Here is a 126,264-nt window from a genome sequence, read left to right as displayed (position 1 = left end):
ATGATTGCTATGGATAATTTTATTGTGTGTATAAAAGATCGTGTTACAATTTAAGATTTGCAGTATAGCTATTACGTCGTACAAAATAATAACTTTATTATATAAGTAGCCTTTTTTACAGTTATTTTTTCTAAATAAAAACTTCATTTTTTTGTTAAACTATACTTGGTGGTGGTAAAGATTCTTGTGTTCTCTTTTTATTGTGTTAATGTAATGCAGGATACACTAGTTAACGCGCATGATTTTTTTTTGTAAGTTTAATAAAAAATAAAACGTGGTTATAAAAATATAATTATTTCATTTAACTTATCCCATATCTACAATTTATATAATATACTTAATAACCTAGTAATAATTATGCAGAAATGAGACGACGATTTTATCTATTTGCATTTCTTCTAATATTGTACTTGCCTATTTTTTATAGTGAGTTGAATGTTTGATACTCTTTCACGAGAAAATCACTGAACGTAATTTGATAATACTCGGCAGTGATGGTTCACATGCAATTTCAACATTTTAATTTCATTTGTTAAGTTTAAGATAATTGTATTCTTGCATTAAATGCAAGATAAAAAGTCATAACATAATATACAAAGTTAGAATATGTTAGCACTGGCGAGTACGTAGCGAGTCGACGGTATCATATCTGCTATCCCACTGCTATCCTGTTTGGTGCAAAACTTTGTTTTGATAACATTAAGAATTGGAATAAATAAAACAACATTATTTGATATGTTATTCAACATTTATTTTAACATTTAAAATTACATAAAAAGAAGGCAAATTGCCTTAAAAGTCTTTGATTATACCATATATGGCCTACAGAATTGATTTCATTTTTAGAGTGTTAAAAGAGAATAAGAAAACATGCTATCACGCAAGCGCATTGCACTATATTTGCAATTAAATTAAAATATGTGACGGATTATTCATAAGCCAGAATATCTAGTGTCTTAGAATTTTCAGTATTTATACGATAGCAGGTTCACTTACTAACAAAATTTTTAATAATAAAATATGTTTACAGTAAACAAATAAGATAAATAACATAAGCAAACTTAAATTAACCTACTTAATATCTAAACATAAAAGACTAGAAGATATTTTAAGAACAGCTTTTATACATTTATTAGTAAAACATAGTTGATTAGGCAAGCTGTGTGTTTGTCCTGATGACGTGCTATTTATACAAACAAAACTAAGGCGATATGTAGAAGTTGCACGTAATATTCTACCAAAGGCGTGTAAAAGTGAAGGACCGGGGAAGACTATGCACTAGGTGTCATTTTAAAATACTTAGGACATGAAATTAATTCCTTATTTTACTTTGGTAACTAAAACATAACTTACAATTATAAATCTACCCCCTTAAAACGATACAGCTTACAAGTACCTACTAGATATTATTGTATTTTATGGATAAAATAAAAATTGGTTCTAACGGCAAAAATATTTTAAAGTTTTAAAATGAATATCCTCATAACTATTACCGCATAAAGAAATCTAAGTTTTTGGAGGTAGATTTAAGACATAAATGCTCCAAAAATAAATAGGTATACTAGGTATTTTATCACTTAAAGCCATTATAAAATTAGTAGAATGACAGTAAATAAGATAGATTTCCTTTATATTGTCAGAATTAGAGCCATTCATAATAATTTAGGATTAGGTATCATAGATAAAGCTTATAATAGATATATGTATGTATAAGTGAGTAGGTCGTGTCTCAGTTAATGCTATCTGTTAGTAGAAAGAAAGCGGCCATCGTAATTACTCTTTATCCACACCCATTTATATTGTCTTGAGCACAATAGATTACATTGACTGCATTAAACGACGTTTAAACTAAAAAGGTCTACATTTTTGTATCCAGGAAACTACTCAATTCATTCATCGTACTAATGAATGCTTCGATGCAAAGTAATGACTTAGAGCAAATAATGTACATAAGTGTCGCTGTCTATTAATGGTTCGCATCAATTTGATTATAAATAATGTTTCAAGTGAATAGCTTTCGAAGCTTTCAGATTTTAAAGAAAATGAAAATTACTACAATGAAAATTAAATACCAGCCAATGCATCTTACATAGACAGATATTGTGATGTATCTTGATTCGAATTGGTCCCAACACTTTCAGGAGTTATTACGTAGGCATCTTTATTTCTTAAACATTGTCGAATTTAAAATATGGGAATCGGTCTTTGAATTCCATAATATTATACCTACATTCCAAAATTTAAAATATTTAAAACTAAAAGTTGTGGCATACTACATTATGATATGATAATGAAAGGACTACTTTGCGTCCTATAAATTAATATTAATTAGATATGTTATCAGTATAATTGCATATTAAAGATGTAAAATAATTATTTACTATAGAGATAATTAATTTTATTCTAGGTTATGACAGTTTATAGGTATACGTGATGCGGCATTTGAATTTTGAAGAGAATACGTTTAAATGAGCGAATCGATAAGAACTGTATAGTTTGTAAAAGTTAAAACATTTATAAATAAGAGGAAAAAATAACATCGATGACTTAAACGTTAACTATATTAATATCGTACACACAAAGTTGGACAGTTACAATACACACCTCCCTTATATAGTTACAAGATGTTGCGAATGGATGAGCGGCGAGACTCCGAACCAGCTTGAACGCGTGACGCACGAATGAGACGATGTTAAGAAGTTTATGTTTACGTGAACTTTTAACATTCGTTGTAGCAACCCACAAATTATCCTTTCCGGTATGTACAATAATAAACTAATTGATAATATTAGCTCTATAAAATGAAATACATTTTTGCAGGACTTACCTAATGTTACCTTAGCTAACCTGTTTTCTTTTGAATATTACATTGATTAAATATGTTCGGGGTTTGGGATTAAGAGCTAGGGGCTGACGTGGTTTTGTTTACTTTTGTAGAACATGCTAGGCCTACCTATCCACCATGTACATGTACATGGAACTTGCATTATAATATTATAATGTGATTCATATAGTAAGTATATCATATATAGAACGTATATATTTTTCCATATCCTATTTCTCTATTTTTCTATATGATTCGGCTATATTATACTTTATATTAGATATTATTTTTATTTAACTATTTTATAAAATCAAGGAATAATTAAAATAAAACACTACGTTTTACGTGCTCGAACACGATTTCTAAGTTCCTTATCATATTATAGTGTGCTTATTTTTAATTTATCTATTCGACATTTTAATACTACCTATCTAAGATCTGCCTATGAAGCTTAGATCATTAAGTAATGATCTAAGCTATGAAGTGTAAAGGTGAATGAATTTAGAGAGAAGTGAAACTTGAAAGTAGATCGTAGTTATGTGAAAATAAAAAAAGACCGCGAAGTTCCGAAAATGTTATTTTGGAAAATAAAATGATGAAGTTCCTACTGTAAAAGATCTAATAATAATTGATATTATACGAAATGTATAAATAACATAGGAATGCGTATGAGTTTAATTTAATTACCTACCTATTTACTTCTAAATGATTGATGATTTTTGAATGGGTTCTTAATATTTACACTAGTTCCCTCTTCACGAGGTACTTACATGGGAATGATATGAGTGTTATCTAACTATTTACAATATTATAGATTAAAATGTTGCTTAAAATTATTCAAGTAAGTACGTAACTACTTAATATTTACATTACCTACTAATCACTAAATTTATATCCTACTTATCTAGATATATTTGCGTAGGTACCCTAACATACCTACGATGTGCTAACGGCAAAATTGATTGAGATGGAATTGTGTTAAAGCATTTCAAAGCATTTAAAATAAAAAAAAGTACAAACGTGGTTTATCCACGCGTAAACACTCCTGTTAATTCGATATTCGCATGCGGGTACAAAACGACTTTTTGGCAGTGCTATAACAAATATAACTATTCTTTAATCTCAAATTCGAGCAGATAAAAGTTTTGTTGGTACGAGTATGCCGCTTTTGGTAAATTTTTGGATACCGTCAATGTCTTTTCCACAGAAATTATTGGATTTTAAGAAATTTAAATATCTACTTAATTGGAATTTGTTGAATCGTAGGTATGTACTTGATTAAGTATTATATTGTGACTATACTATTTTATGTTAAATCTTACTCCTATAGGTACCTTACGCCGTAAGGTTAAACATGACAAATAACGCAGAAGAACATAATTTGCCACTGCAGGACATCATCATCAACTGCAGCCTTATTTACAAAATTTCCGAAAACTATTTGCTTCATAAAATACAGATTCCTTCACGTTTTAAATAAAATTGCAAATTATATTCTAAATTTTTGTCTATTTTTATGTGTCCGCTTCATCGAGTAGGTCTAGGGCCGATCGGTATTAATAATCTTACGATTTTTTCTTCTTTTTGTAATTGTATTCTCAAGAAAAAAAATTCGAATAACAAAGCTTGCTGTAAGTTCGTCACGAGGTCATTCGGAACGAACCACTAGCTAGAAATATTAAAAATAAATACGCCTTAAGTATTTTTAAGTGTAGCATTAAAGTTCATTCAAATAAAAAACCGAAGCAAATTTAGAAGAGCTCAAAAATACGTTAAACGAATCTGTATTGTATAAATAATGTAAAACCACATTACTTATCATGTTTAAAAACACTTATTTTATATACATCTAATCGAGATATTGCTTTAACTGAGAATGCACGCACGACCAGTGGTCGTTATGTCAGAAACGCATATATATTCATAAAACCTAATCAGAAATAAAAGATACATACACACCGAGCAAGTTTCCATACATGTACACGTGGATATTGGGTAGATATAATTTTCAGTTCGTACCTTACATTGGCGACGATAGGAACTTTCTGGAAGGTTGTGTTTATCTGTAGACCGTAATGTATTCACCGGGAACATCAGATCTGTTTAATTATTTTAGATAGGACCACTTTATACCCGCTAGCTCTAAAATACGAGGGGGACACATTTATCTTAATTTTTAATTGAAACACCGTTTTCTCCGCTTTAACGAGTCTCGATAAAGAAAAATTTCAATTTGAAAAAAAAATATATAAATACACTGTAAGAATATAATATTCATATAGGATTCATAAGTATTCAGTTTAAAGAAATTATGAAAAATATTGCATTATTTTTCATAAATCAAAGTGACATAAATTATTTTAATCATCATAACATATTAGCTTAGCCTTAAGCTTAGCATATTAGTATAAAAATAAAATAGCGTTATGATAAGTGAATTGTGTAAATAGGCTGACTGCTGAGACTCGATAAAACTGAAGCGGTGCTAGGAAGAATCGTAGTTAACATTTACAAACATTGATACATCGATATATTTCTTAAAACTACAAAGACTTTCATTAGATCAGATTAAAATTACACGAGTAATTCGGCTTTCCTTAAAAACGTGGCTACGTCGCACAGCATTCATGAAGATGTCAGATAATTAATGAAACTACTTTACCTTGTCCCAAAAGTGGGACCGCAGTGGTCGCCAACGAACCTGCTGCTTTAAAAAATATCTCTCTCTCGTAAATTCGACACGACTCTATATCCCCGAATACTGTACGACGTGTGCAATTTGTGCCTGGTCGAAGAAAACAAGAAGCACAGGTGGCAACTGATGCCCTGGAAGCTTACTTTACTCCCAGAAGTATACAACCTTAACGTTTAAAACAGGTTAAAAAAATAGGAGTTAGATTTGGATATATTATAGGGTGTAGATGGGTAGCGTGACGAATGTACGAGCGCCGTGTCACAACTCGTCATACCCACAATTGGTCACAATACCGATCTACGAAACAAGTTACACCAAATAAATGTATGAAAAATCACGAGAGCATACCCGTACATGATTTGACGTACATTTAGTGGGTGTTACGAGTGAGGGTTGCCGTAAAGGCGAAAGTGGAAGATCATGAGAGCGCTAGGCGAAGGGCGCTAGGGGACAGGCATGAAAACTTACGAGCTACGAATGTTTGTAACAATAATGGCACACGCACTTTGAGCGCGCCGTGCACAATATTGTCGTCAACATGAACAACGACGAGTCTCTGAGTTTCGATCACAATTCATCAACCTTAATTAATTTGCACACTAATCGTATGATATACTAACTAGACCAATAATTAATTCCACTCAGAGACCGGCGAGTGCAAAATACCAATTATATAATGACACCGATAATTTTATAAAAAATGGGTCGGACACCATTCAAATAGTTGTTTCATATCTACGATAAATACATAGATGCGTGAACGGTGTTCCTACTCCGACCTACGTAGATGGTTATCGATATTTTGCAATTTCTAATACAATTTTATCCTACGTGTATTAATTCCATCTACTTGCTAACTCTAACATTAAGTTGTTTAATCTGAGTTCTAAACATTGATTGACACTATTATACGTAGCGTTGCGTGTGGATTGAGTGTGAAGCAGCAAGGGGTGACAAGCTATCGAGAAGTTAGCAAGTAAACAGAAGGGTTGCAAAGCCGCACGTTCACTAAAACATGCTTAAGTCTAATTTATAATAGGTGATGTACAATAAATACTGTAAATAATACTGCCCGATTTCCTATCACATTTCATCTGCAGTCTGTTAGATTTTTGAATTATTGACACAACTCTGGGCCAAACTTAAGCAGTAGGTAGTGACTTTCATAATATGAACTTAGATATATTCTAATATTAGTGAATAGCTAGAAGCTCATACGAGATAGGGTTCGTTCAAGTCAAACATTTCAACAATATAGCGTACTGCGTACCTATTTCAGATGTTCAAAATACGAGAAAAATGTAGAAACTCAGATCATTCACGTACACTATAGTTAAGGTACTTATACAAATACATCTTCTCATATGTTAATCAAAGAAGTATAACATTGTCCAAATATATCATTAGCACAATCCTGTAGGGTAAATGCACCAGTAATGATTAATAAAATAAATTGTTAGAAGTATGTACAAGTATAGAGATTCAGTATTTACAATTTCATCGAATAAAATAGTACTTTGTCTTAACTAGAAATAAAAATTAGATGAAAATTTTCCTTTTGAATTTAAAAATAAATACTTAGTTTCTGGTGCAGTTAACCCTAAGTGTGTGCCTGAGTAATAGCCGGTACAAGTACCCCTAATAGAGTACAGGAAATTCAAGATCATTATTTTATGGCCATGAATGACAAACCTTAGCAGAGATAACAAAACTAGATAGAAGTAACAACAGAAAAACTGAGGTACCTTTCAAATACGTTAATTGACTGGAAATCAATCAATACAATAAAAAAAAGATGTTCTGCTATGATTTATCATGTCAATGGCTTAAGTCCAAATTAATTGTAGCTCGGCCAGCAAGACTTGTATTGCGACTCGTAAATATAAAAGAAATAAAAGAATAAGTGAAATAAATAAAGAATTCAATCACAAATTTCTATTAAAATATGAAATATATATTTCATCTCCTAGTTATTGAGGTAAACACAGGCGGAGTCATGTGAATGGCCGAGCTTTTTTCAAATTCCAATATTTTAACGTTGGATAGGTGGCTGGTATCCATGCGTCATCCGTTCTAAGAATCGGTGCAAGTCGTGGAAACGCGGTCGCTGCATGGGCTCTCTGCGCCAACATTCATGCATGAGGTCGTAGAGCTCCCGGCGGCAGCGCGGCGGAGGTGCTGCAGGGACGCGTGCGCCGCGCCCGCCGCACCGCCACTGACTGGCGTTGGCTACCACCTTCAATAAAATAAATAATCTAACACCTTTGACAAGAGTTTCATACAATAATCTCCGAAAATATTGGAGAGTATTGTACAATTTATTTACTATATTCGGTGCATCGGCACACGCGTGATTATGCTCTATGCAAGTAAAACTTCTTACGTTTTTAAAGATGTAGACACATCAATCGAGGTAGTCCGTAAGCGTATGCCATGGTAGAAGGTAATGATTAAGAAAGGTTGAAGTACCTAGTTCTCTCCGACCCCCCTTTATCATTTCCTCCTCACAGGCGTCATATCTCTTGAAGTCAGTTTTCAAGGAAAAAAACCGAGAGATAAACTGATCAATCTCTAGGTCCGAGTAAATTTATAGAAGACTTTTAAAGCATCCAAAACTTCTCATTCATCGTTTTCTTATTAAACAAATACTATAAATATAACTAGGGAATGCTATAGTAGTTTTAATTAGATATTTCTAGTTCGATTTTTCAATCGCTTGAATGAAATCATCTCTCTGTCGAACAAATTAAATCTATAATCTTCTTTATATATAAAAATGAATCGCAAAATGTGTTGTTAAGCGCATAACTCGAGAACGGCTGAACCGATTTCGATAATTCTTTTTTTATTATATTCCTTGAAGTACGAGGATGGTTCTTATGTAGAGAAAACGTAAATATTATGTACCACGGGCGAAGCCGGGGCGGACCGCTAGTGTGCAATAAAACAGAATGATTAAGTATTAAATAAATTATAGCAATATCAAGCTAAACACAAAAAAACACGCACACGCAAAAATACGTCACACAATAATAGATCAAGAACTTACTCCGTGACAAAGTAAAGTAGACGCTGAAATTATTACCATGAAGAAGAGATGTTTTTAGACTCCTAGCTTCTGTTACGATATCTGACACCGGACGTTAACTCAAATCAACACTCAAATATAGGATTTAACGTTAAAAGATAAATACCAAATTAGTATTCGATACTTTTCATACCATAAGAAAACTTAAAGAATTAAATTACCTGATCGTCGTTCATCTCCTCGAAGGGTTTGGCGACACAGTAAGTCAGCACTTCCCATACAGTAACTCCGAATGACCACACATCGCTCGCTGGTGAACACATTCCCTGGAGAAGGAGAAATCTTACAATTACGAGCTTTAATTATTAATCATCCTGCGTAACAAATTACCAATAAAAAAAAAAACAAAATAGCTATAGGTACTTTTTTTCTTAAAAATGGCAAATGTTTCCTAAGAAAGTACCTAATTCATAGTTTATTGGAAACAAATTAGCATTAAATAAAGTTCCCAAAGATAGATAATATGAAGAATGTTTACCATAAGCAAGCTCTCCCAAGCCATCCAACGCAGGGGTACTCGAGTGCCATCAGCCATGATGTGGTAGTCTCCAATGAATTCCTCGCAGAACATCGCGTAGTCGGACACTTTAATGTGTAGGTCGTTTGTAACTGTTACGTTTCTGCGAAATTGATGTTTAATTAGCCGATTTCTTTAATTTTGTTGGGTCTCTTGAAAACCAATCTCACTTTGAAGAAATTCAAGACGTCATAAGGAAAGAAGTGAATTAATTATATTTTATTTTTAGAATGAAATGTTAAGGAAAAGTCAGAAGCTCATCAAATGTGTTTACCTTGCCGCGAGATCCCGGTGTACTAACTCGAATGACTCCAGATACTTCATGCCGTTGGCAATTTGGCAGCATATGTGAATCAAACTCGAATAGCTGGTGTGGTAGGAGAGGTAAATAATTAAATTAGTCGATGTATACAGGGTGTCCCACTATTGGTATACTAAGCGCGAAGGGACTTGTAGTTTTGCATACACTGATCACGTAAAAAATACTTAAACAACAAAATTACATCAAAAAAATTTTTGCTAAATTTTTCCTGAAAATCCATGTTTTCTTCTCTAGCTTCGCGCAGCCGGCATATACCGCTTCGCTAATGTGAGCATTTTGTCTATGAAAACATAATCTTAAACGATAGGTCACGTGCTGGTAGCAAAGCTGGGCGGGTTGCTTGTTATGGGTGTACACATAGAGTTTTAAGAATTCATGTATTTGAAAAAAAACTGCGTCTGGAATTTTATAAGTATTTTTTACGTACTCAGCGTATGCAAAACTATAACCTCCTTCGAGCTTAGTATACCAACAGTGGGACACCCTGTATATCCAATACTGTAAGTAACACTAACCGATAATATACCCGTAGCAAAATATTAATATAATTTTGGAACTTTGAGTTTACACATTGACGACGTAGTCTTAACAAATATTTGTTACTGCAAAGATACATGAAACTTATTTATTAATGAAAGAGAAAAAATGATAAGGATAATAATGAAAACCAAAATCGCATTGCATTATAATTTTTAAAACAATGATTAATATGGAAAACCAGGGCTAAATTTCAGAAAAATGTCCATGTTTGTTAATTTTTTCGTGTCTATGGTAGTTGTGGTGTAAAACCAAAGGGAATAATTATATCAAACGGCATTGCACAGATTGCTGTTAATTCTAGATAGATTGCTGTTAATTCTAGATAGATTGCTGTTAATTCTAGATAGGAAATTGGATAAAGGACACAATATGTTTGTACTGGTGCAGTTACGGATACTGCAGGCTAGCTCACCGTAACTTTGGGGTCAATTAACGTTACCTGTACAATGTTATTAATGTGTAAAGGATTAAGCTAATATCCAGTCTATGTTCAAATCATTGGGAGGGATGCACAAGCGTTTGTACAGATGAACTTAAGAAGATTACGAATAAGTAATTATTATCATTACGATTGCCTCAGCTCATTATTTATTAAACTCTCAAAATTACTCGGTCATTTTGTGGAAATTGGAACAAAACCACGGTTGATTGATGTACAAATTAGCTTCAATAATAAGATATATTTCAGCTCTAGTTGCCGGCCGAAGCAATCCCTTTAGTTTAATTCTTTACGCATAATTTCATTAACGTAGCTCAGCAGTAGCAGTTGCTTGGTCAATGTGAACGGTGGCTTACTTCAATCTCCGTTCCATCTTCAATATCGTCGGGAGTGGTGCAGCATCGCCGCGGTCGAGTGCCGCGCATGGAGGCTCCAGCAGGCTGAGGCCAAGCACTCGCGCAAGTTGCGGGTGCTTCAGGCCAGCCCCCCAGGTAGCTTCGCGGGCAAACGCCGCTCTGTTGATATATCATAATTACTAGATGTTAAGACATACTAGTGAGCAATTATTGTCTTTGTTGTAACGTTATGGTGCAGAGAAGATTTACAGTTATAGTTATATAAAATGGCGTGAAAATTATGATCATGCTCTAGTAAGATATCTTTTAAAATATAAAAGATTGTAAATTTTTCCCTTGTGTAATAACAGCATTTTACAATTTTTATAAATTTTCCTAGATTATTTGCTTTACTCTATGAACTTAAATCACGGTAAAACTAGCGAGTCTTTATGAGATTTGAAAGGAAGATAGCTTACAATCTGGGGCCTACCTCGTATCCTGACGCGGGCTACTGTAAGCTAGCTCAGGATAATAGGAAGGTGGGAAAAGTGGGTGGAAAACAAAAGATAAGCTCAGAATTTCTAATTTGTGGTTTAAATAATGTATGTTTATAAACACAGCTTTAAGCGATCTCGTTTTAAAGCTAGGTATGTATTTATTATTCGAAGATTGCTTGGATTTATAATGTGTTTTGCAAACTCATTTTTAATGTTTTGTGGACTCTTTGAAACAATCGCGCGATATAATAAACGCATCAATGAGCAATAAAAACGCCGTGAAATATGGGTGAAATAGCTTTTAACTGCAATAATTTGCATTCACTTGAAAGAACTTATTGCATGAAATGCTGTGATTTATATAAAACGTCGACTCGGTTGACATCGCAATAATGCACGCTAAAAGGTTTTTATGTGACGTTTTTAGTTCGCGATTGCGTGCTACGCGGCATTCAGTGCTTATTTCTATCTCACGAAGTGGATAAGATATGATTGAAATTTCAGTATCGGTAAGGCGCTCGCGAGAGCGTCTTGAAACCGCGGATCCTAGTACTAAACCCGAAATGGGAATGTAGAACGACGGTACGAATGTATGCTATATTCTGTACGTATAGTGTAAACTTTAGGAGAGGTGTAAGCAGTATTGAATACTTGACAGGCGACAGCTAGTGACACTATGTTAGGTATTACGAGCTAGTGATTTTGTTGTATGTTTATGTTTAAAATGTGTTTGTAAAATATCAAATGAAGGAAGTGTTATGTATTGTTGTTAAAAAATTATTTATAACTACAATACATAGGGTACATATGTTAAAAACTGTTCACATTATTTCTACCCACGTAACATAAGATTTAAACAATATCTTAACAATAGTTTTAGTTATAAATTATTATATTATTATGTATGTTAGTCTGTAAGGTATTTATTCTATGGGTCTGTACAATTTATTGTCTGTTACTTGAAATAAATGTAATAAATAAATAATTAAATAATATAAGATACAAAAAATTTGAATAGTGGGTTTTAGTGGCTTGACTTCTTACATTGGTTAATGCAATCTTTATATTACCTTGTGCGTGTGTTGGTCACTGAACTCCTAAAGCTGGACCGATTTAAACGAAATGCTCTGCTCTGCTGATAGATTCGAGTATGGTCTAGACAACAACTCGAAGGGAAGCGAAGTCTCATGAAAATCCTAGTATTATAATTGAGTTCCGACTTCCGACTCACTTGATATCGTTATGGCAGCCCCGCCACAGCGTCTTCACGATGACGAGTCGGCGGCGGTCGCCACTCGGTAATTCCTCGTCGCTCAATTCCTCGATACCATCCGTCTCGCAAATCTGGAGCTGTGGGACAACTTTTCAATTAGGGAAATTTGAATTCTATTGGCATAGAGATACAGTTCATTTTTTACGTTTACTGAGGTCGATAGCACAAGGTTTAGAAGGGTCACGTAAAGAACTTGTAAGATTTTACACCAGTATATTGTATCATATTACCATAACCAGTATTTGATTCCGCTCGTATTTTGTGAGAATTGTCAGAACTAATTGTTTTTCATCCAGGGCTTTTTATTTGGCATAAAAATAAGTGCAGAAGCTTACCTGATTTATGAAAACAGGTCACGCATCGATATCGAATAAAGGAAATGGAATACAAGAAAATGATAATTATTAACAGACTAAATCACGGAAACTGTATTGGAAAAATTAAATAATTTCCTCAGCAACTTAATACTTTCCAAGATACACAAAAGGCTAACGCTTCGGATTCAAGAAATATTAAAAATGTTATCCGAACAAACTTTGGAAAGCCGTAACTTTTCCGTTAAACGGATGTTTAAGAGAATTAAAAAGTACGAAAGAATCCAAAATTTACATTTTTATTCTCCGGCACGTGGGAACTTTTAAGGAAAATAGTTCTTAAGCACGTAAATAGTGAGGGCGTGGAGAATTTCCTGTATATTTCGCAAAAGCCTACTTTGGCCCAGTTTCTAAGTTTACCGAGCGTGGAAAATGGCTTTGCGCCTACCGGATTTACAGACCTTGAGAAAAACCTTTCCGAAGTATACTTTCTATGCCTAGTTGTAATAACACATTAATTTGACTAATAAATTGGACAAAATGGATATTAAATGTGATTTTTGCCTGAGTTTTGCCCCTCTGAAGGAAATTCTTAATGTAAGCTCTTCTTGAGATTATAATGAGGGTACATTCTTTGAGATAATAGTTGTGCTTCTAAGCTGGAAAAATATTCTATGGACAGTTTAAATAGTTAAATGATACTAAAAAATCAATTGAGTTTGAACCTGCCGCATTCACTTTAATATATTGAAACGGTTGTTTAAACAATTTTCAAGAAAGCCGGGTTTTTAAGAAAGTAAAAGCCTCACAAGCATTTAAAAGACAAAATACTTTGTGTCGCAGTGCACGCTCCCGGTAACGTTTCATTTAAAAACAAGCTTTAAGATTCGTCGTCTTAAATAACTTAACCAATCTTTGTAGTTAAGGTGCATAAAAGGATTGTAACAAAATAAAGAGGAAGAAATCGCTCGAAATCGAGTACCTAAGTAATGGGATTAAAGTATTGTTTGTTCAGGTGTCTTGTACGTGTGTAAACGAAACTATATTGTAAACAATGAACTAAAACTTTGGTCACGATAATAGAGTAGCGAAGGAAGTGGTTTTGTACTAAAATAGAAAATTAATTTGAAAGTCAACTCAAACACCGAACTCACTATAAAATGCTGTAACGCTACCTAACTTTTCTATGTGGGTTTATGTTTAACAATATACATGGTTAATAGTTAATTGGTGTACCTATTACATTTATAATATTATTTAAAGCAGAGGCGTTTATATTACTTTATATTCGTATACAACAAAGTCACGCAGCACGCTGCACGCCTCAACATTTCAATATTAAAAACGTTATAATACAAACTCAATCCGTTCACGCTTGTTATATAAAATATAACGAGGGCCTTCCATTGAATTTCACTCTTCAATTGAGTCCCTCAAATAGGTAAACAAGTAAAAAGAATCAAACAAGATTCCCCTAAATTTTACGGCCGCGGCGTAACGTGTTTAGATTAGGTCAAGTGCAATTGTTCCTTAAGAGAGCGAGCATTTTACGAAGGTCGGGAAATACTTTTTCTCTCTTTTGATAACGTAGTGCTAAAAAGGAATGAGTGTGATAAACGTCGTAATGATGCTAATGAATATAAATGCTATGTATTTTTGGTTATTTTGTATTGAGTGTTTCATAGTTAGTTGTCACAAGTCACAACCGACTTCGCATTTTGGATTTTTAGTACAAATAGCATCCATGTCTTGGATTTGTTTTCTTGTAAATTTAGATAGGTTGGAGGACTTAAATATAAAGATAAGTTTACTCTTCAAGTAACCTTGTAAGAAATATATTTTTAGCGGTCCCACATTTATGAAATAATTTCATATTGAGGTTTCACGGCACTATTTATTTTAATTGATATAATGAGTGTCTGTACATTATACATTAATTTCGAAGTTAAAATGTAAACGTTTAAGCGATGTCGAAAATGGCGAATAAGCAGAGTGGTGACCGTCCACGGAAATGTTTAAATACGTATTGTTTGGACGATTCATTTTATCAGTGACAAACATAACGGTCATTACGGCGTCGAGGTAATTAATTAAGCAAAGTTTTGAAAATATATTTACATTTTCCTCTGCGGTTTTGTAAATGAGTATGGAGAGGTACGGGCTTGGATGGGTGACAGTGAAAAATTAGCTCCAATGATGCCGCTGTCATTTTAATTTTTATATCTGTTTTCATTTCGAATGAGTTTTATTTGCTACATCGAAGTGATAAAGAAAATTGCGTGTGCTTCTCTTTAATTACTATCATTAAAATAGAACTAGGTACTTTTAATTTTTTTTTATCAAACAAAGATAATGAATATTAGATAAGAAATTTTGCGGGGTAAAGTGTACATATTTTAAGCCTTAATTTATTGAACGAGTATTGAAAACTCGGTTCCGACCAAAGGTCAACGCAGAGATTTTTTCATTACCAAATTATAGCTAATTCAACGCTTATACTATTTGAGTCCGTTATTATGAAAATAAATTTAATAGAACTTAAAACGAATATTTTATAACGTTATACGTACTCATATATACATCTCATTTACTACGGTAGCTCATAAATTTGGTTAAAGTATAAAATAAACGTCGCAAGCTATTAGGGAGGGCGGGAGAAAGGGTGAGAGGAGGGGAGTGGACGGTGAACGTTAGCACTGAGCAGCAGATTGCATTTTCTTACGGCCAGTAATCAATTTTTATGAGCATTTTTGTAGTACTGCCCCCTCTACTTGATGTGCAAACTTGCCCCGTGTCCTCTAGGGTTGCCAGTAATAATATTAGGTATTACCTTTGCTTAAACACCGAATAATTTTACATTTCAAATTATGGTCTCTGAGTGCTTTTGGTGCTTTAAACTTCCAATAATAAGTATTATAATATTAATATCAGTATTGTTTTTGTTTAGAGATCACTGCGATTTTATTTTAAATTTGTAAATTAAGTCAGTATTATTCTTTATTAACTTTTAACGTCGTTTTAAGTCTCTACGAAAATGTACACTAAAATAATATATTGTGTTATTATAATGGAAATTAATTTTGGTAGCCCTATTTTCACCCTCTATCAATGTGCAATCTTTGCCTCGCGACACACCACGGGTGTAACTAGCCTCGACAATAATTATACCTCCGTGGAATTTAATTTAGTAAAATTTAATTTAGTCTAGTGATGTTTGGATGGAATTTCACTTAGTTTTGTTTCGAAGTGTGCTGAGTGCGCTCCGTGAGAAGGGGTTAACAGTTACAATGTTAACGCTTTTACTATCTCACAAGTAAGATTGCTACTAAATGGGGTGATGTTAAGGAATAATAAGGGTTGTGAATAAATAAGGTAATATTATTAAGTACGAAAGATTTAATTAAATTTTTATTTTGAGTCTATTGAATGGATTCATACCGTCATGAAGATCCAAGATAAAACGAATCGATTCGCACCTTCCCTTTCAAAATATGAAGCTTCATACAAAACTAGATCATGAAATCGGAGTCAAGTGGGACTTAGAAAGCAATAGCTCTCACTGTCGATGCACCCAGATGATCAGGGCGATGGGATTGGCGTGGCTAATGCACTCATAGACGCTTATCGATTATGTGAAGCGCTAATGGTCGGAATGTAATTACTATTGCCAGCTATGCCCGCCGATGGACAATTGACAATCGATCAAATTGGAATTCAATTATCAACGTTTTCCGTGATACACTAAGCTGATGATGCTACAAGATTAGAATATTATAGATTGATCATTTTTAATACAAGCCTCGCTTTACTTGATGATATATTATTATCGTCAACTCTATCAAATCAAAACAGGGAAGCTTTAGTTTGAAACAACTTAGGTGTCTCATTGTTAAGGAACTGACCTTCTATTTTTTAATTCCTTGTCACTACTATTTACAGTTTTATATAAGAATCCGTTCTGTATGTTTATATTGGCGCTAGTTAAAAATAATAAAATGATTGATTGAGAAATTGTTTTAGCTAAAATTAATTATAAAATCCCTCTTATTAATTCTGTAACGTAACGAAAGAAAAAAAAACTGGTAGGTCCGCCTCTTTGTACAGACCTCAACCACTTTATAAACCGATTGAAAATAAATAGAAGCACGATTGGATAAGCTTATAACAATTTTCTTGAACAGGGACACAATTTGGCTTTGATGAACTCTTATCGATCAATTTTAAATAAGTAATTTTCATCGACCAAATTGGAGACCACGTATTTCATAACTGATTCAAGTAACAAATTTGTGGTAAAATTGTATGGATCGACGTTTGACCTGGAACCACCACATCAAAGCAAAAAGAGAAGAAATAAACATTCGCTACCGCAGCTTGTACTGGATACTGGGTCGGAAAAGTCGCCTGTCACTGGACAACAAACTACTGATATACAAAAGTGTAATTAAACCTATATGGACATACGGCATTCAACTATGGGGTAGTGCCAGTAATTCATCTATCTCGCTACTGCAACGACAGCAAAATACTATACTGCGAACTCTCAGCAATGCCCCCTGGTTTACTACTAATGCTGAAATTCAAAGCCACACTAACATATGCTCTATAAAAGATGAAATTAACACGCATACAAAATCTTATGTTGCCAGACTAGAGAAACATCCTAACAAACTTGCAAGCCAACTGATAAAAAGGTCCTACCACAAACGTCTTAAAAGAAAAGATGTAATCTAGCTTTATTACTTGAAGAGCAGTTGTCCTCACTGGAGGGCTCGCTCTACATGCCAAAATTTGCCACACACAACACATCCGCTTATAGCGAAAACCGCTGATTGCAGATGAAACAAAAGAAAAAAAAAATAAATAAATAAATAAATTGTATGGAATATCCCAATATCTTGTATGGGCCTGGTATTCGGAGGTAGCATGTAGCTAGAGGAATTTCACAAGCTGACAGCTACCTCCTGGATACGGAATTTATAATGTACGTACATATTTTTGGTAAAATACAAAATTGCTGAGATTTATATAAAAATACCTTGTAAAATACCTAACGAATTTGTATGTAGGATGATTTAAAGGAGCCGTAATCTTACTATAGTAAGGCTAAACATGGTAGGTAAATATTTGATGCAGATGAAAATAACGAAGGAACATAATCTCAAGTTCTTTTTCTTTAAAATAGTCACGTTCCAACTTATACTGCTACGTTTATGTGATAAGCACTACGCTACATATTTGTATTGATCGAGAAAATCATACGTATCTACAAAAATCAACCACATACCAAAGTTTTATTTTATGTTACGAACGTTAAAAAATACGACTTATGTGTATCACCTTATGTTTGACCATTAGATACTGGATATATGGGACTTGGTATTTTTATGAATTAAAATTGTTTTCGGTCAAATTGTTCCTACTTTGAGTACGCTCCTTTATATACATAAAACGTTATGATGCGAAAAAATCTCAGGCAGGTGTTTGATGTAATATCCATCCATAACACTGTAGTTTAGGTACAAGAGGTCTGAATGTTTGAAGAGGACCTTAATAAAGCATTCCTGTGGATAAAAGGAATTTGAAGATATTTGTAGCGGCAGTTTATGGAATTTTATCATAGCGTTAGCCTTTACACAGGCTGAGCCCGCTTTATTACATAAAATCAATATGCCTTCGAATTACAACGAATATTAAAGACTAAAAGGATATAAATCTTTGTGTCTTTATTGCTTGAGATGTGAGTGGAATTTGAAAGGAAATGTGGTAATTTGACGTGAGAAGATTCTTATCCTCTAAAAAATTAGACTAAAAATTTTATTAACTAACTACAGGTGAGCTTTCACAAAACATTTTTATAACCACGGATGACTACTCAACAAAATCTTTCTTTTCTAGGTTAACTTCCGGATTATTTTAGTACCTACTAATATCTGTTAGGTGACAACGGATTAAATTAGGCTAAGTTATTTTGTACTCTTTTTGAAAATATTGATAAAGTAAAACTTTCTTCAATAAGTACTTCGTCTGGGGTGAACGGCTAGTAGACAATACTGTATCACAAACACGTATTGTAGATGTAATTGAATAAGCAACCTATTAAGTATAATAAGATTCCTTTAAAAGTAATGCTGTATTGTAAACAACAGTATAAAGTTTGAAGGAAAAATGTAACATCGCGATGAAAAGAACAAATTCAATTACGAAAACAAACATTGCCTGGTTTATCTTGTCCTTATGCGTTGTACGGATACGAATCTTACTCGTACAATATATTATTGCCTTTATTTTGTAGGCTTATTTCATCAAGCAGAAGCGTTATAAGTTGTGGATATACCATAAAGGTATAGTGTAGGTATACTGAAAACAGTGGAATGTAATAAGAAACTTCATAGTCCAGTCTGTGGGGAAATGTAAAAGCCTCTGCTCTACAAAAGGTGGCGTAGAAAATGTTTTGAAACAATATTGTTTAGGTATGAAAGGTTAATAAAAATCCAAGTTTTCGACCTTGACGGACCCAGGCGCTAGCCGCCATCTTGAATTAAAGGTGCTAAAATTAGGTATATTTTAAATAACTTCTCAATTGTTTACTAAATCACAAAAGTGTCTATGAGGGGTTCAAAGAAGACAAAATTACCTACATTTTTTTCATACATGATTATTCTGTAAGTCTTAAAGGTAAAAAGTTACAAGCGACGGAAATAATAATATTTACAGAAATCATATAATTTTAATTTTGTTTAAAAATTGTGCAGCAATCTTTTTTTATTCTTTTTGATGGCCCGGGCTGGTTAATGGTGGCTTCTTCATTATCGTCGCTGAAATTTTCTGTTTCATTGTCTGTATTTTTAGTTTCCAACCATGAAATTTCGTCGATTAAATTTACTTTTTATTGATAACTTTACGAATCGTTCATATCGGATATCTTCTAAGGATTCCTTATCCATGTCCCCTCCGTAAAAAGTTACTAGAAAGCGTGCTCCAGCGTCTTCGATTTCTTCTGGTCATGATGACGAAATTTCATGGTTGGAAACTAAAAATACAGACAATGAAACAGAAAATTTCAGCGACGGTAATGAAGAAGCCACCATTAACCAGCCCTGGCCATCAAAGAGAATTAAAAAAATGATAGCTGTACAATTTTTAAACAAAATTAAAATTATATGATTTCTGTAAATATTATTATTTCCGTCGCTTGTAACTTTTTACCTTTAAGACTTACAGAATAATCATGTATGAAAAAAATGTAGGTAATTTTGTCTTCTTTGAACCCCTCATAGACACTTTTGTGATTTAGTAAACAATTGAGAAGTTATTTAAAATATACCTAATTTTAGTACCTTTAATTCAAGATGGCGGCTAGCGCCTGGGTCCGTCAAGGTCGAAAACTTGGATTTTTATTAACCTTTCATACCTAAACAATATCGTTTCAAAACATTTTCTACGCCACCTTTTGTAGAGCATAAATACCTACAGACTGGATTATCATAAGCTTCAGTCATATTTGTTATTAAATTTTCTCATATTAAATTTAAACTTTAGAATAACAATTAAGACGTACGACTTGTAATTAAAGATATTCCTAGAATAATCAATTATGAGTGATTCGAGATGCTTTAAATTAGATTTTCAAGAATGTATAATATTTATGGATTATACAAAAGTAGGTGGAATATTATTTACTATAATAATAATAAGTTTTATTCCTGTGACCTTTACGTGTTGCTTGGTAGCTACGCGTAAACAGGGCGTACCAATATTGTCTTTTCATTATAAAAGTACAAACATAGTGAATTAGTGAACCACGGCTCGGGTTAGCGGTATTCTAAACCCTTTGATGTGGTCTCGGGCAATATTATTCTCGTACCATTTTCAACATTTTAGGTATATTTTATCAGTTAATTGTTGTACTTGTGAATAACAGGTTAGAAACACTCATTATACCCGCAGTTTGAAGTTAATTAGGTATTATGTAATCTTAAGATTGCTGAAATGTTTTAACATTTTGATTGAATTTCTTATATTGTAAAGAAATAAAAAAGTTTCAAGTTAAATCTATACTTAATATTATAAAGAGGAAAGGTTTGTATGTATGTATGGTTTTCACGCATAAACTACGCTGGACCAATTTTGACGAAATTTGGCACAGATAATCTTTAGACCCTGAGAAAGAACATAGGCTACCTTTTTGTGCCTTTTCCGAAGCCGGGGCGAACCGCTAGTTGAATATAAAGTGACTAAGGAGGTTTAAATATGACATTACGTCGAATTTAACTTCTTTTGTTACAGGTTTGACTGGGTTTGACAGAAGAATTTTTCTATTCATAAAAATAAAATATTTTTGTCACATTCAAACATTTTTCTATAATGTAATAAACTCGTTTTCTTGTAAAACCGGAGCCAGCGATCCAAAACAGGTACTCAGGACAATAACCAAGCCCAGTCATGGATGAATTCATAAAAAATATCAAAAATAAATTTTCTATGGAAAATATAGTAGAGCGCCTTAAAGATGGTATGGTATATTTTACATATTACCCAAAAATATTATTGCCTTATTATTGCTTTTATTTACCTAGTCTTGATATAAAGAAACATGTTTTATATTCATTTCAATCAAGTGCCAGATCGGTAAGGCTTTAGTTTTATTTCAGCAGAATAATGAATAGTACCTGGTTAAAAACTAAACATAAAAATACACATATTATGACAAAAAAATAAAAATGAACAATATGTTTGTTTGTATATGTATTGCAGAGATAAAAGAAGAGAAAAATAATGTTCCCGAAACTCTTGAGAAGGTAGAACCATCAAAAATAGCCAACATAGAGGAACATGTATCGAGTTTACAAGAACAACCTAAACCTTCCTTTCAACCAGCCGATGATATGAAAAATAAACAAATACCGGGCAATATTCAGAAGAAAGAACCAACCGCGAAGACGAGTATGAATGTCCTTCAAAAACCTATAGAGCCCGAAGAATTTAGGGATCCGTTCCGAGATGACGAGAATCTTTTTAATTTCTATGATTAATATTTGATTTTATGCATTTTTCAATAAATATACTTGCTAAATAACACGTATTTTAGTAATACCTTATTATCTTTAAATTTTTTGTTGTTAATTACGAGAATGAACTTTTGACGATACAGATAGTTCTGTACATATATAATCCTGCCTCCTGAGTCCTGGCATAGATACTTTGGTTTCAAATATCAATATTAATAGCTAGTTGAAATGTAACATGATCAGGCTTCCTATTTGTGAAGCTTCAGATAGGTTGATGTAAATAGAGTATTTACATTACCATGCATGATGAGGGGGACTTAACATTCTGCAGCATCTCCTGTTGAGTGTCGTTAATTGGTAACCTAATCCTATCGTACGCCCTGCAAGCTACACTAATGGTTTATGTAAAACGTCTCCTATAGAACCGCAGACTTGTATTATACTTTGTACTAACTTTTATTTATTTAGTATTTACGCATGGAGCCTATGTTATTGATAGGTATCCTATATAAGGTACACACTATTTATGTGATGTGTTGTCATCATTAATTTCAATTTCATTGCGTATTTAATAATTTACATCGTTTTTATAATTATGAATTATCTTTATTTGCATAAAATACACGGGCATTTATAAAATTCTATAGGATTCAATTTATCTGATGATGATATAATTAAACTTGAACTAAATAAAATAAGGGTGCAATAAGTACGCTACATCCAATTGATAATCCATTTTATCGAAAAAATCTTGCACATATTTTTATCTTATCCTGTTTCTCGACTATTTCTAAAAAACAAACAAGTAACTCGAAGTTAGGTGGTTACCGTCGTTCATATGCACTCTAAGTATTCAGAACCCTTTAGAATGCGGTGATCCTTCCGCAAAAGCTGTGACCTATTGTTAAGGTAAGGTAATAGCTACTTACAGTGCCGTGCGGTCCCTCGCCTAGGAAAGTAACCGGTCGCATGCGCCCCCGCGGGAAATCCAGCAGGGGCGCCACTCCGTTTGGGGGCTCGGCTTCAGGTAGTTTGATGGAGGTGAACAGCCCCGGGGCGGGGCGCTCACGGCGGCTCAGCCGCTCGTCCGGGTACGTCTGAAAATGTCACTTTTTAGAACGACTCCTCAGGATTATAATGCATCGCTAAACAACATAATTTGTCGGACGAAATTGAAATACGTTCTGGTTTTAATTCGAAATGTCATTGTTTTTTCAATTTATTTTGATTGAACCATTTGGAGATTATTTATATCACTGTGGTTTTTAGAGATCATTTACACACTGAACGTTAATAGTAGATGTTCAGTTGAAGAATTTTTAACGCCAAAAGACAGTCCAATTAAAAGGGGATACATAATATTTTCTGCTGTCTACACGTGTATGTGTATTTATCTTCAAAGTTAAAGTTTGCACAAAGCGACTATGCTCCTATCTACCTCTATAATATCTGAATCCTGATAAACTGTGGGGTTTTTCAGGTCCATTAGTCAATTAACGTCAGTAACCGATCGAAACGAAGGCTGCTATTACGGTACACACCGGCCAGTTTTTGCGCCAATATTAAAACGTTAATATCACTATTTTATACGGTGCGGTAATAACCCACTTTCAGAATAATAGCTAGCTTCCATCCTACAAGACTGAACCTATAATTTATGTTATATGACTTATTGTTCTCTGATGACGTAGACGTAGGTAGCTTATCTAATTATTTATATTATATTAGTGATGATTGGTGGAATTATTAAAATTATGTGCAGGCTGGCGGCTGCCATCATTATAAAAATGAAAGTTTTAATAAGATAAATAATAACTGCAAATTTCACATATTTATGTGCGGCGTCTGAAAAACAGCCAAATTAAAAAATTCGGAATTTGTAAACAATTTAGGACGCAATTTAACAACGGTCGGCTTACGTGTAAGCCTTACAAAGCTGTGATAAAACATTAACAAAACGGACGAAAAGCCGGCGGGCACGCAAGTCGCTCCTCTCATAATACCGTCCTTTACTCATTTATCATTTTGCAAACAGCCGCATAATACCCCTAATGAGTAAAATCCAAGCATACCTTAGGCAATACCATTAATATTACGAACCCCAGCCTTTCCCCTTTACAGATGGGATACCTACTACACAATAGTTTAAAGCACATTTACCTCTTGGTGGCTTTCATTTGGATTCGGGAAGCGTTTCACGTTTGGCAAGAGATTCATTCTCATTTCTACTTATTTACGGCTATTCCACGACTTTTAAATTTAGAAACATGACATTTTATTTCATCGCTATTCTTTATGGTCAGAAAATAATGGAAATAACCGTAACTGTATATTACAATCTCTACCTGGGAAAATACACCATTAAATTCTTATTTAACGTATCAAAAAGTGGAAATAGATAAGAAAATATTGCAAAGAATAACACAGACCATTATTGTAATTTATAATCATAGATTAATTAAATGCTGCTGCAGTACTTTTGGTAATGTCAATCACAGTGAAACTAAATTCATTTAAAACAATTAATTATTTACGCAGAGGAGTTTCGCTAAGCTGCAACAGGAAAAAAGTAAGTACTTTAAAAAGACGTTAGAGAATTAAACTCTTTTTATACGTTGAGTTAGCAATTAAGCAATTAAATAAACAATGCTATCAAAACTTTTAGCTCACTATTTTATACAGCTGCTTTCTTAACGATGTCACTAAACTTTTAGCCGGCTTATTGTTTAATATAATTAAAACTAAGCGACCGGAAAAGTTGTGCCGGAAAGTGCAATAGCATAGCGAACATGCTTATAATGTGGTTAGGCGTTCTGGAATGCTCTATGACTACAGAAGTATTACATAGTTCCCTTTCGAGGCTCTTTCTACGAGCTTCTTGAAACAATGTTGAATTTATAATATTTGAATAGCGGCTCGAATGTCCCGACCGACATGTAAAGAATGTGTTTTTTTTTATGGAGACTGATGTTGAGGTCACATGAGGATTTCTGGATTTAATAATTAAGCATTACAATAATAGCTAAGTTGTGAAAATATAATTTTTTTTATATGTATAGTCATGATCATCATTGGCCTTTACGTCTTTCACAGACGATTTATGGTGTGTTGCCTGAGCAATGTTTCTGGTGTCCAAACAATCCAATGCGGGATCTACATACTTTTCCGCAGGTCGGACAGGGGAAGTTTGCAGAAGCCGATTCAGAGTCGTCTTAATGGCGTTTTACTCCTTCTGTCTTTGAGTACTCTGAACCAAGACTCGTCACAGGATCTGCAACCCTCGGAAACAAGTTTGCGCCGTTCTGATCGATTAGTAGCGAGCTTCTCCCAATTATTATGATCAATATGTGTATAGACACAAAATACAATGTTTTAGATCCAAATATCCACCAAACATTTTATCTGAATAGGAAGAGTAGACGTAACCTATAGGCGTAATATACCTATATAGGTACGCGTGTCATCATTTTGTGATATTATTATTAGTGGAGATTTGAAATTTAAAATTAATGAATTCATATTATATTAATAGACGCCATTACACCACACTGACAAATTACACTTGTGGTTACAATGATCCAACAGCTATGCATAACCAATCCATTATTTAATTCTATAGCGATGGTGTGGGGTGGACTGGAAGGGTGTTTCGGGATGTGTGACTTATTCACAAGAGGGGAGGGGGGAGGGGAGGGCAGTTACAGGCGTATGGGTTGTAGCATCTAATGGAGTATTCAAAGATGTCAACGGTGAATGACACGTAAAATGCATACTGCACGAAATAAAATGCGAGGCGAAAAATTTGTTTTCACTAACATATTCTATCCGAGTATTCTATGAAGATCATACTGTCATACTTTATCGTTGTGTCGTTATCATTTGTTTAGATACATTGTTATATACGTCTAGGTACATTTTGAAATAATAACATTTTATAGTGAAACTTTTTATAGCAGTGAATTAAGAAGTTTAAATAGACGGTGAAAGTTTGCGAGCGACTTCTTTGTTTCTATGGCTATAGTCGTGAAAATTGATCCGAGGTAGGATTTAGACTTGGTAACGAAGGCGAATACAATTACCCTATTATATTGTATGTGCTATTTGTATGTATGCCTATTATTTAATATTTTACAAGCATTTAATTAATGAAATCACAATTTACTATCTAGCAGATCTAAATTAAAAGAAAACATAGGCGTTTTTTCATAAATAATTGCTGCATATTTTGTTAAATTTGCAGTATTTTATAGTATTTAGTTTATTTGTTATCTTTATTTAATAATATTTTTGTTATTTTTGTATAACATTATTATGTATTTATCTTTGCGTATACTTTTCTACCTACCTCCTATTTCTAGTTTATTATTTATCTTTCTATAAGTTGGTTGCGTGGAAGAAATCATTCTTAAGTGTTAAGGCCGCCTTCTGTTAGAATAAGTTTTGTTTGTATTTTTTTTAGCAGCACAATAAAGAGCATAAATAAATAAACAAATCTAACACATTGAATGGTATGATAATATTTTCACAAACAACGTGCCTCATCCTTATTTAGCTCTATACATTATGAAACTATATTCAAATATTGCAATTTAAATTAACGTTGCAGAGAAACAGACCGCTTCATAGAAACTCAAATTAGATACAAGCACAGACACATCCATTATTTAAGTAAAACTCCATTAAACATATGAAAAAAATAAGAGATAACACGTATAAACTGTTCCCCTGAGAAATGCGAGGAAAGTTACATGAAATAGTTTATAGTAATAACTCTCGTCCGCTGGATGCTGAATATTTAAACGAACAAGTGCTACTGGTTCTGTATTTTTTAAAAGTAACCGAGTTTAAAAAGCTTTTGCTCATTTTTGGGATTATTGCCTGATGTTTGATGGCGTCCCGAGTTCATTTAAAACATTGGAATGAAAGAAAAAGAAAAGCTACGATGTATTTTGTGGTGTGGTCGCATAATGTCTTTTTCTATTAATTCATATACATTGTACATTTGCACTGAAGCCGTGCACTCAACTACAACGTAATTAAAAATTAAGCGCCACCAAGGCTCAGGTGTTCTTGAGCAAAATGCATTAGTTAAGATTGCCCGAAAAACCTCAAACATGCTCTCCAGTGGTGCACTAATTACTTTGGTTAAGTCATAATATGTTTAAATTTAGTACACTGTTCCAAATTTATTAAAAAAAGCGGCCGAAAGCACATGGTGCGCTCCACATTTTATAAAACTTTTGTTTTTTATTTTCCTCAATGACTGAACTGGTTTTTATATGATATAAAATTTAAAGAATATATTATTTTGGTTTGTTGTTCATTTTATCATTATAATTATTATGTTCAAATGAAATATTGCTAGTTCCTGACGTTTTTCGTAATGATTAGGGAAAATTGCGGTTCTTTGGAAGACGTCGTTTTGGTCGGCATACATTAGCGTGCTTTTGAATGTCGGGCAAACGAATGTTGTGCTCATTAAAGCTCGACAAACGACCTAAAAATTTAAGAAAGTCACGAAAATACAAGGAGATGGCATAGTTAATGTAGTTTATTTCTGTACTCATACATTATAATCAATAGATAGTTAAAATTACTTTACCTGAGCAATACTAAGAAAACGGAAGCAAATATAAAAAAAAAATATAATTTTCCACATTGAGATAATATTACTACGTATGGAGGACACACCACGATCAAAATCTGTGCGCCATTTTTTTGCTCTAAATAAATTTTAAAAATTATTATCTAGTTAGGTACTTACCGATGAAAAGTTATGTTAGTCACTTTTCCGTATTATTTGTGCAATATCGTAACACACACGAAGGCATAATATTTGATGCATTTCACTATAAAACAAATAAAAAATGAGCGTGCAGTTAAGCCATATGGCTTATGTTGAGCGGAACATAAGTGATGTAGGCGGTGTCGTCTCCATATGTATATCTCAATGATTTTCCATTATTATTTCAGCATCATGCAATTTATTTTCACCAACAACAACCTAAACAAATATGTTTCCCTCACGAACTAATTTTATCACCCTGCATAAATCCGTATCTTATAAGGAGAGTAAATATTCAAAGAGTCCTTTAAAATGTATTAGAATGTACAGTACAATTTTCTGTATCACTCTTGACGCCTTTATGTTCAAGTGATACACGTAAGAAATGGTCGGACGATAAACAATCCCTGAGTGGGCAGCCAGCATACGTTTGAGCTCCCCGTGTCATTATAAAATACGAGAAGTAGCGAGGATTCACTTTGAGAAATGGGAGCAGGGTTCGCTAGCACCTGGGACCGCACCAACGAACCGCCTCACCAATGTTATTCGCGTTTTTGTAAGTTAAAAAGTCCGTAGAATAAATTTATGATCGCCTCGTAAATGGCGTCCTTTTAGCGACCCGCGGTAAAATTTTGGTGAACTTGTGGCGTTGATGTGATGTTTTATGGTAATTATATTTTAAAGTAATGTTTGATTACAACGATTCTATGGGTATTAAATTATATTACGCAAATAAAACATATGTTTGGTTATGGTTTTGTCAATTATAGTCAACTAGCTTTCCGCTCGCGGCTTCGCCCGCGTTTTCAAAGAAAAACCCGTTCCCGTAGGATTTCCGGGATAAAACCTATCCTATGTCCTTTCTCGGGTATCAAAATATCTCTATACCAAATTTCATGCAAATTGGTTCAGTAGTTAAGGCGTGATTAAGTAACAGACAGACAGACAGAGTTACTTTCGCATTTATAATATTAGTATGGATGTTTTTCTGTTGCTGAACTTATTCTTTCTTTTAATTATAACTAATATTTAGAGTTTATTATAATCATAATAAATATGCCAAAAATTCTAAAGGTGAGCCGTTAATGGAACCCAAGCTGAGCAAGTCGAGATCCCTCTTGTCCGTCTTTAAAATAGTTCCCCACGAAATTGTAGAACTTAACATATATTACAGCTGAGCAAGTAAAACTCTGTGTGATAGTGCTGTTAGAATATTTATGAGATTTTACCTTTTTTCGAAGATTTTATATTCCAAGTGGATTCACTTACAAAGTATCCCCGTAAAAAGATATATTTATGGAAGAAGAATCGAGAGAAACTATTATGAAAGTTATCGTTGTTGCATGTCCTCACAACTTTATAATATTTGTCTAAGTTAAACTATGGAAGATCAATATATGTCTGAAGTAGAAATTTAAGACCTTTCTATACAACGAATAAACTTAATTAAGTCGTTGTAGAAATACATTAAATATTTCTGAATACAATATGCAATGAAATTTAAATAGAAACGTATCAACATTGAATATCAGTCGAATAGTTTAAAGATAAATACATTGAATGGGAAATAATACTTATAACAAAAATTTAATATTCTCATTGAAAATATTATCGCAAAGAATGAAAATGATGCGCGTTTATTCCATGAATTCAGGCTTCTAATTACGCGAAGTTGATTTGACTGCTTTAAATTAAAACCATTGGCAGAGTTAATTTTCTAAAGAGCATAAAGGTGGGAGGGTGTAATATTATGTTTTAAAGAGTTCATTGTACTCTCTCTTGAGATGCAGCCTTCGCGGGCACAGGTGTAGCTTACGAATGAATATTTATAACAGCACCTGTCGGATCGCAATTCCATAATAATACAGTTTTAATTAATATTTTAATAACTTTTATGTTTAATATAAAACGGTATTGTAATATTATTTTTTTTATAATAGATGGAAATAGCGCGTAGTTATCGATATTGCGTAAAATAACTAAGGGCCGATTTTTCAATGCTTGGATAAAACTTATTCGTCGAATAATGTATAAAACGACCATTTCAAAAACGTTTTCTGATTGCCCGATTTGACAGTTTACGTGACATTTTAATATTATCGTGTAATACTTTATTGGACGCATAAGTTTTATCCAAGCATTGAAAAATCGGCCCTTAGTAAGTAGCAATAATCTATTGCAAGATTATGCTTATTTCACAAAAAGGGAGAAACATATTATTCCAAGAAGAGTATAAGATTTTTGTACCAGGTAAGTATATAACAGGACGTCTCTAATGTTTACTTCACTGAAATATAAATAAAACAGTGAGGTGGCATCTTGAAGGTAATCGAGTTTAAGATAAGAATATTCTTCTACTTTATCACAGTCCATTGAATTCTTACAAAGTTTTGTATCTTCTTTCAGTGCTCTAGTTGGCTACCGATCATTTAATGCCAGCCACACTTTTAATTTATTATAGACAATACTATAATATTTTCATTTGTGTAGAATCCATACAAAATAATTAACTATAAGAATCGAGTTGTAAGTAGTACATTCTATCTCGATGGTTGTAATACTATCCATATTTTCAATTAAACGAGCGCCAGATCACTGTACATTTTAATTATTTCTCATGAAACCAAATATGGGCTATGAGTTATTTATGTGGATTATTTAACCCATTTCATCTATACTAATATTATAAAGAGGAAAGGTTTGTAATTATGTATGTATGTATGTATGGTTTTCACGCATAAACTACTGGACCGATTTCAAAAATTCTTCACTGAGCAACATAGGCTATATTGCATTTTGAAAAAAAATTAACATCCTTACCAAAAATGCAATAATGTAACCCAAGGTGTAAAAAATTACTCAATAAAACTTCTGTCATCGCGTGCGCTGCGGAATCTATTGAAGATAGAACAAAAAAATGTTCTACAGTATTATAGAATGGATCAATATCCATATGTCCTATAACCATATGTCCATCTTCAGTAGTTATGTTACTACAACAACTTTTTTACGTTTTCCAAGTAAACAGAAGTGCCTACAGTAATCAAAGCATGTTATCCATACACATATATTAATCCCATTAAATGATGTTTTATTATAGACTGTTTCAATACCAGCAAAATACTTTTTAAATGAAAAAAATTGGATATTCCATTCAAAAGATATAACGAATTTTTAAAAGTGTCAATCTACAGAAAATAGTAGGTATACTGTTCGATACAATGAGCAGGCCGTAGTGCGGGACGGGGTAAAGGTGATTTTCTTGTGATTAACGATTATAGTAGACTTTTCACGATATCACTATCTATGCGGGTGAAACCACAGGGCATTGCTAGTATTAAATAGTTTGATGCCGCAATAAATTCAAGTAATCGCGTTACGAAAACAGTCAGTGTATAGCTCAAATTAGATCATTGTTATGTATGCGGTCGGCCATATTGTCAAACTAATTACAATGTTTATTGTTAGCGAAATTGCTTCTGTGTCTCACTCGATTGGAGATCTTGTTCAATTGTAACTAAACACGACTTATTGTAGCTATAAACATCTCGATTTGATTGAACATTACGTTTAATTTAGATTATGATTATCCAATTGAAACAAAGAAAGAAAGAAAGAAAGAAAAGTTTATTTAACACCACACACATAATAAAAGAAAAAAAAAATTACAAACTAAACAAAAGCAACAAATAAAATAAAAATAGTGACTTATTCCTAATCAGTGTGGTGCTAAAAAGGGTCGCTACTCAGCATGTGCTGCACTTGTTGTGAAGCGCTGATTTTCAGTAGCCCCTTGTTGGAGTGCCAGTCAATAGACTCAAGTTATAAAATATACATATTACAATTTCTTATGTATACTTAAATATAGATAATATATAATAATTAATAGAATACACAACTCTAGTACAAATTAATAATAATAGTAATATAAACAAAACACAATAACATAATTTTTTACATATAATATAGATATGAAATACAATATAGCACAATAAACAATGAACACAATTGTACCCTGTAATATCCTATGCGACTAAGGCTGGTTACGAAACTCAGTAAGAAGTTGTTTTTTAAAGCCATGTTTAAAACTTGCTAAGTATCCTCGAGTTTCATAATGGAGGTGGTAAATTAGTCCAGCACTTGGTCGCACTATATTTAAAACTACCTTTAAAAATTGATGTATGGTGTTTTGGTACTGCCAGTTTGACGAGGGTCGCCCTTTAGTTATACCATTATTACATCCCATCCATGCCAGTTTATTATAGAGGTACGATTAAATAATAAATAAATTAATTATTAATTGTACGATATTGGAGCCACATACTTATAATGCACTCGATAACTTCAAAGGAGAAACAACTCTGAATATTTATTGTGTACGAGATATAACATGATAAAGTATTTGTTGGAAATATTCTGTCGCGTTTACATTGCACGTTTGTGTTAGCATTTCACAATAAAAACGTGAGATCAAAGGATGCACTTGGATTTAGCATTTTATGTTTTTGCATTAAACAATATTTACAGCTTATCATGCTTTGTCAGGAATATGAATGTTTATATCTCTGAAATATTTAGTTACTTTTGAATCGAAATAATATTGCATCCCTCTGTAAGGCAATATGAACTATTTTTTCAATTCTTTACGTAAATTCAGTACTCAAACGATATTTAATCAGGAACTTTTATAGCCTCTTAAAAGCACATCTTTTCAAGACACTCAAAGGAATATAGAGAGAAATTGATTAATTTTTGTTCCACTCCATTGTAAGAGCACTAGGATATTGGATAACCAATCTACGTCAAGCTGTAAAATGTTCAGTTTACGACTCAGTGTCATGTCGAAGACAGCTGTTGCATCGATATAAGTAAGCCTCTTGAGCCTCTGATCTTGGTTCTTGTCTGTTCATACGTTACGTACGGAATGTTTGTGACATTGACGCAATCTTCAGCATTTACGAGAGGCAATTTGTATTATCACACAATACGTGTATCTCTTATATGTTTAAGTGTAATTATAACGTGTACGTTGATGTCTATTTAGATGTTAATTTATAATTTTCATATGTATGTTTATATATTATTTTACTTAATGTGTGTTCATTGTTCATGTTCTTTATTAGTAATTTTATAAAGGAAACGTTAATCAGGTGTGAAAGTGATGAACGTTGAGGGTAATAAATTACGAGAATGCTCAAATGTTAACAATTGCTATGCTAAATTACTCAAAACGTTAGATGTTGCCTAAAGTTTTTACAAAAAACCCCATTTTCCTTTCTTTATTATTATTATTAGATAAAGGAACATTACAAGTGACTTTAGATTATTCGCTTACACGGTGCTTTATTTTTAAAGTTAATCAATCATTAGTATAATAAGTTCATCAGACGTTTCCGATTCATTTGATTCAAAAGGGAAGGGAACACGGTAATATTACGATTACCGGTTACCGTTGACCGGTGCCTGACTCCGTTTGAATTGAAAAATGCCTGCATGTTCCGGCCGCCCCTTCAATTCTTTCTGTTTTGATGGTCCGTTTTTTTGTTTCACTATAAATCTCTCATCCGATGCGATATCGGATGTAAATGTGTTTTAGATCTTTTTATTTTGGCGGGGAATGCTATTGGACGATGAAGAATTTTATTTAAAGCCAACATTTTTTTCGAATATGACGATAAAATTCTTTGGTACCTACAAACGACGATTTCATTGTGCCGCTTTTTGGCTTGGGTTAAAATTCGTGAAATATGGCCGGTTATATTCCCGTTTGCCGGTTATATTGATTTTTGAGGATTTACTATTTGTAAATATAAAAAAGAAAGAAGCTATGTTATCTCAATTTTATGTTGGAAAGATTAAATTATCCTGTATTAATCATATTCACGCGTCTCTTGTATTTTTGCTTATTTTTTTAAATTGAACGTGTTTAATTGTTAAATTGATCGTCTAGAACCGCTTTGCCAACTCGGCGTGTACTCCCACAGTTGCATGTACTCAGACTTTGAAAGGTAAAGGGAAGGGTGAACCGTGAAAGGCAAACATGCGGCCTGTCCATCCGTAGACTGAATAATGTCTCTATTTTTATTTCCTTTCGCCTCTTAATCGCGCCGCGTTTGTGCAAGCTATTACTTTCTTCACTCTAGAACATGTTAATTCTGTTATGTCGATTTACCGACTTAATTTGTGAGCTGGATAAATACGACACGGTGTTGATTAGTTTAATGAACGATGGATGTCGTAACTTATTTCATAGACATTAAAGCATTAGATAATATGTAATTGTATTAATTATAACTCTACAAAGTTTCCATCTGTTCGTGGAAATCTGAAGTTATATACGTGATATGTTAATTTGTTTCAATCCTGTATAAGACTTCTGCTGAGAGTATTTAAAATGAATTATGAGTTACCTGAACTTCTTTTTGTTTGTATCGAAAGAACAGCAAGATGTCTGCTTTCAACTCGATTGAAACTTTTTTAAGAATTAAATCCAGTTATTTTCTAAATCACTTTAAGTTGAAAAAGTTGAGTCTCGTAAATGTTATACCTACTATGCACGAAACAGTACGCATGTATAAAAACAGATAGAACTAATATTTGTAGTTGTATGAAGAAATGGTCGTTGTGTTGAAAAACAAAAGAGAAGTTTTAATTATATCGAAAGATACACACCGCCAGCGAATCGGTCAATCATTAATTTTAATACAAAGTAAAGCATCCACCTACTCCTGTATAAGATTGATCTATACCCAAGTAGTGAAATTCACTAGAACTACTATTATATACAACAATGGCGTCGGAACAATTTAGCGTTAGATCTAGTGGGGTGTAACTAACGGCTCTTAACTGTGACCTCATCCCGCAGCTTTACAACTACAAATTTAACCCAGTTTGCAACGAAATGTCTATAGGAAGTATCTTTTCAAATGCATGAATTATCTCCTTTATGGCACAAAAAGATACCGTCAATTTATCAGAAGGTGTAGTCATAGTTTTATTTTATCCAACAATTTTCAATTAAAAATTAAACGCTTCCCTGCATTCTATTAAAGTCCTTCCATTTAATGACTTGATTAATGAATTGTCCTTTATGAAATACCTATCTGAAGATTAATTAATTACTAGGTGTTGCCGGCGACGATGTCCGCGTGTAGATTAAGCTCCTGCCTGCCCATTTCATCTAACAATGACAGTGTTATAGACTTTGAGCTACCAAATTCAGATGTGTTGCTATATATAATATTGCTTACTCATAACGTACTATGATAATATATTATACTAGAATTGCATTAGTATTATTAAATTTGAAATAAGTATTATAGGTAGTCTTGATGGATGGATCGTTATTTAACAAGCTGTATAACCAAATATTTCATAAGATACGAATACCCCCGAGGCAACTGAAATGTGTTTAAACGAGGATGAAACTTTAATGAAGCTGATTTCTGACATACAAACTTGGACGGAGTTGTGGGGTATCGTTAGTGCAGAAGCAACGTAGTATGTTGTATGCTCAGAATTTTTGTACACCACGAAAATCTAAATTCAAATAAGAGTATAGTTAAGAACAATAAATTTATAAAGTAAATAAGGTTTGCTTACGCATATAAATGAGAGATTCCTATAAAAAATGATTTTGTGAGATAAACTATGGGTTTATTGTGCAATGGGTACGGTATGATACGATAGTATACAAACAAGGATATTGTATAGATTTACTTTCGTTTAAGCGCGAAACGTGTCCATTTATCGAATTGGAGCTAAAAAGGTAAACAAAAATGATTTATGAATTATTTATAAAAGTACTTCTTGCGTTCACAATTCTCAATGAAATTCTGCACTCAGACGGCTTAATTCTTACTCCAATAAAGAACCTATTGTGTATTATGGATTCTTAGGAGAAATATAAAATGGCTTACTATTGTGTTATTAAATTTAAGCGAGCTTTTATAATACCACTTCGATTATAGAAAATGAAAAGTCGAGTCATTGTAAATCCTCATCTTTTATCGTAATAACGTTGAGAAGTCTTTCTTCATTTATCAGCATTTACATGCGAATATTTCAAAAGCGAAATACAGGTACAATTCCTTTAATACTCCGTTAGATTATTCAGTAATAATAATAATCAATGGGGTATCTCAATATGTGCTTTAAGCCCGTTACACACGAGTAGGTATTACATAATATACTGGTAGTGGTCTCAGTTTCAGCATCTCTTAGTGAACGCCTCAAGCCATTACCATAATTGTAACACATTACCTAATCAGTTTATCTATCAAGATCCAAACGCCAGACTCAATAGGATTTGACATGGTGAATTCATGCGTGTCTCCCTTAGAAATGATGAGTTATAAATGAGCTGAATAGTATAATATATCATATTTATACCGTGGTATTAATTAAAGATAAAGTCAATTAACGAAATCTAAATTAGTTTACGCGGTTTGATACTATGTATACTAGTTAATATCATTCTATACCAATTAATCCATACTTATACTTAATATTATAAATGCGAAAGTAACTCTGTCTGTCTGTCTGTTACTCAATCACGCCTAAACTACTGAACCAATTTTCATGAAATTTGGTATGGAGATATTTTGATACCCGAGAAAGGACATAGGCTACTTTTTATCCCGGGAAAATGACGCAATCCCGGAAATCCCACGGGAACGGGAACGGGCGCTTGCGAAGCCGCGGGCGGAAACCTAGTAAAATATATTTTAAGTTCATTATTATGTTTGCAATTGCATTGTCACGACTATATTTAAATATGTATATAAAATGTATTTAAAGAACCTTGTTTTAAAATGCAACAATATTTCCTCACCCCTCTTGGAAACTGTGAAGGGAATTAACCTCATACAAGATCAGACTTCCGTCGTGATATGAATATGTAAAGAAAGTCTCTACTAGCAATTGAGAAGGATCGTGCGAAACTGAAACACAATCGAATTCGGGTTTGCAGGTACCGTACGTATGATCTGTATAATTAGTGTAGACGTGAATGCCCGTAAACTATGGCTGGAGGCTGCAATATCCGATCCGCTTGATACACGATTCGCCGGTATTGTCAATCGAATGCTAATACACTTCTGTTGCATAGTGAATTAGATTTGAATGCTCTGCCATAGGACTTTTGTTTCCAATATACGTTGTATGGGACTAATTTGGGCTATTTAGATTGGTATTGCAATATTTATTGGACACGTTTCGATGTATTCGCGTTGTTTCTTGTTTGCAGTTCTGAATATAGGATTGAAAATATGTATTTTTGGGACGTGCATTTTTCTGCAGCGTAGTCGTGTTGAGAGGCGGGATTGTGAAGTAAATAACTCTTTCAAATTACCTTAAGAGGTTAATTAATTAATTCTGAGAAGTTTTTAATCTTGAGTTTTTATCTAACGATGTAGCCCAACTAATTTAATTATTAGAGTGGCCTTTTGAGTCAAATAGGAAGATTCATTTGATGAATATTTTTCATGACACTCAAAATTTGTTCGTGTTGATGAATATTTATAATTTTTACAGGCAATGTATTGAAAAAAAAACTAAAAATTTTCGTTAACTCACATATTATAAAACAACTTAAAATCGGCAAAAGTATTTGACTTATGTACCAGCATTCGTTTTTTTGCGCATCGTTTTAAAAAATCCAACAAAATAGTACCAATAAAACATTCCGGTCGAAAGCGCCGAGCTCACTACATCCAAAGCAAACACTTTATTTGACACCGTGAAGTGTAAATAACGAATGGAAATTCAATTCCGGTAATAACAGAGTGTAATATCTGTCCGCAGAATCGGAACGGACAGACGAAATGATGTCCAACAATAGCGGGATCAGTAATCGAACATGGAGCGTTCGGTTTGGAAATCTCAATTAAGGGGCTGTTAACTCGCGTTACCCTTGTTTGAGCTGTCATCACAGATTCACAGGGCAGCTTACGACCTGTGTGTCCACGCTCTATGCATGAAGATACGCTCCACCTATTGCGATTACGCACTTGATACCTGCCTAAATCGTTTTGCTCCCTTGCTTATTGGAAGTACTTTGGTAAGAAAGTTAGGTATTGTTGACGTGGGTGAGTTTTTAATCACTTTTACTGTTTCATCGTTATAAGTAGCTATAATAAGTTGTACGATGGTTCTATTTTCCTCCAAAATTTATTAGACGATGAATAAAAAATTGTAGTGTAATTGAGTAAAGATATAATACATTTAATTTGTTTACGAGTGAAATGTAGAGGGTCTATAAAGTTTGTACTTTAGCCTTCTGGCTCAGACGGACCTTTTTACCTCGCAAAGCTAATGGAAAGTAAAAGTTTCTCAATGAAGTGCCTATGTTGCGTAGTTTTAATGTTTTGTAAACAGTTTCAACAAGTTCAAGTGTTTAATGCAAATATAGTATTTGCTTGTATATTTTCCATGGCATGAATAAAGTGATGTCTGTGGTGATGTTTCATATTTTTGTTATGTATTTACTTTTAATGGACTTAATTATAAATTTCATGGTATCTTAATTAATAATAAATATTTTCCGATTAATATCTTATAACTTATCAGTCTATAAGGTAAATTGTTTTAGATAAACCGATGAGCCTAATAAAGTAAACATGCCACAGTTCCATACAAATTGGGCATGCAGAGCGTGTGTTGAACTAGTTTTAAATTCAAACGCAGGGGAAGCGCAAAAATATATAACCGGGATAAATACGGGGAACAACAGCGCTCATTATATATTAACCAGCAATTGGCTTGTTTGGCGTCCGGGCGCGGATCCTACGGGAAATCAACCTGCCCTTCATAAAGTAAAACGCCAGCATTTCTATCGGCTGTACTGTTTACAAATGAATAGTAAATGCTCTGAAATGGGTCGTCATTTTTTAGATTCGCTTTCAACTTATCGGCAGAATTATTACCTATGGGTTTCAGTTGGTACATTGATTTGTTTTATTGACAGCAAGATTGTGTGATTTATGGTATTTATTCTTTATTTAAAAACTATGTGTAAATAAATAAAGATTAAAACTGTGAAAATCTGTGTGTCCAACGCCGGCATAAAACACTCTTTTGTATATTCCATCGCAAAAAATTGCTCGTTTTTAGGGTTCCGTAGCCAAAATGGCAAAAACGGAACCCTTATAGTTTCGTCATGTCCGTCTGTCCGTCTGTCCGTCTGTCCGTCTGTCACAGCCGATTTACTCGGAAACTATAAGTACTACAGTGATGAAATTTGATGGGAATATGTGTTGTATGAACCGCTACAAAAATATGACACTAAATAGTAAAAAAAAGAATTGGGGGTGGGGCCCCCCATACATGTAACTGAGGGATGAAATTTTTTTTTTCGATGTACATACCCGTGTGGGGTATCAATGGAAAGGTCTTTTAAAATGATATAAAGTTTTCTAAAAAACATTTTTCTTAAAGTGAACGGTTTTTGAGATATCAGCTCTCAAAGTCGTAAAAAGTATGTCCCCCCCCCTCTATTTTTATAACTACGGGGTATAAAATTCTAAAAAAAATAGAGGTGATGCATGCTAATTAACTCTTTCAACGATTTTTGGTTTGATCAAAGTATCTCTTATAGTTTTTGAGATAGGTTGATTTAACTGTAATTTATTATATTTGCTGCTACGGAACCCTTTGTGCGCGAGCCCGACTCGCACTTGGCCGGTTTTTTTTATTTACTATTTGGCAACACATTCTATCTCACATATTTCATAATAAAACCATATGAAAATAGTAGATACGTATACGCGTATTGCATAAAACATTTTGCTATTTTTAAAAGAATGTTCAATTTGAGGTAGGTACTTATACGTTTTTACAACAAAATTCCGCATAATAGGTATTAAAGAGTTGAGTAAAGCTAAATTTAAATACATTTTTAAAATTTATTAGATAATAGAGCCTATTATAGCATTCATTAATAGATAAAAATCCATGGACTGTAATCACTAAATAACCACAGGATGGCTTGTAAACTGACATGGTCTTTTTTCAAAGCACCTAGATTTTTTTGCCATCTCTTCTCTGTAGAAACCGCTTTACAAAGGGGTGGGAAATGATAAAACTATATTATATTGTGTTCTAGAAAAAATCTAATTAAATACCTACATGTTTGAGTTTGCGTTTTAATGACACACTCCGTACATTGTCTTTTTGCTATTCTTTGCTGTTATGAAAATATATTTATGTACTTACGGAAATATTAGTCAAACGGATTAAAGAAACACGGGAAAGCTTTAAAAGTCAAACTATTGCGACGGTTAAACCGAACTGAGTTCACAGAAATAAAAGTTTCAATACCTGACGCAAAAGTTATCTTTGTTAGCGCATTTCGTTCGGAAATATAGTCGTTAATTGTGTTATAACTTCGCAATCGACACGATTTGCCGATAAAAGTTGAAACTAAGAATATTAATTAATTTGGAAACCGCGTTTTATTTTTGCAATATTTTGTAATTTAAATAAAATCGGAGGTAGTTTGGACACTGAAATGTAACGTTTTGTTATTCCAATTGCAAGATTATACACATAATGTCTTTGTATTATATAAATAAATTTAATATAAAATTGTGCAGGTAAATAGTCTGCATAAACGGCAAATACGGTATCACACGCGAGTCACGCTTGCACCTAGGACGTAAACTACTTCTAGGTTCTATCTTTACAGGATTTTCTTTCATAGGAAAAGGTATCTTAGTGTCTTACTTCTTTATCACATTTGCATTCACAATAATCATTAGCATGTGTTATACGATGTCTGTCACTTCATATTGAAATGATCGTCAGGGTCAATGAACTATGCAAAATGCCGTATTCACTTTGTGGCATAGGTATGAACTATGAGTGAAAAGCTGATTAATATCCAACGTGGGGTGGACATCGATATTAACATCAAGAGATTGGGAACATGTCAGACACCCTTCTATTATGCTATGCTATCAGCTCAGCTTTACATCTATACATTTATAGTATATTATACGTTGTGGTCTTTGAAAATGTCCAACCATAACGACTATCGTTTAACTTCCTATGTACCGAAATTTAACGTTGCTTGTATGTGTGATTAAAATAGGGGGAAGTTGAACATTAGTGCGAAAGTTTATTCAGCTATGTTATGATGCTCTATTCTATCTTTTATTATATTCGTTTAAAAAGGAATATACTGGTGATATTTAGTAACTATTATTAAAATCAGAATTTAAAAAAGAAGTAAAAAGTATGATAAACACCAAGAATACTCTACGCTAGAATTATTACGTTTGTAATTTTAAGTCTATTGTGTTAAAATGAACACTCCACTGTTTATTATTAACTTCGTTTCCTACAAAAACAAGAGAAAATACAATATAAACATTTTAAATCCGGAGATAATCTTGTCACTTCAGATTATATTGTACAAGACTAGCCTGAGAAAAACGGGACTTCGGAGTTAAATGAAAACTTCTCACGATGTCTGCAGATAGTAAGAATTTCTCTTCAAATAAACATTATTACTAAAATCTCTGTGTTTAATATCGAATGTTAAAATAATAACTGTGCAATTGGACGGTGTAGACGTGAAACTTTAGCTGATTTTACGTTAGACCTGCGATAAAATAATATCTAGTTCGAATCGACTCAAAATTTCATGCTCCAGTTGCGGTGCGATGCGCTTAGATTGAGATCGAACTGAGTAAAAGCACCTTCATATGAAAAGTATTTTTGATTTTATTACCTATCATTTGTAATCAACATAATATTATGTATTAAGACTTTTTATAGAATAAGGTTACGAAGAAGATTACAGATTATGCTTTGCTCATCTGCATCATAAGTGCTGCTGGACCAATAATCACAATCCAATAGGCTGCAATCAATTCTACACTCCAATCAACCTCTGAATGATTACGGATCATAATTAGACATTTAATTGATATTTTGATTAGTTGCGTGGTGGATTAATTAATTCTGTATATTGTACTCATGATTACCTAACTGAAATGTAAATAGTTGCTCTGTGTAAATTATAAGGAATGTCTTTATTGTGTAGATTAGTTCTATTGAGAACTCAACAAATAGTTGGATATTGACTAGTTAATCCCGCATGTCTATAGAGTAATATAGTACATCGTTACTACAAGATTCAATGAAAGCCTTTGTATCATACTGCAGTGTAGTTGAAAGGAGCTTTTAATTCAGTGGTTAATGTACGGAACGTCATATCAGTCTGGTGATTGGATATGATGCAAAGTAATTAATTTTCTCTATCATAGTACCTACTATGTTGGTAACTAAAATTTGGCACCGAATCAAGAAAGTCCCCGTTAACTATAAGTTGCTCATATAACTAGTAAGACCTACGTTTTTGCTTCATCGCCATACAGAAACATTTAATTCAAATAAAAGAGAATCAATTACATTTAATTAAAAGTCAAACACAAAGTAAATGCATGCGTGACTTGTTAAAGCAAAAATACGTGGAGTGTAATTATAAATGGTTAAAGTTAAAATAAACCGTTCAAAAGAGAAATCCTCATTATTTCAATTTACACGAGATGAACCGAGTGCAGATTGATTGCAAAAAAATGCAATTAAAGTTCCAATTGATATCAGATACCAAGCAATCAGTGTGTTTAAGCAGATTTCTGCTGCGTTCGCATATTTAATTTACGACTGTATTATGTAAAATTCTTTTCGTTTATATAATGTAATTTTATTAAATATATGCTGTTGAAAGAGTGATCGACCTATAACTCCATTTTTCTATTGTGACTGTATCGAAATTTGCATAAGTACTTATACATATTGAAAAATTTCGTAAGGTAGGAAACAAAGATTAGAGTTAAAGTTAATCTTCATTAGTGTAGTATTTTTAGAATAAGAAATACAGAGTAAGCAACATCAAAAACAAGGCAAATAATATAGAATTCTTATTCTATTTCCTTAGTTTAAACTATCAGCAAGTTTCATAAGTACTTGGCAGTAGTAGGCATGTAGTTTTCTGAAAGAGTAATCTCCTAATGGCATCTTTTAGCACTTTGAGACGAACTCCGTAAATACTTGAAATTCCTTATACACAAAGTTAGACGGTGAAGCTGGAAAACAATACGAATGACGTTCTTAATAGATAGTTTAATGCCCAAATGAATTACGATTAATATCCTTTAAATTTGTAAACTGGATATTCGAATGTACTTATTATAAGTAATTTTAGTAACTATGATTAGTTCTTTTAATTAGTTATCGTAGTAGGTCTAGTAAACTTAATTATTAGTTATTAAAAATTGGTGTTGATAGATATTTCTTGACTCTTGACTCTTTTAGTTTTATATTATCTATGGATAATGATTATATAGTATCGCATATATATAGGTGAGTGAATAAGGTACCTAGAAGTTAATGTTTAGTACGTGCCAAAAAGAATATTTCACATTTTGGGTATTCGACTTTGAGCTCATTACTGTGATGTATTGAATACGAATTAAGTTAAATACGTCAAGTATACTTGTGAAGTAAATACCGTTCTCAAATATCCTATATATCGTTCGGTACTTTGAGTAATTGATCGGGGTCGAAGTCCTTGAAAGTTCCTGTATCATTTTTCATTCGTTCTTTTCTCATTTTAAAATTGTATGTCTATATTTCTCCTATCGTACAAAGTTACAACTTACAAGTTTGTTTCATTCACTAATTACTTAATTATTTTTCTCAAAGTTACTTAATAGTTAATACATTGAAAAATTCTTTATGAAATTTAGAAATTTCTGAAAATATACGAAAATATAGTATTTCAATATCTTTAAATTAAATTGTAATTATTATTAATACATAAGAACTTGCGTGCTGACAATAAAGAAATACGTAAACATATTCCCAATGTAGGCAGTTCTACACCGACTTTGGTATCTTAGCATTCTTCAGTTGGATGCGTCACAACACACGGTACAAATGGAGCGATTAGTCACTCTATAGATAAACCACGGCTGACGACTCGAAATATCCTGTACATTTTATCATTTATCACATAAAGGAATATCACTTACATGGTGAATAATATCTGTGGCAGCGTAGAAGCTCTCGTGAGGGTCCGCCCGTTTCATCATGTAGGGACGCGGGAATTCCGGATCTTCGCATATTTCTATAACAAAATTATATTATTACTTTACATTTTACGTTAATTAAATTCTTGTGCGTAATTATGTGTAACATTGTTTTAAATTTGGCGTTGTAATTAAAAATAATATTTGTGTTATTTTTTTTTGTGTAATTGGACGAGACGACACCGTATAAAAATTTTCAGTGGAATGTGTAATACCGCGGAGTCGAAATTTTTCTGAAAATTAATTTTTAATTTCTTACATAATATATTTACAAATCTTGCCCATAAATACAGCACAAATATATATATTTACTCTCTGTTTAGCCGTTTGTAGTTCAAGGGAAATGTTACAATGCATCACATAAGTACCATATTAATACACATTCACCGTAATCGTTTTCGAATCACGATAAAAACCTACCACAATAGGGTAGTCAAATCACAGCACAAAGTGATCTACAGACTTATTACACGGTACTCGTAAAGAATCACTCTTATTTCATGGCAATGCATCTTTACAATACGCTACCGATTGAACAATGCGCCTTTCCTATCGGAAGTCCGGCTTTTGTAACGAGCGTTTTGCGTCTTTGAGTTGCCTTTCAGTAACCGAGGGTATTCTATACCAAAATATTTAATAAAAAAAATAAATTCATTTGGTTACGAAAAGAAAGGTGCCGTGGCCTTAAATCGATATCGACAGCATTCATGAATTTTTCATCGCAAGAAAAATACGACTAATTAGGTGCCGTGTGAATCAGTATAAGGGAAAGTAACGAACTACAGAAGAGAGTAAAGAGGTATGAGAGTGCTTGAAATGGTAGTTGCAGTTGAGAGGCGTGTCGAGTTTTGCACGGGTTAATTCAAGCTACGTGAAAACATCGCGCTGGCTGTAAAGACGCTGGTTTTACTAAAAACGTTGTGATGTTAATTTGGAGACTGTTTGAAGTAAGACCAACCGTTTGTATAGATTAACTGAAAATGCTAGTTAAGCTTCTCGCTTCACCACCGTTTAAATACGGTAAAAACTATCGACTTGTTGTATAAAGTGACGACGTGTTTTATAAAGTTTTAATATTATAAATTCTTATAAAAATTACATGTATCTTTTGCAAATAATGTGTATTTATAAAAGGGTACATGAAATTCAAATAAAAGTAGAAAAAAAAAACATCTGTTAAAGACTTATTTACAATTAGGGTCAAACCCCGGCAATGTTTCGCTGTGAGCGTTTCTAATATTTACTTTTGTTTCATTTCGTTTCTGAGGCAAAATGCCCACAAGGTATTTGATTTAGGTGGGCAGATGAAAACGGAATGATCCTTTTGTTAGGTGTTTTAATTGAAACAACGTTAAGCATTTATATCGCTGAAACGTTTCGTATTGCGTCCGTTGTGATTACACATTTAATGAAAAATGTTTATCAAACAACAATTATAAAAAAGATTCCTTACCGTTATATTCGTTTTGATCGTGATTTTCACGCTTCTGTCGTCCTAGTGTTTCTCGCCATATGTTGTAGGGTTCACGATAATCCTCATCGACGACAGCCGGACTGCTAAATAAATTCATCATATTGAATCATGGTTCTGCATTGAATTAAATAGGTACTCAATAAAAAATAATAACCATAAAAACTTACCGTAGCATGTGTATAGGTGGGCAATTAGCTAGAGCTAATGCGAGTCGAGGCGCTCTTCGATTGTTCCTGGCATTACTTCGCAAGGAGGGACAGAATGGTTTTTTCAGCATGTTCGGAATGCGCCTTCTCGCTCGCTTAGTGACAAGAATAGCTGTGGCTGCGATGAATGCACCTCCCCCAACTATCGCCCCACAGGCGAGACCCACGGATACTTTCAGTGAAGAATTGCGTTTCTTTCTAGATGTCGGAGGAGTATCCGTCCTATAGTATTCATCTAGGAATTCTGTAGATTGATTCACGACCGTTGGAACTGTAACAATGACATTACTTACAGTGGAAACTTCACATTTATGCGATATTTTAATTCATTATGTTCCACGTTAAAAAAATATGGATAAGTGCCATTTAACTTGAGAGTATTGAGCGAAGGAAAACAGTGCCCGTCTAAGGTTAAGACAAAGCGACGTAATGAATAGGTGTCGAGCGCAGAGCTAATTGTTGTTCTACAATGGGACGGAGCCAACTTAGGAACCAGATGGGTTTTGTGCGGAGCAGAAGGTTCCGGAACGCCGTAGATTATTTGCTGCGCTTTCTGATTCATTATAAACGTGCCGTCATTTGTTGTCTTAAAGACGGTCGACCTAAATTTTTTGATAGTCTTTTAGTCTCCGTTACAAAAGGCGTTGTTTAGATTTTTAAAAATAGTAAAGTTTCCATCAACGTCAGTTAATTATAATAAACTTACAGAGCAATGAAAAATCTCAGTTTGCATAGCGCGAGTAAATGACAAGAAAAGTTAAACAATGCCGCCATTAGCAAACTTATTGCAATAATTTGTCTTTCCCGAGTTAATAAAGAGTAAGGTTCGTTAGCCGTTATAAATTGTCGCGTCAGCCTTTAAATAGCCGGGAATGCTAAATCTAGTGGAGTCGTTAGTTAGTGTGTCAAACTAGTAAAACTAGGTTTAAGCCTAAGGTGAGAGGAGATGGCGGCGTGCCAAAGTCACTGTGTCTATGTGCCAAGAGTCAGCTAATACTGTGCTGATTTCTAATTGTGTTGTAAACTAAACTTCGGACCGCTTTCTTGGCCCGCTGTGGTATTTGCATTACTATCGGGTCGAATTTTTCGGAGTACCATCGTAGATAAAGATATTGAAACTGTTTTTCATAGAAATCTGCAGCGTTTACCATATTTGAATGGCTACTTGTCATAAAAGTTAAACGTTTGAAAACTTAGTAAATCATAAGTAGATATAATTATCTACATTTTGATTTCCGTTTAATGACCGACTTTTACATGTATTTTTTTTAATTTTCCCAGAGTCAATTATTTTTTATTGTTTTTTTTTTCAAAAATATATTGAATCTAGGTTTAGTTGCCACGCAAATTTTTTTATGACGACAAACAAACGTTTATAATTTTCTTCATAACAACAATTCGCTGGTATTACTTTCAAAAAAACTTCGCCCACACTTTCTAGTTTCAGCGAATGAACATAATTTTGTTTTAGAATAAACATAACATGGTAGCGGTCCCTAATAAAAGCAAACTTATTGCAACAGCTATTATGTTGGGAGATGAATGAGGTCCAAAAGCCCCTAGGCATATCCACGCTCCCAATGCAAACTTGTAAAATAGTTTTAATGACTAATTGCTGTTGGGCTTTGATCTTAGTTATGAACACGTATCGTTAGTAGCAAACAGTTAGTGGAATTGTTTTGATAAATAATGTTACAACTTACAATACCCCTAGAAACATAAACTCTGGTATTGTCACTAATTCCTACTGCCATATAAAGTAATTAATAATGTACTATAAGTCTATTATATACCAAATTAACTTTTGCTGGTCAAAGCATAATATTATGTCCACCAACAAGCAGAACTCTGCTTTCTAAATAAACTAAAATCAAAGCTATTAACGCTTCTAGTAATTGGCTAGAAACTGAGATCCTAAGAGACTATACTCTACACCATCACGACAAATATGCAACTTTTCGGGCTTAAAATTGGTTTGCATTAACTACTGATAAATTAGTTTACATAATTTAACTTTCTGGATATAAAATATCGCAAGGGAGCGTGGATTTTATGAATGACAATTTCAGTGTGTTATACCAATAGTTAGGGTTGGTGTACATTTTACAAGCATAGAAATATGTGCATTAGATTATTCATAAGATTAAAAATCTAATATACGGTGCAGCCGTGGTTTGTTCAAAGCTCTCGTGGTGTCTGAAAATTTGATTCCGAGCCAACCCAAAGGTGCGGCACACATTTCATCTTCGTAAAATTGAACCTCACTAAACCAAATTAATAACACCACCCGTATTATTATAGCATACAAGATATTATTTCAGCTCCATTAGTCTCGCTTTTAAACTAATTACGGTAATGTAATAAATCTTTTCGTGAAATAACTATTATTTCGTTTTCCGGGAAAATATGTGATAATATTAATACAAATATTATCATAAAAGATAAGCAGAATATACTTTACTTGTAAGATAAATATGAAAATCATTAACATCTTTAGTATTATTTTTTTGGGTTTCATTTGTTTATTATTTAGTTTATTGCTGCATGGTAATAATACTTAAAATATTTTTTGTAATTACGAAACCATACTATAATAACTGGGAAACTAACAAAAATTAATTAATATACTTGTAGTCTTCACATTATTATGTGGCAAACTATAATGTAGGTTATTTGGATACGTTTTTTCAGCTCGTAATTAGAGCCCATTGTGACAGTTATAAGGTTTCTAATTGGAACAGATTATACAACACTGCTGACTCGGTTAAGCGGTAATCTTAGCGATCAATTAAAAATGTGCAAACGAATTTCGACACTAAGGTGACTACTAAACATATAAAATTATACCATTTTGGCCTATTTAGATAGCGGAAAAGCGAAAATGTCGTGCCGTAAAATTCTTTGTAATATAAGATTACAATAGTGCATGAGATTGTAGCGCTTGTTACAATGTTTTATATCTTTTGAGGAAGGTAAGTGTGCTAACCTTTTAGAACGTCTCGAGAGAAAAACGGTGCAATGCATTTTTAATTTTATATTTATTTCTTACGTTTGCTTTATTTTACACGGATAGTTTTGAAACACTTATAGTTTTGAAACACAATACAATACAAGACACAATAGTTTTGAAAGGAAAAATCCTTTGCTGATGTTAATTGAAACTAATAATTAATAAGACAACAATTTTTTTCGTTGTCCTTTTAAAACATGTAATTTTTAAACTAAATCAAGGCAAGGGGTAAACAATCAGACCATACAAATTATATTTAAACCAAAAATATTTCATGATAATTGGATTTGATTAATCGCGATCAAAAATTCGTTTTAATTACAAGTTCCCCATTCGGCGAATGGCGATTTATCACTTAAGGGGCGATTTCCTAAAGCTATGGATTAATTAGAGAAAGATAAAATTTGTGAAATAGCTGGAGGCTCGCGAGTGCTCGGAACAGATAAGGAACCTCGATGAGAACGGATCTATTAGCGTGCCTCACTTTGAAGCTTCTTTTTGTTCCAATAATCTGATTGTTTCTTAATAGTTGTTAAAGTTTAGCGGAATTTCGTTGGGCTTATGCGCTTATCGGGAACAACACTGAGATTGCTTTCGGCTTTTTGGCCTTCACATACAGTTAATTTAGTAAAAGGCCAGTGTATTAAACAACAGATTTTACGGAGCTTAGACGTTGTATGTTCGGAAAGTTTTACTTGTTTTGTTTGTTCTAGTAAATAAATGAAAGGAAACACAAAACAGTGGGTAAAAGTTATGTTTCAATTTACTAAAGGACTACTGAATTAAATATTGCTCTATTCAAAGCCACCAGAGACCTACATAAATTATGATTACACATAAATTAGCTTATATATAGGATGTAATACATAATATGTTAATTGAACTTACTTGATTTGAAAGTGACTTCACTAATCAAAATCCACTCGTGTTGAAACTTGAGTTTCACCATAATGTGTTTAGCGGTTTTGTTCTCCAAATCTATGTGGACAGTCCGGGCGTGTTCGGACACTTTATCTTGTTTAGGTTCATAGGAAATATAGTCTTCCTGCCAACGCTCCCCTTCCAGCGAGAAGTACACTTCTGCTTCTTTGAAAAGCTGTTGGTAAAAGTTCGACGTTTAGTACTTGATAAGTATCCAGACTACTAAACGACACAGGATTTTATTAGTTCAAAATATTTCTAAGTCATTTATGGCAAAATTATCGAACGTAATCTTAGAAGAAACATACCTGAACATCTTTTGTGAACATGTTGTTGGTGTGTATATCAACATGTTGGAATAGTCTCGTATCAGTGAAGTTGAATGTGATCTCGACCTCGTCATCAACCAGCATTGTCTTGTTCCAGCCCACCCAACGTGTTCCTGAAATAATACTTCAGTAACTCTTGTTAACAAACGCCAGCATACAGAGGAAGTCATTATTACCTTGAGTGTCCAAGGGATCGGGCAGCTCGAAGTCATTCGGGCCTAGGAAAGAGTCAGTTATTTGACCAAGGCCATCGACGAGCCTTGAGCCACGAACAACGCCGTCATACGACAGGTCTTCGAACCTCGCACCTCCAGTCATGGCCTGCATGTCGCCACCTTTCGGAGCCGCATACGCGACAAGCGCCTCTGAAGAAACATAACATTATGAAACCCCCACAAATATACCCAAAAATGCCCAGCCAGACACAATTATATGAAATATTTAAATAACATGGTAATGCATAAAAACAAGGTATATGAAAAACATTCGCTTAAAAAAATCGCATTGCAGGCCCCGGGACACGCCAGCATTAAATCTCTATGCTTGTTGTACCTACGTTTCCATAGACATCCGTATAGTTCAACTCTCATACACGCGGTCCTGGGATGGGCTGCGTAGGGGAAGAACCGGACCTTCGAAGCCACAAAGGGAGCTTCAAGCGTCGTTTTTCTTGGTGTGTATGTGTTGCTGTTACCAGGGAGAAGCTGTGAAGTAAGGATTAGTAAATTACTGTTGTACTTTTCTATTCGATGTAATTATTTAGTAAAAAGGAAAATGAATGATAAATATACCTTAGCTATCCTCATAATAATTAAGGTTTAACAGCCTACACTTGTTACAAATTTATCCAGAAATCGGTGCTTTTTGAGACAGTATTAGAAATGTATCCCATATCACTTACAAGTATTAAGTGTCACCTAGATTTTAGAGCACAGTTTCAACCGTAATAAATTGAATATTCAACATCAGAGTCGTAGCTTGTAATTTGTATGACGAACCAGGGCTTAGGGTTTCCAGTCGCATCGGGACTAATTTGGTAAGAGGATCCTTGCAAACTGAGCTCAAACTTATGTGTAACCACGTATGTGAATAGTTCGATAACTATTAGCAGTACTGCTGAGCAAAGGGTTCTAATGTTTAAAGTTTTTGCGTACAGACTAGTTTATTATGGTTAATGAAAACCGTAAAGAAACTAGGAGACTAATTATGAGTACAAAGGACAAAGGCTTGTTGGAACATTTTTTCTTTATTTTTCTTATAATGTTTCTGAGAATAAATTCTTAATTGCTGTGTAATTTGTGTTTTTATTCATACTTATATTTAAAATTTTAATTTATTACTTTAAATTATTCAATATTGATGAACATGAATTGTTTATAGTTTGATGATTTCTAAAATTATAACTAGAAACACAATCGACCTTTTCTTTTAATATCTTTAATGGGGTAATAAGTTATTTAATCCCAACCACTACATAGTATAAAACAAAGTTTCTCTGTCTTCTGTTTCTTTCTCTGTCCCTATGTCCGTATATGCTTAAATGTGTTTTTTTTTAATAGATAGAGTCAGTAATTATCGAGGAAGGTTAACATATAATTTATTGGGTTTTAGGCAAAGAGGGCGAAGCCGCTGGCGGAAAGCTAGTAAAGTATAATTCTATATATTTGCTACGGCGTAGAGATCTCTACCGATCTAGCTACATTATGCATGATTATCCGCATCTAGTCTATTAGTACCGAGAGGAAGCTTCTTATTTCCACGTGTTAAAATTTACATAACGCTAAGTAACATTTCATGTAGCGGGAGCGTGTAATTCGTATAAATGTAGAATCATAAATGCAAAACTTGAAGTGCAAACGACAATAAAAAGCAATTAAGGCTGCAGTCTAGCAAAATTGCGTTTTCAACAAGTTATTTGACAATTTTTTCCCGGCTAATGAAATGATAAACTGAATTTTTTTTTCTTGTTTATCAATTAGTGTTATATACGCAAAGCGCGTGAATTTTTTCACATTTATAAAGTTACTTTATGTTACCTTAATCAGGCCTTCAAGATAAGTCTCTTTCCCCCAAAGACATTTCGAGCTAAGTTTGTGCACTCACTACGTTGCAACCGATTACAATTTACACAATCTGATCAGCGCATTATTATCCTTATATAGTCGTTATTAAAAACTGCTGAATACAATTGCCGAAAAACTTATGATTTTCTTAATTAGAACGTTATAAATTCATTAAATTTCCCATTTTTTGCCTTACAAAATCTATTGATAAATACTGCTAAAAGTTATTTTTTCCATTAATTTATTCGAGTTGGTTGAAGACCAATGAGTATTAATCCTTTAAAAAACATTTTTTTTGAATTTTGATAATTCTTTAAATATTAAAAAAATATTTAAAATAATTAGGAAAAATCCTAGCGAATTTCTTTAGTCGCGCTCCTTGGGCCGGAGCGTTCTGACGTGTGCTCTACGCTCGATTTTCCTTCATACCGAAGTGAAAGTTGCTCTACTTCATTAAATTTAATATTTTTGTTAATTGATTATTTTTATCTTAGTTTTGTGCAAATATTCGTATTTTTAAACATTTGATTTCGATATGGAAAATAAACGAAAAAAATACGCGTGTAACTACATACTAGAAAAAAAATTATCTTCGAACATAAAGTTAATGAAACCAAATAGATAGCAAAGGTGATTGGCAACAATTTCTTTATTTTACGGGGTGTCAGTAAAAGGATGTATATTTCTTTAAAACTAAAGTAAGCTCATAATTTTTCTTATAATATAATTTTTTTGAAGTACCAAAAATGTTTATTTTTGGTTTGAGAAATACGAAATATAATATAAACTTGTATTGAGAACTTAAACTTCCCAAGTTCATCCGGGGAAATCCCCATACGGGGAAAATGATTTGTTTACTCCAAAATTGATCCGAGGTGTTTTAATTTTTTCTTCTAGTCATTTTCAACGTAGCGGCATGTTGTTTGATTATTAATTTTGTAACTTAAATACAGGATGTTGGTTTTATATTCTGATCTTACAGACGCGCTGACAAATTTAGTCCGCCATTTCTAGTTTAGTCTACCAACTCTAAGTACCAATATTAAAACGAATGGATTATCATCACATCATCAAAACTCAGATGTAATGGAAGATCACAATAACATAGAAAATTCAGTGGGTGTTGAGAACTAAACAAACAGAAGTAACAGAGACGCGAAGAATAAAAAAAGAGGACGAAAACGATAATTCGTTGATGCTTTCCCTTTTCGACATATTGTTAGGGTACATCACCAATCTGCAAAAAACAAAACTGATGATTCCCAATTGCTGATTAAAAATGAAAAACAAATAATCGACAACAGTGGTGAAAATTTGCTGATCACAATGAAACATCCTTCAGAGGTAGCAGATTTACTCATTTCAAATGTATCGGTGAACAGCGTAAAGGAGAGGAGGACAGGAAAACATTATGAATGTGGATGGTGGATTGTATACAGGGTGTAATCGATAAGTATGTGCAAGCGATTATGACGTTATTATTGCAGGTATCAAAAAACTTAAAACTGATATCGAAATTACTTTACCTAATGAGCAAAATGACAATAATAACTTTTTAAAAGTATAACGAGAAATATCTAAAAAATTTACTTTATACACTCCCATATCAAAAAGGGAAAATGGGACTAGTAGAAGTTAAATGTCTAATTCCGGCAAAAGACATGAATGCGGAAGATGCGATTAAAAAAAAATTTAATATTTGAAATACAATGCAAAAAATAACACTTTTGTCATAGATAAGAATCATGACTATTTTTTCTAAATTCAGGGACAACTAAACGTTGCAGAAGCAGAAGTCTGCTTATTTGCTGTTTGGACTGGAGTGAATAATTCGTTAAAAATAGAATATATATAAAAAAGTATGTAACGTTTAGGCAAAATAAAATGATGGACCATTATCAAGATTTTACATAAATTGCCTACTGTCAGAATTGATTGATTCGAGACTTCAGCATTCGATGCCCATCAAGGACCCATCCTATATCATTCAAGCGATTGAAAAAAAAGAGATAAATCCAGTGCAACCGATAAAGCATCAGAATGCTAGCAAAAGATTTATTAGGTTTATCAATATAAATAAATAAATAAATAAATAAATATTATAGGACATTATTACACAAATGTCCTACCGACCCACAGTAAGCTCAATTAAGGCTTGTGTTGTGGGTACTAGGCGACGATAAATATAATATTTAATAAATACATATATAGATAATAACACCCAGACCCAAGAACAAATAATTGAGTTCATCACACAAATATTTGCCCTGACCGGGGATCGAACCCGGGACCGTCGGCTCAGTAGGTAGTTACTTTACCACTGCGCCAACCGCGTCGTCAATAAATCTATATATTACACATAATATAATAAATCTGTAGAAGACGCGAAGACTGACATCCGCGCGGATGGAGTCGCGGGCGGAAGCTAGTCAGAAATAAATATCTTTTGTTTTCATTTAACACAAACATTACATTTTTTTTATTATATACAAAATTTGTTTATCCGTTTTATTAGTTAAACTGAACAACTTTCACAAAGAAACTTAGGTCGAAAAAAATGTATAGAGTTCTGCATTTTGTATGGAAAGCTTTTTTTTTTATATTTCGTCCAAATTTCTTTGTAAAAGTTGATCAGTTATATAAACATGAAGTTGAAGATATCAATAGAAAGTATTCGCAAATATTGTGTACTGATAAAAAAAAATCACCCGGTGTAATTTTCACGAAAATTGTTTCAAATTGTCATTTTTGGTACTTATTACGAATATTAAATTATGCATACGAATGATTTAATTTTTAAAAATTAAGTGGAGCAACTTTCCCTTAGTACATTTGTATTATTTACATATAGGATGACAGGATGCATTTGTTTGCACTACTAGACCAAGCCCTTAAAGCACTAGTGCTTTATGCGGCAGGAGACTTGCGCAACAGATAATTAACGGTTAATGACTTTTATGGTAATTGTGTCATTCATTAATATCCTTTTTTTTTTTTTTTTTTTTTTTTATAGTGGGGAAATCTTCCAAAGATACCCACGGCCCCCGGGGAAGGAGCCGTGGGTTATGTCGGATTCTTACCGACTAAAACCCCACTGTGTTCCGTCGAGCCGCTTTAATGATGGGGCCGCGGGTATTTGTTAGAATTCTTCCGCGACCCCCTCGGCGGCAGCCCATCTCCAGGCCAGGCGCAAGCCAAGAACAGGAAAGGTGCCTGCTCTTCCCTCCCGTTGGCGGCATGAGCGGAACACGTCTCAAGTCGCCTCACCGCGCCGGACGATGGATTACATTCCCCGTTCCACCGCCCGGTGCCCTTCGTCAAGGAGGCACGTTGCGACCGTGTAAAGCGGCCGCAACACGGCGACGACGCCCAATAAGACGTCTGCGCCGGATCGGGTCCGCGTGAGGATCCCTCTCGCGCACCCGCTCTGCCTCCTCTTTCTGCGAGATCACGCTCTCCGAGAATGCGATCACCGCACGCCAGGATCTGTCGCCATCCACCATTGCACGAACAACGGAGGGTAGAGAGAGATCCGGCCCGATTATCGCGACTAGGCGAGCACGGGGCTCGGCCCACGCGGGGCACACGGCAAGAGTGTGATCTGCCGTGTCCTCCGGGCAGGCACACCAGTGGCAGACCATGCTGGGCTCCCTCCTCGCGACTTTACACAGGTACCGTCCGAAGCAGCCGTGCCCGGACAGTATCTGCGTAAGGCGGAAGGTTATGGCCCCGTGCCGCCTGTCGCACCACTCTTGGAGGACTGGACGTATGGCCGCAACCGTCCTCTCACCCGCGCTGGGCTCCTCGAGCCGGCGTTCCCACTCTCGGAACCGCCGCTCGACAGCCTCGGCCCTCCACTCCTCTACTTCCTCGTAGGAAGGATTCACCCCATGTGACCTAGACGCCGAGACGCGGCGATACACGTCCGCTAGCATCTCGGCGTCCAGATCCCATGGCGGCGTTCCGGCCATTACGCAGGCAGCCTCAAAAGACACCGTGCGGTATGCCCTAACTACCCTGAGCGCCATGACCCGCTGCGGCCTCCGCAAGAGGGGTCTGGTACGGGCGCTCAGGGTGTCTGCCCAGATGGGGGCCCCGTAGAGGGCCATGGAGCGGATTACGCCAGTGTATAGCCGGCGACACCCACCCCCAGCACCTCTAAGGTTTGGCAGCAAACTTCCCAGTGCTCCGGCCGCCCCTACAAGACGGGGGGCGAGGCGACGGAAGTGCTCCGTGAACCTCCATCGGCTATCCAACACGATGCCTAGGTATCTCATGGTGGTGGTGACCCTGATTGCTACCCCATCCACCCGGATCTCTGCGCCTGCGCTATGTAGCCTCTGGCGACCGGGAAAGAAGATGGCTTCGGATTTCTCCAGCGCCACCCGTAGTCCCAACCGCCGGATGCGGCACACCACCTGCTCAACTCCCGTGGTAGCTAATAAAGCTGCCTCCTCGTATGTGGCCCCACGCGCAGTCACCAGAGTATCGTCGGCGTAACAAGTTACGCCAACACCTGGGAGGTTAGTGGCGCGCAGGACCCAGTCGTACCCGATGTTCCACAGAAGAGGCCCGAGGACCGACCCCTGTGGGACACCGCACGACACTTCCCTCTCACTCCATCCATCGCGGGTTGGATAGGCAACAGTCCTATCTGAAAGGTATGACCGCAGCAGTCGCACCATGTAGCCCGGCACGCGATGAAAGTGGAGAGCTTGCAGGATACTGCCCCACGGTAGGGTGTTAAACGCGTTTGCGATGTCCAAAGACACCGCCAGGAGGACTTCTCCACTAGCGGCCGCATCTTCTGCGGTGGCTCTCACGCGAGATATTGCGTCGAGTGTGGACCGACCACGGCGAAAGCCGAACTGGTTCCCGCTGAGGTCTGGTCCCACTCCCTCCAAATGGTTGACGAGGCGAGCTGCGAAAACGCGCTCAAAAAGCTTGCTCACCTCGTCAAGCAATACAATGGGCCTGTACGCTGAGGGCGAATCGCGCGGGCGCCCCTCCTTTCTTAACAGGACCAAATTCCCTGTCTTCCACCTACGGGGAAATTGGCCCCGCTCAAGGCAAGCCGAAAACAACCGCTCCACCCGGGGCCCGAGGGCTTCCAACGCTAGCACCCACGCTCGGCCAGGTACCCCGTCAGGTCCAGGAGCAGTGTTTTTCCCTTTAAGCCGCGTAACTGCCGACTCCAACTCCTCATGGGTAACGGCAGGGATTTCTTCTGCGGGCTCCTCCTGTGACGCAGGTGTCGCCGCCATCGGCGGAGGAGAATATCTTCCCCGGTCCGGGAACAGAGATACCACAACCTGTTCTAACAGACGGGGCTCGAGAGACTGAGACAGGGGCGGAGCCCACGGGCGGAGCTTCTGCCTCACCCGTTTATACGGCCGACCCCACGGCACTCGGTTCAGACCCTCGAGCATCTCTTCCCATGCTCTATCCTTGGCGCTGCTGATTGCCTCCTTCAGAGAGGTAACGCACTCCCTGTAGGAGGCATACAGTTGCGCTTCCTCCACTTCGTCCCGTGCACTCCGGCGCCGGTGCCTGGTGTACGCCCGCCTCGCAGCCACGCAGGATGCGCGCAGCTGGGCAATTTCGGCGGACCACCAATACATCGGTCTTCTGCGCGGATTAGAGCGAACTCTACTCATGGCCGCATCACACACCTGCGCCATGGCATCAGCCATCCATGCTGCATCGTCCTCTACTGTTGCGATCTGCGGTGCAGGGATCCATGCCTGAACTATGGCAGCCTCAATTAGGAGTTCCCTATCGAGACTACGAATCGACCAACGTGGACGTCCACCATTTAGGGAAGGCTCACCGCGAAACGCGGATGGCGCAGAGACGCTGAAGCGGATGTATCTGTGGTCCGATAGCGTTTCCACATCAGTTACAACCCTCCAGTCGCTAATTCGCCTTGCAAGGGGGGGGCTAGCGAAGGTGATGTCGACGATGGAGCCCCCTCTTTGCCGCACGCATGTCAGCTCACTCCCGCGATTTACGACCGAGAGATCAGCTGCGACCGCCCAGTCCTGCAGCACCGCACCCCGCGCATTTCTCACCGATGATCCCCATGCCATTGATTTGGCATTGAAATCTCCGGCTAGAAGCACGGGCTGCGAAGGAGCGAGGTCAATCAGTTCCCCAAGATCTGCCAGGAACCGCTCGAATTCATCCAGGCTACGGTTGGGAGAGAAGTAGACCCCGATCACTGTGTTACCATTGATCGAGGCCGAGACACAACCCTGCCGCCGGACTACCCTTTCCATTACTGTGCCGCCCTGCGTTACTAGCGTCACCAGTCCATCCAAGTCGGCCGCCCAGTTGTCCCGGGACGGCACGAAATAGGGCTCAGCCACCACCGCCACATCTATCCGCCACTCCGCCAGACTCTGGAGCAAAAGATCCTGAGCTCCGGCGCAGTGGTTGATATTGCCTTGGAGGAAATGGAGGAGAGCCATTACTGCGTTTCCATTTCGCTAACCGTCACATTCGCCTCGACGGGCGCGGGACAAGGACACGGCGCGGTACCTGGACCATCGCGTCCCCGATTTCCTCTTTTCCGCTTCGGGGCTTTGCAGGCCGGGCCCCCGAGCCGGTGTCCCGCGGGCAGTTTTGCATCGGCGCAAAGAACACAATGAGCAGCTGCCGTACACCCTGCAGCCTTGTGCCCATTTTCGCCACATCGGTAACAGACGTTGCTTCGGTCTGTGGGCGACGAGCACATGGCCCTAACGTGTCCCACCTCCAGGCACCGGAAGCAGCGTTGCGGCTTCACTGCACCGAGTGAGACCCCCGCGGAGATCCATCCAACAAGGATGCGCCCAACCTGCGCCACCTTTTTTGCAGCAGCAACTGGGCAGCTCACCCACGCCGTGGTGGAACCTCTCAATCCCACGCGCAGACCACTGCACTTAACCTGGTCCGCGGGGCACTCACCCACCCGGGAGACCGCAGCTGCAACTTCCTCGGCAGCCACCGAATCATCCAGACCAGTGACCCGCACCTCCGCGCACTTTACCGGTCTGGATACCTTTATGGTATCCTCGTCCCACACCTCACGAAGTCTACTAGCAAGGGCGTCCGCCTCCTTCGCACTTGTAGTGCCCGGAATTTCCAAAATTCGGGCCCCAGTCGCGGCACGCTTAAAGCGTAGGGCGCTGACACCGATCTCCGTGAGGTTGATCTTTTGCCGGGACCCAGCCATTACAGAGGCGTACGTGACCCCGCGCGCCTCCGCACCCGGCTGCAGGGTTATGACTACAGCCGAGGACGAGGGAGAGCGGAGTTTAGGAGCCCTTTTTCGTGCTTTAGCCTCCGCCTTGCTTTTCTTCCTCTTCTTCTTCCTCTCCACCAGAGTCCACCCTTGCTTAGGCGGTTGCTGCTGGGGAGCGGATGACGTAGACGGGGCAACCCTTTCGGGACGCCGCTCCGCCTTCTTTCCTTCTTTTCCTGGATTGGCCTTTGGGGCCAGACCGGTACCCACAGGCTGTGCAACAGCCCGCGTTTCACCCTGGTTTTTATTCGCAGCCTTGGCCCTCTTAGTAGCCTTTGAAGGCGGGAGTTGAGGGAAGTCCTCGGTTAGCACTTGGCTAACCGCCATCCCCCCAGTCCTATTATCCGCCGCCAGTGGCGGCCTCACGCGCCTTTCTAGAGGTAGGCGTTCCTCCAGCACCTCCAGCCGGGCATTAACCATTTCTCCGACCTGCCGCATGATGTTCGCGGTCAGTTCAGAGTCCGTCTGCTGCTGCTGCGCATGTTGTGCGCCCCCAAGCGCGGCTTTCATCTCCGCCATCTCCTTGCGGAGGGCTGCAATCTCCCCATGCAGCCGAGTGTTGTCGGCCTGGAGCCGCCGTGTGTCTTCGGAGGCGGTGCGCTGCACAAGTAGTGCTACCGCCTCTTGGATCGCCTCCGACGCATCCTTTAGGGTCCGTTTCGACGTCCCCTTCAGGTTTGAGGATTTAGCCTCTATGACCGCAAGATTCTCCTCAATGCGGCGCCGTAGGGCTGCGGTTGATTCGTTGACGTCGGTTCGCCCGCCGCCGGCTTCTGCGTCCGCGACCAGAGAGCTTCTCGAGACCTGGGTCTCTCGCTCAATCTCAGACTCGGGCTTGCCGCCTACAAGCTCAAGAGCTTTCCTTGCGGCAATCATTTCCGCCAGAGTCTTCCTTGCAGCCGTAGGTGTGCGCGATGTTGACGAGCGTCCCTTGCCCCTCTTGGCACTCTTCTTGGCCGTGCGCGTTCGTCCCTCTGTGGAGGAGCCCGAGCAGCTCGCTCCAGAAGACCGCTTCCGTTTCGCCCACAGTCGGTCCTCCTCGTATGACTGGACCGTCATGAGGCTGTCTACAGACGTTGCCGCAGACAGTCCACTGGGTCCAGCTTTCCTCCCCCTAGTTCTCATACGCTCCATTTGAGCGCGCGTCCCTTCCCCAATATCCGTATCACTTTGCATAATATCGTTATTGTCCTTTATCCGTTTGCCAGAGTCGTCGGTCGGTCCAGTAACTTTTGGCACCGAAGAGGCCTGGGAACCCACCTCCTCAGTGTCTTTGCGTAAGTTTTTGCCCCCCCCAGAATACGTGGGGCAGCCTGAGTTGGACTCAGGGAGGGATTCTCCACTTTTGGTGGTACCCTCCTGGGGTAGTTTATTTTTAAAACTTACCTCCATCATCTCCTCCTCTTTCCTCTAGTTTGCAGTACGCCTGCCGGGTTAAACCCGCCAGCCGCTACCTAGGGCTGGGCCCTTTCAGCTCCACAGCGGCCTCATCGGCCCCAACCCCAGTACTAGGTGATGCTGCGCACATACCATCACCTAGGAGTATTATTTAGCAGCCCTCCGGCCAGCTGGTTTTGGTCCGCGCCGGCTGATCAGCCGGTACCCCCCATATCTGGGGGGCCTGCCCCTATCCGCCACCTGGGGACGCGCCCGATGGGAGACCAGAAACTCCACACGGGATTCATTAATATCCTGCGAAAATATTCGTAAGAGTAAAATATAAAAACATGATTTTTGGTGTTCATTGTTTAATTATAAGCTAAAATACAATTTTTAACTGTTAACATGAAGATAATAGTGCACCAGACTTTAAGAATCCTTTTACTACAATTAAGCCATTTTACAGCACTGATTATTAATTATTATTTATAATAATTAATTAACATAGTTCTCAGGCAATTAACACATTTCATACATTGAGTTACATGTACTACGTAATGATACCTCAATGATTTCATATGGGTATTTACTACTTAACACTACTTAAAATTTTATATACTGTCGTATTTCTCCGTTTACACTGTAGGCATAATATCGTTGACTTTACAAAACTAACAATGTTAATTACAAAATTAATTATTCCATTTACTCACTCTGCTGCCATTGAAGTCCTTATATTTGACCCAACGGCCGAGACCGTCACGCCAGTACTCAACAGAGTAACTTTCCACGAACTCAACGCCGATGGAGTTTGCGAATCTGCCTTGTGATTCTGTTGCCGTAATCAAGTATTCATCACGAAGATCTATTTCCAAGTATTGGCGGCTGTGGGGTGATATCAGGCCGTTGGGACACCAAGCCCCGCCGCGTATTTCAGTCCGGATTCTGGTAAAAGAGGACCATATTTAACAACCTTAATAGAACATTTCTTTGAAGATATGAAAAAAAGAAAAAAATCACGCTTAAGTTTATGTTATTATTGCATTTTCATCGATCCTTGATATGTGTATGAAGTTAGAATTAAATCTATCAGTTTAAAGTGGTAAAAATCGAGGCTAAAGGAGTTCGTTGTAACATACAAGTACACAAAGGTAAACATTGTAGGTACTAGTCGCAGACTTTTTTAATTTATAGGCTTTATGTCAATAAAATAGTATATAGAACTAGAAATATTAGTATTAAAATAAGTATTTGTGTTAAAATGAAATCAAAATTCAAGTCACACTCGGGGCGAGTTTCGAAGGGGCTTGATAAATCGACTTGTCATTGGAAATATCACTTTCCGTAAGAACAAACATACATTCGCTGTTAAACATAAGTAATGGTTCGCACATCTTGAGGTAATGTTTGAATTTCTGATATATTTTCTGTACTATTTCATTCTTTAATTTTTATTTGTTTTCATAGTATTAAGCATTGGTTTGAAATGAATTTTAAGTAATCCGTTTGCATGGTAAGAGGAAGACGTATTTGGTTTATCAATTTTCTTTATAGAGAAGCCGAGATATATAAAAAAATATATATTATATATAAATGATTATATTTATTTTATTAAACAAGGATAAAACCTGTTATATCTAATAATACCGTAGGCAACTTTAATATTCTTTCACATTCGTTGCAACGTGAGGTCTGTAATCCCTGCTTTTGTTTACGGACCTTTATGCCGAGGTTCAGGACTTAATAGAAGAAAAAGCCTTTTACTGTTGAGAATACCATTTTAAATATAAAATATTATAGTATATACAAAATGAATTCTAAGTACGAACTCTATTTAAAACATCATTAAGTTGCTAAATGTAATTAGACTAGAGCCAATTTATTCCATCTAGTTTATAAGCAAAATTATTTAAATATTTCTCTAAAAGAATTTGTATTCCACTTCAACTGTTATTTCAAAAGTGTGACAACATAAATATAAAGGCAAGGCTTTACAGTTACGGTATTTTTATTCTGTAACTGGGTTACTTAAACGAGGCTCTTATAATTTTAGTAAGAATTCACTAATAATGGCGTTACAAATAGTAACGCATTGGCATTAAGCCTAAGATTCTCATTAGCTCAAGGAGTACGCGCCGAGTACCTACTGTTACCGAATTCATATGAAAATTTAATTTTCTGTTAGTGAATTTCTCAAATGAGCGTACAGTTTTCCCTCCATTGTCTCGCTGGGCTTATGCGGGCTTACGAGCCGAATGTGAAACCGGTTGTTAATTGTTTGAACTAAGTATGAACGTTTTGTGGCTGCGGGATTCACAATTATTGTAACAACACCGCCCTATTGTGCAGCCTTGTTAGAGAACAATAGCCGTTTAAATTATCAATATCGATTACGATGCAATTTGCGTTAGTTTAACGCCATCTTGCATTCTTGTTTAAATCAACCACAATAGAGTTATAGCAGCTATTTCATAATTACGGAGAAGAGGATTAGGCTCCAGGCTCTGAATGGTTGTTGATGGCGCATTGTGGTGAAATACTGGCGGTTTTGTATTCACAACCATTCCATTATTTAACTTGATTCTATTAAATTCTTATCGTTTTACGTTAAGAGTGCCTTTGAATTCTACTCTTTTATTTGCGTTGTATTGAAATAAAATTGTATTATTTAAATATAATATTTTATTCTGATAAAAGTACCTATTAAAGTCATGATTAATCATTTGGTGAGATGTACGAATATTACAAATAAATATGAGAACACTTATACCATATTTCCGTTCGATTTCATTCGATTCGATTCAAAGCACATATAGTAGTGGGGTAACTTACCTTGAGCTCAAAGGTGACACGCTCTGGTCATAACTGGAGCTGGACGACAGAGAATCGTTGGATATCTTGCCGTTTTCCATACCCAGGGGTACCTCGCAGCTTCCGACTTCCGCTGCAAACAAATTAGCAGGGTGTTAATATTATTATACTATTTGATACTAGCTTACGGCCAGCGACTTAGCCGGCGTATTTAAAAGACATTCCCATAACAATGACTATCTTTTTGATACTATCTCACTGATAAAAAGTAGCCTATGTCGCTCTTTAGAGTTTTCCTTCAGACATAAAAACCATAATATAATAATATCGCTCCGTTGCGACGTGAAAAAAAGACAGCACACACGCAAACACACTCTTGCGTTTATAATATTAGTATGGATACTGATGAGAAGCGATGGGGAGATAATGAATACTTAGCATAGCAAAGACACTGCATGATACTCCTTAGATTATAAAGTAGTATTGAGCAGACTCTGAAAAGTGTGACATTGATTACAGTATGCTTTTGAATGCCCTAAATTTGAGGCAAACGTCTCAGTAAAGATCTTATAAGAAAAGCGCCTTCTCGAACTTTGCCATCATACATTTTGATTTATAAATCAAGCATTTTAAAGGCACTCTATTATGATATTGTAACCACAATAGCTAAGCTTACAAAGGAAATATTTTAGTATGTTTCCCGCAAACTCCTAAAATCTCACGCTGCCGGGATGCTGTTCAAGGAATAATAATAGTGCTTCAATAAAGCTGTAAACTTTCGTATACTATAGCGTTACATTTAAGATTTTCCTTGCGACTAAAAATTTGTACGAGAATTCCCACTGGATTTCTTGGTTCCGATAATCAGCGTAATTTGCTTTCGAGTAATTACTTGTAGGTACCGTGTATTTGTAGGTTTGCACTTAATGAGCGAGAATAATGGTTTCCAGAAGGGAATTTCAATAAGCTTGCGCTTTTTAATAATGTTGTAGTTACATCATATTTTATTGTAAATTTCACTGTTTTCATACAAATAAAGGGTGCTTCTGGCACTGTTAAAACATCTCATATAAGTCATTAAAATTCAGAACTGTCTAAAAATACACAACTTTCGCCGAGATTTTTTTCGTTGTATTTAATTTACATTAAATTGATGTTTTATACGTTTTATATTGTATTTTAAGACTTGTCAACCTCAGTATAAGATCAGAAGTGAAAAGTATTAACGTAAAGTTTGTTCACATATCTTCAATATGGTTCCTTATCGAATAAATCACATTTATACGGAAATTGGGTTAAGATTATTTGCATGTTGAGGTGCATACAAAGAGGGGATCGAAAATGTATGGAACATTGAGAAATTTGTATATAAAATAGATACTTTTAGAGAATATTCAGTGCATTGTGCTTGTTTCTTAAACAGTAAACTTTTAATACTGCACGTCAATGATTAATAATAATAATCGATAAAATAAAATCGTATTCAGTGAATTATATTGTGCTTTCTTTAAAGATTTATTCAATTAATACTAGTTCCCTTGATACAGGGACAATACGGGGTCTACAAGCTCAAGCTCATAGAAGGCAGATAATAAAGTGCTCAACTTATATTTGAAATAATTAAATGGATGCACATTTATATCACGATAATAATTTAAGATTTTATATCTGCATTTGACCCGAACTTTCTCAATTAGTTACAATCGTTGTGGCAAATTAGGTAATTACCTACTACCCGTGGGTGGGAGCGTGGTATTGAAAGGATATTCTTTATAAAAATAGATGATTAATATTGCTGCAATTAATAATGCGTATATTTATTTAAATACGTTATACTTATGAGGGAAAATTCTTTTTTGATGATAAATTACCAAACCAATTTAATATTTATATGCAAATAGATTAATAACTGCACGAGTTGAAGCTAGAATTAATAAATTAAACGTACAAATATAGCTAGTTTTTATGTTTATAGGGTAAAGGAAATGTTAAGTGAATTGGCGCGCTTGTTCACGCTCTGCCTCCGCGGCGGTCTTGTCAATGTAGTTTACAAAACTCGATTTCTTCATTCACCGACTGCATTTATATCACTTTGGAGTTCCTCGATCATTCATTTTATATGACGACATAACGGGATGGAACTCAAATATTCCGTAATGTGAAATATTACTTTTCCGTTCCCTAACACATATTTGAGTTCCGACTTCATTTTTGTTGTACATCTGGTTATTTTATCACTTTTGGCTTCACAAACCTGTCTAATTTCGTTGAGTGTTTTCATGTATGGTACATGTATTATATGTATTATATTGTACTAAAATACATTTTCGCATTGAACTGATATAATACGAAATAAAGGAAGTATAGATAAAGGTTTTCCTATTTATCACAACACAATATTATGCCCATTGTTATGAAAAAAAGATATCCTTTCCGTGTTGTCTTAACCCAAGGTTTAAAGGATAACACCAAAACAATATTGTCCCAAAAATGTAAAAGGAAAGTGTTTTGTATTTCCGTAAATTTATCTTGCATAGATAGTCTATGCTAGTAACGAACACAATAATTTTGCACCGACGCTGCTTGCTGGCACCAAACCAAGTGAGTGTGAACGGACAACTTTACGTCATCAACAACTATATGAACCGTGGCTTCTTGTTGACGGTATTTTTATGATTTATCCATCGAAACATTGCAAATTCTTTGTAAATACTTTGTTGATAACTGGGAGTTAAAATGAAAAGCAAAGCTCAACAAATTTCGTAAAAATTTTGTACTGAATAGAAAACTTTATTTTATACAAGAAATTTTTTTTTCTTTAATTTATCTGCACATTGACTAAATCACTAATGCTCCATTCAAGAAAGAAGAATGATAGAGTTTGTGTGTCGTAAAATCAAAGAGTATAACTATTATTGTGATTTCATTTCAACCATCCCTTACTAAACTTTAGATTAGACATTTATTATTGTAAAACTAAAGAAAATATCGAAACCATGGTTTTAATGTGTTAAATCATGATACAAAAATAAAAATCGTATTGGATAACCTTTTCGAAATGACAAATTCGTTCTAAATAATTTATAGAGCTATTAATAATGGAAAGCACTTATAACCAAGTAACACGCTTCTCGAATATTCTATCGTGGTAAATAGTTTATCAACAAGGCGCATCAATCTGCACTTTGAAAGGTGATAGGTTATGGCTTAAACTCTTAATGGAAGCCGTATTCCTGGTATCAGGTACGTTGACCGATGATAAAATAGTTAATAGTGACTATATTAATGTATTAAGAGCTCTGGTTACGGCATTTTCCTTAAAATATTAGTGTTCAAAGTACGAAACATAATCTAATTGTATTGTTGGAAAATTATTTTTGAAGTTTAAATTTAATATTTTCGAGAATAGGAAGTTTCGGACATGCCAAAATCAATAGATTTTTAATTACAGTCACGAAAAGGTTATTTGTATTAGGCCTACGATAAAAAATGAAGAACAAATTTTTATAACTCCGCGTTTATTTACACGTGTTACCTATGTTGTTGTGAAAGCAAACGTCCGAATTTTTATTTATTTTCCTCCTTTTAATGAAATGAAAACACAATACACGACGTCGGCGGGACACAAAAGGAAAAATTCAAATTCACTTATGCGGTATTATTTTAACATACGTACTTATGTTTATTTTTCTTTACTGCCTTTTGTTCGAGATTTCTCAAGATAAAATGTTATTATTTAACAATGTTTAGTTACATTCCCTCTTATTTTCTTTGAAGGAAGTTGAATCATATTTTTCCTTTGAAACCAAATCATATCTAATTGTTAGGATGATTGACATGCCATCTGAAATTTATTTACCGTTGCGTAGGCGAAATGTAAAAATATTTTTTGCTAAATATTACATTTTTCATTTTACGTTCAATCAGATTTAAAATTATAATTTCATGCCTGATGGTGATGACACATATAAAAAAATAAACAATTTAAATTTGTCTACTATCGTAGTTTATATATAAAGTGTGAACTAGAAACTTCAATTAGCATAAGGTTTAGGTACGTAATTATAGATTACACTACAGGGACTGAATAAAAGGGAATTAATGGATCACATCTACGAACTTCTTGGCTTTGGTTCACGTGGATTCGACCATGTTTCAATTATAACGAAATTATTCAGGTATTGTTTTTATTTTAAAGGCTGTTGTATTTATTCATTATAATTATTTTACTTGTCCCTGTTATAACCAAATCTAATAAATTCTAAAATATAATATGTAACCCACCTATTCTTTCTCAATATTTATACACAAACAAACAACAAACAGCAATTCATTCAATTTAAAGACTGGAACTTAAATACCGTTCAAATAAAAATAGCGTTACGTTTAATAAATTTACGTACGAATTTATCAGAAAACGGTTGTCGTTTTTGTTCACGGTCTTAATCATACATATTGTGAGTGATGCGCTTAATCCGAGCGCGGGACATGTGATATATTACATGAGCAAATTACGCGGTTGGGAAGAAAAACAATTCATTACGAAGACAAATGGACCGCAGCGCAACTGTCGTCAGGTGATTTTAATTATGATCTCCTAATCCATCGTCGGCTTTGTCTGTGTTAACGTTACACTAGTAGTTTACTATTGTGCAAGGGAAATAGTTTTTAACTCATTAAAATTCATTCTTTAAGCGTAGAGTGAATGGGTACCTACATCAGGCGTGATTGTGCTCAAACGCTGCACTATTTAATTGTCAATAAAAAAAAATTGTGTGACACTTATCATTCATAGATTTTTTATAGCTACTACGTAACTAAACATATTCTGAAGTGTTTTGTTTGTGATAGTAAGCAGTCCAGTTGGCAATGTTAAGTAAACAGTGCTAACTATCAATTGGCTTAACTAGCTGGTCAACACTAGAATCACCATTTACCACAACTGACAGCAATATATTCGATATATTATGTACACTCCCATGCGGCGGCGGCAATCTAAGCAAACAAAGAAGAGCTTACACCGGTATACTGGACAGTTGATAAACAATGCAAGTAAATGTATATATGTATTAAGTATGCAAGTCCATCGACGCGACTGTTTTCAACGACATTTTATAGCTAATTATATACTAATTGCGGTTAACCCTTATCAGGCTAATATCTGCAATCTCATTTTCTAACTGCCGCTTACAAACTTGAATAACTGTCAAAAATTACCCGTTCTAACCTCGTACCAAATTCCCTTGGCTTTAATATTTAATATAGTCGCCTTGCCCGGTCCTTATTTAAAAATCTTACTAAACTTAATATTTGAGTAGGCGAGGTCCTCTAAGGAGCCAGCGTGTACTAATAACGTTACAGGCCTGGTGAATATTCGCAGTTATTTGTTTTAGAATGCGTATGAAATTTGAAATGTTTGCCGAGTTTGTAAATATAGGAAGCGATGGAGGATGTTTTGCAATGTAGCGACGAGTGTTTGGGGTATCGTTTTACGTCCGAAGTAGTCCGGGGGCCTTACACGCTCAGGGAAACATTAATTTTGGTGCCGCAGCGCAACCCAGCAACCATGTCCGCCATGAAGCTAAATTAATGTTTCAGTTATGAACAATATTTATGTGATTAATAAGAGAGTCTCGCTATTTATTGACCCAATTTTGGAATGATAAAAAATAACAGTCCAACGATTAAAAACGTCCGCATGATTATGTATTTATAAAGGCTTTTATGTAGGTAAAAAATGCTATTGTTGAATGCATACAATAAAGCTGTTGGCGACGCGCCATTCAAAAAAGATTAATTTTTTAAATAATTATTACATTATACTTTAGGTAAATATTGTCTATGATTATGATTGTTTTAATCTGTGCTAATTAAATATTATCTGTAAAAGGCTGCGGCGAGCCACTGCTGTGTCAGTGACTCGTCCAGTTCTTCGGCCTCCTCTCTCCTGAGCGCACGTATGTAACTAAGGTTTTCTCTCTGTACTTTATATTGCCAAATCTGCATTAAAGCCTCCATTTTATTTATCGACGCGACTGGCCCTTTATTTTCTACTTCACCATCAACATTAGTGGCCATTCGAGCCGGATCATGTTCCGCACACCAAAGGGGACACGCAGTTCGAGAGCACGTGGTGCGGCAAGACAAGAAGGGCACGTGGTTGCCGCAAAATCTTCTCTGCTGCGGTTACATGTGGGGAGCATAAAATCTGAACCAGCAATAAATTTAGATAAGAAAATACCAGTCGAGTCGCACGTGGCAATGGCGGCAAAAAGTAGCCGAGGTTCTCAAGCTTCGAGCACATCGAAGTCAGCTCGGCGCAAACAACTATTATTAGATGCCGCAAAAAAGAAAGCGGCAATTGAAATAGATTTAATTAACAAAACGTTGGAAGCGGATTTGGCCGCACTTAGTGACGAAGAGGAGGAACAAAGGGTATACTGCAGTTCACTCAACAGGGAGCCTGTTCGTAGCCACGTGGAGGAATGGGTGGAAAGCCAGCACATCGAAGCACCTGACGGGCAGGGAGCCCCCAACCAAGGTATAACTACGGGCCCACTGCAACAAGCCGCGCCGCCGCCATTGCCGGCCGCGGCACCTGATTCGATTCACCAGTTGGCTTCTGCAATTAGGGACCTCACCACCGCAAGCTGCAGCAACATGGCGAACAGCAACCTACTCAGCCGGATGAGCACGCCTCGGGATCTTCCAGAATTCTCAGGTGACCCAATGGAATGGTTGTTGTTCAAGCAGGCTTATCAGGAATCAACAAATTTATGTAAATTCACCGATAAAGAAAACATATGGAGGCTGCGAAAATGCCTACGTGGTGCCGCCAAAGAGTCGGTGGCATCATTGTTCATAAGTGCCACGTCACCGTCGAAGATAATGGCCACTTTAGAGTTACAGTTTGGTAACCCAGATGTTATTATTTTAAGAATTCAACGAGATATTCAGAAGTTACAACCGTTGCCAAACGATTATTATAATTATATCGTCGCATTTTCAATCAAAATTCAAAATTATGTCGAAGCTGTACGAGCAGTGGGGCGACAGGAGCATCTTCAGGGCTTCAGTATCGTCTCCAGCATCCTTTCAAAGCTCCCTTCCGTTCTAATTGGAAAATGGACGGACTACAGCTACAACCGCATCAAGGAAGGGCGTGAGGCAAGGTTAGTTGTATTGTCAGAATTTTTACACTGTGAAGCGTTAAAGACAACAACCACCTCAAGTAATTTATTGAATTATCGTAATGACAGTAACTATTACAATAGAAACAAAAGCCAAGAAGCGCACAGTAGAACGCATACAGTTTTAATACAGTCCGACAAACGTAACAATAAAATATGTCGTTTTTGCAAGAAAAATACGCATATATTAACAGAGTGCAGATTATTTCAAAAGGCGCTGAAAAAAGTTAGATGGCAGCATGTAAAGAACAATGGGCTCTGTTACAAATGTCTCATATCCAAGCACGAGAGGAACACATGCCCAGCGCCGGTGTGCGACGAGGACGGGTGCGGCCGGGAGCATCACCGCTTACTTCATTATCCGATCAACAGTGTCGCGAGTGCAAGTGAAGTGATTAGTCTCGGGCAAGTGCCGCGTGAGCCCGAGATAAGGCCTGTTACCGAAAGTATAACACACATAAAAGCAAGTGATTCCCCAAAAGTGTTTCTAAAAGTGGTCCCCATAACTGTACACGGTCCCAACGGTATAATGCAAACCACGGCGTTATTAGACGACGGTTCGTCGGTGTCACTTATAGACTCTAATCTAGCGGCCCGCGTCGGGCTACACGGCCGGCGGGAAACAATGCGCGTGCGAGGCGCGTTCAATAATGAAATTGTTTGCAAATACACACATGTAAATGTAGACCTTAAGGGTTTAGACGATAAGGTGCATAATGTAAAGATGAGGTGCGTTAGTAATTTATGTTTACCGTTACAGTCATTATCTATTATAAACGATCTAAGTTGTTCGCATTTATGTGAAATAAAGAAATATTTATATAATGTAGATTCGAAACCCGAAATTTTAATTGGTCAAGATAATCATCATTTGTTATTACCTTTAGCGGTTAAGATAGGAAATTTGAATGAGCCGTCTGCTACACTTACCCCTCTAGGCTGGTGCGTCCATGGGAAATCTTCTATTCCTGGGGGGCCATATGGGGCCCGTAACTACTTACCATCCAGCGCCGAAACCAACTTGCATATTTCTGTTGCTGCTGATGCTGGCTGTGCTGGTGAAGAAACATACGACCCGAAACAATGGCTTCATCTACTTAAGGTAATTAAAAACATACGTATACCTAGGTGCTACAAGCGAGTCGTACGAGCTACGTGCGACAAGGACAGGGCGCCTACGAGTGCAAGCGAAATGCAAGACACCTCGTCATCGGCCGCGGTGACGTCACAATCCCCTTCACTTCCAACACGTAGCGTATCGCGTGCGTCTACGCAATGTTCTACGGATTGCTACGACGACGTAGCGCATACTGCATACGCTACGGGCTATAACAACAGCTTACAGTTGCATGTGTTTTGTGATACTAGCTGGAAGGCGATGTGTACGGTAGGTTATTGGCGATGGGAATATAATGATTCAATTCATGTAGCATTTATCGCAAGTAAGTGTATAGTTATGCCTGTAAAGCCCTTAACAATACCCAGGGCCGAACTGCAAGCGGCATTGCTAGGTGTACGGCTAGCAAACACTATTTTAAAAGAGCATAGAATGAAACCCGTGCGCAGGTATTTTTGGTGCGACTCGACCACGGTGCTTCACTGGATTCACAATAACACACGTTCTTACAAAACTTTTGAAGCGAATCGCTTGGGCGAGATCAACGATTTATCGAAGGTTAGTCAATGGTCGTTTATATCTCCCGGTAGCCCCCATTGGGGTGGGGCATGGCAGCCCCTCAGGCTGATACGAAATGTTAAGACAGCCTTAAATGTTGTCTTGCGCGAAGGAGCACAGGGACGTGGCGCAGATGTGCGTCGCGCGTCGCTCCCGTTCCCATGTTGGAGTGCTGAGTCAGCACTGGGGTGGGGAGTGTTGGCGACGCGCCATTCAAAAAAGATTAATTTTTTAAATAATTATTACATTATACTTTAGGTAAATATTGTCTATGATTATGATTGTTTTAATCTGTGCTAATTAAATATTATCTGTAAAAGGCTGCGGCGAGCCACTGCTGTGTCAGTGACTCGTCCAGTTCTTCGGCCTCCTCTCTCCTGAGCGCACGTATGTAACTAAAGTTTTCTGTCTGTACTTTATATTGCCAAATCTGCATTAAAGCCTCCATTTTATTTATCGACGCGACTGGCCTTTTATTTTCTACTTCACCATCAACAAAAGCTTAGAGCCCCTATAATTGCAACTGCGGTATGAAAGACAATGGGTTCATCACAGATCCTTGAGGAGATGTTTCTTTTATTTCCCGCTTTATTACTACGGAATAAATAGTTGTGATGAACAAAAAGAGGGGATTTCCGTTTGGTTACATCCTTGCATACGTGCTTTCTTTTAAATCGCTCGGAAAGATACGAGTTATATGGGGTAATATAAAAGTAAGTGAATGATTAGATCGGCACTTACCTAAAAATATTGCGCGGAACTGAGACCATTATGTTTTTTATTACCTTCTTTTGATTTCTGTGGACGATGCTTTCAGCTAATATTTTTGTTACTATTTGAATAATTTCATTCTTAGGTTTTTACAATATATTTTTTTGTTTAAAAAACCAGTAATTAATTCTTAATGTATGGCATATTAAATTTCACACCACATCCATAACACACCTACGAAATAAAGTACAAAATCTGTACCCAAATCGAAAGGTTTAAAATATAGAAGCACAAGCCTAGCAGAATCAACTCGGGCAGTTTAATACAAACGTAACCACTAGTTACCTGACGCAGTGAACTATTAACAATTTCAAACGTTGCAAGACACATAACACATAGCCGTCGCCTTTCATCCCAGAATGAGCTTTGGACAGATCAACGACTGCATAAAACAAAGTTTGCGTCATTTCCAGAATCCTTTGAACAAGAACGTAATATTACGTTTCTATCCGACTAACATTTAATAGCAGATTATTAACGGAGTGTACAAAGCTCACAAACATTTCCTTCTATTTTGAATAACCAGCGGGAAGTGAAGGATATAATATAAGGGGAAAAACTCGTTATTTCAATTACTAATTTTCTCTCTCATAATTCTGTAATGAAATGTCTTCGATATTAATTTACTTGAATATTTATCGTATCTCTTACACAAACATTTTTTATAGAATTTGAATTATTATAACGGAAGAGTAATTTTAGTGAAAAAAATTTTTAAAATAAATTGTCATTGCGAGAGATGTAGTAGCTTTTTTAATCGAGTTGTTATCAATTGATTCATAAATCCTTTACGTAACATACGTTGTTGTTAGACTCGATTAAAAGATAGGTATATCAATGAGTACGTTTCGGTGTTTATTTTTAATAATCAATATATATGTTTTTCATTCCTTAATAGAATTTAAAAGGTAATAATATAATAAAACGATCCACATCAGACATCAGTGCAGGAAACATAATACTAAGATTCAAAACGTCATTTTATCAAGGTGTGGTAGGGGCGAATACCTTTACATATTTGATATGCATCTCATTAAATTACTAATTGATTACGATCTCTGTCACTAACGATGGTTAATCATGGTCTTATCTCGCATCTTGACACACGAATGAATATTAATTACACTTAACAATACAATAGGAGTTATAAAGGCTAGAACACAAAATGTGGTAACGTCTCGGTTCAGACATTAGGTAGAAATTAATGATGTGGCACGCTTACAGACAATCGTGTATAATGTATATACAGCTGAACACGAGCGGAGAAACCTGGAGAACATTCTGATTAAAGGATTGTAGTTGTAATACAATTGTTCCTGAGCAGGCGCGGAATATTTATTTCATACATATTTGAAGCCCCACGTTCTACCCTAACCCTTCATCGCGATGAAATTAACAAGCCTTGTTTACTTGAAATTTTCGTCCAATTACCTACAAGATTGCTTAGAACTCTTTTTTGTTAATTAATGAAAATGATCCATTACTTAAGCTAGTTTCTTAATTCGTTTTATTATTTGAAAAACTAGTCATTAACAATACCTATTTAACTATTTTCGATCACTATATCAGCTTTTATATCGTTTCTATGTCATTCATTTACTTGCACTTTATACACTTAAGAGAAATAAAACGTATCTGAATGTTCCATCAGCCTCGTAACAACACGACCTTCAATAATTATTTTGTTTTCAGTTCCCTTACAAATTGTTTCACTTGAGAATTAAACCTTACTGTAATTGTTAACGGTAACATCTATTGCCAGCGGGCCAATAACCCTCGTGAACCTGAGGATAAATTTAATTCAAACTCCAGCGAAAGCTGAAGTTCGTATAAATTACATCTAATGATTCTCGTTCTAAAGCGCATATAAATTAAGTTTTAATTCGTATAAAAAGTTGCTTCAAAGTGTCGTACAGGGATGTATGTGAAAAGTGTGTTTATTCTACGCTCCTTCAACTGAACTAATTTCGGTATTTTGTTATGCGAATGTAGGTCACGTCCCAACCAACAAATCGTTGTTCTATAGAAGGGATAAGAACGTTTCAGAGGTGCTAACTGGTAGTTCTATAAGGGTGATAAGAACGTTGTATAAACCCCAAAGTGGCGCATTTATAAAGCCATTTGGTGGTATTGTGTCGTTGTAGCAGCAACTCAGATGCCAATTGGACCTATAGAAGAGTACACTTATAGAATCGCGATGCTGTTATAGAGCGAAGTAGTGATATAAAAGGAACCGCGATGCTGTTACAGCGCGAAGTTGTGTTTAAAGAGTAACCGCAAATCTTTTGTAGCACGAAGTTGCGATGTACAAGTCACTGCGACGCTATAATTATAATACAAAATGGTAAATCGTGTACCAATTGATAATACGAGTAAATGACTATAGGAACCATCATCGTGGTGTCGAGTATTAATTTTTGTTACACTGTTAATTATGTTAGATACATAAACTGACTTGTGAATGAAATTTTACTGATAGATTATATGCATAATTACGCTGTTTTTTTCATGCCCCCCTTGAATTATTGAGTTTTAAGTAATTAAAAAACTAATTTTACACCAAATTGCTGTATAGGATGCCAAATAGCAACTCCGTGGCTATTATACGTCCGCAAACGAACGTAGTTTTGACAACTGTCATGCCATATACTGGATTAAATTAGTAGGGTTCCCTGATGTAAATAGAAAACCCATAACATGTTTTATTTTGTATTTTCTAGTGTAAATTCCGATTTTTAGATTCCGATCCCGAAGTGTCAAGCAAAACACTAGTGTCTGAATGGTCTGCTTCTGAATTATCACAAACCACATGATGGCTGTTAACTTGGTTTTGTTCATAGGATGTAACAGATTATACGGAATCATTGTCCGTATTCGAAGCCTCACCTTGAATTTGTCTGGTGTCAATCGTTACTGAAGCTGCGATTTTTTTAAATTCATTCAATCCATGATTATTAAATACTTGCTCTCTGCACGCGACAATGGCCAGCCATCGATTCTAACGCTGCTTGATTTTTCTAGGGCCTTTGACTGTATAAATATTTCTCTTCTTCTCTCAAAGCTTAATTTCTATGGTTTCAATCCTATTGCTTCATCTTGGTTTGATAGCTATCTTCGCCAACGTCACCAAAGAGTAATGCTGGTTAAAGGTGACGGAAACAGAGATCTTTCTTCGCTTGTGCCTGTCAATAGAGGAGTTCCTCAGGGCTCTATTCTTGGTCCTCTTTTATTTATCATGTACTCGGCAGATATCACCTCTTGCATAAATAACTCCCAATATCATTTATATGCCGATGATTTGCAACTTTACATACCTATTGATAGAGATCGAATAGAAGAATGCACCAGGAAAATGAATGAGGATTTGGAACGCATATCAGACTGGTCTCATAAAAACTCATTGGTTCTTAATCCATCCAAGTCTAAATATCTTGTTGTTGGGTCTAAGAAGCAAGTCGCTGACTTGGTTAAAGCAGATCCCACTGTTTTTGTAAACTCCACCCCTATAGAGCGGGTTACAATTGCTCGTAACCTGGGCATCGATTTCGACGCTCAGTTAAGGTTCGAAGATTATGTCACTAATTTAGTTAGTAATTGCTTTTATCGACTCAAAGTTCTTTACAATATTCGGCCTTTTCTGAGTGTCGATCTACGAATACGATTGTGCGAGAGCATCGTACTTTCTAAATTAAATTATGCTCTCCCTGTTTATGGACCTTGTCTAACGGCAAAAGCACACCGTCTTATTCAGAGGGTCCAAAACTCCTGTGCCAGATTTTGTGTGACAATCCCACCCAGGTCTCACGTCACCCCTTTTCTTAATAGCATAAAGTTTTTAAAAATGAAAGGCCGGCAAGATTTATTATTAGCTTGCCTTTTATTTGATACGATCAATACAAAGCAGCCTGAATATCTGTACACAAAACTATTGTGGCGTAAGGATACAAAAAGAGGTGAAATAAGAAGTGGGACCCTAGAGTTATCAATTCCCCAACATAAGACTACCGCCTTTCGTGGGTCATTTAAATATAATGCGACGAAATGTTGGAATAACATACCACCTCCAATAAAAAAACTCAAATGCAAATCCAACTTTCGTCGCACTTACAAATCACTACTGCTTAATTTACAATCATCTTAATTTTATTTGCTTTGACTATACGTATCCTAATTTATAAATTAACACATTATACATATATATACCCACATATAAATATTGATTTTAATTGACCAAATATACTATATCTATTCTACTGCTTGTATACCATTATTATTACACATTTATTATTGCTTTAAATTCTTAATTATTCTATTTTTATTATACTTATATATACATACTTGATTGGAGGCGCAAACTATTCATCTGGGTATCTGGCAGAATTATCAGCGTTGTGGAGCTTGCTCCCACAACATTATGCTGAGCCAGGGCCTAATTGCAGCCAGTGCGCAACACACATAATACATTTGTGTACTTGTAACTATTGTAATCTGTAAATTCCTTATTATTTTGTGTTATTTTATGATTGTTTTCCCTTTTTTGTATTGTGTTTTATTGTGTATGTTCTGTTGGTTGCAATAAATCTTTTGTATTATTATTATTATTTATGTTTTTTTGTATTTTATAAGTTCTCTCATAATCGAGGACTCGAACATTTTTGCGGGCTTTTGGCCAAACAAAGATGCCTATACAAGCTTATATTTAATGGGTGGGACAAACAGACAAACTTAATTAATCTAAAGATAAAAATTTGCGAACTATACGGCACGTGTTTAAAATAACGGCCTTTTGTAAAAGAATATGTGTGTTACTATGAATGCTTAATGTTTTGAGGCTTAAGTGAAGTGATTTTGGTATGATTCCTGTAGTGGAGATAACTATTGGGACCGTTTTGACTGTACTGACTCGCCATTGAGTTTTTATTTCAATGGAGAGATCAGTATACTTAGCAATTTTGTTGGAGAATGTGGATGTTAGGTTGTGTGTATTAGGGATAGCGATATCTATTAAATATACAACTTTGTTTCGTTTATCTAGGAGGGTAATATCAGGTCTATTGCTTTGTATTGTTTTATCCGTGATAATGGTTCTGTCCCAGTAGAGTTTGTAGTTTGTGGAATCTAGAATTATTTTAGGGGTGTATTTATAGTAAGATACTTTTTCGGTGATGAGATTATATTTGATGGCCAGATATTGATGTATTATAGACGCGACTTGGTCGTGCCTATGCTTGTAGTCTGTCTGAGCAAGCGACCTGCAAGCACCTGTAATGTGCTGGATTGTTTCGGATGCGCTGTGACATTGTCTACATTGGTCTGTAACTAAATTTGGGTCTTTCCGTATGAACTTCCTATAGTTTCTCGTATCAATTATTTGGTCTTGTATGGCAATCATAAAACCTTCTGTCTCTGGAAACAACTCGCCGCGTTTGAGCCATGTGTTCGATGCCAGCTTGTCGATGTCAGTATTCATCAAATCGCGTCGGTGTCTGCCATGTAGAGATTTCTGTAGCCATGCATCTATTTTCTCTTGTGGTTTTCTAATTTTTTCATTTTTTTGGGTACTTCTGTCTGATAGGTTTAGAGGTGTGAGTTTTTTGTCGGTGTGAGAGATAGCCTTGTGCAGTATGGAATCTAAGGTTTTATTGTGAAAGTATGAACGTAAATTAGTTATAATTTTATTATGTAGGTTTTGTATATCGATAATACCCCGTCCTCCTTCGGCTCTAGGTAGCGTCAGACGTTCTATTGCAGATCTTGGATGGTGTTTACGGTATTTGGTGCTTAAAGTATTTATAATTCGTTGAAGCTTTATTAGTTGTGTTTGAGACCAGTTAATTGTTCCAAAAGAGTAAGTTAATATAGGTATAGCAAAGGAGTTAATGGCTTTGACAATATTTTTAGCGTTAAGATGTGTGTTCAATATTTTATGTAATCTAGCTCTAAAGCATTTTTCAATTTCGATTTTAACCTGTTTATGGAGAATATTTTGATTTTGGTAGAAGCCTAGATATTTATATCCTATTTGGTTGTCTACTGGCTGGATAACTTCGTCATTATGTAAAGTGTATGAATTCGATTCTAATTTACCTCGTTTAACACTCTGTATCTTACATTTATCAATACCGAAATTCATCTGTATGTCGGAAGAGAAAACTTGCGTTATATCTGCTAATTTGTTGATTTCAGCTAAATTTGAAGCGTATAATTTTATGTCATCCATGTACATTAAATGTGTGAGTATGAATTGATTGTTGTTATATTTTAAACGGAAACCTACATTAGCCTTGTTTAATAAATTAGAAAGCGGATTTAATGCTAAACAAAACCAAAGAGGGCTAAGAGCATCCCCTTGAAATATACCACGGCGAATACTTATGGGCGCTGTTTCTGTAAATTTAGTTTGTGTGTGGAGTCTTAAAACTGTCTGCCAATTATTCATAATGGTTCGTAAAAAATTTATAAGTGTAGGATCTATTTTGTAGTGTTCGAGTATATATATAAGCCAACTGTGGGGGACCGAGTCAAATGCCTTTTGGTAATCTATGTACATTGTATATATATTTCTTTTCTTGTTGTATGCCTGCTTTGAAACCACTGAATCAATAACAAGCTGTTCTTTACATCCCTGAGTCCTTTTACGACATCCTTTCTGCTCCTCTGCTATTATGCTATATTTTTCTAGGTGCTGATACATTATTTGACTTATACATGAAGTGATAATTTTGTATATATTTTGTAGGCATGTGATTGGTCTGTACTTTGCGGGATTTTTTGGGTCTGATTTGTCTTTAGGTATCATGACGGTTATTCCTTGAGTAATATATTTAGGCATTGATTCGGGTGATTTAATAAAAGTGTTTATATGAGTTAATAACAAATGGTGGACGGCAGTAAATTTTTTATACCAGTAATTGTGTAACTTATCAGATCCAGTAGCTTTCCAATTGTGTGTCTTTCCTATGACAAACCGAAACAATTCAATAGAGACATCTTCATATTTCATGTCTAATACGTTGGTAAGACTGTCTTTTTCATCTTTAATCCATTCTGCGGGGTTGTGTTGAATTGGTTTCGCCCAAATATTTGACCAGAAACCATGGACATCTTCAGGATTCGGTAGTTCATCTAACTCGTCGCGTGGCTCTGAAGAGGATTGATTAAAGTTCCTATAGAAAGATTTTTCATTCATAGTGAAATGGGTATTTTGAGATTTCCTCAGTGTAGTTTGCTTATACCTACGCAGCCTACTGGACAGAGCGCTAAGTTTCTGCTTCAGAGTATCTAAGAAATGTGAAAGATCTGTATTTTCATTTTCATGCTGAGAGTGAATTTTATAGCTGCGTTTAATCGATTCAATATGTCTTTTTAATCTTGGGCTGCTGTTTCCTTTAATGTATTCGGTGAGTCTGCCAATTTTAACTCGGAAGTCTTCAATTCTTTTTTCCAATCTAACCTGCCAGAGTGGAGTTTTATGCTTATGTGGTATATGAATGGGGTTATTAATAATTTTCGATCCATTGTGTGTAGCGGCTGTGTATGCTGCGGAGTAGATAATTTCTTGGAGGTTGGGAAAGTCTGTATCCTCTCGACAGTGCTTAGGTAGTATGGTGTGATTAATGAAGTTGACTAAATGAGCTAGTTTTTTGGTTATTTTTTGCTTAGGGATTGAAGGTCTTTGTGTAGGGTCAGTGTTTTTAAATATATCTAAAGTATTTATAAAAGTATTTTCAACATCTGAAGAAACAAACATTGAAGTTTCTTTATGGGTCTCCGCTTCATTTTCTGCGAGTAAATTGCGAGAAAGAATTGTTTCATCATTTGTTAAAACTCCTTCAATACTAGCAGCTGTATTATTATATTGATAGGAAACTGGTGTTTCATTAGTGATTTCATCTTGTTCGTGTTGTTGCTCAAGATGCAAAAGTGTACTAGCTACTTCGTTTCTTATTTCTTGCAATCGGGTATCAGATATGAGTTTGTTATTAATTATGACTCTACGTTGATCAGATATACGCTGTTCGGATACATGCGAAATATTAGGATGTTTAGATATTACAGCTTGATGCAGAGGTTGAATGTAAGACGTTCTATTGGTTTCTAAATTAGTGATTGCATAGTAATGATACATTATACTTTCGTTTATTGCATTTGACCATCTCATTCTTTGACCTGAGTTCTCTCTGTTAAGTGAAACGGGATTAGCTGGAGTAGTAGAATTGTTTTGACTTGATAAAAATACTTCAACCTCTCTGCGGATTTCCTGTACTTTATTTTGATTAAGTAAGTTGTTGCGTATAATAGCTCGGCGTTGGTCGCCTATACGTTGTCTGCTGACTTGCATTTGTGGGAACTGTTGTATGAATGATGTGTGTAATGCTGGTAAATATGTGTTCGTATCAGATTCTAATAAAGTAAGAGTAAAATATGTGCGCAAGATAAAGATATTCATTTCATCTGTCCATTTCTTGCGGGCACGTTTTTCAACGTTGGTGGGTGCAGGTATTTCGGCACAGGTTGCCTCCTGCACAACATCCTCGGTTGTTATAGAACTTGAATAGTTAGATGAGCATGATGAGGGTGAAAGATGATTGGTATAAGAGATTGGGGATGATTGGAGGGAGGAAAATAAGGATTTTGGGGATGATGCAGATGATGAGGGATTTTCATTTGTTGTGTTGTTACGGAGAGGGCTTCTCCTGTTCAGCCCCTTGTCGCCGATGGATCGCATGCTGTCACGTCCAGCATCGGCTCCAGACGCGCCCCGACGCCCTCCGGGCAGCGACCGTAGGTTATATCTTTGTCTGCCTCCTACCTCCTCCATTTTTTACATTGTGTTCCCACGAGTAGCTAGGGACGATCGGTCCACCACGGCAGAGCCCCGCGTTCACCGTGGCAAGGGTAATTTAAACCGGATTTCCCCTGGTCTCCGGAGTTCGCAAACTAGCGACTAAGCTCCCCTTAGCCATGCATCCTTCGGCGCTTGCTGTTCCACCTTGGATTGGGCTGTATCTCGCTTGGTCTGGTTTCTCGTCTTGGGCCTATCCGGCATGAGTAGCTCTACCGGCTTAGCCCCGAGAGTCATTGAAACACACAAGCCCCATCACGTCGTCAACGTAGAGATACGGTGATGGGGTTATTATTATTATTATTATTAAATAGAACCCTTCATTTATTTACGAGACGGTGCTGACAATATGGCAGGTTTTTGTTGTTTTAAAGTGAAAGAAACTCTCTTATAGGCCGTATATCTCTCGTAAGTGTCGCATTTTACTACATTAATACGCCGTTTTTGTTACATATAACAGAGTTATTTACTCTTTTATACAGTAAATCAGTCCTATAACTCTGACCACTCAGCTATTAAACCACTGCGTTATAATGGGCAGAAAAACACTAATATAATTCAATTAGGTTACAAAGAAGTGATATAAAACTCGGATATATCACCTAATTGCTGTATTATGGAGTTTCAGCAACCATGAAGATTCACAGTGCTATAATAGTAATAAGGAAAACCATTACAACACTAAATTGTCCTATTGTAGATTTTTTTACGCCTCTATAGGCATGGGACTATAAAGGTTACCCTAGAATCGTTTATTGCATTAATTTGCTGTAAAAAAGAGACCACCAGCGCTGTTATGTGATAATATCGTCCTGTTATTGCTGTACCAAAATCTGGATAAGAGCTGCTCTATAAACGCCGTATAAAATAGTGATATAAACGTTTACATCACCTTGTTATGGGACAAATTTGCTGTGTATGATTATAGAGCAAAATCATCTCATTAAACGCTATTATACAACAAGCTTGTCACCGCGACACTGTTATACGTCATTTAAAAAGCTTTTTAGTGATGTAAGTTATTGTTATAGGACATCTTTGCTGGTTGGGGTAGACCCGAATCCGCTTTAAACTCCTAACCCTTTGCAACTTTCTTCAAAATGTCCAAAACATGTGAATTTCCATTTAATATGAATCTTCTTGAAAGACATAGGAAACAGAAACTGCGTGTACCATTTGAGAAATCATATTTGATTTTAGTAACAAAAAGGACAAATTACAAAAATGCAATTAGTAGTTCTGTTAATTAATAAGAGGTTCCTTTACTATTCATAAAAGTGTCCTATATAATTAGGTTATAAAAGCACCACATATTTTAGATATAAACATGCTTTTTACTACGTATTTTAGTTCTGTATCCAGTCAAGCAGTAAGGTGTAATTAGTCTACGGGACTGCACAAACTCATTCGACATAGCTGAATGAGTTTATCGCAGTCCCACAAATTATACTGATACATGTTGATGACGTTCATTAATGCACTTGTTTTTGTATTAAATTTGCATGTTTAGGAACACAAGAGGCGGTATGATTGCTGGTTTATGTTATGTTGCATAATATTATGTAGGTAGAAGCAAAATTAGAATTATTGGAATGTTTTCCGTTTTGATTTAAACGCAAACAATCATAAGACAGATAAAACAGTGCTCTAGGGGCCAAGTGGAGGGAAAATGTTTGAATTCTAATTAATACATTTTATAAATCTATACTATAATAATATTATAAAGCTGAAGAGATTGTATGTTTGTTTGAAAGCGCTAATCTCAGGAACTACGGGTCCGATTTTATAAATTCTTTCGGTTTTAGATAGCCCATTTATCGAGGAATTCTATAAGGCTGTAGTCTATAATGCTAAGACCAACAGGAGCGGAGCACTGCAGGTAAAACCGCAGGGCACAGCTAGTTAAGTTGCTATATGGGCGTTTTAAGTAGGACGAGTATTAAGATATTTTCTATAAATAGCGGGCAAATTATACCTGGCCGGATGGTATGCATATATTATCGACGCCAACCATAAGTTTTCACTGAACTTGAAGAAATAAAATCTGTAGCCGGCTTTTAAGAATGTTGTACCCGTTACGAAAAAACACGAGGAAAGTCATTGCTAACAGAAGTAATGCGCGGTAATAAAGTTATCTTATAAGGATAATATGAAGCGAACTGTAGCAAAAGAAGACAACATGATATATGATAATCAAGTAAAATAACATTAGTGTCGCAATGTACATGGAGCATTAAATCATTAGAAGGCTGATAATGTTGACCTAGTTTTTAATGTTTCACACTACATGTTACATTATGAGTTTTGTATAAATACACGACGCGGACGTAACGTTGCTATTTTCGTTCTCAAGTGTACGCTTATATGAGCGTGTATGCTTTGAAGCACGTAGTCTTGTCTTTGAGATTGTACACTTTATGTGAGCGCTCATTAAGCAGAAATTAACGGCAATTTAATATATTTTTTAAATATATGAAAATGGGCTGGAAGTTGCCTTATAACAGTGTAATGTGGTGTAGAGCGGATGTATTAATTTTCATATTATGTTTCTTATATATAAATTTGATAGAGTCTAAGTCCTTTCTGCAGTATATCAATAAACTAAGATTGGACTGTATATATATATTATAATATATATATTATATAATATATGTATATAATAATATATAATATAGCTTATAACTTCCTTTAATTATATAGTTATAAGTAATTGCATAAATATTAATCTACAACTTTTTGAATACGCAAGTATGTTTGAAGGACGAATATTTTTTCATAATACCTATTATACCTACTAGTATCAACTGTATCCAAATTTAAATTTGATAACGAGATAGCATAAAGTCCGGATAATCATAGATTACTTTGTAGAGCGCGTGTAAGTTCGACGTTGTGGGCATTTTAATGTTCACTCTTTACAAATAACGTTTTTACACGCTTTATATTAGCTTCACCTGTATGTTTGTAACCGAGTTCTTTGGGCGCGATTTTGACCCACTTTAAACGGCCAGATTTCGTTCAAACTTTGTAGATTTATTGAGGACCGATGACAATACACTAATTTGATAAAAATTTTCTATTTTTTCGTTCGGTTTTCTATAAAAAGCGTGTTTTTTAGTTTTTTTTAACTATTATTATTATTTTGTATAAAATTATCAGCATTTATAATATAGGTATATAAACACATTCAAAACCATAATGTTCTCGTTTCTGTTGTCCTATTATATTAAAGTTCTGCAGTGAATAGATAAAAAAAAACTAGTTTCAAGTAAAACCAAATATGAATAAAATATAGCGAGGAGTAAGATGTATACCCAATTAAAAAAAAGCAATTACTTATACGAAAGTTATTTAAGTTATATAGGTGGGATTAAGCACTTTTTTATTCACCGAAGCGTATAGCCTAGTCATAAAAACGCGATTACTCATAAAAAGAAAATATGACTAGGAAACTTTTCACGCGCCAGCACTAAAATATTATTTTATTTTGAAATAATAATACACTCCAAATGAAAGGGTAATTTTATTTTTTTTTGAAATATTAAAATTGTACATGGAATGAAGTAAATAGAAAGGAAACATAATCCCGAGAGCTATTATGATAAAATAATATTTTATTTAAAACACAGTTTTATATTAAAATCTACACAATATGACGAACCTACATTGCAAATGCTAGGTAATTTATTAATGTCTTTGATAATTGCTTCCAGCTTCCACTAGAAATTATTTTTAAATTTTAGCCTACATTGTTTGTTTCATTTTGAGTTTTGAAATTCACAAATGCTGCTGTATAAATATGAAGCTGAATTCAAAAGGATCCAAAACATTTTGTTTCAAAATATCTGTCAAATGTAGCACATAATTAAAATACGCCTTATAATATATGACTTTTTATCATTTTCGTGGTAGTATTTAAATGATTTAAAAGTTTATTTTACACAAAGTTTGTTCCATTTGAAAAGTTTATCGACATTTAAAACAAAGAATAAACGTTTCTAGTGTGTAAATTTGATGTTAGGTAAAATGCATTTTCGCGTGGCGCAAACAGTTTTATAAAGCCAAGGTTCTTTTATAAATTTTCCGATGTAAGTACTTATATTTACGATAAGAAGTTGCGATGTGCGTTTTTGTAACTATCTTGACTTTAATAGCTTTTAGTTTTAAGTATAAAAGTAGTTATCTCGTATATTTATGAAGCCTGGAACTTTTTCGTTCTTAACAGATAGAAATGTGGTTTGACATGTGAAGTATGTACACAGCAGGTAATATTATATTATGGTATAATAATTATACACCTTATATTTAAATAGCAATATTCACTAATAAGTCGTACGTCTCTGTTTTTATTGATATATTCGCGCATCACGTACTTCCAGTTGTTAAAGTTCTATGAACCTGGCACAGATGGTGGACCAATATCCTCAATAAATCTAACTGAACCTAAGACCTGCCAAGCGCAGCTAATTACTCAGTAACTAATTACTAGCACTAAATCAGACAATCATAATTTTTCAAAGAAAATTATGTCATACTTTCTGGGCAATTTATATTAGCAAAAATGCTTTTAAAGTGTTAGAAGTCAAATGGAGTACATGGCGATAAAAGTCCACAGCGAGCGACGAGAGCTACGGAAACGAACTTACATTCAGTAAACAATATTTTTTTTTATTTAAATTAATGCATGAACATTGTCCGCAGTTTGCAGTTTGCACATAGCGAGTGAAATAAAAAATGCGGCATAGGTGTGTTAGAGAGAGTCGGAATACCTTTGCTCTGGCGGGCACAATTTGTCACTGTCTCCGCCAATTTCCCCTTGTAACTAGTTTTTTCTTTCGCCGCGTAAATTTAATTTCAGCTCTTTGTTGAACCAGTTCGAAGCGATTGTAGGTGACTAGAGTTTACTAACATTTTTTAACGTACACTTCGTTGTTCTGTACTGGTGGTGAAATAAAATTTTAAGTGTTTGCATGTGCTGCTTTTCCGTTTGTTCGCCGATGTAGCGATTTGTGCATTGAATGTGTAAGCATTTTGTTTTCGTTACTTTATTGATTATTCACCCAAATTTGTACGAGTCTTGAAGCAGAATGTTTATAGCATCACCACAGAATACATAATAGTAGCTAAACGCATCACTTAACTATCAAAATAACTGAATGAATTATTAATATTAATATTTATGTTAAATTAATATAAAATGATGAACTTGTAAGTTACTTTCTACATCCTATTCTTACTTTAGGCAATCCAAATTTAAAGAATATTTAACTATTTTGTCCAGAATGAGACCAAATGAAACATTGGTTTATTTTTATTTAATATTAAGCAATGTATTGCAGATGGAACGAGAAATGTATAGCAGCCGTATGCGGTACATTGAAAAACGTTTAAGAAAAGAGGAACGAGTTTATCCCCCGAATTACAATCACGAAGAGAAATATTTTTATTAGTTAGATAGCTTTGCCAAATGTAAACGACATCCGAACGGTTCTTAAGAATAACATTCATCGTGGTTAGGCACCGGCTACGACAAAAATGGCATAGCGCCAAATACTCTCGGGAACAATATATAAAATTTCTGCTTAAAAGTTTTCCTTTGCTTACAAGAACAAGTTTACCATACACCAATTTTTCAAATCAATTTAACATTTCAAGATGGGACGTTTATATCAACAGTAATTTGTAGATATTCATGCAAATGTTTCGATGCTACACATGCAACATTTGTTTCATGTTCGGAGCGACATCTCGTAGAATATAAGCCAGATTACGTTTCACATTTAGAGTTAATGGACATCCCTAATGCTTGTGTTGTGGTATTTACTTTGTACATGAACGAGGCCGCACGACTAATACGCGCTATAAACAAAGCCGAGAATATAAATCAAGTATCTATCAGGTGTGGGTTCATTACGCGTTTCGTATTCCTAACCATAAATCCGCAGGAGATACGAAAATAAATTTCGCCTAAACGATACATAAATCGTTGAATTTAGATTTTTCCTCCGAATTCCGAAAGCCTTTTTGATATTAATATCAGTTTGAAATTTATTTAATCATTGCTTTATTACGGGGGCGGAATTTCAAATGATAGCATTATCATCACTGTCACGTACACGGGCTGTTTTCGAGTGGTCATAAAAATTTCCTCTTTTAAGTGTAATACATTAAATATTTTATTACATCAGTTACATGCGTTTTATTTTTGTGTAAATATCAGGTAATGCGCGTGTGACAAGATTGAATAAGAAGTCGTAAATTTTTACGATAATGTGATGATGTACTTCCTTCGGTTCTCCATCTAATTTATACTGATTACCTATATCCGAAGAATCTTTATTTGTAGATTTTTTTGATAATAAAAACGTATGTGGTTATGTGTTAAGTGGTTATGTGGTCCAAACCTTTTTTATCATATTTCAACAATTTGACTATATTAGTGGTAAGGTTGTAATATATATTTCATTACGTACACAAAAAACAACTAGGTCTACGCAGTACTTTGGCATAATCCGTATTAGATCAATTCCGAACAATATCAGCTTAGGTTAAGTTATACAATATTGTATCAATGGAGACCCGAAGCTTTGCATCAGCAAGCAGACCAGCTGTTCTTATGGATATTACTCGGGTCTTTCGTTGCATAATATGAATACTTTATCTATAATAAGATCATCGAACATTATTTTAATAAAGTGGTTTTGAATATGTTTGGTTCGTTAGAGATATGTGGGAACTCGGTGATAGTTTTTACACAAAGTGTGTATAAAACATGATGCACATTCTTACAGATCATACTTTTTGTTATAATATTATGGTAACGTATTTCATAGTAGGCCAATGTAACTGTTGCAAACGAATTTTGTCAAAAAAGCTAGAGATGACATATTAGTAGAAACGAGCCCTAAACCGAGAAACCTTTATTTTAATGAATACTCCTCAAGAGATTTATATAGTTGAATTAATAACAAGGTATATATTGACACAGTTTTTTTTTTTTTTTTTTTTTTTTTTTTTTTTTAACGTGAGGAAATTCATCATGAATACCGTCTGCTTCGGGGGCAGCAGCACGGTTATGTCAGACTCCTACTGACTAAAACCTCACGGTGGCCTACTACCGCGCAAGTAAAGAGGGGATCCCGGGATCTCCGGTAGGAACGCTCACGGTACCCCTCGCGCGCCTGCCATTGGCAATCCACTCGTATGTAGTCGCGACTACCCTACGCGCATGCCTATCACTGCAACAGACTGCAGCCACAACAGTCTGTCACCCTCCTCGCGTTGCCTATTGAATGTGCGCAGCCCCCGCCGCGCACACTCTGCAACGATAAAGGCAGGAGCTCGTCAGGTCTCCTAAGTGACTCGACGTCCCCTGCGGCGTGCTCTGCGACGCACGGGATTCCTACGCTCCCGGTCGCGCTCAGCACTTTCTTTCTGTGACATCACTGCATCACAGAAAGACAGCACTGCCATCCACGCATCCTCTCTTCCACACATAGCACCAACTACGGTCGGAAGTGAGAGGTCAGATCCAACCATAGCACGCAGTGCATCGCGTTCCGCTATCCACGCCGGACACGACTCCAAGGTGTGCTGAGCCGTATCCTCCTCACAATCACAATGGTGACAGGCAGCATTTGGCTGTTTTCCTATTCGACACAGATACTTGCCGAAGCAACCATGCCCCGTCAGAATCTGTGTCGTACGGAAAGAAAGCGAGCCGTGGCGCCTTGTCATCCATTGCCTAAATACAGGCAAAATGGCATGGATAGACACCATGCCATATTGCGCGTTCCCTAGCCGTCTGGCCCATGCCTCCGTGGCCTGTCGTCGGAGTCTGGCCCTACGCCTGTCCATATCTATAGGAGATATGCTCCGATGCAGGCCTACGTCTTCTCGCCAGTGGAACATGGTTGAGAGAATCTCCGCTTCCAAGTCCCAGGGGAGACATCTCGCTAGTAAGCAAGCTGCGTCATAAGAGACTGTACGGTATGCCCGGGCGACTCTGATTGCCATCATCCTTTGAGGCCTACGTAAGAGGCTGATATTTCGGCTCGTCAACGAGTCAGCCCAGACAGGAGCTCCATAAAGAGCCATCGACCGCACAATCCCCTCATACAGCTTGCGACATGATTCATTTGGTCCCTTAATGTTGGGCAGTAAACCACTTAGAGCGCCCGCTACTCGAAGAAGTTTGGGCGACAGACATTTGAAATGCGGATAGAAGGTCCATTTGCTATCCAATATGAGTCCCAGATACCTCATTGACGGCTGAATGGCAATGGACACTCCTCCCACATTCAGACAAGACCCAGGTGGAGGAGCTCGTCGTGAACCGCGGAAACATATAGCTTCCGATTTAGATGGGGCAACCTCTAGACCTATTTGACGGATCCGTGCGATTACCTGGGCTGTTCCAGTCTCTGCCAGCAAGGCTGCCTCAGCAAAAGTCTTCGCTCCAGCAGTTATCAAAGTGTCGTCGGCATAACATGTCAACTCGGTACCCTCGACAGTGGCACCTCGCAGCACCCAATCATAACCAATGTTCCACAGGAGTGGTCCCAGAACCGACCCCTGTGGAACACCACATGTGATTTCTCGGCGCTGCCAGCCAAGCCTCCCAGGATATTCAACCCACCTCTCAGATAAGTACGATTCCACGATATGGCACAGGTAAGGAGGCACCCCGTGGAACCGTAATGCTTCCCTGATCGTAGCCCAAGGAAGGGTGTTGAATGCGTTGGCTATATCTAAAGACACCGCGATGACGAACTTGCCACGAGCAACTGCTTGGTCCACTATATTCTTAACACGCAAGATTGCGTGGAGAGTTGAGCGCCGCCTCCTAAAACCAAACTGGCAGTCGGCTAGATCGGGACCAACACCCTCCAAGTGCTGAACCAGCCGACTAGCAATTACTCGCTCGAAAAGCTTGCTTACTTCGTCCAATAGGACTATTGGCCTATATGCCGAAGGAGAGTCCATTGGACGGCCTTCTTTTCGTAACAACACAAGCCTTCCTATCTTCCATTGGCGTGGAAAAGTGCCGTCAAGAAGACATTGGGTAAAGAGTTTTTTCAGTCTTCCACCCAACCAATCCATTGCCATTACCAGCACTCGTCCGGGGACACCGTCAGGACCTGGGGCTGTATTCTTACCCCGAAGTCGCATCAGTGCCGTACTTAACTCTGTTTCCGTAACAGCTGGCACATCAGTAAGATGTTGCTCTGACAACGGCTGTGCCATTATAGGTGGCACAACTGCAGCATTCCCGTTTGGAAACAAGGTCCCCACTACTCTATCCAGGAACCCAGGCTCCAACGTCCTCGTCAATGGTGGACCCCTGGGGCGCAGCTTGCACAGCGCCAATCTGTATGGCCGGCCCCATGGATCCCTAGAGAGAGATGCTAAGAAATCTTCCCGGGCTTTTGCCTTTGCTCTCTCCATGGCTCTCTTCAATTCGTTAATGGCCTCGCGATATTCTGCATAGCGCTGATTCTCCAACTCTCTATCACGGAAGCGGCGTCGACGTAACCGGCTGTATCGGCGTCTGGCCCTAACGCAGGCGCTACGCAGTGTTGTGAGATTCTCAGACCACCAGTAAACCTGCCTCTTGGGAGGCAGAGATCTGACCCGAGGCATGGCTGCATCACAAACTTGTGAGAGGGCCTGGCGAAACCACTCGGTCTCAGCCTCAACATCAACAGCCTCTATTAGCGGTGACGCCCAAGCCAGAACAATCGCTGCAGCCTGCAATGCTTCGCGATCAAGACGTTTTAATGCCCACCGAGGACCTTCTCCCGAACAGGCAATCCGGCTTAGACCGGTTTGGGGCATTTGAACAACGGAGACGTCAAACCGGATGTATCGGTGGTCAGACAATGTCTCTACGTCCTCAAGCACCCTCCAGCCCTGCACGCTGCTAGCCAACGCGGCTGACGCAAGTGTGATGTCTACGATTGATCCACCTTGTTGACGTACACACGTATTTACGGAGCCCTGATTCATAACTACCAACCCGACAGCTACTATCCACTCATCCAAAAGCGCTCCACGTGCACTAGTTACTGGAGAACCCCATGTTGCAGACTTTGCGTTGAGATCTCCAGCGAGCAATACTCGACGGTAGTTGTTTTGTCTTATAATAGCCTCCAACTCTAGTAGATAGTCCTCGAATTCAGATAGCGGCCTATTGGGAGAGAAATACCCTCCAATGATGAGCGTCTCACCCAGTAAAACCGCAACCCAACCATGACCTTTAATAGTTCTTTCAAGAGGTGGGCTGTCTTCAGGCATTTTCACCACAATGGCTACGAGGCCATCACAATCTCCTAACCAGTCATCCCGATTTGGAATAAAATATGGTTCCGCAACAACTGCAACGTGCACCAACCACTGCGCCATGCTCTGAACCAGGAGGTCCTGAGCTCTCGCACAGTGGTTGATATTCGCTTGCAAACACCGCAGAGCCATCTTAAGTTACGCCAACCTCAAAATACGCAAATACCGCTGACGCCAGCGGTAAAAGGGAATTTCGAAGTAGGATTATAAATAACGAGTTTCAGTTCGATCGCTTTTGAAATATGTGAACCAAATTATGAAGTTATTTATGAAATTTTGAAATATATATTTATTAATTTTCAATCATACTTTACTTACTTTGATATGTTACCTAATATCAATATTTCAAATCACATAATAAGTATGTATGCACATTTTTACTGTAAAACATAGAGCTGTTTCAAAGTAGCAACTTTGAAAAAAAACATCGAGCAAATAAACACTCTTGGTATAGTTGTTATGTCATAAGAGTTATTTCATAAATTAAGAGAATTCTAGCAATATTATTTCAAGCCAGCAAAGTTTAAAAGTATACCAGTTGCATTAATTGCTTGTGGTTAATTTTTAATGGTTTGTTAAGAACTGTACATAATTTATAATTACTTTACATAATTTTTAATTAAAATTTTTATTTTCACAACTTCGCCGTATTTTCATCGTTCTTGTTTGCGCTGGAAAACTACGCGCCTAATGAATTTTAATTCGTTTGTAGAACCATCATTATTTTTTTATGTAGCTTTTGGTTATTGTCAATTATATAAAGCAATTAAATTTATTTTTTCTTAATTAAAATAAAAAAAGAATTAAGATCAGTATTTTACAAAGATTATAATTTTAATCCGCGTCTTCTAAAAACTATTTGACGCACCACTGTCATATAGATAACAATATTCATCAAGCTTATGAAAAGGTTATTTTATTTTGCGTTACCAAAGAAGATAAAAATGTTGGGTAGAAATGAAAAATCGGTTTTTACGTCGACCCATCTATCTAATAAACCTAATATTGCTTCGATACGCGCTCAAGAGGCGTGAAATGACGACCCGACCCCTCCCCCTAGCTGGCTGCTCACCAATCTACCAGGACCCCTCACCTTCCCCTTGTCTAGCGTTTCGTAAGACTTTGCCAAAGAAGTTTGAGTACGCTACGGGTCTTGATACACTGGTTGTTTGACATTTCAACCCATTCGGCAATGTGTAATTAAGAGCCGGTAACGTGGTTTGCTCTGGTTGTTTTCACATTCTATTTGTATTATTTTTAATGGGATATGCAAGTGGGCATGGTGCAACTTAGTTTGTGTAGGTAACAGTGTGGCTTAATCAAATGCTGGTTAAATCCTCTTCAATATTCTTTCTTATATTTTAAGGTAGAAAATATCTTTATTAATCTTATTACTAATATAAAAATCATTTATCATTTTTAACTTCAGCAACTATTGAGGTCCACAAGATATTTAATTCAGGTAGTACACTGTGCACATAATATATTAATTTAAATCAACACTTTATCTACCATCGTCGCTATCTCTAAGACAGTCCATCCCACATTCCAATGAGCCCGCAGCATCACAAATTACGTGAGCATCTGTTAGAAACAAACATGTGGAATAGCTTCACGCTCGGGACATTCCACCGCCCTTGTACAACTATGCGTCCGGTCGCGCAAGGACGTCAAATTGTCTTGAAATCTAATTTCAATTACTGCATGCGAGAACTTTGTCAAGGCGCATAGGTACGTCAATTTTTCACTGAATGTTTTGTTTGAGTATTTTAAACTTGATGTAGTTGAAGGGAATTTCTTAGACATATCTTCGTTCGAATATTTGATTGTTTAGATGGACTGTAGGATTAATTCAGCAGTGTTTTAAATTACAATTTGTTTCATTGTGGTCATAATAAATCAATAAAATTATTACGCGTTGTAATGTTTAATGCGTCGTTTAGTATTTCACTGCAATATCCGTTCTGGTATAACGATAATAACAATCAAATTTTAATCACATTATTCATAGTAAGCACTAATTATTTAAACGTCCATTAATACGCGAGTAATTAATTAAAACGTATCATATTTATTATGAGTAAGTTGAAAATAAAAGCAGCATTTTGAAAAAGCTTTATCTGTAAGGTGAATTATAATTTTTACGATGTCACCTGTCTACCTTAATCAGGTAATGAGGCAAACACGTACGGCGTAACGAGCATTTCATTTTAATATTATTTATATTTAAAGCTTTCTGACCGCTTTGAGTAAATCCATACTGATATTTTTAATGCGAAAGTAAATTTGTTACGTTCTCACGCCTGAAACGCTTCGTGAATTTATTTTTATATAAGTAGATAATATGATTTAAGACAAATATTATTTTGGACGGAGACAGATATGGCAATCTGTAAAACTAATGGCTATGTATTTTCAAAGATTTTTCTTGTGATGGAAAGTAAATATAATTTACTCTACACACATACATTATAACTACATATATGGTTCATATTACTGTAATTTGTATGATCTTCTAATCTACTTGAGATATGATTCAAGATTTTGTTTTGACAGAATTTTTAACAACTTAACTTGATTTTAACTTATTCCCATGTTAATTAATGGAGGATATTAATGATAATATATCCTGAAACTTGTCTTCAATTAGCCAGTCTAGACTAGAGTGTAATAGTTCGCTTGATAAAACAATTTTCTGCTGGGCGATGATCGACCTCTCCATTTATTCTATGGACACTTCATTTAGCTAGAAGTCGTTAGATTAATAATTATCGTCCATCTCAATTACGGTAGATCATTTTAAAAGCTTATTACGTCCAGTATGTAGAGCGATAAATGATACTTCAGAGAGTTGTTATTAACTTTCATAGAAAGATAAAAGAGGTTCATTAATTATACACTTTTTACTATATTTAACTAAGATATCAGTTACATACAACGCTTTTTCTACAAGTTTATACTAACGTACTTACTTCTTTATCTTTAATGAGCGAAGCGGTGAGACTTCGCGAACATATTATGAGATCAAACTTTTACCAATCACGTTTCAGATTTACGTAACACATCAGGAACTTATTTTCATATTTTACTCAAAATAGCTATTGAGTTACGTCCCCTATAAGCTAGAGAAGATGGTAGATGATAGGTGGATAAAAAATAGTAGTAATATAAACTGCACTTACTATGGTCGAAAAGCCGGGGATCGACAGTAGTAGTCGTCGTAGTCGGTGTGGTATGTTCATCCTCCTCCTCAGGTTCTAAGGTAGTAGTGGTGGTGGTAGTGCGGCGTTTTTTGCGGCCCTGCCTGCGCGGCGGGCCTGTGGTGCGCACCGGGCGGTCGTGCCGCTCCTGTGCGCGGCCAACCACAGCAGTGCCGCTGTCCGAGCCGGGCTCAGCGAGGGCGATCGCCACCAGTGATACGGCGAGCAGCCGAATCACTAGTGGCGCTAGACGCCACATCTTCCCTGTGGACAGAAGATAAATGTCAATGAGTTTTATAATTACCTAATTGTTTAGTAGTCTGTAGTTTAGGGCGTTATAGTGTGGTTATAGTATTCAGTTCTGATTATAATATACAGCCCTAGCCAACTGTGTTCGTAAAATTATTTTACCCGAAACTATAAATTGTTGTAGAGTAGCTTTTTGACTAGCTTTTTCATCAATAAATTATAAAGAAAAACTAACTTATAAACTACCTCAATTAGAGATTTGTATTAGAAATCATACAGTTTTTTGAGTCAAGGTAAAATAAATACGTGTCGCGTAAAGAAGTCCAATACTATTAACCACATTTACATTTGTCTGTTTGTACCTTTTGTGTTTTATGACGTGGAAATGTAAAAGTTTCCAGTTGTTATGTTTAATACCAAGCCAGGTGTAGTTGTCAATGAGCAAGCACCGTATTGTTCTTTTTGCTGCAACCATGTTCTCAACAAATCGTATATAATAGGCCGGCCTTGTTTTATTACAGTTTTTAATAGCAATGATGTGGGTGTTGTATTTTCTGTTATTTTATCGTAAAAATGGGACAGTACGTTATATTTACCTTTAACTGCCTACGTAATCGGCTTATTAAGAAGGAGAAAAAATGTATAATGCTTCCTTTATTATATTCAAATAACATAAGTTAAATAGAGTGTATTTGCATTTCTACATGCACGTCAAACAGTCTGAAAACGCGTTTCAAACATCACATTCCAACATCCACTGCGAGATGAATTTCAAATAGGTATTTAAAGATTCAAAGTGGCACAATAATGTATCATGAACACAGAGGAACTGTCAAAGTTTTGTTAAGCACAACTACGCGTAGAGGTTATAACTGTCAAAGTTATTATTACTCGCCCGGTTTCCATTACGGCCGCTCTGATACATTTCCGACTTTATACAGTGCTGTAATAAATTTATTTGGCAGTATCGATAGTTGGGCAAATCAGATACGAGTGTAGTGAATTAGTTTACGTCGTGATAAATGTCAATAAAACTGAGTTATATGTGGATGCTTTTATTGTTCGGGTGGTCAATTATGCGAATTTAAATGAAGTGTCTAAACGATTGTGTATTATGTTAGAAGTGTATATTTGTCAGTGAGATATTATGCTAATAAGCAACTTTTTTAAAGATATTTCGCAATTGTTTTCTATAAATTTTAGTAGATATCTATAACAAGTTATCATCTATCTACTTGTTTGAAGAAAAGATAAAAAAGCAATATCGAGACTGAAAACTTCTTGTTTTTTAAAGTGTCAATATTACTTTTCAATTATCAACCAAGATGATAATTGCCTCTCTACTTTTCATCTAGAAAAAGCGTAACACAAAAATACTGTTAGAACAGTTACCTTGGTCCGCAGCCACAAGGCTTTTAGTCCTCATCCCTTGAGAAATCTATGAATTTATTTAAGATCTTCTAAATGCCAGTGTCAATTTTAATTTGGAATTTCCATTTGGAAATTAGAAGTTCCATTTCATAGAGATTGTTTTTTGACGGCGCTATTTCTAGTACCTATCGAGAATTATCAGTACGAAAATAATAGGTAGATATCATAAATTTAGTTTGTAGATAACAATATCTATATATTTATACAATATAATCCAATCAAAATCACGAATAATGTGAAGACATTAATCGTCAACACTAATTTGGAACTGACGATTTCGTTGGAAATCGTCTTACTGCTCCATAATAATAACAATCATATTATAAAGCCAAGAGGAGTAGATCATAAAGCCTGGAGTCTCCAAACCCCGCAGTTTATAGCGCCGTTCTAGCATTCGGTCTATTGAATTTATAATGACGTCAGCCACCTTTGTAGGTGGCTGGTGGTGACGAAATCGTCAGTTCCAAATTAGTGTTGACGATTAATGTCTTCACATTATTCGTGATTTTTATTGGATTATATTGAATAAAGGTAAATAATGTACAGGTTCTATAGATCCGACTTTTAGGCGTAGCTCAATTTAACTGAATATAATATAACAGAGGCTTTGTTGTCTAGAATAAACATCGAATCGTAAGAAATACATTTAATCTGCTCAGGATTTATCAGTTTTACTTTGGACAGGTCGAGTATTGAACATCAAAGAAGAATGTTTAGTGTAATGAAAACTCGATATCTAGAGAGTGGTTGCGGCCGGCCCGTGTCAAACAATTTGGGAACGATTGACGTTTCTCTCCCCAAAATAATTCCTTCAAAACTTTGTCTATAACACAAAAATGCTTTTAGATAAATAACCTGCTGGGCATGATAAACTTTCAAACCCAACTTAAACTTCTGGGCTACATTTGGAGTACGTTAATAGGAATCGATATTAAATGCAGAGTAGGTTATGATAGTGATAGGCGAATATGCTTTTACGATAATAAATTTATATTATGCTGAATTTCACATTGACTTTTAGTCTAAGCCGGTGTTTAAGACTATAAATTCAAATTCAAATTAATTTATTTGCCAAAAAACATGGTATACATAGATGTTAACAATTGAGTTCCAACATGTTCAGCCGTTATTAACAGCATGCAAATTATGTCACTTAATTATAAATCAAAATTTCATTTATTATTTTCATTATCATTACATTTACATTCTACAATCATTATTATCAAAGTCAATCAATCAAAGTCAAAATTTATATTTGAAGTATTCTGCCATTGTGTAAAAGGAACGCTCTGCGAGGAATTTCACTAGTTGCCATTTTAATTTATTAAGTGGCAGTGATCTAAACTCTTTAGGAAGATGGTTAAAAATTTTGATAGCCATTGCATAGCTGTTCCTGTTAAGGAGCGCCGTTCTACACAAAGGCATGCGCAAACGCGTCGGGTCTCTTGTAATGAAAAGCGAGCTATCCTCAAAGGTTGTGAATAAGCAATATTAAGCACAGAGTGGACGAGAAATAAATTTAGGTACAATTCAAAAGTTCCTGAAACAAACAAAATTCGATAGTTTGAAGGTAAACATCTATTAACATACTTTATATAAATAATATGTCTTATATATTGGTTAATATAACAGCTATACCTTAAATATAAGTTACGTGAACATTAATAATAATCAAATTTAGCATCAGTATGCTATTATTAGTATTTGCCAAGTCTATCTGAGGCATTGATCTGAGGTATTTAATGACCACACAAAGAGCTGGATTTTCTTAATTATATTTACTTTCAGCTTGAACTTTATTGACATCGATAAAACATTTCTATCAGATTAGTCATGAAATATAAAATCATAAAATAAAGATAAAAATATTATAAAAAATAAGGAATATTTCTCATTCATGCGCCAAAATCAATTAAAGGTGTAAAAATTGTAGAGTTTTGTACATAAAACATTTTTGCGAAACTATTTAATTCTGAGGTGCTTTTGATCCAATTTTTGATAGAGTTACGACTACGTTAGAAAATAAACATTTTATTAGAATATATTTATTTAAATGCTCGCGTCCTGTCACTGAGCGACTGTATTAATTCCTCATCCTAGACTAATCTATTCGGGGAAAAATTCAACAACCTTAAAATCTTCTTCTTTAGATCTGGAGCTTTATATAGTAGAATACGTTACTTTATTTTATTAACGTGGTTCTATAAGAATTATATAAAATTACAGCAATTACCAAGCTATAATAACAGTTCATAAATTATGAGATCAGTTATAATTAGTAGCTAACCCTAATTAGAGAACTTTAATGTTTCGTTTTTTTAATTTAACACTCAAAATTTTCAGCTAACGCTTAAACCTTAATGTGAGTTTACTGAAAAATTCGATGCATTTAAGAATTTAAAGGTGTTATGTAGTTATTCTCTTAGTTTATTGCAACTGTAATTGCAAGGGTAAATTTAATACCAAAAAATGTTCTAGAAAATTCTTTTAGTTTTCTAGTACGCAGAAGCATCAATATTCAAGAATATTATTTTTATAACAATTCTTTAGGCTAATAGCATTATAGCAAATCTTCCCAAGCATATGAATACTTATGGACGGTAATAACAGATATATGAGAGCACGAACATTGATTTTGTAACAATAAATCAAAGGTAATCTTTTACCTACATGCAAAGTTTAGTGGAGCAGATAAATGGAATGCCTAGTTCAGGCTCTCGGAATGAGTTACCAGCTTTTGTAGGAAATATGGCTTGTATGTAGGTGCATTATTGGTATTTCAGTTATGGATACATGGAATTTATTTTGTATTGAAAAATCACGGTGAGAGGTGTGAATGTGGGGCTTCTATAAGCCTTTGAAAGGACGTAATCTGCTTTTGTAGTAGCAGGAAATGTTTCAAAAGCTCTTTTTCGATAAATATCCATATTATTGTTTTTAGTAACATTGTTTGAATTTACCTAAAACTTCTTTATTAAAAACTTCTAAATTATGATCCAACAATTTATGATTGCCTTAAAATTTTGAAGTTCCAATAATCCCTCATTGACAGTGCAGTTTCCTAATCCATCTAATTATTCTTTATAAAGTTGTCGCAAAAAATGCATTGCAGTTGAATATTTAAGCCCGAGGCATCAGGTGAAGCAGCTGTTCCAGATACACTCGTAGGAAACTTTTAGCGCCTCTACGCTACCCCTTCCAATTTATGACACCGCCGTGCATTTGAATAACCTTACCATAAAAATAGGCGTTTTGCGGCCAGGAACTTTAGCAATAAAATGCAAATGGTGTCGTTGGTGACGCCTCCGCGTTACGACGCGGGTAACCTAGACGACAGACGTGGATAACTACTAGTGTTTTATTATTTATTAAAGTGAAACTTTTATTACATCGTCTCAAAATTTTTGGTCTGTGTAGCGCATGTCGCGTGTATCGCTGCTGCCTATACCTATTCGGCAGCCGACCGACACGCGACATGCGCTACACTAAGCAGTGTTCGGAACCGTTCGAACAGTTTCACTTTTACCGTGGTTTCATAAAACCACACAACATTTTTTTTTGTTTACATTTTAAAATAATTGAAAAAGTTTAATTATTGGTCCTTTTGTATACAGTTAATTTTATATTATGTAAGTACATAAACTAAACAAAATAAGTAACAATATTAGGTACAGATTATACAATGTATCCAGAAAATAACCATTATACAATCAAGCCAAATTCTAAGGACAACTTCTCTCTAAAGCAGGAAGAGTGGAACGCAGGAAGTAATAAAGATAATAAAAATATTAATAACCACCGTGACCTGGCAATATCATCAAAAACTGTTTCATCCAAAATATATTAAAAACCTAAAGCTGGAATTTACTCAAGCTCGTAAAAATGAAGAATTTTAATTTTGAACATGAGCGTGCTGCGAGCTTTTGCAATAAAAGTTTTTATATATAACTATATGTTTATGTACTGTTCCGGGGTAATTTAAAACAGTTTTATTGTTATTATGGTTGTGCCTCAAGCGTATGATGCAGGTGACGTTTTTGAGATTATGTACGAGTAGGGGAAGAAAACAAAATGAATTTACAATTTCAAACATTTCAATTAATATAACACACTTTTTGGTGGATATATATTCAAAAGTGAAAAATACACGTAGAAAACAATATAATTAACAATAAAGTATTAATTTTGGTCAAACAACTCTTATTTATAAACTCTTAGTAAAAGCAAATCATTATAGCTACTCCTACTTTAGAATTTATTCTCGTGACACGATAGTTTAATCTAAAGATGTAGGTGTTAGAAGTAAGTAGTTATCAAGCTCTCTTATCCACATAATTAGGAATGGTACAGGTGCATTGTACATCTGTTCCATTGATCGATTTTTCTCATCAACTTTTTCCCTACTTGTAACCCACTTTTTGCTTTTTTTCGAGCATTCTCTGTAGATAAATAATAACTTACAGCACGTCATTATATCCTAGATCATTATACCCGGAGATGACGAACAACTTTGTAATATCGTTCCTATTAAAATTTGTTGTTAGAGTACGTTAGTTTTTATGAAGTTCTGTTAGTATTTGTGGGGTTGTTAACAGCTGTTTTTCACAACTGATTGATTTTCTTTACGGGTAAGTAAGCGAGAATTTAGAGGTGTTTACGCTCGAATGCTTAGGTACCGCTTGTCAAACGATAAACTGTTGTTTTTTGGTAAAAAAAGAAATAAATCATACATACTCTAGAGACTATACAAATTTACATTTACCACAGATTCATAAATTTATATATTTTAGTTTCAATAGTAGAGATCGATCCGACACTCAAGCTCAGTAATCATCATTCTGGCTTATCATAGTCTCGGGGAGCACAAACTCGAAATTTGACACAGATAACGTAGATTTCTACACGCCCTCTCCCGCCCTAAAGTTTACCGTATTCACTTACGCAAAATTTCGTCGTTTTTAATTTGAGTTTGTTAGAATTACCTGAGGCCGGTTCCATTGTAGACTGGGTTCAATGCGCCCCCCTGCGGGACCGAAAAATTGTTCAAGGTACTTTCCACCTCAATGAAACTGGGGTAATTAACTGAAGGGGGACTTCAAAAGCTGATCTGCCATTTAATATGAGGAAAATTAATTTAGATAGACTTTGTTTTCATTTTAGGTGCCTTTGTTGGATGATGTTTAATATCCAGGATAAATGCCTTTGTAACTAATTAATGTTTAATCATTTTAGAACCTATGTTTTTATGTGTGGAACACCTAGTTGCGAAGCACGGTATAAAAGAGATTATAACAGCTAAATATATTAAGAGTAAAGTCGACATCCTTATGAGGAGAGACAAACAATATCAAACTCTTTGGAAATTAATTTTGGAATCTTTAGACTGTTTTAATCACTTAAAGTTAACGTCACATAAGCTTCATAAATAAGTAACAGAATAACTTAATGAAAATCGAATACGGGTTGGAAATTAACTTTGTAATAATTACTTATCTACAGGGTGGGTTTATTTAATCTATGCAAGATTTCCCTACTTAAAAAAAAGGTGGGCTTATTTAATTCTTGAATAAACTGACTGAGGTTGGACTATAGTGAAGCCAAAAAGGCAATGTCCAACAGTCGTGCTCAAATGTTTGTGAATCGAAAGCAAATATTACCTGGAGCAGTGCACACATTTCATGTTTTACAGGATGTATCAGAAAGTTCTTTTGCACACATTGATCTTTCTTTTAATTGCAGTTAGACGCCGTAAAAAGACCAATCGAAAAAGCTTTTTCCATCTTTCCAGTGGATAAAAATAAATAGACATCAAAGTAAATATACATTTGTAAAATTGAGTAAATCGAAAAAATCTTAAAATAGTGCTTTAGCAGAACATTAAGTAAAAAGTAAGTAAAAAATATTTATTCAAAAATCAAGCATACAATCTCTTTGAGCTTATGGCAATAAGGCTGTTAACACAGTTATATATAATATGTAATGAAATAAAATTTCTGTCTGTCTGTCTGTATGTGAAGACATCACGTGAAAACTAACGGTTCGATTTCGATGAAACTTGGTATAATTATACCTTATTATCCTGGGCGTAAAATAGGATACTTTTTATCCTGGAAAAATACGTAGAAAAAAAATTATCTTAATTTTTCAGTTTTATCCATAGACGTTGTTCTGTAGAACCGCGAACACACGTTGCGTATTATTATAGGCTTAGCCGTATTTGGGTCCAATAGATATTAATAAGATGTCATTGTCAGAGTTAATGGAGAAATAAACCATCCACGCGAAGACCGACATCCGCGCGGACGGAGTCGCGGGCGGAAGCTAGTTTATAATAAAACATAAAGATTAAAGATATAATGGATATAATTGGGGATTTATTATATGTGGACTTTAAATATCGTTTCTTTGAATTTACAGGTGAGATTACATAATATTTTAAGTTTTTGTAGTAACAAACTTGTATGTTAACTTTTGTGAAAACTTTCTAAAATAAAAACTTTGAATTTACAGAGAAACAAATTGGTTTTCTTGAAAATCCTCAATAATATATCTTATGTATACATTAATAAAGTTATTTAAATTAAGTCCTGTAAGTGACCCCTGAATAAACTGCTTCTGTAATAAAACAATAAATGAAAGGAAAAATACTGAAAAACTATAACAGATATGTCGAATCACATATACATTATAATATATAAATGAATGCAAATCCGCCCTGTGTTACACATCGTATTTTTATTTTATAAAGGCACCCACCCTATGATGTCGTAATAAGATTTCAAAAGCTGACTGACAGTATCAATGTTTCTCTGTACGAACAATCCAATATTTATTATTAAATGTGATTGTATATTCCGTTTGTGATACTATTCGAATTTTGTATACAATAAAATATTTAAGTTAAAAAACATTTTTGTACACATTTATTATTTTAAGTTGAAAGTTCGAACGAGTGCCGAAAGGTCGTATTTTTGTTGTGTGAGTACAGTTTTACGTGAATATGAAAATATAATAATAAACCCCATAAACATATGATTAAAAAAACATTGTCTGAAATGATTGAATGAATTTAAATTAATATCTGTTTTAAAATCAGGGCGGACCTTTTACTTTGAATTGGATTCACTCCTGTGCTGCCCGAAACTTTTCAATGGTGTTTGTCAAACACGTCCCAAAAGGACCGTGTAGGTAATTAAGGTCTATTGACACAACTTTTCTCTGCGGTCTTAAAAACAGAATGACAATTAGTATTTACCTAAATACGTGGACACGTAATTAAAATTAGCACCCTGTTTATATTTGCACAACCTACGAGCTGACAATGCTTGTAATTTGGTAAGTACCTACACACTTTATTTATTCATAAAGTCATTTGAAATAAGTGTGTTATGTAATAATCTAAGTCCATTTCAAAAAGTACTTTGTTATATCTCCATGTCCGATGAGTTGGAGTTTAATATTTAAACATGTCAAAAATTCATACTGGAATTTGCCATTGTTATCTATTATTTAACTTCAAATTGTATCCAAATAACAGTTTATAAAGCAAACAGCGAAATATTTCTCATTGAATATTATTGGATGGATAAATCGTTTTGTTATTCAGTATAATAGGAATCATTCCCTGGCAAATTATACTGCCTTCTATTTTAGTCCTGACGGTATTCGAGCACGCAAAGTTTGCAAACTATGGTCGTCTTCAAGAATGTCAGCTGAAAACTATAAAAGTCGGAGCCCTATTATAGTGCTCCGCCACGATATTCATGAGCTGTTCGAAATGAAAAACGTCAATTCTACGTCGAATCCTTAAGAATTATACTCGGAATTGGATCGTGGTTTCGGAATTTTACAACGAACTCACCCAGAGTGAGGTAACCTAATTTTATGGTACGTCGTCGGAATGGCATTGCTTTAACGTGTCGTGATGCCTCGCGAAACCGATTAGATTCGATCGAACATAGAAAATTGTGTGTTACCCGTCTGAGAATCTGCTACGGTAATCATTCGGTAATATGCCCCGTCAAATTATCTAAACCACAGGCCGGGGAATTTAATATTATGCGAGTTACGTGTTATATTCCGGAGTATTTAATATTCCGCGGTATTATAGTCGTGATCGTAGAAATTTGTTAAACAAATCTTTATGTAAAACTAGGTGAAATATAGTATTATGTAAGTGGCTTCATACATACATTTTATCTCGTGTTAGTGTTACATTTCATTATAAAATATAACGTGTTTTATTGCAATGAAAAGATGTTTGATAAGATGGTTCACGCGACACGTTTGTTTGAAAATGAATTTTGAACCGGAGCGTATGAAAGGTGATAGCATGCTAGCGAGCATATAGTTAAGTTACAGAGGCGAAAGGTTTTCCTTATTTTCCTACAGTCTCCCTATTTTTCTCGACGGGCATCCACATGGGACGCGCCCGTACATGGTTTTTAACTTACCTAACATTCTGAACTGCAGGTGTGTCGACGTTTTAATGCAGTCTTCGAGTTTTAAAATGGGTATCGTGAACTATCGCCTCTTTTACTGCATTTTCATTTAATAATAAGTGAAATGGCAAAATCATATTTTCTCGTTGTTTAGAAACTATAAATACACATCACTGAAATATGTTTAACGTATGTGGAAGCTTTTAGTGAAAACATATACAGTAACAGATTATCTTGAAGATGCGAAGGCTTGGAAATGAATTGCTCTACTTCACTCCAAATACTTGCTATATTGTTTCGCACTGTTGTATTTTACTTTGTTGTATAATCATATACCTATATATAATTATAAGCCATGGTAATTCACGTTCAATTGTTTCAGTCATTAAAGCTCGTTTAAATTAATAGGATGGGTTTAAATGATATTATTTTACCAATACTTTCTGATTAAACTGAAACAAATTTTCGAACAAATTTTTGTGCTACTGGGCCATATTATATCGTAATTTTAAATTTAGTAGTAGCAATAACACATTAATAAAGAAGTAATTAAAATTGGTAAGTGATAATAAAATTTATTTTGACGAAAAAATACCTATTGAAAAAGAAGTGAATAGGTACATGAAACTAATAGAAATCACTAGAAATGTCACGTAGGTTTCAATTACCTGCTAATTATTACGCAGCTCACTGAAAACAAAAATTATTTTAAACCAACGTACAAAAATTTTTACTCTATGTCCCATGCACATGAGGGTAAGATCGGAGTAATAAAATCAGCATTGCACAAAAAGGAAATTTCCCTGAATGCTCCTCGCAATGCATCGATTCACTAAACACGTTTTACACAATCGTTTTAAATTGAGAGGAAGCGACAAATACTGTTCCCTTGTAATTTTAGAGTCCACAGCACACAGGCTATGAGTGTATCCAAAAAGTAAAGCAAACATCTAAGCTGTTGTGCTATTAACTTTGGTAAGTTTAAACTTTTCACATTAGTGCTTTTTATCGGAGTGCCAAAAATACCTTATCGCTCGATGATTTCTGGCAATATAAATTCTTAGTGTAGTAGTTAAAGACACACATTAATGCCTGATAAATAAACGTTACAGTAAATTATTCCGCTGAAATTAAAAAAAAATTATAACTAAAAAGAGCGAATATTTAAAAAAAATAAAAAAATGGGCAGTTGCTAAAAATGTAAATGAAAATTCAAATATTACCTACGTTAAAATAAATAGCTATTACACGATGTTTCACTCGATTTGATCATTCAATAATTTGATATCCATTTCAGTATCATGTTTCTGTATTTTTCACAAAAAAAAAAATTATAACAGCAAATATTATCTAATATTGACAGTCGTGTTATTTCTCGCCGGAAATGTTTCGACACTTCCGGGGAGTGTTTTGAGACTGTTGTAGAAACAGTGCAGCATAAATCTGTGAAGTAAAAATCACTAAAGTACCAATCATCATTAATTACACATTAATTATATTGTTTCTTAGAAACTTTTTGTGTTTCCCGACTGCGTCACATGGAAGAATGTGCATCTAAGGTATTCTCTGAATGTAGAGAAAACGTGTCCGAAAAAATGTCCAGACAGTAAACTATTATATTAATATTTCCAAGTTAATTTGATTTTACGTTATCGCTTTGACAATCTAGGATAGCTACAGTCTACCGTATCTGCACTGTCCTCCGTAAATGGAACTTAGTTTGCTGTGCTATCTATTTTAAAGTGTCACAACACTCAGAGAGCGTGCCTTCATAATTTGGTTAAGCAATTTTAAACTGCTGAAATTGAATTGCACTAGGTAATAAAGCAAAGTCCTTTGTTGGACTGCGTTTTTCGCAATATATGAAGTCTGCAGTAACAGTGCTACGATATTACACGGAGTAAAAATATTCGTTAAGATTCAAAAAGTGTTATTGCATTAATATTTTGGTTTAACCGTTAAATTGCATTTCGTGTGAAGCGTTTCGCGTTTATTCTGTGTGCTACGTTGAAATATTTTCCGCTGGAATGCGACACTTTCCTTGAGCTCCTGTTGTACATACTTTTTACGAATTGTAATGATACTAATATGAATAAAATTGTTATAAAAGGCACTTTAATCAACGGCTAAGTCCTTTTGAACTATTTGTAACTTATCAATTGATTGAGATTTGAGATCATGTAAAGTCAAGATATCATTCAACACTATGCGTTAAATAATGAATTACGCCCATATCAGTTGATAGTACCAAAAAAAAAAGTCGAAGTACTGAAGTACGACCTTAAAATACAGTTCAAGTAGTCACAATACAACGTATAACACTCTCTAATTAGATTAAACGAGCGTGACATGAAAGTGGGGTACACAAATGACGTTATAGCACAGACTACATGTGAGATGATGTGCACAAACTTCTGACTGTGAAACTTTGCTTCGTGCACCGGGTTCCGTATCTGCATGTAAACAGAAAACATCAGTAATCCAACAACTTTTTGCGTACGACAGACTTGAATTTAACTTCCCCGACACAACGTTGTTAAATTAAATCAGTTCCACTGTCAAAATGTTTCAGGATGATTCGAAGCAGCTTTACTGAGTGCTACTGTGACGATTTTGCTTATTCTATTGTTTCTATTATAAACTAGCGGTCCGCCCCGGCTTCGCCCGTGGTACATATTTACGTTTTCTCTACATAAGAACTATCCTCGTACTTCAAGGAATATAATAAAAAAATAATTATCGAAATCGGTTCAGCCGTTCTCGAGTTATGCGCTTACCAACACATTTTGCGATTCATTTTTATATATAAGAAAGAAGAAGAAAGATAGTAATTAAATTAAATTTTAATGGTTATTTATGAGGATTATATTAATTATATTCATGAAAATTAATTCCTATGCATTTGTTTCGCTAAAACTAGAGTAAGACTTTGGACCATATTTTGGCAAATTTTCGTCTTGAAATATTTGGGAAGTATAAAAGGTGAGAAACCTAAACAACAAGCTTTAAAAAAAATTCACAATTATAATATAAAATAGGTGATAATATGAAGTTCTCCGGTCATCTAGTTATTTATAAAGTCCCGTGATGGGGCAGTTTTTTTATTTTTTCTTTAGGAGAAGGGATTATTTTAAGACTGACCTACTTGGTCTTCTTTTATAAGACTTATTTTTCTTGAATTCAGCATCTATCTATTATCCATTAGATCGCTTAAGTGCAAGACGATTCAATAGCATATGGTTAGAAAATAAAATCCCTGGATTACATTATACTAAATGGTTTTTGTTTGAGGATATAGGAATGATTAATTAAAAAGGATCATTGATCATATAATTATAAAATTCGTGTCTATTTTTATTTTAGCTCCATAATACAAATGAAGCAAACATTAATTTCGTTAAATAATACTCAAGAAGCATGTTAATCTCATATTTAAGTAAGGCAAGAAGACAAAGGCACATTGAAACGCCTCCATCATCAATATGATGGGACTCATCAAGGGAGCACCAAAACCCCTTTTGTTGAATTCATTAATTTATTTAATGAGCTAGACTACAGACCTTTGTTCCCTCTATACGTAAGTTCATTGTTTTCTAACAAAGAATGATCTTATTAGTTATATTGATGATGTAAATACGTTTATTATAATTATCCGTTTGCTTTGTGATTCGGCAATACCTACCATCTTCAAATGAGCGAGTTTAGGTATAGTAATATTAATAATACTTTGTTCATCATTATAAGATTTTGTCACGGAGCAGAATAATCTAATTAATATATTATTATGTGTGTAAATACCATTTATTTGTCAAATTAATTAACCGTGCTAAGTTTTTGTGTTCATTAGGTTCACAGAATCTCTGTGGTTTTTGTATTAATTCATGAGTTTTATTATAGCCTTTTATATTATTTAATAGCTTAATGTAAATCACGGATATCAAACTTAAATATTTTGAAGAACTCACAATTAGGTACATATGACACTTGATTAATGAAGTAATAAAATTTCATAGCTATCGCAAATGTAATTAACTCATTTGTAGTTAATAAAATAGTATGATAATAGCAAACTGCATAAATATAACGAGATTAAAAACAATATAACCCAAGATAAAGTTCTGCAGATTAAAATAAATATTTACGAGGTTATTGTATGCGGTAAAGTGAATGGAAAGATTTCAATTGGGGCTCGCGTCTTATTGAATTATAGGTCGGTGGTACGTAAGCGAGTGCGGGCCGTGATCGGGCCACCGTTGTTCGATGTTTGTTCGATTTCCGTACGTGTGTTGCTGGCTTTAATCGATTTTTGAATGATTCCCGTCGCGTGCTTCCGCGCTCGTGCATGCTCTCGCTCCAAATTTATTATTTATTCTAGAAATGTTTGAGTTAGGTAGCCATCGAGCGGAATTTTAGCTGCATGAGAGACTTCCTTTGTTTCTCTGTGTATATTATTTTACGTGTCGTATATCTTCAGCAATATTTCGAACAGTTTTGCCGCAGTGGAGTTTATATTCTCGTAACTATAGTGAGGGACGTTGGTAAGATGTAATTTTAATAAATTGAGGACACGTAATACTTTTTACGGTTCATTCTCCTTTGTTACTAACCAATAATTTCCGAAGATATTATTGGAAAAATCTCCTACCCTTGCTTATTTAAAAGCTTAATGTTTGACACGTACAAGGTTCATTTGTAATTTTAAAAAGGCCAAATTAATACCCATTGAAAAGGAGAGACAAGAGAGCGGGCAATCTAAAGAAATTTAATCCGACGATGGGCCTACCCGCCGACACAATAAGTGAAAGGGGTTTACAGGTACTTCGGCTAAAAAATTGAGGTAATGGAACGTGAATAACAATTCGGTCCTCAGGGCGGGGCGGGGGAGATTGATGGTCCCCGTTTGTAGCATCTGTCGCTCCAGTGATCATTGATTATAGTATACACCTAGTTTCTTCGTTTCAACGTTTCTTGTCACCCGATGACTTGAACTTTGGCGCGGAGATTACTTTCCCTTTACGCGTTATTTAACTTCGGAAGGATAAGAGCGTATTTGTCCGATGAAACTGAAACAGCTTTTGTTTCGGTTTTTTATCGGATTCTTTTTTAAACGCAATACACTAAAAACTTTGAGTAGAGTTTTTTTTAATTAATATAATATATAATATTCAGTTCATACTTGTATAGGTACCTAACTGTAAATAATTAAATAAAGGAAAACTGAGAAAAACTTTCAAATGTCTATATTGTTTCGCTAATTTGTTTTCTTTGGTTACGCGTATTTACTATGCTAATTATAAAAGGGTTAATTAATCATAGCGTGATTTACAGAAAAGGCTTAATCTGTTCATAATGAGAGGATCAAAGAGAGCATACCTAATTTAGATTAATAATCCTTTCCACACTTTTAATGTCTAACATTTTTTATACATTAACCGCATTATTTTGTTTTATATTCTTAAGTGCTGGGTTGTTAAAGACGTTTTCAAACATATCTACTTTAAAATGAAATTTATTCATTCATAATACGGTGTTCAACAATTGCCTGTCTTACGCTTCAGTAAGCAATACCTATAAATAAGGTCGGTGAAGCAGCCGACATTCCTTGGGCGGTATTTACATGGACTAGACACCCTTGATAGTTCAAATCATAAAGCCCAATTACCTCAGCTGCCGGCAGTTTGATCTGCTCAGTATCTTTACTTAGGCAATTAAACTTACGCTATAGCTAAGCTGAACAAACAAGAAGTTGTATTGTGTTAACTCAAGCAGCGTCAAGCGAATACCGTGAGTTGCAGTTTGGAGCATGGCTTGGGATGCTGTTTTTACATAACTGTGTAAGGGGTGATGTTTGAACAGCTTATATGGTTGTTTCTTTGTTACAGTGTGCAGATTTATGTGGGATAAAATGTGGCGCAAAATGGACTCAGTTTTTAATATTACAGACACTAACTAACTTACTTAACTTAAATACCAACGGTGTCATTGGAATTTAAGTTAGTGAGTGTATTAATAAGATGTTAACGACATGTTCAACACTTTGAGATTAAAAATGTTACACTATCTAAAATGTATTGTAATATAAATACAATTACATACAATCGCCTTCATACAATCGTTCGAACACCAAAAGTATAATTCTTCACAAACTAACTTAATACTTCTAAGTAAGATCACATTTTAGTACCTAGTTCTTATTTATTGGTGTCAAAATAATTCACGATAAAGTAAACAGTTAATTTATTCCCTTCCAAACAAGCAAAATACGCTAATACGATAGTTTCATTTTAAAATAAATGCCTTTGCGAAGTTCGTGTCCTAGTTAAATTGGCATAGTATTACGAACTTTCAGTATCCTACTGTATTATTATGATCTAAGCTTGATAACATCTAAACATGAAATGGCTCTTTGAGGATGAAATAAAATCTATGAATTCTGATGTTCACTGCTTTGGAACACGCTAAGGATGGTTTAGAGGAAACGAAAACAGGTCTGAGCTTTGCCGGGGGCGGGCGCGGAACTCTGTGACCGCGAGGCCCTCGGCTAGGGCTGCTGAAACATTGTATCAAATGAATCTGGAATTTACTTGAATTTTATATCGCCGTCGAGGTGCACTGAATACATTATATTAGCTACGTCCGTTGTGTATATTGCAACATTTTCAATTTCACGTTATATGATAGTGGCAAAATATCACGTTATTATGTGGCGTAAGGCTCCTTTGCATTTTATTTGTATAAAAAATAAATATAATTTAGAATGTATTATAAATAGAAAGGAAACAGCAACGTATTTAATTCAAAGCTATCACTTATTACAATAGGCAATTTATTTGAGCTCGTTATTTTTATACAACAAAAGCTTTTAACCATGGTCACCGTTAACACCGTTCCTTCATTATACGTGCACCCTGCAGCGCCGAAAACGAGTTTCGACAACCCTAGCCATACCAGTAAATAAGGATTAAGGGATATTGGAAATGGGTTATTCACTCCGTAAGGAGGATTTACCGCATACGCTGAAATATAAAGTTTTCCGTCATGTTAACATATTTATACCTTTGATTGCCGGTTTTTACCTGGCAAGTGAAGCTTTTAATCAATGAAAACTTGCTATGATACTACAATACCTATAATATTAGAATTCGTTTAAAATAAATAATATGAAGAAGTAGCATAAAATACATTTCTAATCGATAGTAATTTCAATTAACTCTGTGAAAATAAGAAAAGTACATTTTTGTTAGTCAGAACGATGAAATATTTATAAGTTCATAAAAATATAATTAGAACTAAAAATGATTATTACAATCTCAATTACGATTATTATCTTCTCAAAGTACCTATATTCATTAAAAAGGAAAAGGAAGGAAAATACAGTGTCCATAATAGTTGTCTACATGTTGAATTCTAAAACTACACGATCGAAGAGCATGTAACAGAAAATCACTACAAAACATCATATATGACCAAGCTCATTAATACAGCCCAGATTTATTGTTATTAAAGTTGCATAGTTAATTTCAGTGGGAAAGGAAATTTCATATTCAGTATGAGTACGATACAAGACTACAGCATATGGCGACTGAAACATATCGCAGGTAAAACGAAGCTATATTTCACGGGCTCTAATCTTAGAACTTGCTGGAAATATTATGCATTTTTTAGAATGGGAATAAAATGATTCGAAACGTAAGCTATTTAGATTGAAATAGAAGTAATTGACTGTACGATATTTATTTGGTTAGTCATAATAAGTATGCTTGATGCCATTCATTACGCAAAGGGAACAAAGCTCGAATAGTAATACTCACAACTTGAAAATAAATTTTGAAGTTTATGACAGCAGCTAGCGTACAATTAAATGGAGTTAATTATGATGATACAAAACTTTACAAAATTATTGAAAATTAAATGTGATTATAAGGCATGGTTTATGGCACATACTCTAGCTATGTACTAATAAACTAGTTATCCATATAAATTTACCTATTTAGTTGTAAAACATTATTAAATAAATTAATAGCTCTACCATTGCTTTAATATTAACCTTTATAATAATATAGGTAGGGACGGAGTGCCGGTTTATGTACTATATGAAATAACCCCAAAAACCTAAGCACGTTGTGGCAGGCACAAATTTGTTAATAATTTGCGCCCCAAAGGTTTACCTTCCCGTAAAGGTAATACCAAAATTCTAGGGGTTCGAAAATAAGCCTCATAAGATTATGTAGAATGAAAATCACGATGCAAAATGTACTTAGTGGGATTAGGCATACGTGTTAAGCTTTTTGCTGTGATGGGATTCTCTCCGGGTGTCTGGGACATTTTTTGATATAAAATGTCAACAAATTTGTCAGTTTAATATTCACGTGAGACCCGAAATTAAGGAGAGGTACTGTCAAATTATTTGTTTCTTTTTTTTCCTTGAAGAATATATTTAAAAAATATTGTCAACATTTCTAGGAAATAATATCAATTAATTTTTCAGTCACCTCCGGTTCTTTTCCTAGTTCCTGGAAGGACGCTCATGTCATTCCCATGCCCAAAAAATCTAATCCTTTGAGTTTACCTGATTTTCGTCCTATCTCCATCTTACCATTCCTTTCTAAAGTACTCGAGCGTCTTATCCACTCCCAGCTTACCAGTTTCCTTAACACTAATAACATCCTTAGTCCTTATCAGTCAGGCTTTCGTCCCGGTCATAGTACGACGACAGCCCTGGTTAAAGTTACCGATGACATTCGTCATGGTATGGACAACAAGCAACTTACTGTTCTAACTCTCTTAGATTTTAGCAATGCTTTTAACACGGTAAATCACAATATCCTTCTGAGTTTGCTACGACTTCTTAACTTTTCATCGACAGTTCTTAACTGGTTTCAAAGTTACCTGGGCGACCGGCGGCAGCGTATCCTGATGGATGACAAACATTCATCTTGGTGTGCAGTACCCGCCGGTGTGCCACAGGGTGGCGTCTTGTCACCTCTCCTATTTGCCATATTTATTAACAATCTCACATCTCAATTAACTTCTCCCTACCATATGTTTGCCGACGATTTACAGATCTACACGCAATCAACCCCTGATAACCTACCTAACGCAGTTCATTCCATCAACAACGAACTAACCAACATAGTAACATGGTGTGATCAATTTGGCCTAAAAATCAATCCGTCGAAAAGCCAGGTCATCGTTATCGGTAGTCCTTACCAAATATCGGAGGTTGATTGGGGTATACTGCCTTCTGTACAGATTCGGGGAGAAATCATACCTTATAGCGAGCACGTCAAAAATTTAGGTGTCTACCTGGATCAGACACTATCTTGGTCGCATCACATTCAGGAACTGAGTCGGAAATTTTATGCTGCTTCCAGTTCATTGCGGCGTCTTCGTAATTTCTTACCCATATCGACCAAAGTTATGCTAGCACAGTCCCTTCTCCTTCCTATTATTGACTACGCTGATGCTTGCTTTCCTGATTTATCAGTCGAGCAGATAGAAAAACTTGAGCGCCTCCAGAACTATGGTATCCGGTTTGTATTTGGTCTTCGCAAATACGACCATGTCTCTTCCTTCCGCAAGAAGCTCAAGTGGCTCCCAGTCCGCTTTCGCCGGAATGTGCATTACTTGCAGTTACTTTATCGTGTCCTTTTTGACCCTAAGACTCCTTCATACCTTAAAAATAAATTTGACTTCCTGCACTGTGAAAGCTATTCCCTTCGTTCAGTGGATAGGCTTGTCCTGTGCACACCTTTCCATCGCACGCGCTTTTATGGTGATTCTTTTATTATTACGGCCATTAATCTATGGAATTCCTTACCTATACCCATAAGGCAAGCTCAAACTCTATCTAAATTTAAGAGCCTCATACGTGACCACTTTTTAAATCTTGCGTTTGAATCGATATAGTGTTTTGTATTTGTAGTATATTTTATAGTATATTATGTTTATATTTTTATGATGTATTTATATATTATTATATTTATTTTATTTATAGCATTATATTATTATATGTATTCTATATCTTTTGGTATGGTATATTTTATCTTATTTTAGTGTGTATATTATGACTGTATCTTTAGTAACATCTATTTATGTTTAACTTTTTACCTACCTCCGCTGTAGTAATATTGTTTTTCACACAATCTGTTGGTTGCCTGGAAGAGATTACTTGTTAGTAATAAGGCCGCCCTCTGTGTTGTTTGTACTAGTTTAAGTCCTATTGTACCCACTTTTGTTATGTTGGCAGCACAATAAAGTGTATAAAATAAAATAAATCAATGCTTATTTTATTGCAATGAGTATTATTATTTATGAGTGTCTGATCCGTATTTCCCGTTCGATAACATTGACCTAATAAAATGTTGGCAATCACGAAAGTAGTAATTGGAAATTTATTGGCCAATAGGAAAGATATTCGGATTTATCATAGTATTTTAACATAACCGAGGCCAAGGAAATATGGGTTTAATTATCATTATTAATAGAATAACATTTCCATCATACGCATTGAGCACTTTATTGATAAATATTCGAATGTTTTGAGCATCGTACCCCGAAATAGCGAACCTTACGATATGTAATATTTACGCAACTTTAGTGAATGAAATAAAATAGTAAGTGAATGTATTTCACCGGCTAAAGTAATACACTAGGTGTTTCGGAAATTGGATTAACAAAATCTTCCGCCTCGCCAATATTCCCCGGATAGGTTTTCCAGATAATTTGTAGTCTGTGCCGGCTGCGATTCTAATACGATCCAGATAAATAAAGTTCAAGCAACGAGTCAAGCAACGGCGTTTCAATTAAATGTTAAATCTATTTAGCGCATAATGGCGCCAATGTGATTGCGTAATACAATTACGGTTTACTTTTTGTAAAAGCTACGTGTTAATTGATTTTAGATAAAAAACGCTCAATTTCGATAATGTACCGAGCGCTCCATAAAATAAATATTCTTAAAAAATTAAGTGCCAAGAGAAGGACGATTTTCTTTGCCTGTTTCATTGAAATTTTCTTTAATGTCGTCTTTGTGTCTACAAGACTGTAGATCTTTTTTATCCATGATAGGAACTTGCGAGGCGCTGGTACTAATTAGAAATTTCTGTTCTAAGAAATTGTATGGAGATGAATTAAATACAATATATTAAAAAAAAAACGTACTCGAGCGATTTCCTTGGAATTAATTTATATTCATTTATAAAAATATATATTCGTTCGTAATAAAAATATATTCGTTCGTACATTCACCTTATTACGCTAACCAATATTTGTTTTGAAAAACTCCAGTACCTTAATATGTAACGGTAAATAATAAATATATTTTGTCTACAACGATTTTGATTATAGAATATTAATATAATATACATTTTCCAATGAATCTTTACGTTTAAAATAATTAACGAAGAGTTTTCCACATAATAGGTTAATGGTTAGATACCTATTTCATTAAAATATGTGTATTATTTTGAACATGGGTATAGAGGCAGGTGGTATTGAACTACCCATATATCTTATCTATATAAAATAGTATATATACAATATATGAGTAGTTCAATATCCATGTAAAACATAATAAATATAACTAGATTTAGGACGAACTTTGCTAAGCATATATTATTAGTCAATCATTCCCTTGTACAAAATATTATGAACGCTATTTGCATTCCTTATATTATCGAACATGGAGTTCTATATAAATATAGTACATTGGTATCTCGAAGATTTGACTTGGAGAGTGGTCGCAGATTCTGAAATCCCAAGTGACAGATACCATCTGCGCAAAATATTACTCGTTTTAAAGTTCTAAAGATGCACCGTGTTTCGTATTACAGGTATGTGTACATGTATTGCTTGCTTTTATATAGATTTAGGTTAAATGTGAACATTATTTATTAATATATACAAAGGCATAAAATATATATAAAAATGGCATCTTTCTCCACACTGTCCATTTTATACTTTAGATTTGGTTATACAAAATATGTATTGAGGTATTAAAAAAATAAATAGGTACAATTATGTTATTTTAGTGTATACATTTATATCTGCTGTATAATCTCTTAAAATATTAAATATCTAAGTCACAAATTAAACATAATATAATTGGCTCATCAATATCGGTCCTATCCTATTACTTGAAGTAATTTCAACATATTTGTTACCAGTTGATAGAAATCATAAAAACTACCTTTTAGAAATAGTTAGATTAGTCGTTGATACGTCTAATCTAGATCTTCTACTTGCTTTGCCTTATGCCTTTAATTGGGGTCGGCTCTCCTCGTTCTCATGCGCCAGGATGGTCTATCCTTCGTTGTCTGTTTATTCAATTGGGCTCTCTCCAAGTCTTTTGATATGGTAGACCACCAAGTGGCGGGGGGACGTCCTAGACCCCTTTCCCGTTCTTCTATTTGGCAAGTTTAGTGCAATCCTTACGTACAATACGTCTAATCTAGATAGTACACAATAATTATATATCATGTATCCTAAGGCGAAGAAGCCTTATTCATTGTAGACTTAAGCCCGGCTTAATGACACTCGGATTTGTTATACTGGAAATCAATGTAATTGTATTTAATCAACCATTGGACATGAGCTGCTGTTGATATACTTTGTAAATAAGAATGTACGTAGTATAGGTACGGCTTTACCTGGCCCGGCTATAAAAAAACCTTAACTGCCCTTTTGTAAATATCTGTTAAAAATAGAATAATGGTTTATTTCGTAATTAATGATCTATTTCAGTATTATTTTCCTTAAAGTGACTGATACCATCCTTTTTCATTTTCGACCCGTACTTTAAAATACGAAAAAGGTCTCAGTAGGTAATAATATAAAGCGGGAATGACGTCACAGCCCTAGTAATAAAACGGATGACGGTAGATATTAATGCAATGCACTGTGACATAAAAGGAAACCGGTGCCCTTAAAAGCTTTCGCAGTATCCTTGTTAAGTTTAATCTTTTATCTTATCAGCGCTTTTATATACATATATACTGCAAGAGCAGATTTTTTGTATGTATAGCGTAAGTATAAACTTTAAGTAAAGAAATTTGAGCTTTTTTGGCTTTTCGCTTGTTAAATATAAAATAACTTAATTATTAGTAGACCATTTTTTAATTTGCTGGGATATCACGAATGACGATAAATAATTTTATGGCGTGGATGCTATCATGTTTATACATTTCCATGATAAGATTAGTTTATCCATTTACAAGACCGAGGTGCTTTTACACATTTTAAATTTATGAAGTCGGTGATGGATTCGACTTTAAAATTGTAAAAGTTTTGTGGTGTCTCTGTATGCAAAGTTTTTTGTTGTTGTTTTGTTTAGAATGCATAATCACATGGAATATTAGAGATGCTAATACTTTGCAGAAATACAAGTTTTGTCCCAGAAGTTTAATATCAGTATTTACTTGTAGAAATTCTTGCGCAGCACATAGAACAATAAAAAAGCGTGTTTGTCGAGCACACGTGTCAGAAGTGAAACTTCTTTGGCAAGATTCAAAGATACTATAATCGTCGCCTTACTCCATGACGTGACGGTATTGCCATGACGCGACCTTGAAATTTTGCTCTCAACGCGCAAAAGAAGTGTCACTTCAAAAATATTTTCAATATCATTCACTGAACTTTCTTATATTATGTTAGGAACATGCTGTTTATTATTTTTGGATCCCAAATATTTATGAACTTCATACTTCAATAATGAATTATTTTCCGTTTTGACAGTAGGTACTTCTGTTTTCAGCCATGCAGGATGAAATCATTTGAGCGTTATTAAAACGCAAGGTGAGGCGTGTGTGTGTGTGTGTGTGTGTGTGTGTGTCTTTAAAGTGTGATTTCAAAGCTTTCAAATATTCAAGCAACCGCGATTTTATTAAGTTTTATACTAAATGTGAGTGTGGGTTTCACAAAGAATTTGATTTTAATTTTAATAAGAACTTCGATAATGCCAAAGAAATTGTGTAATTCTAATAAAAAATGTTATAAATTGCGATTCAAATGAACTCGCAAAGAGCCTACATGAATAAAAGGTTTTAGTTAAAAAAGTTCTACGAAGTTTTTAGTTTGAGTTCAAAGTAAAATATTTTAATATATGGTAGTTTGAATGTACTTTGAAGTTTTACTTTTTCTTTATAATATGTGACACAAGTGCGTTGGATGAAGGTTTTTAAAGTTTAGATGTAAATGACAAAAAGATTGATGTTTCTACATACTAAAATTATTATTATTAAATTATTATAACCGAATGTACTTTAATTATAAATGAAATGCACTAAATGTCGATTCACGTTGTTTGGTTTGTAAGTTCGTATTATATTATGTGAATTAATAATTATTTATTAGACCTTAATTTCTTTAAAAATTTCCTTATTTTGCACCCGTCGAAGTTTAAACAATTTTATTTATCTTCCGTACTTAATCACATTATTCTCATGATGAATATGCAATGGGTGACCACTAACAACCAGAGCCCAGTTGGACCCATTTACCTTTGTGTCGAGAAATCGATTAGACGGGTTACTGTAGTGATTAACTCCATGCCGAAGTACTAGTTAACCATACATTATAATTTAGGTAACCATACATAATATATACAATATACATATATATCATTCGCTTGTTTGCTAACAGGATAATAGGTACTTATTTCAATAGACAGCATTTTATTTTAAAAGGCTAATTTAAGCTATCACCAATTTAATTAGTTTTGTATTTCTTAAATAATAGGGTTTGTCCTCAAAATAGTAGATCTGTCACACAAATGTAGTCACCAAACAATGCAAAATCAGTTCCACAATAAATCACCTAAAATCCTGAAATATAAGGTCTAGTACCAAATAAATGTTTTTGTATATATTATAACTAGCAATGCCCTGCGGTTTCACCCGCATAGTTAGCGATATCGTTACAGTGAAAAGTCTACTATAGGTCGGACTATAGGTTTAATTTTTAATCACATGAAAATCACCTTTACCCCGTCCCGCACTACGGCCTTTTTTTTTTGTTTTAGTGGGGAAATCTTTCATAGATACCCACGGCCTCCGGGGGAGGGGCCGTGGGTTATGTCGGATTCCTACCGACCAAAACCCCACTCCGTCAAGACGCATATTGGTAGAATTCCTCCGTGACCCCCGCACTACGGCCTGCTCGAACAGTATACCTACTATTTTCTGTAGATTGACACTTTTAAAAATTCGTTATATCTTTTGAATGGAATGTCCAATTCTTTTCATTTAAAAAGTATTTTGCTGGTATTGAAACAGTCTATAATAAAACATCATTTAATGGGATAAGGATTAATGTATGTGTATGGATAACATGGTTTGATTACTGTCGGCACTTCTATTTACTTTGAAAACGTAAAAAAGTTGTTGCAGTAACATAACTACTGAAGATGGACATATGGTATCGCGGACTTTCTTGTAGATATTGATCCATTCTATAATACCGTAGAACATTTTTTTGTTCTATCTTCAATAGATTCCGCAGCGCACGCGATGACAGAAGTTTTATTGAGGATTTTTTTACACCTTGGGTTACATTATTGCATTTTTGGTAAGGATCTCTAATTTTTTTGAAAATGCAATATAGCCTATGTTGCTCAGTAAAGATGCAGCTTTCTAATGGTGAAAGAATTTTTGAAATCGGTCCAGTAGTTTATGCGTGAAAACCATACATACATACATACATACATACATACATACATACATAGTTACAAACTTTTCCTCTTTATAATATTAGTATAGATTGGTGTGTCCTAATAAGTATTTAAGCAAACTAATTTAAAGAGATCACCAATAAATCATATTATGTTACTAGAAAATTGCATTAAGTTCAAATAAAAAATTAGGGTTGTCGTCATCGTTTCAACCAAAAGATTCTGCTACTTAACTAGACTCCCAAGGTTCTAAATTTCCACTGGTAGTATAAATTATATTTAAATTTAGCAGAGTAGTAAATAAAACAATTAAATTATTACAAATTAACAATTGTTTAAAATAATTACCACTGAACAATCAGCGCTGGTTTAAAATAGCTGGCTTATGGCTAGCAGAATAGTAGATAAAACACTTAATTAAAGTTAAAATAATCAATATTTATTCTTAATTTTTAAAGCGCGCCAATTTGTCTCCGCCCCTTTGATCATTTTTTCATTAAAATTATAAATTGATGTATTAAATTGGTAACGAATACTATTAATTTAATATCTGAACGAAATAAAATGTTAATACTGTATTGGTGACAAAATATCAAATAAAAAGGAGTCGCAGTCAGGGATCGATAATCGATTTATTTGGTGACAGATCTATCATTCTGAGCACAGAGCTATTATTTAAGTAACAAAACTGTTATTATAAGAACGAAGTTTATATTCAAGTAATGCAATATAATTTTATTGGTTATCGATCTCTTATTTTACACATAATATAAGTATTAACATTAATTTGATAATTCATACCTGGAAACAATTTTTGTTTATCTGAGAACGAAAATATTTCGTGGTGATAGATCTATTTATTAGGTGATACAACTTGATGACAAATATTATAAATTTTGGTGATAGAAATATAGTTCCCGTTTTAAAACAAGTTTGAAACAAATTGTGAAATAAATAATGAATACTTCTTTTTATGTTTTCTTTTCGAGACATTGAAATTGATATAAAGAAATGAATATTTGAAAAATAAAATTGAACGAACAATAAGCTGTAACCATATTATATTACCGTACATTTTAAGTTGTTTCGTATGGTTCCCAACTTGTTTGTTAAAAGATGAAAAGCTTAATAATTTCCCCGCTACGATATAACTTTGGTCCGTAAATTTGGAAAACACGAAGTAAATTATTAACAGAATGTGAACTCTAAGACGTGTGGGTATGGCTTAAAAGAGTTATAGGGAATCGCCTGTAACAGAATAGATTTTAACACCTGGTGCCTGTAAGCCGGTACTTACCTTTGGTAAGATGATTTTGATAACATATAAGGGTGCCATAAATATATAGGAAGATTTTTTGGCTATACGAGTTTTTGCTAGAATCATGACGGTTATTGTAATTTAATGTTTTTTTTTAAGAAATCTAAACAATAAAATAGTTATTCTGTTTTATTCTTTTATGATTTTTATTCTTTAGTTTTTTCGACTGAACGTAGAGCAGATAATTTTATTTAAATTTTGCTTTATTTTAAGTAATAGATTAGTTATTTAGGAGCCTACTGACTCTAGCTTTCTGGAGTTAATGAAACAGGAATACACTTTATTCCTTATTTAAGGAAAAAAATGTATATTCTGTACGAAGTAATGGTAGTTTTTATTACAGAGCCCGATTATCTGACGAATTGCTGCGTCACATTGTTAATGAATTCTCACGACAAATAACCATTCCTCTTATTAAACAAGTAAATAGTCGTTTTTCCTTCAGTATAATAAAACTTGCAGTCTCTAAGCGTTCTATAATGACCCCATGGCATTCCGAGTCTGTTGTGCTCGCCGCGTCGCTATTTCACGTCAAGGTTTTGCTCATTTTATGCACTCAGGCAAGACTAACAGCTAAAACAAATGTTGCTTTTTGCTATTCCTTCGATTGCTTTCCATAAGGTAAGAGTAATGGCTCGGAAAGTGCAGAGCGTTCAAGTTGGGAGTATGACTTTTTTTCTCGTACGTTGTAGAATATTTTAATGTGATGGATTGCATGTTTGTCAGTAGCTCATGGTTATTCATTTAGTGGGTAAGGTTTCTATTATACAATATTACCGGTTTCAGTCTACGTTATTAAGAGTTAAATCTTTATTTATGTTACACTACTGCTACAAAACTGAAAGTTATTATTCAAGTAGCTATGTAATCTATTTTATCTATTGGGTACATATATGGTACATAATATATTTAATTATTTATGACGTTTTAACATGTTTGCATCTTACTAAAATTGAGAGCACATCCTATTTATTTATTCATACACGTCAACAGTCAACACATTCATAATTACCTAACTATTTTTTTACAACAATCTATTCTATAGCAAGTTATTAAAACATCCTATTTATAAAGTCCTCCAGCTCTCATTAAATAGGTTTATTCTTTTAGGTGCCATCGAAGAAAGTGAAATTGATAAATTTCAAATTTAATTTTGAAGTCGCTGCGCTCGAGGTGAAAACAAATTTTAGCAGATGGAATTTCATTATTTAAATGATACACTTACACCGTTTACTTACGAAATTCCATTATAGAAGACTGCAGAGCCCGATCGTGACTTACCTGAAATGGAGGAATATTTTTACTTAATATTTTCAATGACGATGCCATCGTTAGATTGGATACACTTAATTTTATAAAATGAAACAAAAAGACTTCTTATTGGGTGTTGTTTTATCATTATGTAATATAAATTTCAATTAATCATTCAGTACAAAACTTTTGACGCAACATCAAGCCGTTAATTGATTTAAAATGCACTGTTAGAAGTTGAACACGTATAAACTTCACAAAATTCATTGTAGATGAAGTTATCCAAATAGGAAGCAAACAAACTTGAAGTCCTCATTAATAATACGGGATTAAAGTATTACTTTTAGTTCCTATATTACGCCGTGCATTCCGAGACTAACGACGAGGTAATAAATTCGTAAAATTCCTTTTAAGCCGGGGGGAGATACCCAGAGCTCATTTTGTATATCGAGCTGTAAAACTCCTAACTCACGCGTGAAAAAGCTAATATTTTCCCAAGAAAGCCTTAAAAACGTTCATTACATTCAATTTACAGAATGGCTGGAAGAAGATACAGCGTCTTATGGAAACAAGCTTCATTGGTTTGGAAATGAGTTCTGATTTTGTATTTACATACCTAACATACATAAATTGTATAACCCGCCGAACCGTTTATTAGGTTGAATATACGTAGTTCAGATATATTTGTGTGTTTGATTTGACCAAATTATTTAAAAAAATATTAATGTTGTTTCGTTGAGTTTTGCCATATGTAGAGCTATGTTACTTTATAAATCAGTGGCTTCTTTAAACTTATCATAACTTAAATTAAATTAACTAAAACAAAAAAAGTAAAACTAAACTTAAATTAAATTAAATTAAATTAACAATTGAAACTTACTTTTTGATTTGTTAAGTTAGTATTGTAATTATTTGTAACAAATAAATTGTTTTTAGTTTTAATTTAAATTTATTCTGTTTAATTAGATTAATATTTATTTATATTACACGTACAATTTAACGTAACCTCCTATCTATTACAAAAATCTCCTTTCTCCAAGCTTTGTATTCCTTACAAAACAAGATTATTTTCTTATTTAAATTTAAAATATAATCTTAAAATACCATTTCAATTTAATACGACGACTCCACCTTACAAGCTTCTGAATCAAAGTTTCTCAAAAGGCCTGGAGCGTACATGATTTTATCTTATTATAAGTAACAAGACACGTTAATAAGGAACATAACCATTTTCATAACAAAGGACCTTATATCAAGAATAACATTATGTTAAATTTTAACTCTAAATAATGTTTATGTAAGTCCTGGTCGATACGACCATAGCCATTACTAATATGAGGCAAGCGAGCGTTATTTACTTTAATACAGCTAGTATATTCCAATTTTACAAAATACATACTAACTATAGTAGGCTAGAGACAAAAAAGAAAGCAGTTGTTATAAATTATTATATACATTATATATCCACAAAGAATAACAGAATCAATTTAACTTTTAAATAACAAAAACGTTCATCATTTACCAATTAAGGTACTGGAAAATTGAATACACGGATTCATTGATATTATAAATAATTAAAGGTATTGTGAAACCTGATCGTAAATTTGAAAGTGTCGTGAGGGAATTTGTTTGCGTTAGGTAGCGTGACATAATAATTAGGTTAGAAGGCTGTAATCCTTGGAGCTTGTGTCGTGCTAAAGCTATGTAAAGAAAATACAATATACTTTGTAGTACATATTGCGTATAACATCGTTTATTATTATATCCAGAGTCAACATAGAAGATGTACTCTGACAGATTCTCATGCTTATGTTTTATGAGATACTAGCGGTCCGCCCCGGCTTCGCCCGTGGTACATAATATTTACGTTTTCTCTACATAAGAACCATCCTCGTACTTCAAGGAATATAATAAAAAAAGAATTATCGAAATCGGTTCAACCGTTCTCGAGTTATGCGCTTACCAACACATTTTGCGATTCATTTTTATATACATACTAGCGGTCCGCCCCGGCTTCGCCCGTGGTACATGTTTACGTTTTCTCTACATAAAAACCATCCTCGTACTTCAAGGAATATAATAAAAAAAGAATTATCGAAATCGGTTCAGCCGTTCTCGAGTTATGCGCTTACCAACACATTTTGCGATTCATTTTTATATATAAGAAGATATAAGATTTATGGCACAGTGGTTGAAGTTGTTTCAATGCGCAAGTTTAGTAGCGTTATAGCGTATATAGCATTTCATTATAATCAATACCTAATAAACCTATGAAGTGCATTTAAATTCCAGACAAAACAAAAGTTATTTAATTAATTACTTTAAAATATAGAGTGTATTATCTCACTTCTTTCTACATTGAATTCGCTACATTGATTGTACCATAAACATAGAAACTGGCCCGTTTCAGATATTAATTTTAAACAACGTTTTTCGCTTTGTAAACGAAACGTCGGGAGTTTTCCAGCAAAGTAATAGCTTTATGAGTTTCCCTCATCTTTTTTTCCAAATAATTCCTTCGTATAACGAACGAAATTAAATTATTGTGTCCACCGCGGCGTCTACCTCAGGTAAATAGAAATTGGAATGTCGGATTTTTTGTTTGGTACAAATTATATTTACTGTAATGAGTTTTCGTGCAACCGCGCTCTGTATGGGTATTTTTG

At 35.2% G+C, this 126,264-nt stretch overlaps 2 protein-coding genes across 2 annotated transcripts; one reads left to right on the top strand and one right to left on the bottom strand.

Annotated features, from left to right (window-relative positions):
- Positions 1-7,215: 7,215 nt before the first annotated feature.
- LOC149911264 (discoidin domain-containing receptor 2-like) lies at positions 7,216-95,500 on the bottom strand. Its single transcript, XM_090114308.1, has 17 exons — positions 95,224-95,500; positions 63,241-63,352; positions 61,122-61,353; positions 50,237-50,384; positions 49,857-50,045; positions 49,660-49,793; positions 49,319-49,526; positions 45,382-45,691; positions 45,194-45,297; positions 43,684-43,778; positions 22,788-22,955; positions 12,492-12,610; positions 10,782-10,940; positions 9,399-9,491; positions 9,086-9,227; positions 8,769-8,873; positions 7,216-7,755 (listed from the first exon to the last, which is right to left on the bottom strand). Exons 1-17 carry the CDS (start codon positions 95,498-95,500, stop codon positions 7,552-7,554), a joined length of 2,799 nt encoding a protein of 932 aa, XP_089970434.1. The 3' UTR covers positions 7,216-7,551.
- Positions 21,293-21,882, top strand: LOC149911265 (uncharacterized). The gene is made up of 2 exons (XM_090119372.1): positions 21,293-21,362; positions 21,605-21,882. Exons 1-2 carry the CDS (start codon positions 21,293-21,295, stop codon positions 21,880-21,882), a joined length of 348 nt encoding a protein of 115 aa, XP_089975498.1.
- Positions 95,501-126,264: the final 30,764 nt, after the last annotated feature.

The sequence above is a fragment of the Colias eurytheme genome, chromosome 1 (assembly GCF_061535395.1).
Source record: "Colias eurytheme isolate Ceu_HAF_F1 chromosome 1, ilColEury1 Martin Lab GWU primary, whole genome shotgun sequence".
NCBI lineage: Eukaryota > Metazoa > Arthropoda > Insecta > Lepidoptera > Pieridae > Colias > Colias eurytheme.
Note: the sequence above shows the minus strand (reverse complement) of the source record. Positions and strands in the feature narration are given on the sequence as shown.

Bases quoted from the DNA above. Each gene is read 5' to 3' on its own strand.
- LOC149911265 (XM_090119372.1), top strand. From the start codon at position 21,293: ATGGATGAATTCATAAAAAATATCAAAAATAAATTTTCTATGGAAAAT. The intron at 21,363-21,604 runs GTATGGTATATT...TATGTATTGCAG, and splicing joins AGTAGAGCGCCTTAAAGATG to AGATAAAAGAAGAGAAAAAT.
- LOC149911264 (XM_090114308.1), bottom strand. From the start codon at position 95,500: ATGTGGCGTCTAGCGCCACTAGTGATTCGGCTGCTCGCCGTATCACTG. The intron at 49,794-49,856 runs GTAATAATGACT...GTATTATTTCAG, and splicing joins CGATCCCTTGGACACTCAAG to GAACACGTTGGGTGGGCTGG. The intron at 12,611-22,787 runs GTAAGTAGCTAT...GTTGTCCCACAG, and splicing joins GCGAGGGACCGCACGGCACT to CTCCAGATTTGCGAGACGGA.